The following is a 125471-nucleotide window of genomic DNA, read 5'->3' on the forward strand; positions in this document are numbered from 1 at the left end:
GTATTTGCTCAGTTCTTCTATTTTCTCCTATATAATTCCCTTTACTTTTTTTATCTGTTGTTTTCATAATTTGTCCATCATTATGAACAAGTATATACATCACGGTCCTGAAGCTAACAAGTTGGTATATGACCCACCTACCAAGAGGTGCAGGAAAGCAGGGTTCAGGCTTGTATTCCAAGTCAGCAGTGATATTAGGATGGTACTGTAAGTGCTTTCCTGTTTCTTTTCAGGTTTTTCGACAAGCATTCCAGTAATGATATGGATAAGAAAATGGCTTACAAACCAACTTTCTTTGAAATATTTAAGGCACAATGCAGTGAATCAGGTACAGTTTGACTAAAGTAAATAATTTTTATTAGAGTTGCTTTAAGGATGTTGATATTTTATAAGCATTTGCAGTGAGCTTTATGCCCCATAGAAAAGCATTACTCAACTTGTTTGCCTGTTCTACTTCCCCAAAATCTTTATTCAGTTATCTACTTTTTAATATATTTCATTTAATTTTTATTTGTAGCATTTTTTCATAATGTATTCTCAGTTGCTTCCATGTACTTGCTTTAGCTGTGTTTTTTTTATGTAGCTGCATACAGTCCAGGTTTAGTCTTTTCCCAAATGCAGTTATAGTCGTATGATTTACTAATGTTGGAAGGAACCTGTGTAAGTTGCCAGTCTGAGTAAAATAAGATATAAACTAAAAGCCAGAAGTCTACTTTTAATTTTATACAAACTGGATATTTAATTTCTCTTTGTTTAGTTTCATTAATGGTTGTAAAATTATGGCAGACCTTCTTTTATACCTTGTCGACATCAGAGTTCATAGTTATCCAGAAACATGGTAATAAATAGAATTATGGCGTTGTGTTCAGTATAGGCTCGTGTCCTGCATGGAACATTAGTTTTGCTATGATTACAACTAATTATGGTGTGGTCCTAAGTATATTATGCATAGAATGAATATTCCTATTTTATGTCCTGTTTTAATGACATATATATTCATACTTCTTACTGTTTGTAATTTGCATGCCATTTGGCAGGTACTTTTTTTTTTTTAATGTGGTGTTGTGTGTGTTTTTCTTCATAGATTTAGGGCCTGTAAGTCTCAACTGGTTTGAAGAACTCAGCTCAGAAGCTCCCCCTTATGAGCCTAAATTGTTAGGTGAACTTGATGGTCATATTGGCTGGCTTGATCAAGCTTCTTTTAAAACTCCAAGGGCAAAACCCTATACATACAGCCAGCTGGCTTCAACTCCACTAATTTTTAAAGAACAGAGTACAATATTGCCACCTTTTTCTTCTCCTGGAAAAGAACTGGATCAGAAAAAAATAGAAGCAAGTGAGTAACTTCTAAAATAAGTTTGTTTAAAGGCTTCTTGTGAGCTCCAGAAGAGAGAGGCTTTTTTACATTTTATTTTTGTAGCTGATGACTTATAATGTAATACAAATTCTACAGTAGCATTATTGATAAGCAGAAAGATTATTAGGCTTCCTAAGCTCACCTATACAAATGTGGAATCAATCTTAATAATGAATTTAGCCTTGCAATGACCTGATAATGTATCCATACAGGCAAAGACCACTGTAGAAAAGATATTGTCCTATTCCTAATGCTCTAAATAGTGTTAATATAAGGAGTATGTAAGTTTGTTAGTGTAACTTGGTAACTGAGAACCAAAATGAATTTTATGAAGAGTCTGATTTTTTTCTCTGTCCTAAATCTAACTTGTGAGCTAACTCTGAAATCTTTTCAAGAAAGAAAATATGATGCTTATCACACTGAAATACAAAGCAATCTGTAGGGCACTCCTCAAATTTTCTTGGAAAGATTTGGAAGAACTTAGCTCTTTGAGTTAGTAAAACTGTAATTGATGGAAAGAAGTCACATTTTTCCGCTTGAAGAGAAAGAGTTCTACCACTTCTACAGGGCAGTTCTCCTGTCGCTATTTCCAAACCCCAAGTACATTGTGAAAGTACGTGTCACTCTTCGCTCCTTTTTGATGTACCTGCAAGTTGTAGCACCTATCCTTCTTGGACAAATAAGTTGTAAGAATATTTTCTATGGAGGAATTTCTAACTCCATTCCTGCAATATCTGTTTTGTACATCTACTTTGTGTATGTCCTCCTTAGCAATGAGATAAGCTTTTCTAGATAGGTCACAGACGAACGTAAGACTCTCCTAATTATAGGACCTCTTTTTAGAACCTGAAGTGAACTCTTTAAAGGTGTTGAATCATGCTGCTGTTCACATACACTTTATAACATTGTTTCCGTAGACTGTTGTTACCCTGTTATTTCTCTTAAGTTTATTGCCAGACTTCTGCTCAACTTGCACTTAGCTGAAAATGTCTCTTCCATCTTTACCTATTTAGACTTTTACAGTGTTAAGTCCCTGGTGAATTCTCAATAGCATTTCATAGGATGTAAACAAAGGAACTTTAAACAAAGGAACTTCTTCTGTTTTGAAGAGGTTACTCTTGCTCTCTGTGTGTGCATATGCGTGTTTGTTTATACACCCTAATGATTATAGTCAAGAAAGACTATTAAGGAAGTTTCTGTACTTACCTGTTGGGCTGTCCTGCAGCATGGCCTGAGTCATGGCCAACTGACTTATGAGCCTAGGTTTCCCTTCTGTAAAAACAAGAGTAGATGGAAGCTGATGCACATCTGGATATCGCCTTGATATGGTACCGGGATGCAGCCATGCTGTTGTGCGTGTGGACTCAGGAAATCGGAAGCAGTCAGAGATGCAGAACATAGGTGTAATTTCTGAGATGGAAATTGTTTGGAAATTTTTAAGTAGGAATTGTTTGAGTTGATGCTTGTTCACGTGGGGAGTTCACTGTTCAAAGGGTTCTGCTTCTTTGGTGAGCATGCTTACTTTTTTACCTTGGGATGCATAGCATACAAATGGTTTCAGAAAAATTTTTTTAGCAATAGTTCCAGAAAAATTTTTTACTTTATGCTGTTCATTCGTATCAGGAAGTGTATGTCTTAAGTAAAGTTGAGGGAAAGCTGGTATAAGTGCATGTTTGTATGTTTTGAGTTTCTTCTAACTTCTGCAATAACAAGAAATGCACAACACAGTATATCAACATTAAAATGGAATATATTACTTGAATAATATCTAGGAAATATACTGAAACAGGTATTTAACAAAAGAATAAGGTGGCAAAAGGATTTGTTTATTTTGGCCGTGCATTTGAAATGTGTTTAGCATTGTTTTGATATAGAATTTGAACATGTTCAAAACACTAGAGGAGAAGGTAACATTACATAATTTTTGGTACAAAAAATCATATTTTGCATATTTTTTTTAAGCTTATCTTTAAACTTCAAAAACAAAACTGTTACGTGTAGTTCTGCAAGGTTTTGTTGATCATTATATTCTGTGTTCCAGGCAAGGAGAATTTGATTAGTCCAAGAATCATAAGAACAAAAGTAGATCAAGGAAATGAAATATTTGCTTCTCCTGTTGGTACCTGTCATGCTGCTAGGTATGTTAAATATGTTAACACAAATTTAAAATAAAATGGATTTTAAACCCAAAGCGATCTTAAAACCATCATATTTGACTGGTAGAATTTTTCAGAGCAGTGGATAATCTTGCATATCTTCCTGTATGTTTATTATACTTGCATATTGCCAAGCAAGTTGAAAATAAAATGCTAGCTAATTTTTGAAAATTTCCCTGTTCTCAGGTGTTCTTCCTTTTTATTTTTTACACTCTTTAACAGCTGGCATAAGAGAGTTGTTAACATTATTTCACTTTCCCAAATCCTCAACATCCAATGCAGGCAATAGTAGTAGTAACGTATCATGTGCTTCTAATGTAGTAATTTGTAAGGCTATTCGTAATATTTACAGGGATCTTCTTTAGTAATATTCTTAGTTTCTCCAATAAATATGTATTTTTCAGATAAATCTGCTCAAACTACTCATGTTGATTAAAAAGAATAATTAAATGAATTATCTAATTCAATCCAATTAATTGAGCCAATTTCCATAGTTTCATACAGCATGTTAAGAAATGTGTAGATAGATTGTGTTGAGATTTAGTATACAGTTTGTAAGACCAGTCATCATTGAAAATGAACATATTTTACAGCTTGAAATAAAATTACCATGAAGTTCAAAATACTAACTCGTGGTCCAGAAAGACACACAGGAGAAAAAATTTACATTTTATTTGTCAGGGCAAAAGTTAAGATTGAAAAAAGAAAATAAAGGGAGTGGTATAATTTATTGTACTTAATGTCTGGTATCAATATTTACTGTTCTTATTTTCAGTTGAGAAATAAAATATTTTTTATTTGTTTTTTTGTGGTCCAACTACTTTAAGGAATACTTGCAGGACTCCACAGAGAAGTGATATTCCAGGTGTGTATTTTCATTGTTTAATTTTACAAAATATTTGATATCTGTAGATATAAATTACATATTCTTATTACTTAATGCTTTTTAGGACCATATGGAAGCTTGTTTTGCACACCAAAACTTTTGGAGGTAAATATTTATTCCCGTGTTTTGTTTTCTTTTTCTGAGGGGTATGTTTAGAATTTTGTGTAGAAATAATTGTTAAATATATTTCTAGGTCAGAACTCCAAAACGTATTTCCGAAAGTCTGGGAGCAGAAGTGGATCCAGATATGTCCTGGTCAAGTTCTTTAGCCACACCTCCAACACTTGGCGCAACAGTGATAATAGGTAATTCTAATAATGAATAGTTGTTAAGGGTTAAAAACTGTTCTGTTTTTGACACTAGAAGAACAGGCATGTTTGAATTTTCTTGACAAAAAGACAAAACTCTTACAGCAATGCTCATTGGGCAACTTTAAACAATGTCACTCTAAAAGGAAAAAATGAAATTAAATGTGTAATTGCTTTCAAATTTTTCTTCCTTTGTATAAGCAGTTAGGGAATATAAAATTAGAGTTAACATAGCAAATCATAGAAAGAAGATTACATAGTGGTTGCTTATATTTGCACCATCACAAAGCAAGATACTGTGTCAAGGTTAAGTCATGTGAGTACATTCGTGATGTCCAAGGGTATAGTTTGTCAAGCAGCTTTCCAGCAACAGCACTGGCTTCAGCATTTCAAGCCCTCTCACCATCCTCACTGTTGTACTGAGGCAGTGAAGCAGACTGGGATACTGATCCAACTGAAAAACAATTTTTTCTAGATTATTCAGACAGAGCAATTCCTGGATCTCATTTACTGCACAGCTGCACAAAGAGCTGTGTCCGCATAATAGAGGATGAAGATGAGTGGGTGATGACTGTTAAATGGCATAGCCACTGAACATCAAGCTTCGACCTAAGGTTTTGCCCTAAGTGGGATTTGTTTACGTGCGATAAAAGGCAAAACAAAATTTGACTTTATGACTTGATGATGAGAACTCTTGAGAAAATGCAAAGATGTGGATGTTGGTTTATATCCTGAGGTTGTTTTTTAAAAAAATTTATTTATTATTAAATTGTCGCAGTATGAAGTGTATGACTAAGAATGCATTCTGGGAGTCCCCTCTCTGAGCAGGGATGGGCTACTGAATTGTGCCATTTTGCCTGTTCATGGCTTTGGAATGATGTGACTTGAAAAGGAAGTCTGGGGAAACTAACCCTAGCTTAGAGAGACTCTCGTGGGAGATGAGTTCTGGTTTGAACCCTCTTTCTCATTCTCTCGCTTTCTGGATGAGCATAGTATTTTATAGTCATGATGCCCACTTTCTGTCATCAGTCACCTGTAAAAGGAAAGAGTGAGAAAGTGTAAGTTGTTTGGCTGCTTCAACGGAGGGGTTCCGGTTACTAATCTTAATAGCACACAGGAATCTAGATGCCATGTCAACGAAAGGTGGTATTTCAAGATACTGCTCTTTAGTAATCTTAAAAATAGGGTTTACACTCTCCTTTTATAATATAAATGAAACAGATATCGCTGCTGTTGCAGGGGGGAGCCAAGGAAAAATCAAATTCTTGACAGTGACTTAAAGTATTTATCCAGATCACGTGACAGAAGAAAATCAGGGAGCAGTGCCATGAATAACTGCTGGAAAGGGTGATGGGCTTAGGGTGGTAGCTGCTGTACTTGCATAGCAGCAGCCACATGCTATGGTCAAGGGTGTTTTACGCTGTTACAGAACTGCACATGTATGCTATCTCTTAGCAGACAATCTCACCTGTAAGTGTTTTAAGCTAAACTTTCAGTTAGTCTTTAGGAGGCTATTATGTTAGCTTACAGATTTCAGTTGCATTTAAAATAATCAAAAGAAAAACCCTGTCAAAACCCCAGCTGTATTTGAACACACTCAGCCAATTACCTAAGAACAAATGAATTGACTTGTCTATCTTTCTTCTAAAGCTAGAGAGAATGATTCTATTTCTGAAGTAAAGCAACAAGATGAAAGAGCTGAGATAGTAAGTAGATTTAAGAGCTATGCTATTCTTTACGCTTAAGCTATTTAGTTACATACTCAAATTCCTTAAGCCAAAAATAAAAAATTCTGTCACTTTAATTCTAGGCTCTCTTATCTGGCTATTTTTAAAACTTACTGCTCACAAAACTAAGCTTGCAAAACCTGGCTGAAGGCTATGCTTTCACAGATACAACCCCTTTGAGGACTTTTTTTTTTTCTTAACTTGGATTCAGTGGCAGTATGAGTCATTCAAACAGAAATCGACTCTAGGAACTGCAATATGCTACTTTGCTGTAGGATTGGTAGTTCCTGTGTTTTCCTCCCCGTTTGTCAAAGTTGTGAGAGTTGTTGTGTGCCTTATATTGTCAAATAAGCTCTTGTGCTCAACCACTACACCAAGAGTTAAAATTGAGTATTAATTTCAATTCTTTTGTTAGGAAAGAGAGAGGTCCTGCACAATTGTAATTTTACTCTGTGTGAACACTTAATGATTATTGAGACTGAAAACTAGGGGCAATGCTGATGGGATTCAATTGTGGATTTACATTTCATTCTTACTACCTGAAACTGCACGGTTAACAAACCAACTGTTGCAAGTTAAAACAACCTTTCTCCTTCTTTTAGTTCCTCCCCCCTTTTTTTTGAGAGAGGGGGAGGGGCAGGCTTATTTATAATAAACTACTGAACTCATTCACTGCCCTTAAATTGGTTGCAGAATTATCAGCTTACTTATTTTCAGGATATTCAGTTTCCCTACAAAAATATGCTACATTTTATTTTAAGAAGTGCAGAATTACTCATATTATAGTAAATGTTTAGGGTTATATGCTTTAATGTTAAGGTGACCCTTACTGATATGCAATGTATGTAACAGCTTGACTCTTGGGTTTATAGGTTTCACATAATTTTTTCTCCAAACATGGTAAATGTCCTGGAAGGAGTGATACAGGTATACAATCTATACCAGAGGCAATAAAGCTAAATGGTGAAGATTTTGGTAAGTATTGATGCTTTACTACTCTTACTGGGCATTTTGTGAAGCAAGACTGAGGATGAAGTTGCATTATATGATTTGAGCTAATCTTACAGTTTATTTCTTCTGCCAGTTGTGTACTCCCACCTCCTGAATTGATTCTACTTGTAAAACTAATCTTGCCATAAAAAGCGGGATCAGTTTCCGATGGGTCAGTGAGTTAGATCAGGTTACCATGCTGTTGGATAACTAGATTGGTACTGATGTAACTAAAGGGGAGCGACTGTGTCTGAGAGGGAAAAAAGGTCCAGGCTGAAGGGGGAGCAAGATTACTATTTCTGGCTATCATATTGGTTTATCTTTATCATGCAATTTCACCCTAACACTCATTCTGTGGTGTGCTTGCTTTTTAATCTCGCTATTTCTTTCTTCATTTGTTTCATCTTTTGTAGTTCGAAATATGAAAAATCCTTTAGGAAAAAGGAATGTTATCCTTTTTAATAAATCAGAAAATACTTGGCCAACAAAAATTGTTTTCATAGTTTGTACTTAGAACATGTTAGTGAAGAAGAATAAACATACACTTTAGTTTGGCTTTCGCATTTTTGCTGAGAAATGATGGCAGAAGGGAAGGATATTAACAGAGAACTTTGTTCAGGCTATGTGAGTGTTGTAGAGATACACATGGGATAGATGGGAAGCTGAATCCTTGGGTCTGTGTGTCTCCTCCTTATCTAAATTAAATGGGCTGCCCTGAAATATTGTCAGTAAATGTAAAGATTGCCAAAGAATCAGTTGAGGAATTGACAAGGAGGGCTAAGAGTGCTGGGATCAGGAAACATCATTGCTTGCAGAGAGATGTGTGCTACTGTTTTTGTATTTCAGTTTCAAACATGAAGGGAGAGAGACAAACTGGTGCTAAACATAAGTAGTTTATGGTCAGTATAACACTTCTAGAAGTGAAGGACAAATTGATGCCCTGTGCTGTTTTCCAAAATACCTTATCACAGCCCATAATACAGTAGAAAAGCCTAGTTAAAATGTCCGTAGTAAAAAGAAGAGGAAGAAGAAACTGTGGCCTTTAAAGTTCACAATAATGTTTGTGAGTGGTTCTTTTTCTACATCTTCTTCTTTTGATAATATTTAAGTTGGCATTCAAAGATACAATGCTAAAAGAAAGATAGTTTTGTTGACAGATGATTACAGGGCGAGAGGATGTGGGCACAGAATTTACTCCAGAGGAATGCACTTTTAATCTGGGAAAAGGACTTGCAGCCTCAGTCTGTAATGTTATAGTTTCTTCTTTCAGAAATCTTGTTTAGTGATGCCTTCTGCCACTCCGGTTAAAAATAGAAGGGAAAGAGAATCAGTAACTGTTCAAGAGATGTGATGAGAGAGGTGATTTTATGCCTACAGGTTGGGCATGAGCAGTTACTAGACTGTATTATGGACTGTTGGATAAGTGTGAATAAGTATCAAGTAATCTTCTAGGGACTTCCAAATGGAAAATCTTTCAGACTCTAGATTATTTAATACTTCTAAATGAGAAAATAGTTCTAAATTAAAGAAAATTTACCTGAAAAAATGCTTATGGAAAAAAGTTATGGTATTGGTTATGTGCTCAGAAAAACAGAAGACAGGGATGTTTCAGGGTACTTGGTTACAATTTCTTTGATATGAAAAGTAAGTTTTCCTGTCTTAAAAAGTACCCCCAGAATAAAATCTAGCTATCTTTTTGAATGTTAAATATTTTAAAAAGTAGGACTGGTTTCATAGATTTGAGAAGGCAATATTTTTGTTTTGTATATATGGGTTTTCAAGGCTGTCTACCAAACAGAGTTTGGATTTTTTTTTTCCCCCACTGCCTATTTCTGTACACAAACAAAAAATCCTCATTATTATTTTTCTAATATTTCTGCCAATCATTTGGGACCTGTTAAAGCTGGCTAAGCAATTAAAAAAAAAAGAGGATATTTAAAAATCCTTCTAAATACTATAATATTGTATATCAAAGGAAAAGACATAGTTTAATAGAATCATCCTTAAATAACAGTTCCTTTAACTGCCAGCTACAGATATAATTAGACAGCCCACAATCTGGTATAAATTTCAGAGGAAAAAATCTAGATGTTTATCTTGTAAAGTTTCCTACTCAATTTCCTGTCTTGAATAAAAGCAAAATTCTTTTGAAAAAAAACTAGGTTTCATCTTAGAAACCTGCTTAACCACTACAGCCCTCAGGAGGCCAGGGGCATCTGCACATGTGTCTCTTGCCTGCTATCTCCTCTCTCTAACAGCAGCTGTTGGAGAATAACCTACTTTAAAGGTGCATACATTTATCTTCCCACACACACTCCTGAGTAAAGGTAAGTACAGCTTTGGATTGTAAGGTAAAAAACACAATGCTGTTTCTCAAGTTATTTCCTATAACTTAATCTTTATTCTGTTTCCTCTCCCTGTCTTCTCTAAACTATTTAGAGTCTGAGAAGATGTTAGATGGCTCATTTGGCGAGATGGATAGCTTTGAGGATGCATTCAGCATGCCTGTTAAGTTCAGTGGAACCCTTCCGCTGATGCCAGGTGCCTTGGATGCAGTGGAGATATGTGAAATAACCACAGATAAAGCAAAAGGAAGGGGGGATGTTCCTTCTGAACAGCCTGTGAGAAGACAGACTGGCGGTTCACAGGAAGTGAAAACAACTAGCTGGACTGAAGAAAAACACTCTGAAATGAAGGATTCTTTAGTTCAGAAAACTGATGAAGAGATGAAGTATGTTAAACATGCCTGTTTAATAGAGCATGAAAAGGAATTGGAGTCACTTAAGTTCACAACAGATGTGCAAGATAACGGAATACAGAAGTCATCTGAGAACAAGAAGCTTGTGAAAGAAGACCTCTCATCTTCATCCAGTCAGTGGTCTCAGCTGAACTTATCTGGTCTAGATGTAACTCACTTGGAAATGTCTATGTGTAGCTCTCCACCATCTGACTTAAGCAGAGAGAAAAATTTAGAAGAGAAATCAGTACTAATGACCAAAGAGGATACTGTAGAAACATCCTTCCCAAATACTTCAAGTTTGTTAAAAGCACAAAAGCTGTTGAGTGTCAATTTGTCAGAGAAGTGCTATGAAGTGAAAAATTCTGAGAACGATCCAACATTGGAAATACCTCCAGTAAAATCTGTGTCTATGAGTATTCAAGATCCAAAGTTAATAAAAGGATTTGCTGCTGAAAAGGTTTCTAAAGTGAGCTTTTTAGACTGTAATTCTTTTCTAATTGAAAGTACAAATGTCACAGAGTATGCCGTAGTCTACAACAGCAGCTTTTCCAAGCATTTAAAAGCAACTTCTAAATCTGTCATAACTGATGTTCTGTCTCATCCACTTGTATGTAGCACTACATTTCCAGATAATTGCAGTGACCTACATTTAACGGGTAGTGAAAATACTCTTACAAAATCTGGCTTAAAAAGGCTAAATATGTTATCCAGCTTGAAAAAGAGATCCAAGAGGTTTATTTATACAATAAATAACACTTTACTGTATCAAGAAGAAAAAATTCAGAAAGAACTAACCTCTGAATCACCTATTCATCCTACATTGCCATCTTCGGAATTTGATTCATGTGAATTTAAAAGTTGTCACGCGGCCAGAGATGATGATCAAGGTATATCATTAAGCTTTTTTCATTGGTGGAGGATTCTCTGTTCATTTATTAAATTATTTATTACTTATCAGTGATAAAGCAGCTCTGCAACTGACTAGTCTGGTAACCAAGATTTGGAATTGGTCTGATAATAGTGACAGAATAGCATTAATATTTTCAAATAGTCTGGTGCTAACTTACTTAGTCTCAAACTAGTTTCTGGCATAGAAACTTCCTCCTTGAACCATTATTCTAATTGACAAGCTCAGTTATCTTTGCCATTGCTGTTTAGACACCCAGACTGTCAAGTGTCTTCCTGCCTTTGCAGATGATTTCTAAGACAGCATAAAGAATGCTACAGTTCTTTGGCTGTTTTTCTAAAGTTAGAAGGATTCAGTTTGTAGATCTGTTTCTTCCAGGAGCACAAGATATTTTTAAAAACTTAAATTATATAATGAAAGTAAGCACATACTCTTATTTTTAAAAGCTGTTGTTCTTGCAGAATAGTTACCTAATATTGGGAATTGAAGTATTTCTCTTTAAAGTTTAAAGCATATCCTTTGCTGAGACACAAGGAATGGAAGTCCGTCTTTTCAAATTTAATTAGAACTACAAATCAGTTATTTTAAATGATGGCATTAACTGCAGGTTACTCGCATATTTCTGGCTATTAGAACATGATTAGATCAGACAAAGCTCCAATCTTGTCAAGACTTTCACATTTGGAAGAAAAAGCAGTATTTATGGTACCAGTGTTAACATATGTATCTTGTGAATGAGTCAAAATTCTATGAAAGTTTTAATTTGCATTTTTTTTGAATAACTGATAACCACTTTATTAACGTGTCTGTTCTGTAATGTCTTTTTTTGTAGACTGTTTGCTTTCTGCTGAGAGAAAGCATTTGCAATCGAGTATCAAGGAAAATAATTTCAGCACTTGTACCGTAAAAATGGATATAATGGATAACTCATCTGATAATGCCTTCAACAATAGGCTGAAACAACACGAGCTGAAAGACATGGGGGAAAATGCAGGAGAGCTTCAATCTGTTACATCATTAAAATGCTTAGAAGTATCTAATACTTTGAAAGAAAACATGACAGATTCTTTAAATAGTGAAAGAATTTCAAACATAAAACGTAAAGTTCTAACTTCAGCACGCCTTATGGCAAGAAAGCATTCCAGACTCCTGCCTAAAGGCTATTGCTTAGAGAAAGACAAGGAGGATATGCATATGAGTACTAATGTGAGTGATGAAGCTATTGTACCTCAGAACCTTAAAGGACAACTTGCACAGTCTTCTGCTGGTGATGATGAAGGCTTGACTGATATGCAGCATGACACAACATCTGCGACAAACTGTAGTTTCAATAATACTTCGAGTCAAATCAACTTTGACATAAGTAAGGTCAGTAGTGATTGTTGTAATAAAATAGCAACTGAAAAAAAGCTTGCTACAGACCAGTTGTCAGTAGTTGAATGTAGAGAAATACTTGCACCTTTGGGAATAAAAGGCTCAGAAAATTGTAATACTGAATTAAAACAAGGGAAAAAAATAAATATAGCTTCCTTTTCAGAAATTGTAGCTGACAATCAAGAAACAAAGTCAACTGAAAATGATGAAAACCTTCAAGCAACTGCTTGCAATAATGTAGATGTAGAGAGCCCTAAAGAATTGTTGGATTGTATAGCTGATAATTCTTTAAATGAAGTAATTTCTGGAAAAGATAAGCAGGCAGCACCAGATCTTTTTGCACAAGATCATTTTGCAGCCATGACTCGAAAAGCAAGACTTTATCTGTCAAAGAAAGTGCCAGAACCTAACACCGAAGATAAACATTACTTAAAGAAGACAAATGTAATTCCATCTAAAATTCTTGCATCATACGAAGATATATATTCAGTAAAACCTGTATATTCCAACAAAAACCCAAATGAGAACCTAGAACATAAGGAGAGATGGTCAGGAAATCTAAACGCATGCAATTTAAATCTGAGCTTTGGTGGCTTTCAAACTGCTTCCAATAAGCAGATTAAATTCTCTGAAGACAACATAGCAAAAGGCAAAATGTTGTTCAAAGATATTGAAAATGAATGCTTTGAAGCCTCTTCCATGGCAAGAGTCAGAACTATTTCAGATCAAGTTAAAGAGGAAAATATGTTTTTCTCAGATGTGGAAAGCAAATTGGACTATAACTTACCCGATTCTTTAGGTTCACAGGCAAGTTTTCTTGAACCGAGGCATACACAGTTTATTTCACGTAAAGTTGATCTATGTACAGATTTTCCTAGAAGTCAACAGTCCTTGCAAGCACCAAATCAAACTTTGACAGCAAGCCAAGAAGCTGAAATTGCTGAACTTTCTAATATTCTGGAAGAAACAGGCAGCCAGTTTGAGTTTACACAATTTAGAAAGCAAAGTAACATGTTACAAAGTCATGTTTCTCAACAGTTTGGAACTGCACAAGCAAATGGAACAACAAATGTAGAAAATATTTCTGAAATAAGGAAAGATACTGGTTTTTGTAATGCTCTTAAATCTGAAAATCAAGTAAAAAATGACAAGTATTGTAGTAAGCAGGAAGACACTAATGAAGAGTCTAAAATGATGGAATATGAAAAAGAAAACAAAATGGTTTTCCATAAAAATAACAAAGAGGTTACTTTTACTCCCTTAGATGGAAATGGATGTAGAATATCTGGTGGTCAAAGCTTTCCAGTGCCTATACAGGACAGCTTTTCTAATTTTGTGGGCTTTGTTTCGGCTGGAGGTAAAAAAATAAATATTTCTAAAGCAGCTTTGACCAGGTCTGCAGAGCTGTTCAGGGACTTGGATGGTGATAACTACTTCTTTAAATCTTCTGAAACTAATACTAGATGCCAGAGTTCAAATGGACATAAATCTTCTGACTGGAATTTTTTCAGATGCCTCACAAAAGAAAACAGAGGAAAGACAGTTTGTGTTACAAACTTTAAAAGCATAGGTTCTGATTCCTGCACGGGTTCTGTTTCCCACCATTCAGAGAAAAAATATGAGGAAAATATTAGTACACCATTTAGGGGAAATACAGAAAATTGGACAAAAAGATCAAGAAATGATGAAAACATCAATTTCAGTTGTACAGATAATGCTAGGTATTCTGCCTGTGAAATGGGAAACAGTCTGTCATCCATTAAAAAACACAACCAGAATCTGAAAATTTCCAAACAATTTTTGAATCAAGGAGATTGCCAAGTTGAAGGCAGTTTGCAAGAAGACTCATTAGATGTGATGTGTCTAGGAGATGCTACTACAACTGGAGGAAAACATAGTTTAAGTATATCCGGTGAAATGGAAAAACTAGTTCCTAATCAGAAAGGACAAGAGAAAAATCAAGAAGATAAATACTTACCACAAAGTTTGCAAACTGCAGCTGATGGTGATATATCCATTTCTGATGCATCTTTGGATGATTCTGTATACTTGCTCAAGGTAAAATGTGACAAAAGAGATGTGAGCGTTTCAGAGAACTCTGATAAAAGAAAGACAAATAGTATAAATACGGAAGAAGCAGACACCACCCCTGGTAAGAACCTCTTTGTGAACCACAGTGAAATAAAAATAGGCTCTTACCATCATCATCAAATGCCTTTCCGGCAAGATATGGATGTTGAAGAAAATGCAGTTAAAGGGAGTTATCCAACTGGTTTCCATACCGCCAGTGGCAAGAAGATAACAATTGCTGATGGATTTTTGGCTAAAGCCAAACATTTTTTTGCAGAAGAAAATGTTTTAGGAAAGGAACAGAATGACAATTTTGAGGACCCCTTAAAGAAAAGGAGATGTAGTACGGACTGTGCCAAAGACTGTGATTCATGTATTGAAAGCACTGCTCAGTGTGATCCAGAAACACTTAATTTCAGTGAAAACCTTCTTCGTAAAGAAACTGGAGATCAGTTTAAACAGACAGTAGAGCTTAGTCCCTTTAAACAAACTGTTACTCTTGATACTGTTCAAGAAGACGCATTTGTTAATATAGATAAAGATTGTGAAAGAAATTTTGGAATTCGACATGCACAAAAAAAAGCTGATGTCAGGCTTGGAAAGTCACAATTAGAATACTTTCCTGGAAAGGACAGTGATGCTTTGAGTGGAACTTCATTGTCTGAGGACGAAAAACTGTTTGCAGAGAGAGATATGGATTGTTCAGCAAAAAAGAATTATCAGTCAGAAAACACGCGTGATTCTCCTGTGCAATCTGCTGTATCTCTGCACTTAATGAAAGTATCAAATGACCTTGCAGAGGATTCTATGCCTAGAGATGCAAAAAATAGTTTATTTGTTGAGGACAGTAAAAATAAATCTAATCAATCCCTCCTCTTAGCTTACAGCAGTGTTTCAAAAAGTAGCTCTTCTCATTTGAATTGTGACAGTAAGGAAGTTGACTTAGAACATCTAAATGAATCTTGTCCTGATACAAACTGCTTCACAAACACCACAGTTACTGCTCACCAAGAACAGTCCCTAGTTGGTGGTCTTGAAGATGAAACTAATTTGACCAGATTAGAAGAAACATCTCGTAGTTTTAATTTTGAAAAACAAATGGGTGATCTGAAACCAATTATGATTAGTACAGCCAAAGGTAAAACAGTTTCTGTTTCAAAAAATGTATTAGCAAGAGTCAGAGAAATATTTCAAGAAGACAATGGTGGATCTGTAAAACCTCGACCTGAAACTAAGTCAAAAACTAATGAGATGGAAGTTGCTGCAAATTCATCTTTCATTGTTCATGCTCAGCGTCCTGATTCTGCTAAACTCTTAAACACTGCCAAAAGTGAGGAGACTAATTCATTTGCATGCCATTTCATTAATGTAAATGAGAATGCAGGTGAAAATGGACACCATGATACAAATACACTTGCAGATGCAGAGTGTGTTCCAAATTCTCAGCTGCAGTGCTTTGAACAGAATATTAAGCTTTTAGGACACTTGCCTATGCCAGATAAGCAAATAAAGCAGTCAGATTCTTCTATAAGTAATCTTGGATTTTTTAGTACAGCAAGTGGTAAACCAGTACAATTATCAGAAGAATCACTAAGGAAAGCTAGGCAGCTCTTTTCTGAAATGGAAAATAATAGTTCCTCAGATCTGCAAGGAATACTTTCAGTCGAGGAAGATGTTAAAAAGTCTGAAGTGAGCACCAAAGCAGTTCCTAAGAAAATGGGGCTAGTATTACTAAAAGGGAGAGAGAATTCCGACACTGAATTGATTTTACATCCTGCTTTTGGGTTCAGCACTGCAAGTGGAAAGCAGGTAAAAGTCTCTGAAAATGCCTATCAGAAAGCAAAGGCAATTTTAAAAGATTCTGATGACTTTGTAAGGAATAGGCTTTGCATTACAAATCAACTTGGTTCAACTAAAGAGAGCAGTCAACCTGTAAAATCTCTAACTGATTGTGGTGATACAGCCAAAATAGTAGATAAAGTGATCTCAGAACCCAAAGTTGAAGAAAGCTTCAATGAAGAACTTGAATTAGAAGGCATCTACTCAGAGGAAATGAAGCCTCTTCCAAGCACTCACCATGTTAAAATGCCTGAGTACATACTGCGTAGTAAGAAAGACAAGCAGTTAACATTATTTAAAAATAGTTTTCAGCAAGAGGAGACTTCGTCTCTTGGAGAAGGGCAGCAGAATCTGGAGAAGGAAACAAAGTCTGAAGCAGTTTCATGCAGTACTATTGCTAAAGCAGAACCGAATATTAACCTTACGTGTTTCCAAACTCCAAAAAATTGCTTGCAAGTGGAGGCTGTAGAAAGTGCAAAAGCTTTTATGGAAGATCATCTTTCAGGTTCTGGAGTACGAATTAATGCCACACAATCCTTCAGTGGCAGAATGCTGGATAAAAACTTTCAAAATAAGATGTTTGGGAAGAGGCACTTGGAAGGAAATACCTCATTTGGTAGGTTTTTGTCTTATATATGTTCCACTTCATACTTCTGTATTGGTGGGCAGCTTTTTGCTTATAACAAATTGATAATTTTGTCATCAAGAAGTTGAACTTCTGTCTCTTAGTGTCAGCAACAAAGTTATTGCTGCAAGCAAGGGTTCATCCGTGCTTTCCAGCCTAAAATGCATAGTACAAGCCAAATTTATTAGTAATAATTCTAAAGCTGTGCAGGTTTTGCTGTTCTGTGAAAGCTCCAGTTGTCGTGTAAAGGTATGGAAAAAAGTTGCTACCTCTTTTCTCTCTGAGGAGATAGTGTTAATTGTCTTTCTTTTTGAATAAGATGTTGTGCTACTCTCTGCACAAGTCTATTTTTTTTTCATTTAAAAATGAGAAGTATTTCCATTTTCAGCATTTCATGCCTTGTGAATGAGGACAAGGTTTCACTTATATTCAGACTGCTAGTCTTCTGATTTGAAGAATAGGTTTTGGTCAAAAAGCACAGTTCCTTGCTGTCTAAAGCTCATCTGTCTCAGGGCTGCAGTGTTGATAATGGTTTTTGCACAGTCACCCAGAACCCATTCAGGGATCTGGGCCAGCTGAAAACAGCTTGCGGAAGGGTTAGGTTGCAACAGACTCACTGCCCAGCTCCACAAGTTCTGCTACAAAGGGCAGGGAGCTAGTGCAAGAAAGTTTGGGTGAGCATGGAAAGCCAGATGGAACTGCATTACTCCATCTTGAATCAGTCTGTGCCACAGTGGAACCATACCCTTTGTTATAACTTCTTTAAAAAGATGTGTTACATATTTTTTTTAGAATTGTGTAGGGACCCCTTGATTACTGAAAGTACAAAAGAAGACAGAAGTGAGCTGTGGTGTTGAAGTCCGCTATGGTTGACTTCCTGAGGCAGACTGTCTCTGGGATGTTTGGTAACTTAAGGCTCACAGATTTTGACTTGGAGGGAACAACCTACTGACCACAAGAGAGTCTGCAACAGACTTTATTGTATGGTGTCTCAAAACCATTTTTGTTAACGCTATATAGTCATCCTGTACAAAAGAAAGCTTTACAAAGTGTGGTAAAGTATCTCTGAATTGGAAAAGGATGCTTTTAATATAGAAGTGTGGTCTGAAGACCTGCTACTTCTGTTTGCTGTGACTTCTTGAATGTTTTATTTAGAAATTTAGTTAACTTATAGTGTACTGGGTAAGAAACTGAACTTAAAAGGAAGTTCATTTTTTAAATCTGTGTTTTTATCCTAGGAGAACCTCCAATTAAAAGACAGCTGCTACCTGAATTTGATAGAACAAAGAATCCTGCCAAATTTTTGAAAGCTTCAAAAAGCACCCCTGATGGTAATTTTAGCGTTCATGTGTCCTAAGAAGTAATTTGGTGTCAGGTGTTAGCTTTAGAATTCTTCAGTTTCCAATAAAGTAACATAAAATAAGATTGCTCAACTGCTTCTCTTATCAATATAGTCACGAAAAATCAAGGAAGCTGCTATGATAATGTGTCTGCTGGCTTGAAATCACATGATTAATTGCATGCCTTATCATATAGTATCAAAATATATTAAAAAGTACTACTCCTGCAAGAATTCTGTTTTATTTCTGACATGGTAGGAATTCATCCAATTTCTCACAATCTCAAATCCCAAACTCAGTTGGAGGAATGTATTTTATTGTTCTGTAATTTCATAATTAAAACCTATATCTACAGGAAAATGAGAAGGTATTGACAATCTTAACATGTAATTTGTGAGGAATGTAGTTACTGACAGGCATCTGCATTACAGATGTTTTTAATATTTTGAGCCAGTAACATGGAGGCTAATGAAAATGAAACCAAGGTTTTAAAATTTGAGATGACGTTTTGTGGAAAGCTGATTTTACTAGGGTGCTAGGATCATGTGATTTTGACCACTGCTTTTGATCATAGGATAAACTGTTTTTTTCTTTTAAGTAACTTGTTCTTTCTAAGTATTGTTGGATCTCACCTGGAATTGAGTAGCAGGATTCATTCACTAAGTCAGAAAAGCATGTACAACTAATAATTATTGTCAGATCTTTTGTCTTAGATGAGAGATGTTTCTTCACAGCTGCTGCTTTTGGAAGCCCTGAAAATAGTACAGAGTGTAAAAGAATCCAGTTTGATGGGTGGATTTTTCTGATGATGTAGAGGACTCCCCCTTTCATATACCCAGTGCTATAATAGTGCTAGCTAGATCTGGGAAACATTTTATCCATCTCATCGATACCACTTCCATTTTGGATTGTCTCAGCCAGCTATTCCCTAACCTAGACTGTGATCTGCATCACTGATTACAAGAATTTGGAAAGCCTCACCTTCCTATTTCTTTAGATAATGTGAATGACTTTTCTCTTGAAGCTATGATGCAGAAAGATTTGGTCATGAATGGTTTCTAATGTTATTGTTCAGACACACAGGTTCAGTTTTGGTCCACCTTTACTGTCCATTTAAGGAAGTACCTTTCATGCCAGGCTACTCCCAAGGGAATTATACTTGGATTTCTTCTGCAAATGGGAATTATAAAACTTGTAATATTCTATTTAAACAGTTTTTTAAAAATACTTTATTCAAAGTATTTCTCTCATTCTAAGAAGAAAGCTGAAAGGGGAATCATACTTAATCTCAGATTGTGAATGTTTTCATTTGCTGCATCAGATTCAGGAAAAAAAAATCCCCTGTGATCCCTTCAATATTTTATGGGAGATTCAAACCACTTTTCTTGAACATGATTCCAACACTCAGAAAATTTCTTTGATTCTTGATGAGCGCATACTGCTATCAACAAAGTTGACTTCCTTTTGGCCTTGCAGTAGCATCAAGAAAGTTTACAGTTATCACAGTAACTATAATGACTTACCTACATGAGTGTGCAGAAGTGATTCTGTAACTAGATATTGGACTCCTAGAAAGCTATTCTTTTGAACAAATTCATTGGTTCCTGAATGCAGCCTTAAATCTGTTCTAAGCATAAGATTCATGATTCAAAGAAAGTTTTAAATGGAACTTGTAAGTTGCTGCCAGAGAACAATTTTGTACCCTGCATCTGTAAATAATATCCTATCCTGAAACAGAATCTGGACAGTGTTACTCTGTATGGTGGAACAACTGAAAACAGTTGTTCTATCCAAATCTTTCCTCTGACTCCTAGATCACATGGCATCTTGTTTATATGACTTCTCATCTGAAACCTCCTTTTCACAGCCTAAAGGCACAGCACAAATCAATTTAAGTTCCAGTCAGACGTGATTTAGATATGTTGGTAAGTCCAAGATAAGCATGTCCTTAGAATAATGGAAGGAGGAGAACCTGGTTTGTGCAAACATGCTCTCTTCTTTTGCAGTTGCAGATAAAAAAAATAAATAAATTGCTAAATGAATTCTTAATTGAATGGGGAGCTTACCTGGAATAAAATATAAACATTCCCCTACCAGGAACCCAAAACATCTTACACACTCACAAATGAGAATTAAGAGTTTAGCCTTATAGTCACTTATCTTTTAGAGCTGTTTGTAACCAGTACGAACAAGAATTGGGGTGCAATAGGAGATGGCATCAGTTATTTGTTTTTCAACCTGTATTGTAACTGCCAAGAACCTTAGCTAAGACCAGTCAGAACTCCTGTGTGACCCCAGATGTGCTGGGTTTGATTCTGGTTCCCATAGTTTCTTAAGATGGCTACCAGTCTACTCATACACTTATTGCTTGCCAAGTGTTTTGACACCAGCCAAGGGGAAATACTGTATTCCTAAATCTTTCTTATTTGTCACATAAGATGACGTGTGTGGTTGAATGTCATCTTTATAAAGATCTTGCTCAGTCTCTCATTTTCCAGAGAGAAGAATCTTTAAGAAAGGTTTACATTTCTAAACTGAAAAAAAAAAAATCAGTCATGTGAGGTTAATCTTGAGTTTCGCATCAGCATTTAATTTATCAGGTGTATTGAACTATGTATTATCATTAAAGAGGAGAACTCTGTTGTTCCTTGAAAATGTATTTTGCATTTATGATGGCCTATCACCAGACTACTGACAGTTATGTTAGTTTCCTTGGTTTTAGCCACAGCAAGATTTTTTGAGAACCTGTAAAACAGTCATCCTTCTGGTGTCGAACTTTCTCTGTTAGGAGTTTTTAATTTGTGTTTGTTGGTCTGTAACTATCGGTGTATCCTTGGTTTAGTTGATAAGGATAACTGTAATGCTTAGATCAAACAGATGTTGGCAAAATATCTGGTGCTGGCCATGTGGAACATGTCAAATGCACAAGAGCATTGCATTCCAGAGGATGCCAGTTACTGAACTGGTAAATAGAAATATTTCTAGGGGCAGTCAGATTATGAAAGACAAGTTTGTGTTATAAAAATTTTTTAATATTCAGAAATGTAAAAGATAATTGGTTTTTCCTTCTGTAAGTGGTTTCTAGCAGTACTGTTGAAAAAAATAGTTCAGATATCAAGAGCTGTTCTCAAAGTAAGATTAGCCCTGGAAATGTTAAATGTTTTGTGCCTGATTTTTTTTTTTTTTTTTTTTTTTTTTGTTCATTGAAGATAAGCTAGGAAAACGGAAATGGCTTTCTCAACATCAAAGACGTTTTATACAAAGATTTTATTGTAAAAAACATGACGAAGAACTGTTTTAACCCACTTTGCAAACTTGTCTTTCTCTGTATTAACATTATAAATATATAGATATGTTCTGTAAATGTCCATCCATATAATGTACCATTTCAAACTTTTTTTTTCTAATTACAGGCATTTTCAAAGACAGAAGAAAATTTATATACCATGTTCCTTTAAAACCCATAACTTGTGGACCTTTGGGGTGAGTAATTTATAATATATTTTAAAGTTTCTTAAGACCTTGCAGTTTCTTGTGACATTTTTAACCTACGGTAGTAATTTACTACCCAACTTTCTAAAAGACTAATCATTTTACTTCAGAATAAACACATCAAATTACCTATGACATGTATTGCTGCAGTAGTCCACTGAGATGAAAACCAGAAATTTTACACTTTTCTTTTTTCTCAGTAGATGCAAATTAATTATTCATTTTTTAAAATGTCAAAGACTAGATAACATTCTATCTTTTTATTGACATGGTGTTGAAAGTTACTTTACTAAATTAAGAATGTCAAAATTTTTACAAAGATTTTTATGTCAGGAAGCTGAACCTATACGCTTAAATATTTTCGCCTCTGCAGTGCTACTAAAGAACGACAAGAAGTCAAGACTCCTACCTTTACTCTACCGGATCAAGACTTCAAAGGATTTAAATCTAAATCTGCTATTTTTCAGCACTGTGCACTAAGACAGTCTTCAAGTGGTACTTCAGGGTTTTCTACTCCACATAAGGCCTTGGCTGAAGAGACTGAAGAAACAAGAAGTTTATACAAACCTGGCAGAACTGTTAAAACTTTTATTCCACCCTTCAGAACAAAGCTGACTTTTTCTACAAATGAACAAGACAGCAGCAGCAGATGTGACTCATTGATCAGCAAAAATATGACTAAAGAGAGGGAAATAAATCAGATCACAGCTGAACAACATACTGCTGCAGCTCACCACCCCCAGTCAGAGGGCAGCAATTGCATTCAGCAAGCAGCAGACACTGACTTAGAAAATGGCAATTCAGGTATTTTCAGATTTTGATCACTTACCTACTACAAATACTAACAATCAGAATTTGATCTTTAAGGGCTTTGCACATTCTGTCAGACTTTTTATTTTCTTTATAAGCTTTTTGTAGGGAAATTAGGAAATCATACTTTATACTGTGCTCATTATATGGCATGCGCATCTTAAAAGTTAATTACGCATGTGAGCAATTTGGTTTCACATGCTGTTTCCGGAACAAATGTTTAAGTTGGTTATGTTTCATCTGATATTTGATTTTATATGTATATAAAAGATATATATATAGAGAGAGAGATATAAAAAATCTATAAAGATCCTAGAATACTTAAATTGTTTTTTATATATATATATAGGCCACTTTATAGAGTGGCCTTGCTATACTTCATTCACTTCTATAGACGCATATATACATTCTGTTTCCTGATTAAAATGTAGGCCTAACCATACAAATGGCTGACTGTGGCATTTTCAAAGCAGCAGAGTTTAAATGCTCTGTTCTTTCACTTTCATTGGTATGCGGACTTACTTATGCCTTCTAGTCTCTCTAGAATGTTTCAGTATGTATAACTTATGTAACTACTAAAATCACATAGTTTGGATTTCTTCAGAAGAACTCATGTATATCAGTTTAAACATATGCATAAGTGTTTGCAGATCTAGATCCCCTGTTTACAGGTCAGGATCTCAGGATTACAGGTGTTTTAGTCATCATCTACCTGTTTCTTTTCATTTGGCATTTTCTATGAAGATAGAGTTCAGTCTGGGGAGAAATATACGGTATTTAGTTCAGGGACTTCAGTTCATTTCATGTCAATATTTTTCAAATACCTTCAGTAAACACTGCTTTTTACATGCTTTAAACTTTGAATATTTAGACTGTTACAGATTCTAAAGACCTGTGTAGTGACTTGGAAAATATGCATCTTTGAATCTGCTTTTATTATATGACTATCTTTGATAATATTGTAAGCAGGTTTTCATGATTTTTTATTTTCGCAGTTATGAGCAAGATGATGACAAATCTCCACTGTGCAAGAGATCTGCAGGAAATGAGAATTAAAAAGAAATATAGACAAAATATTAGCTCACAACTAGGCAGTCTTTATGTCATAAAAACCTCTGCAAGAAATAGAATCTCTCTGAAAACTGCAGTAGAAGAGAAGTCTCCTAGTTCTTATTCTGCGGAGCAGGTATATTCATACCTTTATACTGTGCATCTTTTCAGGGTCTCTTCCTTAAACAGGCAAACAAAATCTTTTGAATAGATACATTTAAGTAAAATGTGTATTTTGTTTGGTTTCAAGATAAGTACAGTACAACTATTATACCAGTTGCTACAGCTTTTTAAGGAGTTTTGTGTATCCACAGTTTTTAAGAATATTCCAACTAAAAAGAATCTTATGTGTTTCTGTAACAATCATCAAATGAGAGAAGCAGAGCAAGGAAAAAATCCACCGGTGATAGCAGCCAATGACCTTTAGCCCATATAAAGAGTTTTTTTTAAATAAGCTTCTTAACACCCAGTTAAAATTTTAGTTGAGCTGAGTCAATACCAAAAACGTCTTGCTTTTGGCACAGTAAAGGTGCAAAGCCTGTTGAATTTTTGAAATCCTTTTTAAAAGCACGCATGTGCTGCTGTGCTTCTGCAAAAATAATTGTTGAGAGTTCCTCCGTTCTCCTTGGATTACATACAAAATGACAAGGTCAGATAAAAGCTGACTCAAGCTCATGAGATACTATATGTGAATTTGTAGCATTAGATGTAAAGAATCAGCTGAATTCTTACTGTATTGTCATTATTTTGTCTTTTTCATCTAATTTTTTGCAGCTTTACACATATGGTGTTTCAAAACATTGCATACAAGTTAACGCTGTGAATGCAGAATCTTTTCAGTTTCTCATGGAAGATTTTTTCAGTAAGGAGTATTTACTAGCTGGGCATGGGATGCAACTTGCTGATGGAGGATGCCTAATACCTACAGATGAGGGGAAAGCTGGAAAAAAAGAGTTTTACAGGTACTTTTACTTATGAACTTGAGGCAAGTGTGCTATATTAGCTTGCGATTCTCTTATTCCTTACAGTAAATTCAACAAAATGGTCTTTTATAACCTCTGGCTACTTTTTTACCATGCATTTTTAGTACACTTCTGTTACTGTAACTATGTAGACTACTGGTAATTAAAATCACTGTTCGTGATCTTAATTGAGCATTAAGTAAAACATAAAGTCAATTCAGAAAATTTCAAGAGTTTTTTCCATAGCGTATGTAGTCTAGAAAAATGTTACTATTTACTGATTAATTTAGCCCTTTACCATTTTGTTTAATTAATAGCATTAATAGGTTGTGATTTTTCAAGTGGAAAAGGATTTGTCTCTGGTAGGCTCAAGAGTTTGGCGGGGGGGTGAAGGAATGAAGGTTGGGTTTGTGCGGGGGGCAGAAGTTGTTTAAGGTTTCTTTGGCAGGACAAGGCTGGCAATGTTTTTTAATGATGAAGTTTTTAAAGCTGACTTACAGAAAGAAAGTGGATTTGTAGCATGATTTGAAGGAAGCCAAGATTCCACTGGTAGAACTTTCACTGATTCATTCTTTGAATGTATATATAAGAAGCAAAAAAGCATACAAACAGCTCCACTCTTCCTGGCCCACCTTCTATTCCTGGACATTTAAGGTCATTTAAGATAAACTGAGGAAAAAAAAAAAAAAAGAATGTGTTGAGTGCATATCTCCTAAACACTTTCATGAAAATTATGTTTTGTTTTGCCGTAAGCAAGTTTATACATTAAATGCAACTTTAGCAAAAGTATGTTAAACAGCAGAAGGAACTATTGGTGTACTGTTGTTTCAGCAAAACTTCAGAAAATATTGGCAAGTAAAATAATTTCTGGAGTTTTGCCGTTTTCCTCAGCCAGTTTGAGGTTGTTTCTTTTTCAAGTCAGCATCACTGTTGGTATGTGTTCACCCAAATATTCAAGCCAGAGACCTGTACTTGAGCAGTATTTGTAGTCAAGCATGCATTACCAACATACATAATATCAGAATGAAGACATTTGCAGCATCTGCTTTCCAGTACCAAAATACAACAGAGATTAGGTCTGTTCCAATTTCCAGGACTGCTTTGATTTGCAAGTCTGAGTTTGGGCTGGTGAAGTTGGTGCAAGTAATCCAGCATGGGGAAAATTGACTTGTACAAGGTGTTTACTTCCATGTTGTAATCTGAGCTTCCTCCTGGAAAAAATACTTTCTCGCCCTCCTCAGTGAGTCAGGATCATTGCTGACTTTTTCCACATGACTTTGGGAAACGTTTTTGGTGCCAACAGTATTTGTTCATCTTAGGAGAACTGTGTCCATAACAAATAACTACGCAGTAAGGAGTGCTCTCAAGATCAAGTGCTGGAATTTACAGAATCACAAAGTAGGTTAGGTTGGAAGGGACCTCCAGCGATCATCCAGTCCAAGCTCCTGTTCAAAACAGGTCTATTTAGATCTGGTCACACAGGTACTTATCTAGTTGAGTCTTGAATATCTCCAAGGATAGCGATTCCACAACCCCTCTGGGCAGCCCATGCTGGTATTTGACCACTCTCACGTTTAAAAAATATATTCAAAAAAATCCTTGTATCTAGTTGGAATTTTTCGTGTTTCAGCTTGTCCATTGCCTCTCGTCCTATTGCATGCACTTCTGAGAAGAGTCTGTCGCCATCTTCTCTGTGTCCTCCAATCAGGTAGTTGTAGACAGCAATAAGGTCTCCTCTTAGTCTTCTCTTCTTAAAGCTGAATAAAGACAGATCTCTTAGCCTCTCCTCATATGTAATGTACTCGGCCCCCTGGAACATGGGGAAACCATCTTGGTGGCTGTCTGCTGGGTTTGCTCCAATATACCAACATCTTTGCTTTGGAGAGCCCAAACCTGAACACTACTCCAGGTGTAGTCTCACAAATGCCGAAGGGGAAGGATCACTCCTCTGCTGATTTCACTCATAACAATACAGCCCAGGATGCAGTTGGCCTTTGCTGCAAGGACACACTACTGCCTCATGATCATCTTGTTATTCACCAGGACCCAAGATCCTTTTCTGCAAAGCAGCTTCCCAGACAAATAACCCCCGCCTGTTACTGTTACGTGAGGTTATTCCATCCCAGGTGCAAGACTGCATTTGCTTTTGTTGAATTCTGAGATTCCTGTTAGCACATTTCTCCAACCTGTCCAGGTCCCTTTGAATAGCAGCCTTGCCCTCCAGTGTATTGACCACTCCCCCCAATTTGGTGTCATCTGCAAACTTGCTGAAGTCAGGTTGTTGATGAAGACATTAAACAGTCAGTATTGGTCCCCATATTGATCCCTAAGAGATGCCACCAGCTGGACTTTATACTGTGGATCACAACTCTGAGCCTAGCAGGGCAGCCAATTTTCCACCCATCTTATCTACTTATCCAGCCCATATCTTACCAATTTGGTGATGAGGAAGCTTTGGGGGACTGTCAAAGTCCTTGCTGAAGTCAAGGCAACTTTGCACTCTGCTCTGGAAGTTCTTGAGTCTCTTGGTTTGACAATAAATATGAAAATATTCTAGCCAGTTAAACCATTAATTATTGTTATTCTAAATACTGTAAGGCAAAGTTAATCCTCCCACAGCTCCTTTCACACCCTGTGGCATCACATGACCCAACTGTTTCATTGACATCTCTGGGCCACGTAACTGGATGCGTTTAAGTAGTTACCCAGAGGCAGAATACACAGAGCTTAACCTAACTTGTGGCTTGCCTGTTTACTCCCCATTTGGCAAGTATTTCACTATTAACATTACCATCCCTGATTCTCCATTTCCCTCCAGTGGGGACACAATTGTTGAATATTTTTGAGACACACCTTGTCAGAGGGAGTGCTCCTACAAAGCATTTATGGTTGATGCTTAAAAGACTGGCTGGGATGTTCACCTGAGTGCAGTAACAGTGCAAGAGCTCTTGCCTACTTGTTAGTGTTTTAGAGTTTTATGCGTTTTAGTAGGTACTGGTCATTGCTTTTTCATAGGATAGGTTGCTATTTCTAGGCTGACCAGCAACACGACTACAGTGTTCCACACAAATGAATAGGACATGAGGTTTGGGTTGTTCTTTGTCAAGAAGCAGTAGACCTCTTGGAAAAATGTACCAACTCTGTATCAGTGTATTTGCAATTTACTGCTTTTACATGTTGGAGGTTCCAGTGGTTATCTTGATTCATTTCACACAATTTTCCTGTGAATGGGAAATGTATTAAAGTATTGGCACAAAACATTTTATGACTAGACAAGCCAAATATTGGCCTTTTTAGGCAGTCCAATTTCCTGTTCCAGTGGAAACTTGTCTTGGCAATCCTTTTCAGATGTGTTTCCGATTCTGGTCAGGCCACCTGGTATATGGCTTTCCTCACGTTCCTTTTTTTAGCAAAAGAAGAGAGAAACCACCAACATACTGAGAGCTGTCCCAGCACAGCCAAGGCATTTTCGGTATCAGAACTTGCTCCGGCTGTCAACATAGATCTGACCCTGAATACCAGATTTCCTGTCAAGCAATTTGTAGAGGTTGCTCCACAAGTGCCTTCAGTTCCTTTATCTTTTCTAGACTTGTGTATATTTTAAAGTATATGGTTGAGAACAAATACCTATTGACTGGTCAGCTGAATCAGTCTCTTTATCCTGGTAAGCGTATTAACTGAATCTCCATTAACTACAACATATATGCCTTCATTTAGTCATCTATATTTAGGGTCTTAATCATGAACTGAATGTTGTCTTTAACTTTTGAGTGTCCTTTACAAGAGATTACAGAGTATCTCCTAAAGCTTAAGATTACTTGGCTTTCTTCTAATGTAATGATAATTAATTTGATGGTCATGCCTGCTCTTTGTTCTCCTATGTATGAGTTTTCAGCCTTTAAATTGTTTCTTTTCCTCACCCAATGCAATACAATTCATTATATTCTTAAGTCTTCTTGAGGCTTTCTGACCAGTTGGGAACTGACTCTTTTTGTGGGGTTTAACTTGTGTTCTAACCAGTCTAATGGCTCAGCCATTTGAATCTCTAGTCTGATTCTTCCTCTTCCTTCTTTAATGAAATGGCTTTCCTAGTGATCAGGAGAGTTGGAAAAAATAAAGGTTTCCAAGACCTCTCACGCAGGTCAGAAGGGGACAGCTTGGAATCAAGACTGAATGAAAGGCAGCTTGAGCACTCATCCAACAGAGAGAAGAAAGTTCTTTCAAAGCTGAAAGTTTTGAAATGACTTGTCCACATGCATATTAAAAAAAAAAAAAAGGCAAACAAACAAAAAAACACCCAAATCACAACTTTAAAGACTGTGAGGTAGAAGGGGATTGTCATTAATTCATCAAGCAAGCAGGGGAAATTCCAGTGTTGAAAGGGAATGGAGCACACATCTGTCCCTTTATGCTATGTGCATAACTCTAGGAAGCTGACAGGGCATGTCCCTGCAGCTACTGCTAGGGTTAAAAAGTCTCCATTTCAAGAACGCATGTATGTATGCATATGCAAGCTGCCAAAGTGCATGTGGACAAGACTTTGGGAAAGACCTCCAGTTTATGGTAAGTGATCTTCTAGTTTTCACAGTAGTAATTATGCCTTTGTTATTGTTGCCTATGCAGGTGTACTGAATGCAATGCTAGGGAAAAACAGGTAAAAGTGAAAACTTGCAGTGGATTTCAGATTAATTTATTAATAATTCATTTGCAGAGCCCTGTGTGATACTCCTGGTGTGGATCCCAAGCTAATAACAGAGGCATGGGTTTACAATCACTATAGGTGGATTGTATGGAAATTGGCAGCCATGGAAGTGTCTTTTCCACATGAATTTGCTAACAGATGTTTGACACCAGAAACAGTGTTGTTGCAATTAAAATATAGGTATGCATAGCAACGTATTTGGAGTTGTAATTTGTGATACTGTGTCCTTTCTAGTTTGTAATATTTTAAATTAAGCACATCTACCTGATTTATTTATTGAAATGCTTGTATTGTTGAGCTTAATTATATCAATATTAAAAATGTATTGCATGTTATTCGCTAAAAATTTTATAAGTGTCACTTTGCTACAATGGTGCTAAAGCCTGTAGTTTGATTTAGCAATAGTTTGCTACTGTTATTTTAAAGGAAAACGATTGTGATGGATTTTGCATGTTTTAACAGAGTGTCATGGGTTCTTTTTTGTAGATATGATTTGGAAGTTGATAAAAGTAAACGATCAGCGATCAAAAAAATAATGGAGAAGGATGATACTGCAGGTAAAACACTCATACTGTGTATTTCTAAAATCATATCACTGAATACCATTGTGTCTCCTAGCAGTAACAATAAGAGTGTGGAAAGTAAAAAAGAAGCAGCAATAATTGAAGTTACTGATGGCTGGTACGGGATTAGAGCTCTTGTGGATCCGCCTCTCAAAGCGTTCTTGCATAGAAGGCGGCTCACTGTTGGTCAGAAGATCATAGTACATGGAGCAGAACTTGTTGGCTCTCAGAATGGATGTACACCACTGGAAGCCCCAGATTCTCTTATGTTAAAGGTAAAATGAAATATTAGTTCAGCTTGATTGGATGTGACTGAGAGATGTGATGGATGCTATTTACTTGGGCAATGCTGTAAACCAGATGGAGTTCTATATTCAGACAAAAGTTTTGTCAGTTTAATATCCAGATTACTAAGACATGACACAAGGCAGTTAACACTATTCAATAGGATTGGAAGAGGAAGTTTATAGTATAAAATTCTGTCAAGGTATCTGTTGCATGTTTTGTCCATTCCAAATCCTTAATTTGTTGAGACATCAAGTTACAAAAACTATTTATCCATCATAGATAATATAGAAGCTTGAGGAAGAAAGGGAGGGGGAAACAGTTTGTGAGAGGGTGAGCTTGAGGGGGGGGCTTGACTTGTCTGAGGATAATAATGTGCTGTGTAAAGTTTCAGATTTTTCTATGCTAGTATAAGGCAATGGCTTGTATTTCATGGATACTCATTTCTTAGAGAAGTTTAACTTAGCAAAATTTTAATACCTGCTTAAGATACGTTTTTCAATATGAAAAGAAACCCTGCAACCAAAATGTAGTACATTCAGGTGCAGAAATGAGAGGTTTTTAGTGAGGTTAGTGTAAAAATATTCTTCCCTCTCGTTTAGTAAGTTGGATTTCTTTTTGACCTATCAGTGTCAGTTTTTCATTCAACATTGAACTTATTCAGATTTCAGCAAACAGTACTCGATGTGCACGATGGCATGCAAAACTAGGATTTCATTGGGATCCCAGACCTTTTCCTTTGCCTTTGTCATCGCTTTACAGTGAGGGCGGTGCAGTGGGATGTATTGATGTAGTTATTCAAAGAACTTATCCTATTCAGGTATGGTATAAGTATTTTATAAATCTAATAGATTCTATTAGATCTAACTTATCTAAATAGTTAATTGTTGCATCATTTCTGAAATGAGACATAATATAGAGTGCTAAAAAGTTCATGTGTTTAATATTTCAGTAGTGACGTATCACGATGTAAGAAGAATTTCAGTTTACGCTCAGTATCCTCTGGCTGGCTTTGTTTTCAGCTTCAAAGAATGAGAAATAATTGAATTTCAGATCTAGCAAGCTAAATCTAACAAGCACAGAGCTTGTTTGAAAGGAGAGAAAAAGACACTGACAGCTTCAACTCCAAGTAGAAATGTCCAACCCAGTTTGCCCTATTAATAGCATACAATATCCATGCAAATAATTGAAATAATTTAGAACTATTTGTAAGAATATTTTTTTCTTACATATAGCTGGTTGTATTGTGTAAGATCTATTATTTATAACATTACTGAAAATACAATGCAATTTTTATGTAAAATAGAATGAAAATATTTTAAATATTCAGACAGATTTTAAATATGATCCAACTTCATTGTAATTACTTGCTTTTTAGAACAGACCCAACTATAAGGAGAAGCAGTATTTTCATTGGTAATTAGTCCTCTTAATGTTAACAGTGTAATCAGGATACAACATTCATATTTTGCTACCTTTTCTCAGAGTATGTTATACTTGGCATGTACATGTAGGGTTTTTAATTTCCTCGGCATTTGCTATCTAAAAAGTTATTTAAATGTTGGTCAATGTGGCATGAATTCCACAAAGATAGTATCAGTATTTGTTTGGGTCATTATTTTGATATTTAGTTCATTATTTTAGTGGAGGAAATTGCAACACTCCCTATGTGGACTCCCTGATAGAACTAACATTTACTTAGGTCCCAGAAAGGAGACTGTAATCTGTAGCTTCATCACAGTAGATGGCTTCAAGGCTCGGGAGGAAAGTGGTGCTTTGTATTTTGTCTCCTCAAGGGATCAGCTTGCTGATGTAGGCTCTTTTTTTTTCTTTCTTTCTTTTTTTTCCCCTGAAACACGGAAAATCTTGCTCAAACATAGCAAACATACCAAAATGATAGGAAGACCTGGACTATCTGTCTCCTTTTTACCTGAAGAGTCATGCGGTCTCAGACCCACAGTAACCCTAATTTGAGGTGTCATACTGTGTATAGTAGAGGAAATACATGCATTTAAGGAGGCAGGCAGGGCCTATTTCAACAGTTCACTGCCTCTGAAGGTCCATCCTTTATCCCTTTTTCATCCTGCTCCTGGCTGTACTGTCTTGCTGCTTCTTTATGCTAAATCTGGAACTCACCCAACCCCCTTGCTTAGCTAATTTAGTTCACTAAACCAGGAGAAAACTAAACCAACAAAGAAGCAAACTGCTTTCTGTTGGATTAGCAAACTAACATGTTCAAGTGAGGGTCAGATAAGCACTAGAGCCAGGGCAAGGGAGGAGGCAGGACTGCACAACAAAGAGCAAGGGAAGGGGCCAAAGACTACCGCTTTCAGCTGCAGTGGCCTTTTTGTTTGGCTTACCCATCTCTTCAAACCATGCACTTAAGGCCTCAAGCAAACCAGTTCTGACAGGGCTGTGGATGAGGCTGTAATCCTATGAAAACACTTCAAGCAGAAAAAGTTTAAGGACAATGGCAGAGCAGCATTATAGTTCTTTTACAGCATCTAATCCAGCATGTTAATATAGACTGTACGGTTGAAGTGCAGAGAGAAATTGGGTAGAATACAGTTCTGGTATTTTTTCATCTTTGAGTTTGTTTTTTATCTAAATGTATCTACAAGAGGGATCCAGGTATCTTCTAAAATACATCACTGATATCTGTTATGATAAACTATGATTTTTTTTAGCTGTTGCATCATATAGGTTTAACTACAGCTGCTCCATTCTGTCTGTAAAACTTTATCTAGATTTATCTACCAAGGCAGTGGGTTTTTGCCTTTTATGTATAATACTGAAAGAACTACTACCTGATCAGTTCTTAAAGCATTTTTGCTTAATATTCAGTATTAGAAGGAAGTCAAATGAGTTTAAAAAAATCTGATTTTTGTTTGAATATTTTTATTTCAGTGGATGGAGAAGATGTCAACTGGCTCATACGTGTTTCGTAACAGTCGAGCTGAAGAAAGGGAAGCTGCCAAGCATGCAGAGGATCAACAAAAGAAACTGGAAGCTCTGTTTGCAAAAATCCAAGTGGAATTTGAAAAGCATGAAGGTAAAGCTCTCATTGCTTCAAAACATGTAATGAGAACACAACTTTTTTTTTTTCTTTTTTGGCATTTACAGAAGAATTTAAAGAATCTAACAAAAGCCTCTCTGACAGTAGGGAAGAGGAAATTAGAGGGGGGATGGAAGTGAGTGTGTGCATGTTGTTTTGATATTTACTTCCTATGTATTAAGGCCTTCCAGTATGAAACAGCTGCATGCTTACGTGCTTGGCTTTGAGGCTATCTCTGAGACTCTGAGAACTTGCTGGTAGCCAGGCTACTAAAAATTACCATTGAGATGATGCTCAGGAAGGTGCTACAGGACTGAAATTCATAATTCCGTCCTCTTCAAGGATTTGACACTGTCAGACTTGTTCTAGGGGTGGGCACTGCTTAAGGTCTATCTCAATAGATGGTAGTGCCAAGATACTGAGCACTTGACATCTTTCCTCACAAACCATCATGGGATTGTGGAGACCTTAGGTCGATGGGATTACACTGCACAGCCTTGCCAGTGGTTTCTAGCAGTAGTTTCAGGTTTGTTGTTGCTACGAGTGCTGCAGTTGGCTGCTGTTTGCTGCAACCTCATTAAGCTCACTGCTGCACCAGAAATGTGTATTTTTAATTCCTGCTTGAAATCAAAGATTGGTTTATAACTCCAAACTTCCTTGATGTGACCTCCCACGTATCAGTTACCTCACTGCCTTGGTTCATGGTTGATTGGTAAATTTATCGTTACTGGAGCCTGCTATTTGAAGTCTGCTACGCTGAGGCAATTCACCAAAACGCTAGCAGCAAAGACAATTTACCTAATGAAAAGATAAGTGTTCTATCCCTCTAATGCAATAAAGTTAACTTGCGTTGTAGTTTGTGTCCTAAGGAAAGGAGGTTTTGTGTTCAGTCCTGTGGTCACCTTTTGTCACATGAGAGGAGGAGGAAGTGACAGACATACAGATCACATGGTCGAGTATCAGTGTAGTTTCATGGCACCCTGTCAAGTCCCTCACCCTCTCCTAAGTGAAGGCTCTGATATTGGCTTGCTAAGCTGGTAGAAAACTATTGCCTTGTTTGTAGCATTACTTTTCTGTTGGTTTAGCACACTGAACTGGCTCATCGAGGGGTCAGACAAGTCCCAGAACTAGTTTGCCTTTTTATAAAACCTTCCCCTAAGTTTGTGTGATATTCTAGTCTACATTGCATTTAAATGAATATGAATTCTTTTCACTAGCATTGTCCTAAAGAAAATGAATTTTTGTAGAGTAGCAGTTTGTATTTTTATTTGGACAAGGCCTAAATACTATCATGCTTCTTACATATTTTTTTCTTTATTTTTAAAATGTAATGGCTGTATCTGACATATTGGGTTTTTTTAACAGAGAGAACAAGCAGAAGAACACTGAGATCACGCATAGTCACAAGACAGCAAATCCATAATTTGCAAGATGGTGCAGAACTTTATGAAGCAATTCAGAATGCATCTGATCCTGGCTATATGGAGGTAATTGTAGATGTTACTGGGCTAATTTTGAAATGCTGGTAGAATTATTTCCAATTTAGCACCTGCTGCTAAAATCAACCATTAAATTACCATGTATTTTGCCTTCTTTTAAGATTTCCTACAGTATGCTTATTGCTAAGTAAGTTAGAATAAAAAATTTGAAAAATATTTGAATGAAAGCTTGTTAAAATAGCCAAGTAATATCTTGGATTGCAAAAAAGAATAAATTATTCTCTCTTGATATAACAAATCCAGAATATAGTGCAATTATGAGTTAATATTGTTTGTTATTTTATTACTTTGTTCTGTCTTATGTAGATGAAAACTAAATGTGTCTATTAAGTCTTTAGAGTTGTATACATTTTTCTTGCAAGCTGTTCACTGAAGTATTTGAATGATTATACTGACTTTCTCTCTTTATTCCCTGTTCCAATTCAATCCCAATTTTTAAGTGTTTATACCTTTATTAATTAGATGGAGGTGATTAGTCCCTACCAGTTGTTATAGATTAAATGCGTGCCTAATCTGTTGCAAGATCAGGGTCCTTGACTGCACTAAAACCCTATAGCTGTGACTTTCTCTGATAAAATGTTATGCATATCTGTTATGTTACATGTAAAGGCATCTGGATCTTGAAGGCTTGGTCAGAAAGATAATGCTCCTGATGCATTTTGATATAAATCACTGTGTCAACTCAGAGACAGCAGTCAGCTGAGAGGCATGCATCTCTTTTTTTTTTTTTTCTCTCAAAGAACTTTCTTCTAATATATAAACATGCCTGTTATACTAAATATTCATCTTAAGCAGACTCCTCACCAATTACCATGTAAGAACAGCATATAATATAATACTAGTATTCACATGGTGCTTAGCTTCGGTTAAGACTGGTGACCCCCCTGTGTTAACATAGAATCATTTCAAGTCCTAGTAGTATATCAGCTGAACAATAGATTATTTGTAACAGAAGAATACTTGGAAAAGAGGCTGTCTAAAAACCTTGAGAGGATTTTTTTTTTTTTTTAATTAATAAGAAAAGATACTGAATACTTTTTCCCTTGGTTACAGGGCTATCTCAGTGAAGACCAATTAAAAGCTTTGAATGCTCACAGGCAGATGATGAATGATAAAAAGCAAGCTCAGATACAGGCAGAATTCAAGAAGGCAGTAGAGTCTGCAGAACAGGAAGAACATGGTTGTTCCAAAAGGGATGTGTCTACTGTATGGAAATTATGTGTGGTAGACTACAGAAAGCAAGAAAAACATAATGGTTAGTACTTGGACATGTGTAAGTGACTGTAATTTACACATGATAACAGCTCAACATAATAGGTATATTTGAAAAGAGTTTCCTAACAGTGTTCCAGCTTGCATGTCAACTTTTATGGTTGTATTTGGTTTTGCTTTAAGCTCTTTGGGTAGAGGGCGTGCTGTGGATTTCTTTTGTTTTGTTTAAGAAGCCTTCACATTAGTATTGTACACCTAATATATCTTAATCTGATATTTTCAGGAGTGATACTGAGTATCTGGCGTCCACTGCTAGATGTCTGTTCCCTACTAAAGGAAGGAAGTCGGTACAGAATCTACCAGCTATCAGCATCCCAGTCCAAAGGAAGATCGGACCCAGCTAAAATACAGTTAACAGCAACAAAGAAAACTCAGTATCTACAATTACCGGTAAGTGCTTTAACTTCATGAAGATGTGTCATGATTAAAAAGTATAACAGTCTGCATGACAGTATGTTGTAAATATTTAAAATGTGTATTTTCAGGTCTCACAAGAGATGCTGTCACAGATTTTCTTTCCTAGAAAGGCTCTGACATTCACAAGTTTATTGGATCCTTCTTTTCAGCCGCCATGTGCTGAAGTTGATTTAGTGGGAGTTGTAGTTTCTGTTGGCAAAACAGGTATGTTGTAGACCATGTTCATGTCTTTCCATTGAATAAGTACTAAAACTTCTTATTTCAAAATTCTAGATGATCTTGGTATTGTTCAGCAGGTCTGTCAAAACCTGCTACAAAACCTAATACAGCCCGTCACCATGACATGCTGGCAGATATTTTTTGATTTCCCTAAAGAAAAAATGTCTTCCCTTATTTGTTCAGGAACTACTTTAGTGTGGGAAAATCCAAGCTCAAGAGAAGCTTTTACTTTAGGCATTGCAGAGGTTGTCTTGCATGCACGTGAGCTCCTCTTCTGTGTAAAAATATCATGAAACCAGGGAAGCACAGCCATTGATGCTCCTGGCCAGAGACAGACTGATAATCTTTTGGTTGAAAAAAGAAAGCACCATAGGAATATTGGTGTTTAAAACACAGACTTTGAATTGGTCTCTGCAATCAGTAGGGAGCTAGTGTAGGCTATGAATGAACCATCAAACATCTGTTACCATGCAGATAGGCTGCACTGTTACATTTATCAATTAGAACTCTTTCAAGATGTGTTATTTCTTTTTATAAATACAAATTGCAGTAATCAACCTTTATTTAAAGGTTTATCATTTAATTCAATTTTTTCCTTGTTTTTAGGTTTCATTACTTTGGTGTACTTGTCTGATGAAAACTATAATCTAGTGGCAGTAAAGATCTGGACAGATCTTAGACACCTTGCTGTTGAAGATATAGTTGTCCGCAGTTCGTTCATTTCTGCAAGCAACCTTCAGTGGCAATCTGAATTCAGATCAGAAATTCCTATGCTTTTGGCTGGTGATCTTTCTGTATTCTCTGCCAGTCCAAAGGAAAACCATCTTCAAGAGAAATTTAATGAACTGAGAAGTGTGATAAAGGTAAACCTTTTAGTTCAACAGTTAATTTTAGTTATTGCTGTGTTGTATTCTTCACCAAAGAATCTGTTAGTACTGATAACTCTTACAGTAAGTAACGCATGTAATGTTGACTTTTAGGGGGATTTTGTACTGTCCTTAAGATGTGCCACAGAATATTCTCTGGCTAACAAAAGTAGTGGAACTGTCAATGGGGAAATCTGCCACTGACACTTTCGCTCTAGCCTTTTTAAAGTTTCCTGTCTTGCTCAATTGAACACGTTCATTAACCAAATGGCTGTTAAAACAATTATTTTAATTTTGTAGCTGTGTTAAGTAGTGCATCTGGTCATGCCTTCTCACTTCTTACTGAAAAACAGGTTTAAGTACAGAAGGAAGTGTTTCTTGTTAACAGTATCAGGAAGGTATATTTTGCCCCCCACCCCATAGAAGGTGCAGCAGTCTTCTAAATTGTTGGTTACCCATAAAATAAACTTCTGGCAGAATCATGATGAGAAAGCTTAGTCCCAAAAATTTTGTTTGCAAGCATATAATACTTCTGTAATTTAAAAAACTGTTACTGCATTGTAATCTGTTCTTCTTTACAGAATGTGGATTCCTTTTGTTCTGATGCCGAAAGAAAATTGATGAATTTGCTCCAAAGAAACGGCCCATTTACACCCAGTTTACCTAAAAGATATGGCTTGGAATGCCTTTCCCCTTGCAACTCAGGCCTTTATGCAGGGTGTAACAGTTTGGTAAGCTTCTTGTAACTAATACTGATTTTATACAAACATTACTTAAAGTAATAATATAAGCACATTTTATACTAATGGCTTATACTGATTGGTTTTTCTCCTCAAAATTTCCACAAAAATTGTAGCTAGAGATTTGTTGCATTTTCGTCACCTCTTTGTCCACTAAAGTCAACATCCTTATGCATTTTTTTGGTAAATTATGTTTACAGAAGTGTTCCAGTGGTGCTTAACTTCCTTTCTAATTTTATATGAGTAAATTGAATCCTCTTTTCCCTTACGGGTGACTTACTGCTTTCTAGGTCCCATTATGAAGACTATCTGACATATGGATGTCACTGGGAGGAAAATTCTTCATCAATATTTTATTTTTCTTCCAGGACAGTCTGCAAGTCCTACCCTTGTTTAGATAATATATCTTCTGCTCTTTTTTTCTAGATATAGTTCACTTATAGTTTACTTAGTAAATGTTTACATTTGGAGCAATCTCAACATCAGTTGTTGAAGTTAAATAGTACTCTCTTTTCCCTGAAGGTTGCTGGTGGTAAGTTGTTCCAGAAGCATAGCCAGTCGGAGTGAGTGAGTCGGAACAAAATTTTTTTCTGCCGCTAGTTGCTAGGGAGGTGGAAGCACCCTGATATAAGACTAATTCCTGGGGACTAGATTAAAAAGTCTGCAAAGCATCATTTTCTATTTTCAGAGGCAGTTCTAATATTTAATTCTGAAGGTTTAGTGGTATATATAATTTTATTAAATATATTAATCAATTTAAAATAAATGAGACTTTAAAGGTATACCAAAGTTAAGCATGGGTTTGAATGGCTTGCAGTGTAGTGATCATCTTGTGCATATGGTTACCTTAATTTTTTCAGTCTATATGCTGCCCTCCTTTCTTTATTTTCCCCCTTTTTTTCCCAGTTTTCTTCTCTATTTTTCTTTAACAACCTTTTGAGTATATATTCAGTGCAGTAGAAATCAAAGTTAACTCTGTTCTGTAATGATTATTTTGAATTCTTACAATCTGGCACAGAAAAAATTCCATATGTTTAGTTTAGATTTCAGAAACTGAAACTTTTCTGTCTTAATGTGCCTTTAAAAATGATTTATCAAGCATCAATCCTTGAAAAAAAAAATGTTAATCACTATCAGAAGATAACAAACTTAACTTGGACATGAATGATGGCATAGCATTTTTGTATCAGTTTTTTTCCCTCTTGTGTGGAAATTTTTGAGGAAGCTAACAAAATAGTATGTTTTATTTAACATAAAACTTGCTTCTTTTTTAAACAGGTCTCCTCTCCTAATATCGAAGTAAAGTATCATAGCCCTTTGGCAAATAGCATACAGAATTTGAAACTTGTCCCACAAGGCTCAGCAAAAATGTCTTCATCTGCTACTACTAATGAAGACCATCCCAAAAACAGCAAAAAGAGAAAAGCTATGGACTTGCTCAGCCGCATACCTGCCCCTCCACCACTGACACCAATCTGTTCAACTGTTTCTCCATCTTTAAAAAAGGCATTTCAGCCTCCACGAAGTTTGGGTTTTCAGCACAGCAAGTCACCAAAAGAAACAAACCGGAATATCAGTCATGCCACCCCCTGTAGAAAATTGAGAGAGACTGTCCATCTTCCTGAGAATGATCTGGTTGCAGATGAAGAGCTTGCGATGATTAACACACAAGCATTCATAAATACTTTACCAGAAGAAAAGCAGATTGATTGTGTAAATGAAAATAGCAGTACAACAGCTACTAATTTATCTGATGATCTTTCACGAAAAAATAGTTTTAAATCTGCTGGGGAAGCAAATAACTCTTTAAAAAACTGTGCTGAAGGAGCTGAGACTTTTCAGAAGGACACAGAGGAAGCTGAGGGCTCATTAACAGACTGCAGAAAGCTACAGAGACAAAAAAAAGAATGCTACTAAATTCGTGTGTACAGTATTGTATATATTTCAAATTCAAATGATTTTTACACTTTGTACATTAAATCCTGATTGTATTTAATAAAGATACATTACAAAAACAAAGATTAACTGGCATTTCATCTGCAAAATATAATAAATTGGAGTTGAATAATTATACATTTCCCACACAGCTATGTATGATACAATAGGCATCAGCGTGGCTGAAGGTTTATTGACATTTTATAAGCCATTGCTTTGATTCTGATGTATTCCTGAATTACAGCACAATCTTTTGTTTCTGTCTGAAACCATCAGTTTTGTTGGCCTCTGTTAGAACAGTTGTTTGGCTGTTAGAAGTAAATATGGAGCACATCTATTGGATTAGCACTGTGCCAAATAGGTGAAAACAATTCCCTGATTCCATTATAACCAGAATTTAACACTTTAATTCTGGAATATTGCTTTTTAATTTCAGTACAATTCTCGTAATGTTTTTTTTCCCTCATACTTCTTATAGTGCTAAAAGTTTTAGAAAACAGCTGTAACTGTGAAGGTTTGATAGCAATGTATAAATGGATTAACAGATTAATCCTTGGGCAATGTTTCTAAACTACTCAGTTGTAGTTAAAGGTACCACTTCGAGCCACAATGTTATGGAAAGAATGATCTTACTTTAATTTCATCACTTATGAGTTCTTTCTGCCAGGAAAATATTCAAGCGCAGTAGTGAGTACTTTTACTCATTACTTTGTTCTCATTAAGCTCAACAAGCAAGACTTCTCAGAACTGGAATTTCTACTACTCTACTTTCTCCACTCTAGCAAGCTGAGCTGCAACCTCCATTGGGATTTTGCTGTCAGCCTGCCCTGTCCTGCTGCCTCCCGCCAGGCGCCTGCCAAAGGTGGATGCTCCTGCAGGAGGCCAGCAGCTCCCCCCACCAACCTGGGGGGGACCTGGGGACGGCTGAACGTTGTAGCAGGACCAGAGAATTGTAATGGGGTGTAAGTGGCTTCACTACACAACTGCTGATGTTTCTGTAAGCCTTGGTGCAATGCTGCAGAGCCAGGTTCCCTAGGCCCCCTTGTTCACAATTATTTATGACGAAGACCATTTAAGACACTACTACCTTAAATGCTGCTTGAGTAAAAAATTTATCCCGTATGTCTGCTACTGTCCTACAAACAGCTTTGCTTTAGCACAGTGACAGCATGATATTTCTTTATGCCTCTTAACTCATCTGTCTACTAAACTGCTAATTAGTTAAGCTGTACCTATGCTTCTCAGTGTCTAGTGCTAGCTCTCTTCATTTCCTACCGCAAAATTAAGCACTACTGTCCCTTTCTACAACTGCTGTCTAATATTTCACACCTACTTTAAAAAATTGCCATTGCAAATGCTGCATTTTAAAAATTGCTTCCTGAGGCTTCCTGATACGGAAATAATCAGTGTGATTTAAAGATACAGACAAAGGAAAAGTAGTGCAAGATAGCTTCTTTCTTTCATTCATCCATCAGTGTGTGGGTTCTCAGCACTTTGTCATGGAAGGAGCTGATTTCTCCACTTATGTACACTTTTTTTTTATTCTTTCTTAAGTAATTATTTTCTGCAATAGAATTTGTGCTTTAGGTTATTTCAGGTATGTTGTAGACTTATGTTTCAACTATTTAGAGCTGTTTCTGTAGCCCTGGTCCTGCTTGCCAGAGTTGAGTGCTAGACTAGCACTAACAGCTGCTTTGAAGAGCCTCTATACACGGCCTTGTGTCAGGCCCGGCTGAACTCAGCCTCTTCTGCCAGCCCAAGTCTTGGCCAGATAAAGAGCTCGGTTCAGTGTTAAAGCTTTTCTTGAGGCTGGAGAAACTGTTTGGCTGTGTAAGAGCTAAAGCGAGAAAAGCACGAATCAAAGCAGCAGAGATGTAGACGTAGAACAGGAACACTGTTAAATCTTGATATGGTCTTGTAGAGCTACTTTTTTGTTTTATGAGTCACTTTGCCTCTCTTAAAGCCAGCAGTAATGCCCTGGACAAGATAGAGGGGGAAGAGACAACAGGCCATGAGAGACATGCAGCCAGGTAAGAGGTAGCAAAATGTCAAGAAAGAACCACTGCACAGAGGAGGACTTGACCACTTAGCCTGTAATGAAAGAAAGCATTTGGGAATATCTAGTATTATCTATTAGTGACAGCTAGGTGGGGAAAAAAAAGAGAGTGATGAGCACAGCTAGCAAATTTCACTGTACACATGGCTGGATTTTAGTGGCGGAAGAAGGATTGGGCAGGGGTGTACAGTTTGTACTGGGTACAGTGGGCTTGGCTCAGTCATGTAAACCTGTGAAATTATTGTCCACTGACATTTAAAGACTTGTAAGATACAAAAGTCTACATTAGAAATATAGTAGAAAAATACAAGAATAATTTAGAAAAATGTAAAAATGAAGACAGACATTTATACCCTGACAATTAAAACACATTGTGAAATCTGCCCCTTAATTAATTGGTGCAAGGTTTGTACGTGGCACATGTGGTCTCCTGTCGGCAAGGGCTGCCTGGGGGCTGTGCTGGGTCCCTCGGCCGCCAGCTGCCTGGGGGCCCCCAGCGCTCCTCTCAGCTCCACTCGGCTTTTCAGCCCGAAGAACGCTGTGGAAGGTAACACCGTGCTCGTACTGCTCCTTCATCCGCTGTATCTTTTGTCGAGGGACAGCATGAATGTTTCTTCTATAGAACCAACATGAATAGAAAATACAGGTATTTAGTCGTCCATATATTATAGGTTATCTTAAGCTTGCTAAGGTTCCTGCTGTGCTCAGGACTTCAGGTCTCGTCCCCAGCGATATGATTCTAGCCCTTTTTTGCTATTGTTAATCATTGCCACCTACATTTCAAAATTATTTTTGATGACTTTGTTGCAAAACATAACCCAAAGATTTTGGTGAGCAGCCAGGCCGTGAGATGTTAGATGAATACTTTGAAACACGGGCCAGCTAGGAAAGCAGTGCGTAGACCTGTGTATCATGTCATATGAATACTGCTGTTACTTAGTGCAAACAGCTTGCCAGGCTCGGGGAGCTTTGACACACCTGCGGAAAGGCAGCCAGGGGCTGTAGTGCCGCTGCCTCACAACAGACACGTGCAGGGCCAGACCCTGCTGCTGTGGTACCTGAGTGGGAAAACTCAGCCCAGGTGCTCTCTGGGCTGAAACACCAATGCCTGCTGCTGGCTGCTGGCAAACACAGGGACTTGAGGGGAAGGCGGTGGGAAGACAAATGTGGTACAATTTGGTGTTTGCCACAGAGGCTGGCCACACTCATGCATTGGGAGCAAATGAAGAAGTGGCTGAGAGGGAGGGGAACAGGGTGCTCAAACATGCAGGGCTTGCTGGAGAGACCAGAAACAGCTGCAGATGCTCAACACTTTAGTGTGAATTGGTTTTCCAAAAAAAAAAAAAAAAATTTTTTTGCAAAAAGTTTTTGCAAACTCTTGATAGCCTTGTTTTTTGCCATTTAGCTCTTTAAAGTGCCATTAGTGATTCAGCATGCAGGATGGATTCATTCTGGCACAAGCTTCTCCTGCATCTGTATTTTTTGCAGTCTTGCAGTGTGCACGTCCTGGAGCACTCAAAAAAACCCTTTTTCCTGGCAGCAATGAGGTGCTGGTCATGCAACAGGACGAGCACCCTACTTGCAATGTGGCCACAAGGCTCTCCAGCAGTCAGTGCCCCGTGAGTGCCCAGGACCAGCACCCAGCACACACTTTATTGCCAGCAAAGATGCAATGTGGACATGCAGTCCTGGAACCAGAGGGGTAACAGCAAACCAACCCCTGCTCCTTCCCTCTTTGTACCAGAGCTGTGGAGATGGTAAAGGACTTGTGCTCTCAGAGTGGTATCCTAAATCACACCAGGGTGTGCAGGACCCATAAGCAGTGCTCTGGAGAGAGTTAGCTGTGATTGTATGGGAGACCAACGTTGTCCACATCAGTTTTGGGGGGGGGGTAAAAGGTTGTGGTATCTAGGGAACCTAGCACTGGTGGAAACTAGTGGAAACGAGGGATGTTTACCCGCTATCTAGAAATGTGCAGCACAGACTGAAGGCCCTCGTGCACTGGAAAGCACCTTCAGTTGTCCCTGAACCATTTGCCAAGGGGCTGTCTCAAACTGAATGTATTTGAATCAGCTTTACAGTGCTTGCAGGCTACCATAAACCATTGACTTGTTTCAACTGATTAATAAAACAAAATACAAGTTAGTTACCAAGCAGTTCGTCCTATAATTAATGATTACTGCTAAAATCCATCTCTGCAGTGATGCCCTACAAATCCCTCCTGGCTGGTGCTGGTGAAGCACATGCTGGCCCAACTGTGTGAGGCTACATCGTGGCCATTCTCACTGGCCTTTGGCCCCAAGCCATCAGCTGCCGTCTGCCGTGTCATGGCTCCCTTGGGGCTGTGAATGCTCTGCGGCACAGACCTCTGACATTTGTCTCCATCAAGCATAAAAAGAACACCACTGATTCTTGACTGGAGTTCCTAGCTGATACAAAAACATTAAAAAATTGCCAACACCTAAAATCAGTCGGAGTGAAGTAACCATGTCCTGTTTTCTTGAGATAAGTAAGTTAGCACAGGCTTGCTTCTGGGTCTCATAGGTAGGGGTGCACTCTGTGCTGCAATGTACTGCACAGCCAGCTGGCTACAGGCCAGGGAATTTGTCTGCATGGATTTTGCAATAACATAACCGTTCACCTGCATCCACTAGCCAAACAGCATATTTAGAGCCATATTTGGTTACCTCTGTTACAACAGTATCATGCAGAAGTGATATGCACATTGTACCCTTTTGTATGTGTGTGTTAAGAGCCTCTAGAACCTCATTTCTTGGAAGTGCTTAATGTAGCATCCCACCACACTACAGCAAGATGGTATTTATTATGGTTATATTTTTTTAAGAATAGAAGTCAGGATATTGTCTGTAGTGTCTCTACATGTCTTGCACCCAAATACAGAAAGTGCTGTTCAAAACACAGAACAAAAATCAGGGTCCCTGCCCCTAGACATTTGCAGTATGAATATATGCTTCAGGCAGGTACCTTTACTAGTCCACCTTTGACTGACTCCCTTCAGATCAGTCAGACTCTTTTGGGGCTGAGCTCACTGCACATCAGGTACTGAGTAACAGAACAATTTCACAGTTCTTCTGTTGTCATCTATTAGGGTTTTTTTTTTTTTTTTTTTAGCACATGCAAAGAGGAAGAGGGCTAACCTTTCTTCAGAGCACATCAATAAAATGAGAAACTCCCTGCTGAATCAAAGAGAGAAAGATGTACCTTGCCAGTTCTTGAACACTGAACTTCCAGGGTGTATCTGGCTCTCGGAATATAACTTCATAGTTATTTTCAAGGGCCTGAAGAAGTACACAGAAGTTTTAGCCGTAGACAGATGGCTGCCGAGCCCAGGGGTAGCTGGTTTTCCTGACTCTGTGAGCACCACCCTGAGATTTTAGCTGGCCGAGAAGAGACGAGTCACATCCCACCAAGAGCCACAAGGAAGGAGATAACAGTGATCCTCACCAAGACTGTGGGCTGAGTCCCAGCTAGTTCATGTCCTCTCACATCAGGGATTTGAGTTCCCAGCAAACCTCAGCATAGCTCCTGGCTATGTAATACAATTAATTACTTGATTGCTTTTGCTCTTGGATTTTTTGGGGGGGGTGGGAGGGTTGCCCCCTGAGGAAGTTATATAGAAGCAGAAAGGAGGCAGGGAACTCTGCTGACCTTTTTTACATTTTGTCCACCTCTGGTTGAGATCTCTCACTGGCTACATAGTCACCTACAAGCATTCACAATTTGTACTATTGTAGTAACACACCTAGGGTTTGCAGCACTACTATTAATACTTGCCTCTTTTGGGCTCCAAAAAAACAATACTTAGACTCAAATTTCTTAACTGGCAAGACCATAACCCAAGAACTTATAGCTGTGCACAAGCATGAATGTAAGGTTGGCACTGACATTATGAAATTGTATAAAAATATTGCCAATAAATGCTGTCCCTGCCAGAATCACTGAAAACAGATACAAATGCATCCTCAAAGACACTTTATTGTGTATTTTTCACAAGTCCTGAACTAAAACTATAAATCATATCTTGATATATTTGTCAACTAATAATTCTGAAACTGTTAAATTCATGCTACTTTTGGGGAAGGGGGTGACAGCCTGAGCGCCAGGAAGTTACAGGGGAAGATCAATGACTGTTAATCTTTTTGAGTGATTTTGCTTCTGCTCCATTATACAGCCAACTAGATAGAACAAGGACACTGGCATCTCTTTCCTTACTTCTTCACGGCATCAATTATCATTAACTATAATTAGAGAACTAAGGGAAAACGGAAGTAATTATTTTTAGCCATGGTAAGAACCCTTTCCATTAGATTGCCTCTTAAATGTCATAGCTGAGCATGTAAAAGCAATAAATCATAGCTTTCCCTACCATCATCACATACGGCTTCATTTCCCAAGCATGGATGTTGGTATTATCAATAATAACCGGGCTTTTCCCATTCTTCATTACTTTGTCTGCTGTAATGCAACACATTAAGTAAAGCTAAAACATATTAAATAACAGACTGATCCAGGTTTTATTAGCCCCCAGCATCCTTTCTTCGGCCCACTCCTAGCGTACTTGGCTCTCGACCCTGACGTGGGTTTTCACCTACCGCCCAAATGCAACCAGGGGACAGTAAATCAGCTGACGCCTTCCCAAAGGATGTTATGCAGCCAGTGGCTTTGCTCAGTGGTAAGATCTGAAATGCCTGTAGATCATGCTTACAGGTCCATAAGCACTAGACAGCCACAGCAGGTATTAATGACTATTTGCAGAAGACGTCTGCTCCGTGATCTCAACGTACGTTTGCCATTTCCACAAAGGAGTTCAGAGCGCAGCCTCAGAAGCGTGTTACGCTTTTCTCCCTGAAACAGACACCTGGATTGTTTCATTCTCAAACGTACAATTAAGTTTGCAAGTTTCCTCTGGGACATCACTAGTAACTCGGCGTAACACCCACTTCCCAGTGGGGACCGACACTGGAGGAGTTTTACACTGTGAACAACAACGTGCCAACAGTGGTACTGAGCCGCTGCTGTGCTGGTGTTGGCATGCCACCTGCTGTTACCAAGCTACCTAGTATTCACTGTTCTACTTCCTAAAATAACATCCATCACCAACCTGTGGTCATTTCTGAATTCTTCTCTTTTGTGCTATAAATTCAGACATTGTAAATAATTTTTTTAACCAGTAAACCATGAACATCAGTGGATGATGCACTCCAAAATTATCTTCCCAGAGTGTTACTATACTGTACACCACTACTTTGAGATACTTTATTTTGGGGGCTAAGTTTATGGATAGTTTATGAAGGTAAAACTATGCTAAGAAAACCTGGCTCCATGTCAGTCACCTCTCGCTTGGTTCCATTTGTGTGCCTCCTCCAGGAAGTCATGCTGAAACACGTACACACCGTTTCTATTAAAGAAGTCATCAGTACTAAGAACTACAGCATTGGGGTAGTCACGTTTCAGTTGTCTGAAAAAAAAGATCAAAGAAGGATTAGTGCACACTAATGTACTCCTTTAGAACAGAGCATTAAATCGAGAGCCTGGTGAATGCTCTGCAGCTTTGCAGAGCGCTTTGCTTTGAAAACCCCAACTTCAAGAGAACTGAAAATAACGTAATTGGTAGAGGGACACATAGGAGGACAGGAGTGGAGCTTAAAAAGATGTTCTTGATTCCTTCAATTCAGCAATCTATAACAGAATATCAATATATGAGTCTTTAATGATATTAATTAACAAATTCAATTTTCTTTCAGAGTTAGCTGAAAAGAGATGATTGTAAATAACCAAAAAGATACTGATAATCTCAAGGAAGCTGGTCTCCAAAGACAATCTGATCACGGGAGTTTCGCTAGAGAGATTTTTGAAGCAGCACAGGGCAATCCCTCAGCTCCTAACGGCCAATACATCCCGCGCAGACGCTCCTTGGGGCCCGGGAACCACAGGGAGAGCAGCGCTGCGGTGAGCTGGCTGCACTGCGGTGAGCCGGCTGGCCACCTTTCGGACACCCGGGGATGGGTGCAAGGGAGTGAAAACGCTCCTTCGGTGATGACTTAAATTTGACGCATTCTTCTACCAGTCCTTAGAGAGTACAAAAAAAATCTTAATGCAAGACGGGGTTCCCATTTGCACAGTTGGATCTTGACTTATTTGTGCCCATAGATAGAGCTGTCTCTCTCCTCAGCCCCAGGAGTGCTGGGAGGAGGACGAGGGTAAGGATGAGGAGGATAAGAAGGAGGACGAGAAGGACAAGGAGGATGAGGAAGAGAAGGTCAAGGACGAGGAAGACGAAGACAAGGAGGATGAGCAGGCAGGGAGGATGACGACAACAAGGATGACGACAAGGAAGAGGGAAGCAATCTCTCCAAGAAGTTGGGGCAAGCCCGCTGCATCACCTTGTTCCTCTCATCCCCCTCAGCCCAAAACAGCTCTGGAAAAGAAAACCAGGCCAATGCAGAAACCTGGTGCCTCTTGGACGTGGAGGCGCCTGCCCCGTTCTCTCACACCACCCCGAGGTCTTAGTCCCCGTGGCTCATTTTAACTTCCCTGATAAAACGTTTCTCTTCCACTCCTATAAGCTGCAAAAATCCCAAATATTTCTCAATGTCTGATCGAACTGAGCAAGGGCAAAGGGAAAGGTCCCTCAAGGTTATCTGCAAACAAACAGGCAGATGGACAGACAACGTTTAACTCTGTCATCCCGAGTTCTGCTCTCATCATTTACTTACCAATTTTATCCCAATCTGCCTGCTAGCAGCAATTCCTCACCAGTACTGCACACTGCTTTTAGCTGAGGAAAGGTCCACTTCTGCCTTGGTAACTTCCACTATAACTTCTCTCGGTTGATTAATGAATATTATTTTGCGGTAGTAACTGCCACCGAGAGCACAGACTCCACTGCCGACTGGCTGGCCAGCGCTGACCTTGCAGCCTTGGGCTGCTACTGCGAAATCCCCTATCACTTAGTGGCTACGTGCAGTTATCTTCTAGCACTGAAATGATGCTTATTCACGTAATTACTTCTGGGCAAACTGATCTAACAAAAGGCATGTTGCAAACTGCTGGAAAGCAGTCAAACTATTCTCACGTTAATTTTGGTCCCAGGCAAAGAATTCTTATCATGGAAAGCATGTGAACATCCAACACATTACCTGCTTACTCTCGTGTTGATAAATTGATATATTTAGCTCTCGATATAATTCAGCAGCTTACCTTTCTCTCTGTTTTACCCATCTGCATCACAACCTCTAAAAAATGAGTTGTGCTAAAATTTGTATAGTCCCTTTAACTGCTAATGTGCACATGTAATTGTGCATATTAATAAAAGATCCCAAGATGTTTGTTATCTTGCCCAATGTTCCTTTCCTTTAAAACTTTTTGCAGTCAGGGCAATTTCTTTAAATTATTTTCTTAGCATATATCTTGTTATTTAATTTCTAACACATATACGTACATTTACATGAGGACTTTGATATCAACCCTTTAAGCAATCTATGCATGGATGCTACGTATGTGATTATTGGTAAACTCAGTCTACTACCTTCACATCACTGGTAATTAAAGTAGATAAAAGTTGTGCTTCAAAGAAAGAAAAATATGGCACAAAATGTGTTAAAAACTATGAATCACTGTCACATTTGCCTTTTTTCCTACTAAACAAGTGAATGCCTACTAACAGCAACATAAGAGAACATTAAATGGGAAAAATAAGAAGCTTTACCTTCTGCTTATTTTGCTGTGTTTACATGTGGCTTTTTAAAGCAGCCAAACTAACACTAAAGTTTACAAGTGCTTTCAGTAATCCTCTACTGACTGTGAAGTCAGCAAAAATTCTGGGGTTTTTGCCCTGTATAATTTCAACAGGCACCCAAACCTCTTTAGCGTTTCCCTTGCAACTCAAGACAGCTATAAGCCACAAACAAGTTGGTTTGCTTAGAAAAAAGGTTTTATGGCATCACATTAGAATCCTAATCACTCTGCAAAATAAAAATGCCTATATTTTGGCAAAATTTACAGCAGCAGTTGAAAATGGGAGGACTTGTGACCAATGCTGCTTATTAACAAATTTTGAGCAGCACTATAAAACAAAAATTACCCATTGCAGTCAGATCAGTAAGCGTCAAACTATATTAAGGAGGAAAAGAAGAAATCTCACTGTGAGATCAAAGGGCGCTTATCAGATATGTTAACATTGCCAAAAAAAAAGAAAGACTTGCATTGTGATAAACAGTATCACCAAAGGGCCAGTGTTAATTTATCTATGATGTGGGACATTTAATTGCACAGCTCTCTGTCTTGCTGTAGTTATAAAACGTGGCATATTAGACATCTTGCTAAACGCAAGTTTGCTGCTGGATTTCAGAAAAAAAGAAGGATTGAAGGAAACGGGGATGTTTCCTCTCTTGCAATAAATCTCCCAGAACCCTCCCTGCCCTTTTCTTTTCCCCTTCCCCAAGGGGAAGCAGATTTGTTCGCCAGGCAACATATCACATTAGATTGCCTGATACGGCCAGGAAAAAAAAAAAAAGCCCTTAAATGCTTCTGCTTTTCTTTAGCTCTGTCACAAAAGCAGCACAACTCATGCTTCTGCTGCTGGAAGAGGATGAGCATTCAGAAACGTGGAGCTGTGGAGGGGCACAGGCTTTGCCGCCTGCCCCGCTGACGGCAGCGGCAGCCGCAGGGTGCGGGGATTCGGCAGGGCAACATGGCTGCTTGGTGCACATTTACCTGCTGTTTCGCCTTGGCCATGCTTATGATGGTTGCTATGATCAAAAAAGGAGAAACATAGTCTTTCTGTTGAAAACCTAATTGTGCTTCTATTTGACCATAGTAGCTTTGTAAGAATTGTATCTCTGAATAGATAGGTGTTTTTAAAGTCTTCTAAGTTATTAATCTGAGGACCTGTTCCCATGATTTACACAGTTTTTAAGTCTCATTTTTATTAATAGCATCTTCAGTGCTTTCAAATGATAGTTTTGAATTTTAAGAATACATATTTCTGCCCTCATAGATAACAAACTAATTATCTAAGATTTCAACTAGCTGGATGCAAGTGGAGTACATGGGAGAAGTCTCCAAGATCACTAATAATATTATTGGAGAAAAAAGAAGTCCATAACTATATTTCTCAGGCTGTCATGTTTTTCCATCAGAAAATCTGAAGGTAAATGAACTTCCGATATTGACTAAGTATATTGGAAGGAACATTCTCAGCACCATAAAAATTAATGGAACTGTATTTATTTCAGGCAGATCTCAGAATTGGTAAATTTTCTAATGTTTATGTAATGACACTGCATCGAGCTACTTATTCTGGTCACTCTCCCTAACACAAGGCATTCTCACAGCATCTGAAACGTATTTGGTTTCACTGGAAAATCAGACCTGTGAGATCTGGAACACCTGCATGGCACCATTAGCTGCCTGTACTGTTTGGACAACTGCTAGTGCCCTGAAGACTGACCCGGTGCAAACCCGCCAGTCAATTGCTGCGGTGTTGCAGAGCGCTCCCAGAGCGCGTCTCGCCTGCTCAGCTTAGAGCAGCAGCTGTATTTTGCAGAGCAACAGGCTGCACGTGAGGTTTGATAAACAGATTATTCAGGAGAATTCCCTGAAGCTTAGGGCATTTTGTATTAACATGGCTAAATGTTTGCAATGCATTACCACCTGGAAGCACGAGCTAATAGCAAAGCCCATAACACACATCCAAGCTGGAGCCGTGAAGGACATTAAGGATCCTCCTAACAGCAACGGGGCTGGACAGAGGGCTGGCAGCATAGGAAGGAGCTGGACAAACACAGTGGAGATAACTGGAGAAGCCACAGATTATGCCGAGCAGCAATTCACAGAATCACAGAATCGCTGAGGTTGGAAGGGACCTCTGGAGATCATCTAGTCCAACCCCCTGCTCAAGCAGGGTCACCTAGAGCACATTGCACAGGATTGCATCCAGGCGGGTTTTGAATATCTCCAGAGAAGGAGACTCCACAACCTCTCTGGGCAACCTGTTCCAGTGCTCTGTCACCCTCACAGTGAAAAAGTATTTCCTCATGTTCAGATGGAAACGTCTGTGTTTCAGTTTGTGCCCGTTGCCTTGTGTCCTGTGGCTGGGCACCACTGAAAAGAGTCTGGCCCCATCCTCTCGACACCCTCCCTTCAGATACTTGTACACGTTGATAAGATCTCCTCTCAGCCTTCTCTTCTCCAGGCTAAACAGGCCCAGCTCTCTCAGCCTTTCCTCATAAGAGAGATGCTCCAGTCCCCTAATCATCTTTGTGGCCCTTCGCTGGACTTGCTCCAGTAGTGCCACATCCCTCTTGTACTGGGGAGCCCAGAACTGGACGCAGTACTCCAGATGGGGCCTCACCAGGGCTGAGGAGAGGGGGAGGATCACCTCCCTCGACCTGCTGGCAACACTCTTCCTGATGCACCCCAGGATCCCATTGGCCTTCTTGGCCACAAGGGCACATTGCTGCCTCATGCTTAACTTGGTGTCCACCAGCACTCCCAGGTCCTTCTCCGCAGAGCTGCTTTCCAGCAGGTCAACCCCCAACCTGTACTGGTGCATGGGGTTATTCCTCCCCAGGTGCAGGACCCTGCACTTCCCTTTGTTGAACTTCATGAGGTTCCTCTCTGCCCACCTCTCCAGCCTGTCCAAGTCTCTTTGAATGGCAGCACAGCCCTCTGGCGTATCAGCCACTCCTCCCAGTTTTGTATCATCAGCAAACTTGCTGAGGGTGCACTCTGTCCCTTCATCCAGGTCGTTGATGAAGAAGTTGAACAAGACTGGACCCAGTACTGACCCCTGGGGGACACCGCTAGCTACAGGCCGCCAACTAGATTCTGTGCCACTGATCACAACCCTCTGAGCTCTGCCATTCAGCCAGTTCTCAATCCACCTCACTGTCCACTCATCTAGCCCACACTTCCTGAGCTTGTCTATGAGGATGCTATGGGAGACAGTGTCAAAAGCCTTGCTGAAGTCTAGGTAGACAACATCCACTGCTCTCCCCTCATCTACCCAGCCAGTCATTCCATCATAGAAGGCTATCAGATTGGTTAGGCATGATTTCCCCTTGGTGAAGCCATGCTGACTACTCCTGATCACCTTCTTTTCCTCCACATGCTTGGAGATGGCTTCCAGGATGAGCTGCTCCATCACCTTTCCAGGGATGGAAGTGAGGCTGACTGGCCTGTAGTTCCCTGGGTTCTCCTTCTTGCCCTTTTTGAAGACTGGGGTGATGCTGGCTTTCTTCTAGTCCTCAGGCACCTCTCCTGTTCTCCATGACCTTTCAAAGATGATGGAGAGTGGCTTAGCAATAATGTCCGCCAGCTCCCTCAGCACTCGTGGGTGCATCCCATCAGGGCCCATGGATTTGTGGGTGTCAAGTTTGCTTAAATGATCCCTAACCCCATCCTCCTCCACCAAGGGAAAGTCTTCCTCTCTCCAGACTTTCTCTCTTGCCTCCAGGATCTGGGGCTCCTGAGGGCTGGCCTGAGCAGTAAAGACTGAAGCAAAGAAGGCATTCAGTAACTCTGCCATCTCTGTATCCTTTGTCACCAGGGCATCCACCCCATTCAGCAAAGGGCCCACATTTTCCCTAGTCTTCCTCTTGCTGCTGATGTATTTGAAGAAGCCCTTCTTGCTGTCCTTGACATGCCTTGCCAGATTTAATTCCAAACGGGCCTTAGCCTTCCTCGTCGCATCCCTGCATACTCTGACAACATTCCTATATTCCTCCCAAGTGGCCTGTCCCCCTTTCCACTTTCTGAATACTTCCTTCTTCTGGTTGAGTTTTGCCAGGAGCTCCTTGCTCATCCATGCAGGTCTCCTGCCTCCTTTGCTTGACTTCCTACTCACAGGGATGCACCGCTCTTGAGCCTGGAGGAAGTGATGTTTGAATATTAACCAGCTCTCTTGGACCCCCCTTCCTTCTAGGGCCCTAACCCATGGGATTCCTCCAAGTAGGTCCCTGAAGAGGCCAAAGTTTGCTCTCCTGAAGTCCAGGGTTGTGATCCTACTTGGTGCCCTGCTGCCTCCTCGCAGGATCCTGAATTCCACCATCTCATGGTCACTGCAGCCAAGGCTGCCCCCGACCTTCACATCTCCAACCAGTCCTTCTTTGTTTGTTAGTACGAGGTCCAGCAGCACACCTCTCCTTGTTGGCTCCTCCACCACCTGGGTCAAGAAGTTGTCACCAATGCTCTGCAGGAACCTCCGGGACTGTTTGTGCCTAGCTGTGTTGTCTTTCCAGCAGATATCAGGGTGGTTGAAGTCCCCCATGAGAACCAGGGCCTGGGATCGTGAGGCTACTTCCAGCTGTCTGTAGAAGGCCTCATCAACTTCCTCTTCCTGATCAGGTGGCCTGTAGTAAACACCCACAACAGTGTCACCCATGCTAGCTTGCCCTTTGATCCTTACCCATAAGCTCTCGACTCGCTCTTCATCCACCCCTAGGCACAGCTCAATACATTCCAGTTGCTCTCTCACATAAAGAGCAACTCCACCACTTTGCTTTCCTGGCCTGTCTTTCCTAAAAAGCACGTAGCCATCCATGACAGCACTCCAGTCATGCGAGCTATCCCACCATGTCTCTGTAATGGCAATGAGATCATGGCCCTGCGACCGCACACACATCTCTAGTTCTTCCTGTTTGTTCCCCATGCTGCGTGCATTGGTGTACAGGCATTTCAGAGAGGTGATCGAGCATGCAGGTTTCCCAGGAGGGACACAAGAGGGTCCTCCATAGCCACATCCCATGCGCACTTCCCCGGCTGCGTTCACCTGCTGGAGGCGTCCTGACTTGAGCTGTCTTTTGCCAACTACCCTGGCACTATAACTCTCCCCTTCCCCCGTCTTTCCTAGTTTAAAGTCCTCCTTGCCAAGTTGGCCAACCTGTTGGCAAAGACCCGCGTGCCCCGCCTCGTGAGGTGGATCCCATCTCTCGCCATCAGTTGTCGATCTTCAAACAGAGTCCCATGGTCGTAGAAACCAAAACCCTGTTGCCAACACCAGCGGCGCAGCCAGTCGTTAACTTGGAAAGTCCGTCTCCTCCTCCTCTCATCCATCCCCCTCACTGGCAGGATTGAGGAGAAGATGACCTGGACTCCCAGACCCTTGACCACCATCCCCAGAGCTCTGAAATCCTGCTTGATGGTCTCCAGTTTGCCCTTGGTGTCATTGGCGCCCACATGGAAGAGCAGCAGCGGGTAATAGTCCGAAGAATGGACGAGCCTAGGCAGTCTTTGCACGACATCTCTCACACGAGCCCCCGGCAGGCCACAAACCTCTCTAGACAAGAGGTCTGGTCGGCAGATAGATGCCTCCGTCCCCTGCAGCAGGGAGTCCCCCACAACAATCACCCGCCGCTTTTTCCGGGCGTTCCGGCAGGGCACAGGGTCTGTTGTCCCAGGTACTTCCCTTGCAGCCATGCCCATCTCCTCCTCATCCTGGAGGGCACTAAACCTGTTCTTCAGCTGCAAGTCTTCAGGAGGAGTAGGAGCCTTTCTCCTCCCACGAGCAGTGACCAGTTTCCAGCCTTCTTCTACGATGTTATGATGTACCGTTTCACACGGCCCAGAGCCCTCCGTCAACTCCACTGCTGTGGGGGGTTGGGACTCCCAAAGCTGCACAGTCTCCGAGAATACCCTGTCTATCTCTTGCTCTGCTTCTCGGATGCTGCGCAGCCTACTGACCTCCTCCCGTAACTCCCTTACCTGACGACACAACTCGTCAACAGCAGCACACCTCCTGCAGGAGAGCTGACTGCCAGCCCAGGCCTCCCGGAGAGGCCCCAAGCACTCCCTGCAGCCTGAGACCTGGAGAGCTGCATCTACTGTCAGAGGGTCGGTCTGGGTCCCAGCCTCTGACACAGCAACTCCAACAGCCACTGGGGAACGCGCTCTGCGGCGTGTCACAACCATACGTGAGGAAGCGTACACCACAGGGAACAGAAACGAAGGTACCTTCACGCGTCCCTTCGCGCGCCCTTCTGCACGAACTGCTGCGCAAACTGCTGCCTCTGTTCGCTGCACTCTGGGCCTGGCTCTTATATAGGCCTCTCCCTAGCACTGACTCACAGGGTGCTTGACCGCCCTAATCAAGGGCCACCGGGATCAAAGGCCCCAACTCCCTCTGGTCAGGGGCAACCCAGAGAGCTCGTTAGCAGCAGCCACTCCTAGCTAGAGCTCAGTGCTAGAGCCTTCAATTCCTCAGTGCCAATGTAATTTTTCCCTTCTGTTTCCTAGTCATCTGTTCTGCAAGATTGCTCTCTCCATGCTTCATAAGGGGCAAAAGAATGACCCTATTTCAAGTGATAAATCAACAGCAGTGGATGAAAAGTTATATGATATTCTATTAATATATAAAGGGAAAATTGAACAGTCTGCTCCGGTTGTTTGATTATGCCTTGTATGTGGGCAAAACTGTTAGCTAGAGAGGGCCACGTGTTACATGAGTTGTGTCTCACAGCAACACATTGCCAAAGAGCTGGAAATACAGCTGCTGTACAACAAAGAAAGAGCCTGTTCAGGAACCAGGTATGAGCTTTATGCAGCTCATTTGATTTTCAGAGACGTTTTTGGAAGCTATGCCCACTCCATCATCTCAGATAACCATCAAGTCTTCTCGGCAGTTGCCTCAGTTTGATCAGGAAATTTGTACTGTGAAGCTGGGAGGACGTGCTGAGGTGGATGGTGCTGCACGCACTTCCGACGGAGGCGGTTAGAGATGTACCTGCAAACTGCCCTCTTCTGCTCCGCGCTTCTGCTGGTGGCAACACCGGGTGAACAGTCAGAGGGAGCCAGTTAGGATCACCTAATAAACAAGTAGTTCGGGGAACATTATCCTTAACTGTGAAGTGGAACTCGTATTGGCTCGAGCGAGGAGAAGTTATGAGCAGTGATGGCAGGGCAGGGAAAATAAGCCAGCATGAAACCTTAAAAGATGCACCATCTGCCTTCTGCTTTCGCAGGGCTTCTAATCGACAACGCTCCTTCTGTTTGTCCTTCCTCGCACTGCAACTGCTTGCACACAGCCAGGCTGCACAGAGCACTACCCGCCATCACAGCCCTCCACTTGCACGTGAGGAGCTGCAGGAGCTGCACCATGAGCTTCTCAGCGCAGGGCTTGTTTTCCTAGGATATGATGGAAATTGTATTTGTAACAGAAAGGGCAGAAAGAGAAGCCACTCCAGATGCTCGTTAGGACTCAGCTAAACTGGTTTGTGGGCCCACTGCTGAATGGGGTGGGTGCCCTGGTGATGAAGGATGCAGAGAAGGCAGAGTTACTGAATGCCTTCTTTGCTTCAGTCTTTACTGCTCAGGCCAGCCCTCAGGAACCCCAGACCCTGGAGGCAAGAGAGAAAGTCTGGAGAAAGGAAGACTTTCCCTTGGTGGAGGAGGATCGGGTTAGAGATCATTTAAGCAAACCTGACACCCACAAATCCATGGGCCCTGATGGGATGCACCCACGAGTGCTGAGGGAGCTGGCGGACATTATTGCTAAGCCACTCTCCATCATCTTTGAAAGGTCATGGAGAACAGGAGAGGTGCCTGAGGACTGGAAGAAAGCCAATGTCACCCTGGTCTTCAAAAAGGGCAAGAAGGAGAACCCAGGGAACTACAGGCCAGTCAGCCTCACTTCCATCCCTGGAAAGGTGATGGAGCAGCTCATCCTGGAAGCCATCTCCAAGCATGTGGAGGAAAAGAAGGTGATCAGGAGTAGTCAGCATGGCTTCACCAAGGGGAAATCATGCTTAACCAATCTGATAGCCTTCTATGATGGAATGACTGGCTGGGTAGATGAGGGGAGAGCAGTGGATGTTGTCTACCTCGACTTCAGCAAGGCTTTCGACACTGTCTCCCATAACATCCTCATAGACAAGCTCAGGAAGTGTGGGCTAGATGAGTGGACAGTGAGGTGGATTGAGAACTGGCTGAATGGCAGAGCTCAGAGAGTTGTGATCAGCGGTGCAGAGTCTAGTTGGAGGCCTGTAGCTAGCGGTGTCCCCCAGGGGTCAGTACTGGCTCCAGTCTTGTTCAACTTCTTCATCAATGACCTGGATGAAGGGACAGAGTGCACCCTCAGCAAGTTTGCTGATGATACAAAACTGGGAGGAGTGGTGATACCCCAGAGGGCTGTGCTGCCATTCAGAGAGACCTGGACAGGCTGGAGAGGTGGGCGGAGAGGAATCTCATGAAGTTCAACAAAGGCAAGTGCAGGGTCCTGCACCTAGGGAGGAATAACCCCATGCACCAGTACAGGTTGGGGGTTGACCTGCTGGAAAGCAGCTCTGTGGAGAAGGACCTGGGAGTGCTGGTGGACACCAAGTTAAGCATGAGGCAGCAATGTGCCCTTGTGGCCAAGAAGGCCAATGGGATCCTGGGGTGCATCAGGAAGAGTGTTGCCAGCAGGTCGAGGGAGGTGATCCTCCCCCTCTCCTCAGCCCTGGTGAGGCCCCATCTGGAGTACTGTGTCCAGTTCTGGGCTCCCCAGTACAAGAGGGATGTGGCACTACTGGAGCAAGTCCAGCAAAGGGCTACAAAGATGATTAGGGGACTGGAACATCTCTCTTATGAGGAAAGGCTGAGAGAGCTGGGCCTGTTTAGCCTGGAGAAGAGAAGGCTGAGAGGAGATCTTATCAACGTGTACAAGTATCTGAAGGGAGGGTGTCGAGAGGATGGGGCCAGACTCTTTTCAGTGGTGCCCAGCCACAGGACACAAGGCAACGGGCACAAACTGAAACACAGACGTTTCCATCTGAACATGAGGAAATACTTTTTCACTGTGAGGGTGACAGAGCACTGGAACAGGTTGCCCAGAGAGGTTGTGGAGTCTCCTTCTTTGGAGATATTCAAAACGCGCCTGGATGCAATCCTGTGCAATGTGCTCTAGGTGACCCTGCTTGAGCAGGGGGGTTGGACTAGATGATCTCCAGAGGTCCCTTCCAACCTCAACCATTCTGTGATTCTGTGGTTTACGCTGTGATACACATTACACCTTCTGCACAACAATGGGCATGTGCAGCAGCTGATGTGTTAAAAATACTTGTTTCAAAAATATTGTTTTGTTATGGATCAAGACATCTGCCTGTGTGCACAACTTTCCTGGTATATCTTGCTTACCATGCTGCAATTAACAGCACCAAAAAGGGCATAATGTGGGATGGGCACATCCCTGAATTTTCTTGGCACAGCCTCTTTTTATAATCTAGCCAGAATTAATGGAGAGGCACTACACACAGTTTTTGCAACTGCCCTTTGTGCCACGTACTGCCGAAGGTAATGATACAATTAACATGTCACCTCTGTCTTTTCCAGGAGCTGGATGCAGAATGAGATGCTTGAGTGTTCATCTCCCATGGGACTAAAACAAGGCTTACTATGCATTTTGTAAGTCTGTCATTAATAATTAATCTTGTGTTCTAACCGAAAAAACGGTGGTGAGCCAGTTACTTGTACCTGTGAAGGATACGTCCGCAGATCATGAAGTTCTTTCTGCACTACAAGAAGACCCAAGCTCCTCTGAAAGAGATGAGGCCTGTCCTTACACCACCTCTTTAGGGAGACACATATTTCGGATTTCACTAAAAACACAGTATCCGTAACTGCATTACATAGTCTTACAAAACATGAGAGGCAGAAGGTAGCGTTTTACAGAAAGTACAGTACTGAAAACAGGAAATACTACAGATGAGGCCATTGTAGGGTTTTATACTGCCACCTTTTGCAGCAGAGCCCTTCCCGCGAAAACAACAGCATCAGTGAAGTCCTTGAAGAAACTGTGTACGGTACTAGCACTTGGGCCTTCCTCACCAGAGTCTGGAAACTTGAGGGAAGGACGTGGGGGGGGGGGATTTTTCCTCTTTTTGTGGAAAGCGGGTGGTACTGGGGGTTTTGAGATACCAGATTTATAGGTTGTGGCTAAGCTGTGTTGCACTGACTGTGGCACCGTCTCCCAGCAATCTCCTCAGAGTTGTTTCTATCTGTAAGGTTTTTTTTCAAAATCAGTTTTTTAGACCTGTTTGAGAGAGGAACAGTCTCTTCTGCCCTTCCATTTCATACACCGCTATTGCTCTGACTAGAAGTGCTAGGCATCAGGAAAACGCAAATCACCATTCTTGTCAAGCTTCAGTGCCAGAGAGGGGAAGGGCTTTACCACGTCTGTGATACACTGAGAAACAGCCCAGGGTACAAATACCAGCATGGCGTTTTGCACTGAAGAGCATAAAAAAACAAATAAAAGATATTGTTCCTTGGATCGCACTGGGAACATATGTTTTGGTACTGACCACTCAGAACAAGGTACACAGTCCTGTGGATAGTATATACTTAAAGCAGTTACTCGTAGCCTAAGGAATTAAATTTAGGACAGTTTTGAATGACCGAGGAAACTAAGGTTTCTCGGTGACTGTGCTTACACGAGGTCTCAACAAGGCGCTTCCTTACCGAGACAGAAACCAACGCTGCAGCATGCTGTCGGCTGCCTCATCCCTGTCCCAAACCCATCTACAAGGAGCGTTTCTCATTCCTCCTTTTAAAGCCACAGCGAGGCAGGCCAAGGACTCCCCGAAACGCGACGCTGACTTACTGCCGGCGCCAGACCCGGCGAAACCTGCCGCGCCGCTTCCCGCCGCCGCTCCCGCAGCTACGCGCAGGCTTTCACGTGCCCTGCCCGGCCCCCCCGGCAGGGCGGAGGGGCAGGAGCCAGCCCGGGGGGGCCGGGGCCGGGGCCGGGGCGGCCCTTACCTGGCCAGCGTGCTCTTCCCGGAGCCGGGCAGGCCCCGCAGCAGGACGAGGGTTTTGCCGAAGCGGCGGCGGGGCCGCGGATGCAGGCTGAGCCCCCCGAGGGCGCGGAGCAGCCGCTCCTCCATGCGACCCCGCGCGGCTCGGCTCGGCTCGGCTCGGCTCGGCTCGGCGCGGCGCGGCTCGGCCCGTCGCGGCGCGGCTCGGCGCGGCGGGGGCGGCCCCGGCGGCCCGGCCCACCCCGGCCCGGCCCCGCCGCCCCTGGGACACGCGCGGCTTCGGCCCCCCCGGCCGCGCGGGCGGGTCCCTGCCGGGGGGCACAGCTGCACAGGGATGTGCACAGGACAGTTTCCACGGGGAACTGGTCAAAACCAAAACAAAACAAAAAAACAAACAAAACCCCCATAACTTTTCCCCACACAACCTCCCCCTTCCCCTTACAATTCATGGAAACTGATGAAGAAATGGAAGCTCGGGCCACTCGACAGAATAAGCCTAGTTTTAAGATCTTACATTTTCAGTTTGCTTCCCGTGCAAAAGTGAAGGCTCACTTTAAAAAGAGAAATTATGGGGAAAAAAATACATTGTCTAAAAATGCATATCCAGGGACTAGGAGGTTACAAGAAAGAGAAGATACGTGCATCCAAACACTGCACAAAACCGTTGAGTCACTACATTGGTTTTCTCATCAGCATATTAGCCCAGGTAATCATCTTTAATCATTTAAATTAATCTCCAAATTCTCACAGATATACAAAGGCGAGTGCTGAAAGTCTGCAGTTCCAAGAGTTGAGTAGAGGGGGCGCATGTGCTATGAACTGCAAGTTACCTAAGAAAGGGAATCACCAAATCACTTTAGAGTGGAGGTATCTACAGCACCTTCAAAACCTTCAGGTGCTTTTTTTTTTTGGGGGGGGGGGGAAGAGGAGGAACAGGGGGACGATAACCCATCTGTTGGAGTCCCCCCCGGCCCCAGCAGCAGACAAAGATTTCAAGCAGATATCGCTAAATAACTGTGCTGCATGATCTAGGTGACCCCATCCATCAAACTCACTGCACCACCATTGCTTTGTCCAAATGCCTGATCACATAAGAAACTATGGCAAGTTCAACAAGATTTATTTTCCATAAAGAAAATCTGACTTGCCTTAACATTACCATGACAGAAGCAAAAGAAAGAAATTAGAGAGTTTCCAGTTAAAAAAAAAACAAAAAACTTGGCAGTGTGGTATCACTCTCTCTCTCAAAGGCATACAAAATATCAGCCAAATACTAGTTAGAAATTAGTCTCTCATATATTACAAGGACATGTACACATTTAACTACAATACTGAAGTTGTGTTTTTAAGAGTTTGCAAATAGTACTAAATGTAGTGTTCACATACAATAAAAACGCTTAGTTGCCTGTGATGTGGCACACTACATTATTTGTGCTGTATTTTGAAAAAGCAAAACTGACTGGTGTACTTTCAACACACAAGCTGAATCAAGTGGGAAAATGGCAGGAAATAAGACATAAAATGCTTTGAAATTCAACAAATATATGAACAGGTTTTTAAATTAAACTTAAGCTGGCAACACCCTGCTAAAGATGAAGCAAAACCCCCTTGCTTTTTCCATATAAGAATACTTTGAGATTTTGACATTTGTTTTTATTTTAAGCATTCTGGAAGTTTGGTATTCAGTAACAGAAAACATGCGTTCAGAATTCTTTCTGAATAAATAAAGGTAGAAAGAAAATATTAGTGTTTAAATGACGTTTTCTTGAAATCAGACTAACTTTCCTATAGCCAGTGGTACTTCAGGTAAGTCTGAAACTGAGGGTATGACCAGCATGAATTATGCATCTCCCCCATAACATTTTCTATAATGTTCATGCTGGTAGAAGAGCAGTACATTTCAATCCAAGGAAAAGAATTAAAAAAAAAAAACATACACATGAAAAATGAAAGTGCAGCCACCAAGAAGTTGTAACATTAATTTAGAGATGCAAATATCTTCTAACTGCTTCTATGTATATGTAATATTTAAGTGGAGCGTGGGGACACACTGGCCTTTTGGACCATAGCGCAGCAAGGCTTTAGCAAGACTTCGGTCAGGTGCTGGTTCTTCAGCTGATGCATGATGAAAAGGGTGCAGGGAAAAGATAAGAAAGAGGAAACGAATGACTTGGAAAAACTTCACTGGATGAATGTTCTAGGTCTGAAAGCTGCAAAAGTGGGAAGTATTATTTTTGACAAGCACATGAAATTTAAGCTTCCTTGCTTCTCTTCTTCTCATTGATCTTTTCCCATCCTTCTCACCAGAGGTGAGATGATATTTGTCTTGTCATTCCTGCTCACTGTGAAGAAGTTTCCAGCCTTACCCATGACAGTTTCCCTTATAATAGACAAAGGTTGTTCTTTCTGATTAAATGAATTACTTTCTTTCCTCTATCCTTTACCTGTAACATTTTCCACTGTTTGATAATCTTTTGATCTGTCTTTTCACCTTCTACTCCACTCCATTCTCTATTTCCTGTCTCACCTGTATGACTTGCTATTTCAGCAAGTACTCCTGCTTTTTCTCTTAAAAAATAGCTATCCTTTGTGATCCCCCCTCTGCCCCCACTGGCCCCTATTCTTTCTGGTTCATCATGCCTTCTGGTTTCTTCACCTCTTTTATGGGTGTACTCATTTCTGTCTGCAGGTGAAAGTGTCAGCCACTTTGGCATAAATAACTAGGTCAACCCACAGCGCTCCATTTCGTCCTCTGCCTGGCAGAGGAGCCAGGCATCAGACCACCATGTTAAAGATATATACACAAAACATTTGGGAATTACGAGCCTGTGGGATAGTGGTCTGTGATTATCTGTGATCCTCCCTGCTGTGGGGTAAACAGTGGACACAAAGGGTGATTTGCGCCTGATGCCCATGCTGGTGAGGGGGGGAGGCAACGCCAGGGTGAGGCGGAGGTCTCACCACTCGACATGGCTCCATCCAAAACGATGCCTGGCGCGAGGCAGGAGTCTCGCAGCCTGGTGTTGTTAAGGGCAAAAGAAAAAAAAAGGCCAGCAGCCATTGACACTCTCTGCTGAGCTCGACAAGGACCAAACATCCCAGAGCGTTTGACTCAGCCCCACCTCGCCAAGAGTATAAATTCAGTGCATAAACAATCCTCCATTTGGAGGACAAGAACACCAACCTACGGACGGGTCGATGGGCCTGGACCTCTCTCCTCCCCAAAACAGGGACGCCTTTTTGGTAAGGTTTGCGCCTCCGACAACATCGGACGTTACCCCGGGAAAAATACCATTGTTGAAAGCGCTTAATTATCAATTTGAGTTCAGAAAAAGTAGAATTTGTTGCAGTAAGTGCATTTATCACCGGCAATCCAGAACCTGTTGATCTGTCGCTTTAATAAATTGTCTATTTTGTTCAACTTTGCGAACCTGACTCAGTGAAAGCCCTTTTGAGGAGGGCTCTGGCAGGCAAAGTAGATAACCCCTTTCCCTCCCTTCACACGACAGTAACAGAGCCACAGCAATACTTACATCAGAGCAATTTTGTGCTTCCCAATAAAAGCGATAACTGGCAGAGGTGCCTTGCCCTACTTACAACCTCCATGGAACAAAGAACATAGATGCCTTCAAACATGCCTCAGAAAGAAAATGTGGAATTCAATTCAAAAAAAATGGGATCAAATTCACCGCCTATGTAATTTAGTTCACTGTATATACATAAATATTCCCTTTTTTTTTTTTTTTTTTTGGGATACCTGTGTGGGCCTTACAGAGATACTTGCAAGAGCAAGATTTTAGATTTTACTCTTAGTGTTCATCAATCTCTGCTTCCTCTCTCCCTGATGAAATCAATATTCTACTAGCGCTATTGGGATAATTTCTTGAGTAACAGAGTTGTCACCAGTAAAACTGTTATTCTAGTTGAGGAATAAACACCACATTTAATCTTGAAGGGGAAAAAAATAAGGAAACAACTGCTTTTAGATTAGTTTAAATTTCTCCTCACATTATAAGGATTTTAAGTAAAAAATGGTAAAAGGAATATCACTAACAGAAACATCAAATCACTGATTATGAGCATTAGTTATAGATCTTAGTTATGACAAACCATAAGCACCTTTCCTCCAACATGTCTGGGTCAGCACTGCAGTGAAAATTTCTCCTTATTTCTATAGTTACAAAATGGTGTACTCTGAGGGAAACATTAAGCCTGGTTTCAGGAGAAAAAACAATGTAATTTGCGCACCTGCAGATGAAAGGAGAGATTGATGAAGACTTCTTCCACTTGATCTTGTGAAAAGATTGGGACATAATTATGAGTAATAGAAGCAGGATGAAAGATAAGTGCAAGCAGGAGTAGGATAAGCTACCTAATTAACAACGAAAGAACAGACACCTCTCCCTGCAGGAAGGCATCATTACCAGAAAGCCCTGACTCTTTAGTTCATGTGGCAGCATCTGAGATCCCAATACAAGTGAATTAAATACAAAAGCCTGAAGTTCACACCTCCTGCAGAGAGCCTCCTCCTTTGTGCTTATTGGTCTCTATTTTCAGTTTCTTTGTATCATACTTAAGGATGTATAGAAAAAGGCATAAATTCCAAATGGCTTCAGAAAGTGGCCTTTTGCCACATGCAAGTTATCTCAATTTCCATTTTTTATTTCACAGACAGAGAGTGATATCAGGGAGGGAACAAATGGTGGCCACAGATTCACACCAAAAATCTACACTGATTATTTTCTTCCAGGTTATTTCTTACATTTGAAATGCTTGATTGGAAACTGAGGTCCTTCCATGGTAGAATCAAAGTGAGAAATTTCTGTAATAAAAAAGAAGAGAGTCTGCTGAAATATGACAATAGTACAGATTACAGAAACACTTTAATGGTTGCAAATCCAACCCTCATACTAAAAAAAGGTCACCTGTCTTCAATATTTGAGGGGAAAAAAAAGTCTACTTCTTTCTCATACTCAACTGTTGGTACCTTCTTTAAAAAATTAAAAAGAATGAAGAGAAAGCAGACAGTATAACATGTAGGAAGAGTAAAAGAAGCAAGGAAAATGGAAAAGGAAGAGAAGAAAAAATTTTTTTTAAAGTCACATGCACTAGCTTCTCGTAGCTATTCAACCAACACTACTATAGCATAGCTACATCTCATAACTGTTTTATTATGTTTCATTTTGTTTTCTTCTGTTATATTCCCCTAGGACTTCACAGACCTCCACATTAAGGAATTTTGCATAAGGCAACAGAACAATCTGATTGCTATTTTCTGAAAACTCTATAAAGACTGTTCTGTGCAACTCTTATTCCCTCTGTTAATTATGCTTTAGGCCAGGATCTACTGGTAAGCACTGTAAAAGGCAGGTGAGTTTTTCTGTTCATAATTCTGGAGGGCTTTTTTATGCTTAATTTTGTTTAAAATTAGTGGTTAATGTCAATTGGTAGCAAAAACGTTTTTTATTATCGTTGTATCAAAACAGCAACTGAAAGAGGTTTGACCATGGGATCATACTTTTTGTGGCAATTTTGAAAGACTGATTTAGTTTTCTACATATCTTCTAGATTATATTTTGATGCTAGCCAAAGGACAGAGGAATGAATCACTGAAGCACCAGATTTGCAACTTTGTTTCTTCCATTTTTTCAGATCTTCTGCATTCCAGAAGCCTCAATTTACCATGAACACACTTAAGGAAATATCTAATGATTCAATACTTAATAACATGCTTAAAATCAGACATGCTTAACTGGCATTTTTTTTTTAGTAATTGCTTCATGTTACAAATGCAAACACAAGAAGCTAGGGTGGAAAAATGGATCTGTGAGTAGAAATTGCAAACAAGATTATCTTTTTCATCCATTCTTGAGAAATGTTTCATCTCAGGAACTGAGAAGTAAAACCAAGTTTTAGTATTAGTCAAATTTTTAAGATTCCTACTTCTGCATTATAGCAGGAGAGGTGTCACAAATCCATCCTCAATGTTTATGTTTTTTTCCCCCCCTTTTATCCATGTTGAGGAAACCTCATCAGACTTCTCTTTCCTGCTCAGTTTGCAAAAGCAAGGATGCCCTGCATCCATCACGGTTGGCTCTCCTTATCTTCTGCATCAAATATAAGCTAAAAGTTTTAAGTATCAAGGTTTTCAGAGGCTTGATTTCATGCTTCCTATCACTTCTCATTCACTATCAGTGATGGCTCCTGTCTCTGATTTGACATAGTTGCCAGTCATCTTGCACTCATTTTCAAATAAGCCATTTTCTGCTGCTGTATGTGCTTGCAAAATCCCCTCTCACAGACAACAGGAACATCTTAAGGTATGGTAAGGGCCTAAGCATAGCACTTGCTCAAGTGCAGAGGTCTTTGCACTGTATGCAAAAAAGTCTGATCTTGGTTTGTCTATGATTGCATACAGAGACAACTCCGAGCTTGATTTTCTGTCCACTAATACACAGCCCTTTTCACATTAGCAATTTCATGCTTGGAATTCTTTGGTCATTTCATCTTTCAAACCTGGCCCACAAAATGTTTAGTTTTTACTAAGATCAGTTCCCAAATGAAGCTCCCTGCATTGCTATACCAATACTTACAATAGTGCAAGAGAGGGCAATACAGCATTAGGAATTATCAGTGAAGACTGCTTCTTTTGGCAGCAGTGGTAGCTTATGCCGGTTTAAACCTCTGATGAAACTATTACACCTATCATATGCTTTTTCTTCTCCATGTCCCAGCTATATGTTCCTGCTCTTTTCTTGTGTCCTAGTGGATGCATGACTCTAGGACAATTTGTTTCAGCTTGATGGTCTGACTGAAAACTTTTTAGATGCCTTGATGGGTTGGTTCTGCATTGGATCAGAGAGCTGAACTGCTTTACTCCATGGCTGCAGCAGCACCGCATCCAACAAGGGGAAAAGACAGGAACAGCACAGCCCAGGAAAGGAGGAGTGATAACATATTGTCTCGTCAAAACAGTTTGCTCCTGGGTTTGTTGTGAAGGGAATGTCCTTGCACGGAGTTATTGCAAAATGGCTGCTACACCTCAAATACAGGCATGCTAGCTTTTATTTTGCAATAGTTCCTGCTGGCAGATAAACCCTTAAACTGCAAGCAATTTTTTTCTTCTTGTTCTATATTTGTATAGTATCGAGCACAGTGGAGTCCTGGTTGCAGGAGAACTTCTAGGCACTAAAATAATATTGTTTTCACTGATCTCAGCACTTTTTAAAATCGCGATCTCTTGCTTAATCTCCAGAATAAATACTGAAGTGCTGCCAGTGCTGCAATAAGGAGCTCTCACAACAACTTGAGATTAACCCTGTGTTTTCACAAAGAAACAAGAAAACTGTTCACTTTCTCATTTGCATAGAAACACCCTTACACAACCTCGATACAGAAGCATGATCATCTGGCTAACAGATTAAGTTGCATTTGGCCAGTAATGCTTATTTTTTTCTAAAACCTAAATTGACTGGAGTGATAGTATTAGCTTCATTTATTTCCTGTGGTTTAAAAAGCTTTCAGTAGGAATGCTTCAGTTTTCTCTTTTTTCTTTTTAATTTCTAACATTTTATGAAATCTAATCCATTTCAACATTTATACTTGTTCACCTGAGTAGTTTTACAGCCACTCTGGGACATCATTCTTGGTAAGTTTGATTTAATCAGCATGTAGAAAATAATGATTTTGTGGTGAGGAAAGATGACCCTATCCTTCAAAATCCGTGGCACCATTGAGAGAGCCTCTTGAAAACTCCAGGAGATATTTTTCACATACATTTGTGTTTTTAACATCCTAATAATTGTATAAGCATGAAGGCAGTCTCACATCTGAAGGTATGATTCCATGGTATGTGGTGACCTGATATAAAAGTTCACTGTCACCTAAGCAAGAAATCCTGTGCTTCCTCTCCTTGTTTTCAGCAGCACAGTCCCATCTGCTCCCTTCTCCTAGTTTTGGCACTAGTTGGACCTTACATGAGCTAATTTGATTTGCCAGCCCAGCAGAAAGCTATCCATTTGTTTTCTGTCAGGTTAGCAAGTTAAATTATACCCTTTTAATGTCAGCCAGCGAGTGCCAGAAATGGCAAAGTGGAGGGTGCTGTGAAGAAGAGAACTTCCCACTTCTGGCAGAAGTGAGCCGTTAAGATGAGCTCTGCTTGCATGTGAATCCAAGACAACAGACCACAGTTCCAGGGCAGCCGACACTGATCCAGCTTCTGGTGTCTCATCCCTTCCCTTGTACCAGCTCCAACAGACAGCAGGACTTTCCCTGACTCATTATGAATGTTAAATTGCAAAAAAATAACCCGACCTACTTCCCTCAATACAAAGCCCTAGCTGGTTTAGCATTCTGAAATCAAGAGGTTTGACAAGCACCAAAGCTGATGCACGGAGGGTGGGACCACGGGGCCAGGATCAGGGCTGTCAACCATTAGACAGAGGTTTTGGCTGCCAGCAGGGACCTGCAGCTTAACCACACAAGCTCAACACAGATCTTCATGACCAAATCCTTCTGTGCATAGTGTGCAACAGCTGACTATTTTTAAAATCAAACACTGACTAGGAGCCTTCCTTCACAGCAAAGCATACAGTTTTAGTTCAATATTCCTTTGAAATAACATAAGCAAACACAGTAGAGTATGAGACTACACTGTTTCATAAGGAACTGTGGTTTTAAAACCTTCCATAGAAAATTTTCAAGTCATTCTAGAAATGGCAGATGGCAGCTCAGTCACAATCATCCGATAATGTTTTGTTTCACGCCAGTTAGCGTTTTGCTCACAAATACACAAGACTGAAGACCACTGTCTCTGCATTCAAAACAAGAAGGAAAGAAAGGCTGAAACACTTGGGGATTAGGGTGCCAAAAAGAAAAGCAGGTAAACCTACTGGAAAAAACAGTTTGTTAGATGCAGCAATCAGATAATGGGTATAAGGCAGGATACTCTGCCAGCATATGCCCTTCCTTTCCTGAAGCAGACAACGAAAAAAAAAAATCAATTTCCAGGGTTTATCACAATTTTTTAATGGGGTGAAAGCAGCATTCTTCAAAAACTGATCACTTATTTTATTTGATGGATTTATTTAGCAGGTTATTACTAACAGCTACAAGTCCAAAAAAAGGGATCTGCAATGCAACATCCCTTAAAAATCCTAAGAATCAAAGGAAAGGAAAGGATGCAGCATGTGAGTGCAAGAGAATTACAGGTAGGAGAGAGAAAGAAACAGGAGAAGCTTACATGCAGGAGAACGCAGGCAGGGTGAAGAAGCAAGGGGAAACTGGCAGACTGAAAGAAGAAAAGTAGTTGGTTGTTTTGTCCACAGTGAATATTCAAGGCTTTCCTAAATTCAGGCTTTGGACGGAGATATGATGAAATGAGCAGCTCACACAGAAAAATGAATTAGAAGAGGTGCAACGCTAAAAACTTTGCACAATATGTGAAGCAAAGCAAGGTACAAAACCAATTTCAAGAATTAATATCCTCCACCTGCTCTGTGCTGCAACATAAAGCCTGCCAGTGAGTCCCAACCCTAAAAAGATTTATGGCTGATACTTTCTAAAACCAAATCCCTAGAATTTGCATACTGATATTCTGCAAGTTTCTTCCTTCAGCATAAAAACATTTTAATCAATAAACCTGGACATTTCTGGAGAGTCGTTTAGGTTACAAGGTTACAAATCTCTGCTGAGACCTTTAATCAGCATCATAAGAAAAAATCTGGTCTGTGGGGTGTCCACATTTGCAACATTATAAAATACAAATACAGAACTTAAAAAAAATAAATAAAATAAAGTGTGTCTGGCATAGAGCTAAGTATCTGCTGAAAATACTTTATGATTTAATTACCAAGTATTTTAGTATTTGATTACTGAAGAGGACAACAGTGCTTCTAGGTGTTCTAGATTTTATTAATGATCTATGCTGACAGAGCACCTTGCAACATTAGTGCTATATGTCCCATATGCTTTTGTCCCTTCCCTACAATGGTGGTTGGTACCGGCTAATCAGCAAGTGACATTAAATGTCATTTTTGTCATCAGTGATATAAAAATGCATATAATCAAAATTGGCACCCATGCAATAGATTGAAATTCCAACCCAAACTGTGCAGTTACTTTGTTTTAGTCACAAACTTCCCATGTGGAAATGGTAAATTAAGCAGCCTTCTAAAAAGTCTGCTTCCCCTTTCATAACTGTCCCAACACAGCACTTGCCTGCCTTTTTAACTCCTTCTCCAGAAGTCAACTGATGCTCACTGCCAGGCACAGGATACCAGATAACACAGACCAGAAAACCAGACCCCATATGGACACTCTAATGGTTCAGTTTATTATCAGCAGTATAAGGTCTAGATGTTAATAATTTAGACCTCAGGATCTGGAATTTTTGTTACGTGGCTCCACTTGCCCACCACACAAATTATTCTATTTCTCTGTACCTCAATGTCCTCACTCTAAAAATCACAGATTAAAGCATTTTCCACTTTGGAAAGAGCAACTAATGAAAAACTATACAGAAGTTAAGCCGGCTTTTTTCCACAACTGGATCCAAAAGTCCTTCCTTCTTAACACAATCTACCTAGAACGTCTACCATAAACGAACAGGAGAAACTTTGCCAAGTTACCAAAGGGTGCAAAAATTAGCAAGGAGAGAATGAGCATGTTAGTGTACTTTGTAATGCTCAGTAGTACACTTTGTCATACACAATGACAAGGTAGAGAACATTTATGAAAAATTAACGCTTACGTAAATGGAATCCTATTGCAACTTCCTGCTGCTGATTTTCTACTGAGAAGTAGAAAAAAACTCATGAATGAGGTTTTCATAACTTGGTGAAATACTGTTTTATTGTTTATACAATGATCGTCATAATTAGATCCCTTAATGCAGTCAGCCTTACTCCCCACAGTCAACAGATGAGGAAGACAGCACTGAGGTGACATGACTCACCACAGATCACCTCAGCAATGAAATTGGGAATAAAGTCTAGCTGTTAGCCATCCTAGACCACTGTTGTCACTTCCCTAGGAAGGTTTTTAGATATTGGGGGGAAAAAAAATCATATGGCTTTTATAACAAAACGCTGCCTCCTCTTTTCCCCAGTCTGGGGGGAGGGGAGGAAATGGGAGGGAAGAGCCTCAACCCTAACCTGAAGAAAAAAATTAAGTAAGTTGGGTGATATTAAATGCATCTTAGAAATGGTAACAACCAATGGTCTTCAGATGTTTGGTCAAATATAATACAAGAATGGAACACATTTAAAGGTGTGATTTATTACCTTCATGCAGAATTTTTTAAGATGGCCAGTCATGACTGATGAAATACAGTATCCAGGCAGCCAGTGCAAGAATGGGTCATGACGTTCTCTTCTATCACCCCTTGAAACAGCTCTGTTTCTGGAAGTGTTTCAGAAGAGTCTTGATTCTCTTGACAATTTTTATTTAGATCTTCAAGGCCAATAGTATCATCTAAAAAAACCCAAAAATACAAACTGCAGCCGAAGACATCTGAAATTGTTTTATACAGTCTCATTTCTATCATGTCAGAATAGAAGATTTCTAGAACAAGCCTTTATTTTATGAGAATGCTATTGATTTTACATCCTAAATGACCTATGAAATGAACTAATTTTTCAGCTGTCTCTGACAGTTTTATATATATATTCCCTAATTCTCTTCTTCCTCTCAGTTCTCAAGTAGCTCTCCTCAAATGAAGAGCCTCCTTTTCTCTTTATTAAGAACCTCATATCTCTTTTCCTATTTCAGGCATGAAATCGCATCAGTTTCCAGGGAGCAACTAGTGTGTATTTTTAATCGCTTATTATGCAGCTTGTGAAATTATATTAAACTAATATGGAAATCATGGAGCAAGACAAATGGTAACATTATCCCACAATCTACACACTGCAGGAATTTGTGTGTGTAGAACTCTGGAGCTTCTCAAAGACCTCAGCTATTTCTTGCTGCTTAAGAGCCTGATCTATTGTTAGGTTGACAACTTTCAGTGACTGTTAAGTTTAATTACGATGCTCAACTTTTCAGAGGAATAAAGTCTAAAGGAAGATGTTTTTCATGCTAAATGTCCTCCTGATCTGGAATCAGGTAAACTTGAGCTAAATATTTGAGTAAATTGATATGGGAAACTTTAAAAGGCAGAGAATTTCAACTCATGAATCAGGAAATATAAAATGGTGTTTCATAGCAACTATAATTCTGCCATACTATGTGTACAATCTATGGAGTCACATATTATTTAGCATAATCTACTGCATTTGCCCAAATAGGAGTGTTACCACTCATTTGCAATGAAAAACCTATGAGACAATTCAGCATTAACTATTTTCTCTTCTGAACAACAAATATTTTATACAATTTTTGTATCACAAAATACACTTACCAGCCAGGGCACTTCCATTCTGCAATCCATTTGTTTTCTGTTTCTCCTAAAATAGATAAGAATAGTCCAAAGAAAACAAGAGATTTTGTTATTTTGGGGACAGAACAAGATTTGTGTTCTATTACACAGTTACTATTTTACTGTAGTTACAGGACTTTTCTCATTTTCATTACTGGATAGTGCAGAGCTCCTCAAAAAAAAAAAAAAATAAAATAAATAAAAAAATAAAGCCTTCACAAAGCAACAGCCATAGTGGGAAATAGCAAAATAGTAATCTGTAAGCAACAGTTTCTAACTAGACAAGAAGAATTAAGTCCCAGTCAATCATCCAGAATGACTTCTCTACTAGAATTCATTCTGGAAGAGGCTGTGAGGGAGCTACTACTAGCAGAGGACGGCATTTTCTGAAATGATGGTAGAAAAATCATAAGGAATACATGGTAAATGATGGTAGGTTCTATTTAATGAACGTAGGCTGGGACAGGACACAAGTATCAGGAAAAAAGGGATTTTTATCTCCCTCAATTATATTATATGCATTTCTGAAGCTCATCTTTCAAAACCTCAGTCCTACCCAGCCTGGAGCTGGCTCTGGTAATATTCAGAAGAGTACATAAAATATCCACTTCCTCATTCCAGTTATTTAAAAAACAAGGTGAATTTACTAGCAAAGAACATCACCTTGTTTCATGAGTTGAACGACTCCTCTTTACACCTAGAATATTGGAAAGCTTTCCAAAATCTCCTAAAATTCGTACCTCCACAGAGGTCTTCCACAGTAAATAGATCATCTTTGAAATTTTCCAGTCAAGAGGTACTATATAATCATCCGGCAACAAGGATTCTGTAGAACAAAATATTTTTACAGTTGAGTATTCCAATCTCTTCATAGCCAAAGTATTTATTTTCGCAGACTTAAATATGGGGGGGGGGGGTTAATAAGCAGATATTTAAAATCAGCCAACAGCAGAATCAGAATTTAGGTTCTATATAGAATCTAAGGCCAATATGAGGGAGGGGGAGGAGAAAAAGATTTGGTTTTGGTTTCCTTTTTAGAAAAAGGCTTTCCTACTGTATTTTCATTTCCTCCACATCTCCCCTGAAACTATGCAAAACAAGAACAACAGAAAGCTTTCAGTCTGCAGATTAAACAAAATTTTAAAAAGACAGTGCAACGTAAGCAACGATCTTTACATTTTAAAATGTTTAATTACAGAAAGTTTTGCAACATCTTTAAACAAATTACTTTTTAAAATGCTTTAACTGTAATAACTCTTAACTGTAATAACTTTTCACTGTTTAAGAAGCTGAAAAGAGATTCTTCGTAGGAAAACAGTCTGAAATATATTCTGTGCTTATATGAGAATCATAAGCAAATAAATTAACTAAATATTTCATTGATAAGTATCCAAAGAATGCTTTACTAAAAAAATAAAAATAAAAAATTAACAAAAATTATTGTAATTGCCTGTGAGGCAGAATATCACAGTTCAATTGCACACAACTATAAAATATAGCCTTTCAATAAATAACAGGCCACAAAAAAGCCCAAATATTTTTGAAATTGGAGGAAAATTACAGTCAAATCAGAATGTGGCCAGGATTCTGCAGATAGCATTCACAATTTTGAGAAAAAAAGTTACAACCACAAACATGCAGGGCTTCAGAGAGATATCAAGGGGACTTTGCATCTCTTAAAGAGTATTTTCAAAGGAAGCTCATCTAAACACAAGAGCATTTCACCTGTTACCGATCACAGAGAGGTGTATGTACAGCAGACTCAGCTACATAGTAGTTGAGGACATTACTAACACCTAGCTGCTCTGTTATAGCTCTGTACAGAAAACCTTTTGGTGTGTGGTGCCAAATTTACATAAAGCAGCACTGCAGATTTTTTGCGCAACACACTGAATTTATAGGTACCATGCCTAGTAGTGCCGCCAGTGGTTTGCCATCACTGTTCTGGCAGGTAGTAATGCCATCAACTTTTATGATAAAAGCAAAGATTCTGGAAGTCAGCCTTGGCAGATAAACAGAACATAAGCTGCTTTTCAGCCATTGTCTTAAAATTTTGCTTGAAAGTATATGTTTAACTTTACATTCTACTGAAACCAATAGGGCTTATGTGCTGAAAAGCTGGTCTGTGTTTTCTAATCCTATTTGCAGGCCAAATCAAAGATAGTTTTTCCACAAAGGCTTCTGCACCTTAGTGAGCTGCAGTTATTAGGCCTATCTATAATATTTAGTTCTTGAAACAGTGTCTCAGTTCAAGTTATATATGTAAAAAACATTACCTGTTCAGACAATTTAGCTCCATTTCCCTCCCCCCTTTAAAAAAAAAAAAAACAAAAAAAACCCATGAATTGTTTACACAGGAATAGTCTCATCAAATTTGGGCCAAAAAGGTTTCAGAGTTTTGCACATAGGAAACATGGAACTTAGGGTTTAATATTTTCCGACCTTTCAGCAGGGGTATGTACAGCATGATATACTACAGTGATTTCCAAACAAATGTTTCTTGTTGTTGCTGGCTACAGTTATGTATAGTTACGTTAGCTTGCATTAATTTGGAAATCACAGTTGCCACACACAAATCCTTTGATGACTGATTGTCATACTTTTAACTACCAAATTAAAATGATTAAACTGAAAGTACAACAATATGACAATTGGAGCTCTGGAACGAAAGTATACAACACCTCTGATGCTTCTTAAGCACACATGATCAGAAGAATGTATTCGGTATTAGAAAATTACATTTGCAAGCTTGATATTCAATTTCAAATTAAATTAGATTCTGGGAAAAGTTTTCAAGAGTATCTAAGCCACATAACGGTCTATGAGAACTTTACTAAGTAAAGGAATGGTACTGTTTTAACAAAGTGAAATATAAAAGCAAGCGTATAAGTGTTACATAAGAGCAAACACTTTGTACCATGTTTTCATGTAATATTGCAATCAATTCATTAAAATCTTACTCAACATGATGTATTAATTCAATACACCTACAAGAGCCTCATGGTTTGGATTTAAAGTTAGTAAGCCATCATTACGAAAGAGACTGCAAAAATGAGGCCAAACTAGGCGCCATTAGTTGCAACACCAACGGCACCTTGGACAGAAACTGAAGAAGAGTTTAGGTGAAATTCACCAAGAAAGCAGTCATTCCTTACAATAAGGCTAAAATTTGATTGTTACCTGCAATGAAAATGAATAGTTAATCACAGGGGTTTTTACACTGAGGTAGTAAGAAGAGTATTACCCAGTGGAAGGCCTGGAGAACCAAAGAGCTGCACAAGCTGAAAAGCAAATCCTAATGATAAGGGAAGTCCCAGAAAATTAGGTTTCACGTTCACATCTTGCTTATCTTTGACCTGTGAAGCCTCTGATGGCTCAGGGTCATCTACTTTGTGCATATTTTCACCACAGGTTTCCAATATATTAGAACCTTCTGGATATTCAGAAACCACTTTAACAGAAGACAAAATATCTGGTTTGTTAGTTGTAACCTCTGAAGAGGCTTGTTCACTCGCACTCTCTCTTTCATGAACTGCTTGTTGCTTACGAGCTCTATCTTGCTCCTCCTTTGTCCTGGAAATAATACAAACACTTGGCATCAGAGAAGAATCAGATTGTCCCAAATGGCTACACGAAACATCACCTAATGGAGAATCTGCATCATGGGCAGGTAAGGAGTAGGTTGTCTCATTGCCATTGCAAAGTGCAGAATATTTCTGAGATGTAAAGTTCTTATGTTCCTCTCCACCGTCTTTGTTCAGAACTCTCTTTTGCTCTGTTTCGAAAACGCTTTTTGAGGGGACATCATCTCTTAACTGGACTTCCTTCCTTCCCTCTGCATTGACAGCAATCTGTCTTGGTAGATTGAACTTTGGTGCCAAATTGAAAATTCTTTTGTATCTTTTCCTCTTGGATGTAACTGGTGCAGGACCATTTCCTGGAGTGTTTGCTTGACTCAAACAGTGTGTGAAGGTGTCCCTGAATTCCACAAGTGAATCAACGTGTGTTTCACCTGCAGGAGAGGCACGCGGACCATTGCTTATTACGTTACCAGTCTCCTCAGTTGCCGTTACCTTTACCAGTGGATGGTTTTCCTTTACCAGTTCTTCATAAGATTGATGGCAATTTAGCTCTGTTGAGCTGTTAGTACGAGCCTGTTTGGGTTTCCTCACTTTTTTTTGTCTTTGTTCACCTACAAATTTATCCTCAGACCAAGAAGAGAGAGAAACTTGTTTATCAAAGTCCAGCTGCAATTCCTCAGTAGGTAAATTAATTGAAAAAAATGCCCAGACATTAGAGCAATTCTCCTCTCCTTTTAATGCATGTTTCTCCTCTGTGTTATTATCAGACATGTTATTATATACCTCTGAATTGTAACACAGAGAGATTTCTTTCTTTTCACCATTCAAACTTAAAAGCTTAGCTTCCATGTCAGGTTCACATGTAATTAGATCTGAGCTAAGTTTGTTTTTTGTGCCTAACACCACAGTGTTATAATCAGCACAGCTGCATTCTGTTTCTTGGATGGAACTTTTATCATCATTTATTTTTAGGAAACTGCTCTTGCTTTCTAAAACACTTTCTTTCTGCCTTTGGTCTGTTTCCTGATCATCAAATGCATATTTGGTTAGGTTTCCATTAGAAACAGTTTTTAAATTTAATAGAAATGAACTGGCACTTTCCACAGACAATTCATTTTTCAATGCACTGTCCAATATAGCTGACATCTCAGATCCAGTAATAGGAGACCTTTCTCTTGGAAACACTGTGGCTTTTAGGCTCTCATTATCACCATTAGGCTCCTCTTCACAACCCATTATTGGATCCCCTGGATCTTCACTAAAAGTACACAAAGATTTTCTGTTTTCTTCCTCTGAGTCATCGTCTTCACTTTCTGATGTTTCCTGGCCATCTGGAATTAGATGATGAGCTGCTCCACCTAACTTTTTCTTTGTAATTTCTATTTGATTGCCTTTCATTTTTTTGTTTCTTTTTCGCTTTTTCCTCTGCTTCACTTTTGTCAATTGGCGCCCAGGGTTCTTCTTTAAAATTGTCTCCCTATGTGAAGAATAACAGAACTAAATGTGAAAGAAAATATATTTTAATAATTGTATCTATGTGGTATTCACTTTGAAGAGTAAGTATTTTACATTAGTATGATTATCAAATACAGATCACCTGCTTTTTTAAATTGATAAAATCCCAAATTTAGAAATTATATTGATTAAACATGAATGCACACTTTTCAAACAATTTTTGAACATTTTTTAAACCCATTTAAATAAATATAGCTGCAGTCTCATCAATTTTAGATCCAGTTGTTAAGTAGATCTACTTTTACAAGAAGTATCAAAAATCATTGTCAGACCAAACAACATGTTTCTGGATGTCTTTCTAAATTATGCTTGAATGATAAATACCAAGTATTAGTGTTAAAGAGGTATTGCTATTCTGAAATTTCATGAAATGTCATGCTGAGCAGAAAGGTACCAAATGGAGGATCTGGTAAGAAAATGTCATCTATTAAGATTAAATGGATTATATTCAGATTAGTTGCATCCAGAAGTTCAAAATACTTTAAAACAAACAAACAAACGAATAATGTGAAGATACAGTGACTACAACTCTCTGAGACTTATTGCTCAACATATTATGAGCGTACATATACTTATTTGAAAAAAATACTTCATTTTTTATTTGAACCAGAATAACACACTACAGATATATTAACTTAGTTGTAGGCAATTACATAAGATTAATTTTCCAGTTCTTTTCAGCACCTCTGATTTTTTTTTCTGTATTTCTCATCAAATTCAAGAGATAGCCCTAACAATGACTGTTCTGAAATCTTGACCTTGGTCCTTCAGTCAGCTAACCCTGAAATGAAAATGAGTACGGAAAGCCTAGTCCGGAAATCTAACTTCTCCTGAAGCTACTCTTCAAAGAGAGACTGGCGTTTCAGAGTTATGCTTGATTGATATATCGTCATGTCAAAGATCTGCTGCTCTTATGAAATTTTTTGTTCAGGATGGCACTTCACAGAATACACTAAAAGAAACAGGAACAGCAAAAAGAATCACAGCGTAAAGTTGTTGTTGTTGTTGTTTTTCCTGCACATTCATATCTAACACAGGCTGTTTTAAGTGTGGTATCATGGAACTTAAAGAGAAATAATAAAAAAGGCATGTGTCCCTGTGGAGGGGATGTCAATACCATCAATAGGCAGCCTGGGACCTAAAAGTCACCTACAGAGACCTATTCTTACCCTTTATTCATTCTTAAATTTATTCACTATTACTCTCATTTTACAGAAATTATTTTGAAGTCCATAAAGCAAATCCTCCCAATTCTCTGAGTTGGAAACAGTTCAGCAGCCTTTTAGGCCTCAGTATAGCCACGAAGTCACTTAACTGGAACTGGGTTCAAAAGTCTTGATTCCTTGATATTGCTGCAGCAAGCACCGTGGATCTCAGAAAATGTTCTGTTAAAAAGCACACAAATTTTATTCCCCTGAAATGGCATCCAGATGAGAAAACCTACTAAGAAATGGGACTTCCTTCAGGTGTTGGGCATTTAAATATACATGGTGCTTTCACGTGAATAATGAAAACTGACTTCTTTCCCAAATCAGCATATTTTCTATATGGGGGCAAACACCTACACTGCAGATGCTTAAAATTAGCTGAGATGAATTTCACCCCAAATTCCACTTGCAGTACATTCCTTACTCAGAAACATGCTCCCTCGTCTGCCTGAAAAGAGACATGGGATGCTAGAATAAGTTTTAGGATTGAATAGATGTTATTTGTCTGTTTAATCAAATGATATAAGAACTAAACATCTACTTTGGTTGTTGGAAAGATTATTATGCATACCTCTGCTTTGCACAGACCATAAACTAATCACGAAAGCTGTCTTAAATCCTGACATTAACTTTCCTCTTCAGTCATGAAAATTACATGGCTATTAAAAGTATTTTTTTTTGAAGCAATACAAAGTTCTCTGAAGTTTTCAAAACCATAAAACCCTGTACTGATGAAATACAAAACAATGTCCTGTTTTTAATTGTTTTTGAAAGGAATGAGGAATAAAACATCAGACCTGTGCACCAATTTCAAGAAGAATTTAGTATTATGTCTAATGGCCCTTGTGCTGTTGTAACACATCTGCACAAGTGACTACCACATTGCCAATATCAGCACTGGCATAAGAAAGGCTGAAATCCAGAAGCAAAGGAAAGACTTTTCTGCACTTGATATTATCCTAGGTCTGCTCCTACTTACTATTCACTTTTCCCAGACATGAATTTGTGCTGCTTCTCATGGAAAGGAACTTCTATAACATTGATTCAAGCATGTTTCTGGTACCTAACTTCCGATACATCTTAAAGCCCTTTCAAGACAAGCCTGAAAGAGACCTTCTTAGGTTAGGATGTTACACTAAAAGGTACTGAGGAACCCTGCAGAAATGAGGAAAAAAGTCTCAGAGTTCAGAACATTTACTTCCTCTCCTCACCGTTAATGCTGACTCAGGAGGAGAAAAAACACTGGACAGGACTCACTTTAGCATGCAAGAACTGAAACATATCCACCAAATATTGGGAAAAGAACATCCTGGAAGATCAAGAGAAACTAATAGCTATTATTTCATTGAAGTTACTGCATGTCAAAATGATAATGAATGCAAACATTGATCCAGGCTGATGATTTAGCATATATGAAAAAACAGCTAGTATAGTGACATTCAATAGTTCAGATCAAATACAACAACCTTGCCATTCAAAGGTCCTACCCTGGAAACAGAAAGGTGCCATAGCAGTTCAGCAAAAGTCTCATTCTTTTCCCTCAAGATTCAGATTTCCTAAAGAAAAAAAACTAAAAACAAAAGTAAAGTGATGGTACTGCTTACTGCAGAACAACAAAATTGACTTCACTCCTCCAGACAACTGCTCTTCTAACCAAACACTTCCTCAAAGAAACAAGTCTGTAACACTCTGTAATGCACTATAATGGCATTGCTAAAACTTTTCTAACTGGGGTATATCCATTACCATGTTGAGGTTTTGCATTTAATAAAACAAATATGCCTACTAATTTTATGCAAGTTCCTTCTCTTTCTGAGTCCACCTAAAACTCTTCAAAAGAGTTTGCCCTACTGTAAAACCATATGGCACCCAAATGCTGAGAAAATTCAAGAACAAGCATGGAGATAGGCTTGCCTTCTTTACAATGACATTTGTTAGTAGTTTGTTTTTAACACATGGTACACACTCAAAGGAAAAAATAAGTGTAATTTAATTTGTTAAATTTTGCTATTATGTTTTTAAAAAACTGTTCATTTATTACTGCACAGTAATCTGAACAGATGTAACAGATCTGAAAAGATGTAACAAAAGATGTTGCTGAAATAGGATTTTAATTTCTCTAACAATACTTTGAAACTTTTCAGCCTACCACTTAGACAATATTAAAATAGTTTTTTGCCATCACTGTCTTCAAGGTTGTGACCTAATGCTCAAAATAGCACTGTTCAGCGTGGCTGATAGTCAGTAGTCAGTAGAGACTCTTTACTGGAAAAAGAAATGCATTTTCACCATAGCCAAGGCAGAATATGCAAAGAAAATAATCTACAGAAGTTTGCCACATTTTCCCTGGAAAATGGCAAAACCAAAAAAGGTTTACTTAATCAATGATTTGCAGTTTTACAAACCTCAGCTCTAGCATACATCTCAGCTGACAGCATCTACTTGATATCAAAAAAAGTCTGCAGTGACTGCTGTAATGAAATACAGAGGAATTGGTAAATTAAAAAAATGCAACTATAAGAATGACATTTAGTGTTAAGGTACATGCTACTTAAAGAAATGTACTATTATCATTAATCCAAAAAGTCTCTGGAGTGGGTTTTCAACATCAAAATTACAGCAGAGCTGCTTATGCAAAAAGATTTCTACTGGAATACACTGCATCTTTCTTACCTGCTAAGTCCAAGTGCTTTTTTGAATGAACACTCTCTTCCTTTTGATCTAACTGCACTTCAGCAACAAACAGAAATCGAAGTCAAAATTTTTGATTCACAACAGAAGTCACTGTATCAGCTTTTTTGTTACATATCTTGCCTATAACTAATGATTCCTCAAAATCAAATGGAATATTAGTATTAGGTGATTAAACGACTGGAAAATAAACACATGTAAAAAATCTGAACCTTATACTTTAAAAATTGCCCTTCATCATTACTGGGTTCCCTGAATACTGAGGTTCCATTAGACAGCTGAGCATCCAGCTTAGTTCATTGTTGCTGAAGAAACAGCCTTATTCTCCCTTCTACTTTGTCCCAGATGTTGTCCATGCATTTCCACCACCTGTCTTTTGCTGGTTCTAGCACAGATCTACCTCCTTGTGGGTGGATTTAGCTGCCCGAGTCAGCATGAAGAAAGAAACATAGTACTTATTTTGTTGTTGAGCTGATTTAACTCCGGAAAAAGAAGTAAAATTAGTGCCTGGCTAAGACAAAGACAAAGGAAGTGGTGGGAGCAGGGTTGCCTTTCAGCCCATCTTGTGGGATTTCACCATAAATGATTCATAAGAAATGTTTACAAATTACAGCTTTGTAAATCAATGCCCCCTACCCAAAAATCAGTAGAGATCCTACTAATTGGATTCAACCCAAAGTAACTCACTATTCATTCTTGGTCTCCCAACAGCATTGTCAGCAATGGTGAGATTTAAATCCTCACTTTCATATGAGACAATAATCTATCGCAATGCTCAAAGAGCTAATCTAATTTTTATATAATTTCTATAGGAGACATGTTTATATAATTCTATGCAATGTACAGTCAGGCATCAGGCTGATGCCCTGTTATAGTCCAGACACATGAAAGGTTGACATAGAGAGTATACACAGAGAATACCGTACAATTGGTTTGACCAAAGCATGTCTTTAGAAGCTGTTCATATAGTCAAATACATGCCAAAGTACAATCACCTTACTTCAAAGAAAAAAAAAAATTGCCTGAAGTGACAGTCATATACATTCAGTTTTCAAATGATGGTCCATTCACTCCACAAGAAGTTCTGTATTGGGTAATGTGACTAATTGAGAAAAAGATCTTTGTCCTGCTTGGCTAATGAAAGCCAGAAATGTCTTCTGAGTAAAAGAGCAAACTTCCCATTTCAACTTCTTAGCTGTGGAATATACTGATCAACATTAAGGAAATCCATCTTGAAGATACTGATCCTAGCTTCTGCCCATTATCAAACCTCTACTTCCTGAATAAGTGAAACTACCCAAAAGCTGCTTTCAACCTCATTTAGGTGCCACAAATACATCTCACCTGATGCAATTCAAAATTCATACCAGGACATGAAACGGAATCAGCAATACATGTACTGATAGACGCTAATGGATTTTTGCTGTTTTATTGGACTTCTCCGCAACATGGCTCAATGTTAAAAAGCACGTTAAAAATAAAACAAAGGACCAAGCAAAATGCTACAAATTATATGAAACCAACTTAAAGGGATGCACTTACAATACAGAGATAGGAAACTACAACTCTACCATCCACCTTCTCATTCATGAAGGTTTTAAAGGATTAATTTTCACTTAAGTCCTTTCTGTCAATGTTTAGACAAAGAGAACACTATGGACTTCAATGCCAATGTGCGCACTGGACTGAAAGTACAGCATGAATATGTTTTCATGTGTGATAACATTAATTCTATTACTTGGATAACATCAGCTCAATGATGAAGACAATCAGGTTGAAATTAATCCAGGCCAGATGAGAAATATGCTGCATCAAAAAGACGTTTGAAGACATGAACTATGGTCAAATTTGCACTGGTTAAAGAACTTAAGCGTATCTGCTGTTTTCATTCCAAATGAAATAAAAGTTATGCTGCTTTTACAGATTTACCACATTGTATAATGTATATAAAATCTAAGTGGTTCAAATACAAGACTACTGAATATGAGTGGACCCTTGATTTTAGACAAGATTTTCATTCAAAAATTAAATTCTGTGAGCCACCTCACAACCCATTTTAAAGTCCCTTTCCCTTATGATCTGCTTGTCAGGGATGCTGCATTTCAGGCATGTGCTTATGCAGTTCAGCTCAAGAAGAGTTACTCAGACAAAGGCAGATTTACTGAGGGTCTCATGAGGCTCTCTGGGCAACCTCTGCCAGTGTTTCACCACCCTCACAAGGGACTTTTTTTTCTTCCGATTGTAGTTTCCTATGTTGCAACTTTTGTCCATTGCTTCTTATCTTGTCACCTCTGAGAGGAGTCTGGCTCCATCTTCCTTATATTCTCCCATTGGGTAGGTGAAGACAGCAAGAAGCTGTCTTAGACTTTGCATTCTCTTCTTACAGCTGAACAAATCCAGTGCTTCTAGCCTCTCCTTGTACATCATGTGCTTCAGGCCCCTGACCCCCTTGGCAGCCCTCTGCTTGACTCACTCTGTTGTGTCACATCTTACTCGTACTGAGGAGCCCAAAGCTAGACATTTTCAACAGGGGCACTACAGGCTAATCAAGCACACGTAAACTAAATTCTTCTCCTTACTGCTCACTCCTCTAAAGAGCAATAGAAAATAAAGCCATAGTTTTGTATCTTTACTCACAAAAAATCCATTCCTCAAGATCTAGGGCAAAACAGGGCAGCATTATGGATATAACCGAAGATTTTTAGATTAGAAACAGGAACTCAGTCTAGACTGCTGGAAGGAAACAAAACAAAAATACAGAACAAAACATAATGCCCTAACTGTGCCTTCTATATACGTATATAAGGAATTCTATTTATACACCTGTATATATAACTTGTCTTTTTCTTACCTCTTGTAACTAACTTGAATTCAATTTTTATGTACTTTAAATCCTTTCTGCTTTGCCTACTCAACCTCTAGAGTGACTAAACTACAAGCAGTTCCTTTGCCAAGATTAATCCAGATTCTCCTCCTGAAAAAATATTTTTTTGTTGTTGTTGAAATTCCAAGAACATTCAGTTCATAGCTTTTAGCACTTGAAGACCAACAAGGATAAATGAATTTTGCTGCAAAGCCGTAAGCAGTCTTCTAATGGCAGATTTCATAGTTTTGAAACTTTCTCAGGTATACTTACTGAATAATTTGAGCAAGTACCAAATAGCTTGATCTATAATCTGCAAATGGAGCTCAAATCTGTGCATGTCTCACTTCAGTTAAAAGATCAGATGTCTTCACTTTTACTTTCACTAGCCATGAAAAGCTTCTGTTCATCTTAGAAGCAAAGTGAAACTACCAGGAAAAATGCTAGCTGGGGAAAAAGCTGAGTAGCCTGTCCACTCTAACTTAGGTACATGATCCTTCATGGTAAGGGCAAGATGTGGGTTAACTGTTCAGTAACCTATTATGGAGGTAACAGAGAGAGTTCAGGTTGCTATCAGGTTCCAAAACAAGCCCTATTTAAATTCCATTACAATCTTGCCATGCTAAAACTGACAGCTTTACTGAAATGGCTGTTTCTACAAAACATAATAAAATTGGTGAGAAGGGCTGGCTGCATATTCTTTTCCAGTTACAAGTAAATATGGTTATTCTAAAACAAGGCTATTTTTATTCTTTTTTAACCCCAAATGCATAAGGGTAATTTCAAAAGAAAATTCATAGAATTATTCTTAGAAATAAGAATATGTACTCAATGCTGGTTATACTGAAAGACAGACGATACAAAATACAGAAAAGGAAACATACATCAGGCAAAACCTACAGCTGACAGAGAAAAACACATAAAAACAATTAGAAGTATCAAGAACAAAAGGACAGCCTAACACTATTATAGGCCTACAATTAAATGAAGACTACTTTTTAATGATATGATAAACCCCCTAGGAAAAGAAAAGATTGTTTATTCACGTTAGAGTCAGCTAAAGTAGTGCTTTTTAGTCTGTTAGTAATTTAGGAAGCGGTTAAACAACATCCACTGATGAATTCACATTTTTTAAGTCAGTAGGATAAGGTAACATGCAACCACATGCTCCAAAAAAAGGGTTCAGAAGATACTTTTCTCCTATGTTTCAATAAACCTTGGAATACTTAGAAAGTTAATGTTGGGCCAATTTGAAAAGGACAAACAGCATGACCCACATAATTAAAGAGAAGTTAGTCTGATATCTGTTTGAGGGACAGTAAGAGAAAAGTTGATGCTGAATTCAATTAGTAGCTCAAAACCAGAAAAATATCTAATGCCATTAAAAAGACTGCCAATGCAACTGAAAAAAAAATACTTCATAGGTACAATACATGACTTGGCATAATATGACATTGTTACAACAGCATTATGTATCAGTAAGGCACACATTAAATGGTCAAGGACCGCCTACCTGAAAAATGGAGAACTAGCTCTCTGGGAAGACAGCACTATCAAATAAAAGGAAGCTGCAAAGATCCATTTCAGGCCCAATACTTCTCAATACTTTTATTATGACTGATCCATAATGACACTGTCACAGTCCTACCGAAGAAAAAATGCCACTTGTTGCTTCTGCCCTATTACAGAAATAGATTAGACAGATTTGAAGTGACCTGACCCCTACAACCCCTGTTAGCTACTGCCTCATCTCCTAAATACTTAAAAAGGCAGCTGGTTATTTCTTCACACATTTTTCTGAGAACCGAAAATAATGTGACTTACAGAAAATTTCCTCCATTTAGCTTTATAAAAAGAAAAACAGAACTGATGTACAAGTAGTTTCTCACCTAAAAATGATTACTAAGGAGCTTTAATCTATCAAAAAAATTTCAGGTTCATACTGCACTTTTATTTCAAAAGGATGAGAAGATAAAATATTGAAATGAAAAAGCATCAATATGGAAACACTGAAGCAAAATATTTCCATATATCTGATCTAACATTTATTTGAACACTCCTAGACTGAATATTAATTCTGATTTTAGAAACTGCCATTTCAACACTATATGCCTTCTTATTGCTTCTTACTGGGAGTTGTAATACAGCCCCTCTGTTCTTTCATATGGAAAGCCCTCAGTTCTCATCATATACCTAGTCATGTCCCCACCATGATGTGCCACACGCAAGGGAAGCATTTCTTCCAGAAAACTCAATTTCTAGGAAGAAACAGGTGTTCAAACTACACCTATCATACATGAATGTGAAAGTACAAAAGTACAATTTTTTTTTCTGATTTATTGAAAATGAAACATAGTGTTCATCTCAAAAAAGAAAATACTGACAGCCTAAATTACATCAAGAAAGAGGGAGACAGAAAACAAGCAAATATAAATGTTATGGGTCTCATCTCAGCTAGACAAAGCCTGATTTTCGGTTATCTATTAGCAGAGAAACATAAAATTCTACAATGTCTGTAGAAGATTTCAAGAGACAGAAGATAAAATCTTGGCTTCCTTCTTTCATCTTAAATAAAAGCTTAAAAAAAAAAAATCATGTAGCATGGTCAATTATATTAAAATGGACTAAAAAGGACATTACTATCAGAACAGAAGACAGAGTTCCTCATAGGAGACTATTTAACGTCATTCACTAAAAAGAAAAAAAATATATGGGTACATTTTATTTTATTTATTTTAATAAAAGAAACAGTAAGAACACTAAATCATTTGTCACAGACAAGGCTGATGAAAACTTGTAACACTTCTGGAAATAAACTCAGAAAACAACCATTTAGAGGAAGCAGTAAGACTGATGCTTTTTCTTCAGTAACACAATAATCCTACATAGCCGATGCTAATTGGTCAGCAATCTGAACCAAATTATGGATGTTTTGCAAATTAACTCTGATTCAAATTTCATGCTTAAAAAAATGGAATGTTAAGACTACAGCTAAGTATTATAACTACTTTGTTTGATGTTGCTTACCACCTCACCAGTTTTTGAAGTATGCAGCAGGTACTTACAATTTACATTCATAACATTAAGGTTCTATGCATTAGTTACATAACAAAATTCTGACACTTAATTCATGAAATCCTCTGAACTGGCAATTTACTAGAACAAACAAATAGAAAATCTTAACTCCAGGTACATGTTACTATTATGTGTGAGAAGTCAATAGGTGTACTGCATCAACACTCTGCCAGACAGTAGAAATATTTAGATCCCAAATTTAAAGTTGAACAAGGAGTTCCCACATTTCTTGTATGTAATTGTTGGCAAAATACTTCGCTTGTGAGGCAGCGGGATAAATTCAGTACCTGCAATGTGTATTTCACACCCTCTTTCTATTATTCTTACATATAAGTATTATAATGCAATATGCCCTCCACAGACAATGACAAGGTAATTTCTCTCTCAGGGATATAAATATCTATAGTTAGTAGCTTAAGCCATGACTGTCATACACTCATCAAATAGGAACATACCATAAAACAAAGACCAAGTATTACACAGTCAGACAGTAATTCCACTGTGTTTTCACTTACCATTTCACTGTACTTACCTTGGAATATAGCTTTATAAGAATAAGCAGTTTATAACAAGTGTTTGATACAGTGCCAGGTTGTAAAGCATTCTGTTCTTGTTATGTATCCTTTGTAAATAGCTAGCCTACACTGATCAACAGGCTTTGCATATCAAATATATTTACCACCCATGAATAACTTATTAAAAAGATAACACACAAAAATGCTGCATCTTTTTTTAAACTAGTAATAATTCACATCTATTTAAATTTTTAAAATTCAGTTAAAGACAACTTAAATATCAATTAAATACTGGTAAAAAAAAATCTCAGTCTTCTCTAAAACCTGAAGATGGAAGGTACCAAAAAAAATCCTAACATCAGATTCCAATAATCAGCTCTTTTTCTGTCATATCTTACCAGACTGTGTAAACATTACATAAAGCCTCAATAAATGTTATCGCTTTATTATGGCTTAAAGTAATATAGATATGAGTAAACAAAATCAATCTCTCTAAAAACCTTTTTATGTTCCTCACAGTTGAAATGCACTTTGTTTAAAAATAAAAACTTTGAGAAAATTAAAGTATTACTGAGGATTTACAATGACTTCCATGATTCTCTTGAGACATGGAAAGAGATGACCAAGAAAATGAAAAAAATAGTAACACAATTGGTATAAATAATATACAATGAGGGAAAATATTTAATATCATTGGAAAGTTTTGTTTTTTAAATACACAGTAGCTTAATATATTAATAATCCATGCACTACTGAAGCTTTAAAAATTATTTTTCAATTAAAACAATTACTAAAATGTGAAACTGCACACTTCAACTTTGATAGTTAATAAGATGTCTTACATAAACATTATTTTAGATATACATTAAGTTGTTCAAATTTAGAATTGCACAATAGGTATATAAAATTACAGAAAAATACTTCATTAGATAGCTGAATTTTCAACTTCTGGTATTCAGACTTTAAGATGAAGCAATTTTTTAGGGGCCATCCAAAAGCTATCTATAAAGAAAACAAAAATCATGCTGGCTTTAGAATTTTCAAAACACTAAAGCCTTCACACCAAAAAAAAGTAAATTGTTTCAGCTACATAAGCATGTTCTTGACAAAGTTTCCTATTCAAGACTTACTCATTCAGTGTATAAGAAAAATAAATGTAGGTAGGCCTAAAGATAGATTATTTTAGCTAACAGATTAGTAATAATATTCATGTACATAAAATCATAAAAACTTAAAAATAATATAAACTCTTACACTGAACTACTAAAACAACGAGGACATATTTTATTAATAAAGCAAGTGGTTAGAAAGCAGACAAAGTGAAATCTTACTGATTTATCAGTTTTTAAGAGAAAAAGGGCAATAAATCAATCTCCATGCTGGCTCATACTTTCATATGTGCTAAACAGATTATATTAGGTATGCCAAAATTAAGAATGCAACATGGTTTTACAGAATTGTGTCCACTATTTTTATTGAATTGATTCATCCCAAATGTGAACTGGGAGTTAACTGGCTAATGCTTTACGTGTGTCATTTTTATGCTAAACGTAAGTAACTTGGCTCAGAAAGACAGGTGTGAATTTATTTTTGTAATGGGAAAATACAGTGTTTTTAGCACAAAAACAGTCGTGGTATGCAGACACCATCACACTATATAGTACTACAGGGGAGAAAAAAACCCTCAAAAAATAATTCAGGTTACACAGTTTCAGTCTGGTGAGTATTGCATTGACAGAATGTTGCTTCAGCTACTAGATGAGCTGCTGAGACCAAAAAAAAAAAAAAAAAAAAGGCAGAGAAAAATAATTGCCTAAATTTTGGACACTAATTAAAATAAAAGCATACAACAATCCAGGAAACAACTGTATTAAAAAAATCTGGTAAAAGATAAGGAGACTTAAAAGCAGTGAGAATCATTAAAATTAGATATTACATAAATAACTTCTTCTTCTGGGCTTTAGCTCTGTTTAAAAGATATAACAATACGACCTCTTTAAAAAACTGCTCAACAGTTACTCAGTATACGACAACATCATTGTCCTAGGTTTACGAAGGAAGGCTCGGCTATTCTTCATACTATTCCAAATACATTACTAAAAATTGAAGTTATTACAGCTGTAATAAATATATATTTTTAAAACATGTAATGTACAATTTTATTTACATGTAAGTCCATTAGAGAAACAATCCCCAGAAGGGAATGGTCTTAAAATAGGCCTATTTAAAATGCAGAAAATTCACTATTTTACTGGTGGTGAAGACAGATTTAAGAACGGCAAGTAACAGATTTTTATTAACTGACTGCAACCTGTGTTATCAGTTATTGGAAATACTGAAAAAATTCCATGAGTCTGTATTGCCTCCCCACCTATGTCTTCGCTGCAGAGGTGGCTTTTGTATGTGTTTGTGAGGCGGTGCCACTGAATTCATGACAATAGGTATGGATATTTGATATTCATATCGTTCCAACATCTGAGCAATCTTCTCACGAGTGACCCCATGTTTATTCCTCCTACAAAAATAAAAATTTAAATAAATTTTCTGGTATGTTTATATGTTTACAGTCTTAAAAAAAAAAAAAGAGAAAAGAAAATTTTCAGAGAACTCTTAATTTCACAAATATTCTCTTGCTTTTCATATCTGAAAGAACCAGATGTATTTTCCTGCATTACCTAGCAGTAAGCTATAAATACTTGGAAGACATCACTAAGTCAAGTGATTGCATACATTCTGAAACTAAAATGCTGTAACATTTACAATTTCAGATTTCATTACACTGTATTCTCATTTTTCCAGGATTTAACATGTTTCAAGGTTTATTTTTAACAATCCTTCATTGTACACATTAAATCATAAAAAATAATAAAGCCATTCTTCTTTACACAGAAATGCAATGTTATTCACCAGGACTATGTACATAAAAAATCCTAGAAGGTCTTTGCTTTCTATTTATTCATCAGATATTATATGGTATAGTAGCTAGTGAGTACAGGGATGAATGATGAGACTACAACTTATGAAAGCAACCAAACTCAGAAACTAGCATAAAAAAAAAAAAAAGAAAGAAAAAAAGTTTTCAAAACCTTAACCATGGAATATTTTTCTCATCAATAAACCTCCATACAAAAATAAGGACCAATATTAGTATATTAGTTCTGGACCAGAACAGCATGCTCATGATACCTTTACCTAACAGTTCTTATTGATGCTTGCTGCAAATTTAGAAATTTACCAAAACACATTTAAGGGAGGAGAGGCCAAAAGAGTTGTCCTACTCTTGCAAGGTGTTTAGTGAACAGCTGCTACTTTCACTGAGAACTTGGTCAATTAAGAACCTGAGTAAAAGGCAATTAAAAACATGTTTTGTCATTAGAATATATCTATCTCCTTAGTATCTATGGAAAAAGATCTTAAAATTCATGTTAGTAGAAAATTTCAGACTCTGCCAAAAAGAAAACCACAAAGCTCACGCATGAACTGTATGTCAGAGAATTAATAATAGTCTAACAGAACTGAATCTCAAAGAACAGATATTAAAAACACATCACACATGGAACCTTTCAACAGTGTATATAAACATTTATCATAACCCAACATATTCTCATCACCAAGAAACCTTGCTCAAGCCGAATTATTTGTAAGTCATGCCACTAGGCAACATAGCCACCTCTTTGTGCTTTCTGCCAGGGAAAGAAGGGGCACGGGCCCCCTTACCAACTTTCTCAATTCCTATAAAGGAGAAATCAATAATCAGAGCAAACAGGCTACAGCAGAAAGGGGATACTCTATAGAGAAGCATTTTAAAGGGCTGATTCTTTTCTTTTCAGGAATCTGACATGTACTTCTGTGTTGGAATAATATGCACAAGCTGATGAGGTTTCAAAGCATACTGCAGACAGCACACTCTAGTTTCATATGTGGAATGGAAGAAGAATTGGTGATCTCAGAAGTATTTAAAATTAGGCTGACTCCTTGAGATGCATTTTATCAACTTTCTTCTTTGGGAAGGAAAGATTTAAGTGGAGTATTTCTCTCACAGATGCTGTTCCCTGAGACATCATCAGAACCAAAGGTGACCATCACAACAGGCTCAATGTTTAATTGCTGCAAATTTTTACATCATGCTTAAAATAAAATAAAATAAAATAAATCCAGGAGCAGCAGCATGTTGAACTGGTTATCTAGCTACTCTTAACAGTTTTAATTTTATTCACAAATATGAACAAGATTAACGGTATAGGAAAAAGTTATCCCCTAGAGATATGGGGATTCTAAAAAGCACTCGACTCAAATGATAAAAAGGAACTGAGAAAAGGAAGTATTCGTCCTTTCATGCCAGCAGGTGGTAGCACAAACTTATTCAAGATTCTCCATATCTCAGTACTGCTGGAAAAAGATTATAGCTCAAGAGCACAAAACAAAGTGCACATTCATCTACAATTGAATGGAGTTGTGTAGTCATTTCAAGAATGAACTAGTTTTTTCCCTTAAAGAACAAGGCACGATAATACAACCACTAATGGCAAAATCACATCAAGCGTAGAAATCAAAAAAAATGCAGGAAATCTGTAGTATTGTGTCATTTAATACCAGAATGTCCTCTTCAGACATGCCTTCACTCATCTTTTGGCAGCCTGGCTATGCTGAAAGAGTATAAAGTCATCTCATTCTTAAACACAGATGTATCAGCAAAAGCCCTTAATAGACAATTACTCTTTGGAAGCTTGTTTTGCTTGCAGGAACACAGAATCTATTGACAAAAGTAAAGTTTTGTCACTATTAACTGTCTCTACACTACAAGAATCTTGCCAAGTAGAGAACACCACTATGTCAGCAAAGTAATCCTACATGGACATTATTATTGAAGACAATTAGCACATGTTCAATGAAGTCAATACCAAATTGCAGATTCATGATCATATTGAAGAAAAAAGAATTATAAAAAGCATGTTTGCATTTCACCTTTCAGTATATAGAAACAGCAGGTAACTTTTTGTTTTTTTAAAGAAACAGCATCTGTCCTAAAATACAGATTACACTGGATACCTGTTACCCCTCAAAAGTCTGAAACAAATGTACAACTATTTTCTGCTTCCTAACTGAGCAGTTACTCTGAAAGGATACAAACATGACAGATGGCAACTTTTTCATCCAACACTGCTTAAACACTTAAGAACCTTTCCCTTCTACCTGTCATTTTGCCACCTGTTTGTTCTCTGACTGGCAGTTTTCAAGATTTGCTAAAAATGATTTCTGAAAGCATAAAATCGTTTATATAGAGGTCTAAATGATACGCAGGAAATCTTGAGCACTACAAGACATATGCATGTGCAGTCAAGATGTTTTCACAAGAGTTGCATGCACAAAACTAAACTAAAAGCAAAATCATGCCCAAGTCTAAAAATAATTTGTACCTCATAGACATTCTGGAAGAAAAAAAAACAAAACAAAAATGAAACTAACACCTATTCCACGCTAAAACATTTGTCAACTTTTTGACATCAAGAATTCACCTAGTATTGTCCTAGAAAGTCTTTTTTCTTTGAAGAAGCCTTTTCCCAGATGTCTCAAACACGCTGAACGGTGGTAGAAACACCCCTATAAGAAACAGCATCTTGAAATACATCTGACTTCTAGAACATTGGTGTATTATACCACCTGATAAAAGTTATTATCAATATAGATCAAACAGAACCACTTGGAGAAAAGAAAGAAAAAAAAAAAAAAAGGAAGAGGTATTCAAAATATAATAAAAATCCCATGCTAACTAATTAAAATAGAAACTGGTGTATTTTTTATTCCAACTCCCAGAAAGAACAAAATAGTCTTAATTGATTCTGTTTAGGAGGGAATTAGACCTTAGGACTTCAGGCTATTAAAAAAGTTGCCTGAATTTATTAACTTAGTATTTGCCCAAGTACTGCACAAAATGTTCAGCTCAAAATTCATAAGGGGAATCCCAGGATTACAATAACCTCTTTATTATTATCTATTTCCCAGACATGCTAATATTAAAAAAACCCCTAAGCAATAAGCTGCCTCCTCCAAGCAATAAAAAAACCAAACCAAACCAAACCCGCACATCAGCACTTTTCCTGAACTCTCAGTAAATTAAGTTTGATGACAAGGCACCTCCCTTCAAATATTTAGAGCAGTTGGAACAGCTAAAACATTTCCATCATTTCTAGGATACTCACAGGAATTGGTAGCAGCACTTCACAATTAAAGGGTTTTCTTTGGGTTTCAGTAAACACATATTTACTCCTACAATTAATGACTGGGCAATAAAATTCAATGGTAACAATTAATACTTCGTGTTTATTTTGTTACCTGTTAAGACCATGTGAAAACATGCATTTTCATGGGAGATACACATTTGTCTTATGCAATGGAAATCTCACACTAAACATCTTAGCAGTGTCCGATTACTGAAGACAGCTTCCTAACTGAACAGTGCTGCACCCAAAACTAGAAAAACTTGTATTAGATCTCATCATGCAGAGAGAGGACTCCATCCCTAAAAGTAAGTTAGTGGTAGCTTAGGAGCAAAAGATATGAGCTTAATAAAATTTATGATGTATAAACATAACAAAGACTAAGTCAATAATGTGAGTATTATACATGTGCTTGATGCTTTATAGGAGCAATTTTACAACGCTGAGAACAATTATGAACCAAGTCAGTTGGGAGAAAATAAAATGATGATCAATAAGAGAACTCCGAGTTCAACCATGAAAATTTTACACTGCCTTTCAAACAATGAAATCTTCCTAGGATGGATTGATATTTCACACATTTCTAAAGCAGATAAACCTGAGACAAAACATAAATTAACCAGAAATACTAAATAGCTTCACAGGCTTTCTCATAACCCACAGGACCAATAACCTATGCAACCAAAAGTCGCATCCTTTGAAGACTGGGGGTGGAGTTTCAGAAAATCCTGAAATGGAATAATCTGAACACAGGAACCTGCTTTTTAACCTTTACTGATTAGTAGTGGACTACTACTCTTTGACACTGAGGCATATATAAAAGTAGACAGAAGAAATCACCTATATTGATACATTCTTTGTAGAGCGCATAAGCATTTTGCCTTCTACTAATTTAATGGTTTCGATGATGTTTTATAGCAAAAAATTTCTCAGAATAACTTAAAGTATTCATTACGAGAGCAGTGTCTCTTACATGGGTCAATCATTTTTCTACTCACACCCAACCAAATTTTAATACTGACTTCAACGGCCAAGAAGCCAGGACCTCTATTTCTGTGTTCATGTTGATACCCATAACACTTCTGTTTAAAGGTTATTTAAATATGCATATTTTAATATAAGAATATTTTTGTATTTGTAGTTAAGCATTTATACCAATGAGAAGCTGAATAAAATATAAGCTGTTATATATTTTTATATATACAATATGTAAAAGTACCTTGATCACTATAATATAAACCTTACTTTTCTAATTCTTCGAGATCAAACTTCCACCAAGTATCTGGCTCACGGAACTCCACTCCGTATCCCTTTTCTAGAGCCTGCAGCAAGGAAAGAAAAATGTCTGATATATGTATCTATACTATATAAAATTTGTATAGCAGTGACTATAACAAGATGCTTACAGACCAGTATAATAAACATACGTAGTTAACTCTACAGTGGTAACATGCTGAATTTCACTTACCCTAAAACCTGTCATGGCTTTCATGCCAGGCTAGGCAAATTAGGTCTAATCAAATCCTTTTATCAGTCTGGATTATTGCCATACAAGTTACTGATTGTATCAAAAAGTAGTCTCTAGAGATTTCAGTAAGGAAAATGTTTCTGAACAAGGCAGACCAGTTTATCACATGCGAAGGCATACTTGCAAAGTTAAGCTGTAACAGATAATATATTTACATGACAAAACCTACCATTTCCACATATGGCTTCATTTCCCAGGCTTGAGTATTAGTGTTGTCTATTATAATTGGAGATTTTCCCTGCTCCATTGCTTGCTTTGCTGCAATGAAAAATACAGAGAGTTAATAAAAAATAATGCAATTCAAATAAAATGGTGAATGCAAGCACACTGTTCTAGAATTTTTTTGCATTTATCTGGTCTGACTCAAACATAAAGTGTTCTAAGAGAAGGATCAAAACCAGTGTAAGGTATACACAGGAGTGAAAAGAATTAGAAAAAAAAAAAAAAAGAAGAAGCAACGGACATAAAATGAGGTGGTGGTGAACTGATGTAAAGGGGTAAACGGGAAATGTTAAAATCAAAAACAACACAGCAGAGCTGCTCAAAGTCTGAGGCCTAGTAAACACCAATACTGAGATCTCTGCATGAAACCCTATCCTGGTTCCAGCTTTACCAGCCCTGCCAGCTAACACATGCTGCATTTACAACTGGGACCTGTGCTTAGGTATTGAGTTCTTTTTCAATAAACTACTAAGAAATACATGATCTTCACAGAAAGACATCACATTTCTGAAATCTTGGTGAGATCCATTAAAAAAAAAAAAAGTACAATCAAGCTGTCTCTCCTTGAATGACTTTTGAAGTCACTGCTCAATTTCAGCCAAATCCAAAAGAGGGCAGAAACCTTAGGAATAAGGAGCTGCTTCTAGGTTCTATGAAACCACAACTGGAAAGAAGGCACATCCAAATTGGCACCTCCAGTGATGGAAAAACATACCAAATGCAGCCATGACACGATCTGTTTAGCAGGATACTTATGCAGTGGCATGCTTTTAATATAGGACTAGCAAGATTACACTGCTTTTTACCCAGTAGGAGCATCCTAAGGATTACAGGACAGAATTGAGATTGGTGCGGTTGAAGGAGTTTAGGGGACAAAACATGAAAAGTTGTTGGGTATCTGAGATTCGTAAGTTCCACAGCATAGAAGACTACCCTGATGCCTAAAACGGTATCTCTTCATAAACCCAAGGCTGTTTTAGCCTTGATAAATCAATTAAGCATCCTTCTAATTTCAAAATGGGAGGATATTTTAAACAACTGTGCCTTAGTCTGCCAATGTAAACTTCAGACTGTGATACCACTAATGCTCATCGGAGTTTAGATTATAGACTGGAAAAAAGAACTGAAATATCTGAAACCTAAAATATTAAGATAACTGTCATGCAAAAAAATTTCTGGGAGAATTCATAATGCTCCATTAAACAAAGTTAAAATAGCACACATTAAAATGAAAAGTGAGACCCACACCGAGTGATGAGGATTAAAAAATACTTCTATGGAATACCTGCCCATTCTGTGCACTGAATGAAGCAGGGATGTCATGGGAAAAAATACCAAGTTATTGTAGAGAATGAGGGATTTATCTTACATATTTCAATTTACCTGGAATCTATTCATACGATGGGAAGAAATGAAATTAAAAGAGACTGAGAAGTAACTGCGTATATGGAAGAGAGAAAAAAACCAAAGATAAAATATGTTTCAACAAAGCATTAAGAATCCCTCAAGAAACAATGGAGAAAGCTACAAAAACTGAAGAATACATTGTCCTGGCTTTATTAACCTGGCACAAAAATTACTTTTTTTAAATCTGAATCCTGAAAAGAAGACTGATAGGCTATCAGAAGCTAGGAAAAAAAAACAGAAAGATGTACTTAAGAAAAGATTCATGAAGGAAACAAGAGAATGGCCAATTTGGCAATGAAGGTAATCAGGCTTTGCAGAAGCTTATGAAGAAAGATTATGTTATAGCTCCAGCACACAATATATTCTTTCATTTTGTTGTAACTCTGGATCTGAATGCTAAGTGTGCTGAGGTAACACCTTAGACTAAGTTTTATTTAAAAATAAAAAAGCTACTAATTAATTTTAATAGTCACTATCAAAAACAAAACAAGTTTAGAGTTTGAAAAGGAGACCAAATCCAACTGGACCTGTCAAATCAACATTGTTAAAAGCATGGGAAGGCAGCAACAAGTTCCAGTTAAAGAGTGGCAGGACCAACTAAAACAGGAGACACATAGCAAAGCTGGAAAAGTGAATTTAAAGGACCTAAAACCCTGGAAGAGTGAAACTGATTTCATATTTAAAGTTGCCCAGGCAAAATAATTCCATTTCCTAATATTTGTGCTCTTGACTTTACAACCTTCACATGTACTTTAGTATCAAGGGTATGTAATTCAGTCTTGTAAACATCTGAGAGCCGAGTTTGAAATTCTGTTCAGCTAAAAAATTTAATTTTTTCCCCAAATGGGTCTCATTTGTAACTAAGGTTTTTCTCACATTTATTCTAATATAGAATGGCATAAAAAAAAAAAAGGAATAATTTTGACAACTGATTTTTTCACTTGTAAAGAAAGGATATCTTTGTGTTCTTCTCCACAATCCTGACAAGAGAATTTACACAGCTCTAGGTAAATATTTAGCCATATGCCTTTAAGCAAATATATAAATAGCCTATGGAGCTGATGTGATTTAAATGAAACATGAACCTGGACTTCCTACTCACCAGAGAAGAATCCTGACCACCAGGATAACCACTCCCCTGAAGTTCTCATTTCATATATTTCAAGGATCCACACACAAATAAAACCAAGAGCTTCTGAAACACTTCAAATCATAGAGTTCTGTCTATCTAGTCAAAACAGTAGATCTGAAGTAATTACAACTTCAAACCAAAGCTATTCTGGCAAATGTTTTGCAGTGTGGGTGTTGGAACAACCACAAGGAACAATCGTTCTTATTTTGGCTATCAAAAACACTGAATAAATAAATGATATAGAACTAGAGAGATCTTCATTTTGAGGTCTAGTGAGAAACAGCCAGAAGCCATTATTACCATGTGAGAACCATCTGGTGGCCTTATATTTGTCAAGTGTTGAGCCCTCTTGTCCACAAACTGTTGCCTTATCAACCCCTCTATTCCTTAGGCTCTTACAGGCAACTGTGTGTGAAATGTTTATTATTGCTGCACTCCAACCTCAAAAATTCTTTTTATAATTAATATTCTAATGATTACTCAAAAAAACCCCATCCAAACAAACAAAAAAACCCTTTCATTGTTCTTTCAGAGATCAGGTATTCCATATCAATGTTTTCTTCCAATTTTGTCCAACGTATCAACATTTTGTATTAGGATGGGGAGGGGAGAAGAAGGGAGGATATTCATAATCGCTATGCTGCCATTTTTTTTCCTTGGTCTCCCTATCTTTCAATGTGGAGAAGGATTCCTCTGTATGGAAAGGAAACTTCTACTTGAGACACTGTAGCAGAGAGAGGGATCTGCATGTACAGGCAATGGATTTGCTCTGCTTGCCCAGTCCTTGGAGCAGACCAAACACCTAATGAGATTCTTAGAAAATTGCTAGAGAAAGAGAGTGAGAACCAGTCTTTTCTTTGTTTCCAGTCCTTCTTACTCCAGGTGTCTCTCTCAAGCTTGCACAAGCACAAGCAGCTGTAACAACAGGGAAAGCAAATCTCTTTCCCAATTAAATTCAACCTTTGGACACTTGGTATTAGATGAACAACTATTAAAGTCGTTAACCTACACAAGTGAACTAAAATTTTCCTCAGAAAAACACTTCCATGAATTTTGGATAAGCCTCAGATTAGGAAAGATACTGGAAAAAATTGGATACTCTGTTGTTGCAAGTGTTAAAAATGTTCAATTCTGCCATCAAGATGCAACTATCAAATGTAAAAAATGAGCAGCTCATAGCACAAAGAAGAGAGATTTTGTCCTTTTAAATCTGAACCTTCAACAAGTACAAAATCTAATGTTAAAAAAAATTTGCATACTAATTATACACTACTCCATTTCATATATATTGTTAACACACATACACGTTATGCCATATTTCTATTTTCTAACCATACGTGCAATTTATATAAGGTTCCTTTTATGCATTCACACCTCTCTTCTGATTCCAGTCATGGGCATCACCAAGCTGAGCAGCATTATATGTATATCCATCTTGCTGATGAAAATAATCATCAGTGCTGAATACAATGCCATCACAATTTTGGCCAAGCAGAAAACTGTTAAACAAAGGAGAATGCAAAAACATTACAACTTTTATATTTCAGAGAGGGAAAAGAAACACAGAGGAAAAGAGTACAGGTAAAATAAATAAATAAATAAATAAGCTGTGCCCTATTTCTGAGTTATAGAAAAGTTCAAACCAGTTTACAAAAGTATACATATGTATTTCCAATAATTCCAATCCAAATTAAAGCAGTATTTTTCCCACCTCAGGATCATTTAATGTATTTACTAACATTTTCCATATCAATTCTCATTTGTAATTACATCAAGAAGCCAATCTGATCACAGGGAATTTGGATGCAGCTGAGTACTGAACTGGATCTTTAAATCTTTGTTCAGTGCTTTAAACTCTAAATACGTCCTCTTCTGACCTTTGTCTGTGCTTTCACAATACAGGTCCAACAGACACAGCAAAATAAAACTAGCAATATTTTATGTCAGTTTCCCTATTATCAGGAAAAAGTCCGATATTACAACAACCTTTCAAGATAGTCCTACTGAGGAAAGTCAGGATTATAGAAAAGCATACATATTCCCTTAAGATCCTGTTCTCTTCTGTCCCAATTCCATGTCTTCTCCCCCAATCCTGGCCATACAGTTTCACTCACCTTCACCTTCTCATCAGCACTGGCACTCACTGGATCTATAAGCCACTGGAATTCATTACCCAGAAAGTTATCCTTTTCTCCTTTTTTTTTTTCTGGGTTACTTTTCTGAAACTTTAGCAAGTTGACTCTTCAAGGAAAGAGCCAACAAGATGATACAAGGGAAGTGTCTAATAATCAGTGGAGACCACCCTCAGTTCAGCAGCACTGAGCTGCTGCACTTGTTATCACATCTTGCGGAACTGTAGTTTTAGTCTAATAGACGACAAACAAAATTAAGATGGGACTTTTTCATAGCTTAGTTTCTCTTAAGGAATTACACTGACTAACCCTACCACTCTACTTTGAAATGGGTGATAAGAAAACTATGTATTTTATTATTGCTCCATGTATTACTTAAAATGAGGAGAAAAATAATCACTTCTCCATGATAGCACATTAAAAACTGATGAGTGTCATCTATCACTCTTCAGGTAAAAAGTGTAATGCTTTAATAATGTGACAATTAGGAAATGTAAACTTTCTTAATTAGTTGTTGCATATCTTAAAAATAAATTTAGAATATTCATTGATTAAAGTGATTTAGCCTGGTTTCCCAAAGAAATACCATTCCACGGCAACTTTTGGGCATATAGAACAATTTCAACCAAATCTCACAGAAGGATTTTCTCTCCAAAAAATTATGAGTTTCATGGGGGCAAAACAAATAAACAAACCATTGGAAAGTTCTTGGAAGTTGGGGTTTGAAGGAAAACCTTGTGAGACAATGGCACAGTACCATCTGATCTACAAAAAAAAGTGAAATTACAAACCTTGACTACTCTTAATTTGTTTTCTACAATATATTTAAATTTGTAAATAGAAAACAGCTAATCAGTGCCAAAGGGCATTCACAGCCTATTGCAACGCCCCTGTACCACTGCCCTACAGAAGATTAGGTAACTATTCCAACTCAGAAATAGCCAATGCACCCAAAGGCTACAAAAACTAAACTGTACTAGCAGCATGTGGGATGTACTAATGCTGAGGCAGCAGGAATGGAAGAGCTGGCCAAATCTCAAATAACCTAGGGGCACAAAAGTGTGTGTTTTAAGTTACCACACTTGCCTATAAATATCTGCAGGAAGAGCAACTTAGATTTAATTCCCACAGAAGGAATATGTTACATTTTGCCACCTGTCATCAATAATAGATCAGTTGTGGATCATAGTTTAAACATTGTGAATGGTCTAAGGTAACAAGTTACCAAGCTAGAGACCTTCATTTAAAACTTAGCTAGAAAAAGAACTCACCATCCAGTTTTACCTGGTTAATAAAAAAAATAAATAAAACACTATACTGCACATTAATTTACATTACTCTACATTTATTGTCCCACAGCTATGTTGGTGGTTATTTTTGCTTTTAAAGCACAGATCTGCAACAACAAAATTAAGATTCCTGAGGACCAAAATAAACTACTAAAGTTGCAACTTTCATGTAACATGATCAAAGCTTCATACAAATTGTTTTTCCTTCTTGCTCTTTCCCCTTTTTTCCAGAGTATTAAGGCTTCCTTAACATCAGTAGTGATGCTATTTCAGAAAGCAGAGCATGACACCCTAAAGTACTGCCACTTTGTCAGACATTGTTCGATAATTATTTTTGTTAGTCTTTTCCTTTAGCAAGGCATGTATTGCACGGGTTTAGGAGAACACAGAAGAATTCAGTCATTTTTTTTTTTTAAGCAAATAAATGGCACCAGTGTCACAAAATACACCATACATGATAGCATCTTTTCCTATTGATTCCTCTCTTGTATAAAATATTTAACAGAACATACGTTCATTAAGTTGCTTAGCCATGATTTCACACATGACCTAATCTTATTATTTACAGTATTCTATGTTTGCCAATTAATAATACTAGAAAAATTAGATCTGCCTTCCATAATCACTTCTTTGTGCTGAATGTATATGTGCACACACTAAAGAATAAGGACCAACCTCTGCCTTAATAAAAGAGATAGCAAATAATGACTGGGCCATGATTTTTCATCTCACTATACAGACACACCCCTACAGCTCCCTAGGAGCCAGACTGACCTCAGGTTTTCATAAGGATGTATATGAACCAATGAATCAACACACAGTAACTAAACACTGCATTAATCTTTATTCTTATTTCTAGAAACTGACTTTGCTCAGTGTTCTGTAGAGTAACTCACTTACTCAAATTCTTCTGCTGTATTTTCCAACCATAAATATTTTTAGCAAGAGAGAAACAACAATGATAAGGGTTTGGGAATCCTGCAAACCCATCAACAAGGTTTATTCTTGAAATATTTTGTCACTGTTCCTCAAAGTTCAGAATGAATCAGTATTTATATCAAAACCTATAACTGATGTAACAGACGTAATACACTGAAGTACATTTGCAAGAATAATCTTAAAACTGCAATTTGAAAAGACAGAGTGATTGCCAAATAGACCATAAGAACATAGTCTTTACAACATACACAAAGTAATGATAAGTAATGAGTTTATAAACTGAAGCTTCAATTATTACAGCAATGTTCATATCCTGCTTCATAACTGTGAAGTTAAACCATAAAACACATTTTAAAAGACTGATAATTATCTCGTAGTAATAATTCATAGTATTTAAATCTGTAAAATTAAAACACACAAACATACTTGTCAGCTTCATACGGAATGATTCACACAATTCTAATGTGTATTTGGAAATAAATTTTATCCCAGGCTCATGAACTATGACACAGACACAATGAAAAGCACATCTGTGCAAAGGAAGCATCGTTACTGTCTAAATCCCAAAGAGAGATTGTATCCCACTTTTGCAGGAAGGAAAGAAGAGAGAGGGGAGGGAGGAGAAGGAGGTATATTTGTAACAACAGAATCAAATTGCCAATTAATAAGTATCAATATGTGCACATGCCTGAAATGAGCAACAGTATTATCAAACTGCTGTAATACAGCTCTTTTGCACCCTGTGTATTCCCTGGAATTGAACACTCACCTTTGAGTACAGGCACTGACATTAAAGCGGATGTAAAGATCAAAGCAGCTCACCTGCTCTACCAAACATGCTACTTGGTCTGATATATCAGCTCTACCTACAAAACCTATCTTGAAACTAAAATGGTCATTTTAACTAGAGTAGCAAGCCAATACACATCTCTTCCAACAAAGATGCACACCCACACACTGTCCTTTGATTTTAGTTTTTCAAAACTAAAATGGTACCCGAAACTGCATTCTGATTAGTGTACTTTCAGAGATCATATTATAATAAAGAACATCTCTTAAGTAGGTAGGGAAACTTATTAGATTCTAAAATAGCTAATATATCACAGACAGGGAAAAAAATAGACTGTAACTAAATACTATTTTAAAATCTTACCATTACTGAGCTATGTAAAGGATATTTTAAAATATTGCATGTAACAGTCTTTAAAGAAATACATACTTAGAAACAACAGCATTCAAATATTCTTATATTCACCTATCAATACTAATTCTTTAACTCTTCCATTCAGAAGATCCAGAGACTCCACTTTCAGAAAGAATGGCCACAGATAAAGAATAAACTGTCTTTATATAATCCTGAAAACGGATTTAAGTGAAAAACTACTTCAATGATAACAGTGTTTGTTCTTTCAACTTCATATGTCAATTTTTATTCAAATTCATGTTCAGATATTTATGGAGGAAGGGAAAATTGGAATTGCTGCCAAATCCAGAAACAAAATATCCTAAAAATCTAGGTCTAACTTTTATGTAGCTTTTTCCAATGGCATTCACATTATAAGATCACATTATCAACTCCTCCTAATTTTAGCAGACTTGTATCTTGGGTTAAAGAGATTACAGGGTATCTGTGTGTGGCTAAATTGTTTTAGAAAATTTTTAAGAAAATTTTCAATCACTTCCAAAAATGAGGAAAAATACAGCATTTTTAATCACATTATATTCTTGTAAACTTTTCTCTGAGAAGCTTTGGATTGAGGATGTGAAATCTGGACAAGCATGTGCGTTTGCTTTCCCTGCAAAAAAAATTTCCAGATCTGGCCAAGCTGTAGGTCTTTAAAATGTCTTGTGTGCACAGAAAATAAAAGTGAAAAGTACTTGTTTCTGTACAAAGTACAGCAGAAGAAGCAAAGATTCTCACTGCTGTAAGCCCATTCCCAAACAGATCATCATTGCAGTGGCAGCATTATAAGGAAAACACGTCTCCCAACACAACCTCAAGAACCCCAAGGCAGGGCATGATTTGAATTCAGAATGAACAAAATTGGGCTACAACAGGAAGGACAAGGGAAGCAGAGTGGTACAAACACTAACAAGCAGCTTGGGACTGGCAGCAGTCATGAAATGTGGACATAGCAAAGAGTGAAATGCAAGGAAGATGTTGGCATAATTAAGCTGGGAATGAGAAACACTGCTGGCTGAGACAAGGACAAGAAGCTTAATCTGAGGAGGAAGCAGGGGGGAATGGAAGAAGGAGCAGAGGAATCAACTCAGCATTTAATGGTAGATGCAGAGCTAGTAGTTGCAGACCAAAAGTTATGGTTGCATAGCAGTAGGGAAGCAAAACTGGAAATAAATGGACAAAGAGACTGGAACTCAAATGAGAATGAGGAGGCTGGGACTGTCTAGCTCAGGTAAACACACGGAATAAATTGTGGAGATCAAGGGAGACGCCCAACAACTGGGAAAAGGCTAATTTTACGCCTATATTTAAGACAAGTAAGGAGGAGGACCCAGGGAACTATATGCTACTCAATCTCATCTCACCTCACAGTCCCTGGAAAGATCATAGAGTGCATCCTCTTGGAACTCATTTCCAAACACATGAAGAAGATGAAAGCAGTCAGGAACAGTGAGTGTGGACTTCCAACAGACAGATCATGCCTTACTGACCAGACTGCCCTCTCTGATGAGATGACTGGCTTCGTGGATGTAGAGTGATGGATGTAACATACTTTGACTGACATCATCTCCTGCAGTCAGTAACAAGCAGAGTACCCCAGCAATTGATAATGAGCCCAAATCGTCCAATAGCTTCATCAATAACCTGGACAATGAGGCAGGGAATTTGCAAATGACACTAAACCTGTGGCAAAGGCTGACATGCCAAACAATATGACTTCTATCCAGAAGGACTTTGAGAGACTTGAGGACTGGGTTAAGCAAAATGTCATTAAGGTCAACAAGGAAAAGTGAAAAGTTCTGCACTTGGAAGCTTTGAAGACCAGGCTAGACAAAGACACAGCTGACCTGATGCAGTGATGGTGGTAGTCCTCCTCCAAGCAGAAGAATGGACTAGATGACCTCCAGAAGTCCTTTACAAATAACATGCCTGTGATTCTAAGCAGGTGGGATCACACAGTCAAAATACGGACCCCATTCGAACATATAGGACAGACATGGGTCAAGTTTGGAAGCAGGAGGAGAAGCGTCTGTGCTTACAAACACACGCTTTGCACAAAAACACAGAGCTGAACTCGAGATTCCTGGGTGTCACCACTGCTCTGCTGTCATTACATACTTGAGAAATCTACTTGCAAGATATATCTCATTCCCTTCTACTGCTGATCCACATAAAAGACATCAAATTTCTGCTTTTTCTATGTAATCATTCTGCTAACACAAATGGTAGAGGTTTGTTTGGAGATTCTAAAGATGCCAGCCCTGCTAAAATACATATGGGTACTAACCCGACACCAAAAGATTTTATTTGTTGTCCTAGTCTGCACTGCAGAAGTCTATGAAGTTATATATACAAACATATTAAACATCATGTGTCTAATATAACATGTAATTCACAATGACACCCTCCTTAAAACCTGTGCTCATTTAGTGTGGAAGATGGACATGGCTTTTGAAGCTCAGACAATGAAAGAGGACAACAGTCCACTTGCCTCATTTACTAGGCTGTGCACAGGCATACAGGAAGGTCTTGCTCCCAAAAAATCCTGGATTGTCATTTTCTGCCTTTGTCACATACTGTATAACAACATGACACCACAAGGTGCTGCCCAGACCTACCAAAGCTAACTCTAAACCGAAAAGAATGTATTAAATAAGGCAGAGTATCTCACCAGTAAAAATGCAACCCAAGTTCATTTAGCACTAATTAAAGGTTTTTCAACATAGTAATTCATTGCACTGTTCAGAAATACTTACAGCTCCTGTATGATACTAAGTTAATACTGTAACAAAAAATGTCCCCCATAGGCAGCTACTAATTCTGTGTTTTGTTCCTAGATACCTGAGATCCTGGGACATGATTTGATGGCAATTAACAATTGCAACCAAGCTTTGAGCTTATAAATTATATATAGGTAAATACACCGAAAAACAAGTCCCATGCAATTCAAATTGTGCACCCAAATTTGATGACCACCTTGACCTTGCTCTCCCAAAATGCACGTTCCCATCTGTTAAATTAAATTAGTAACTGATCTCACAAGTGAGAGCTGAAAAAGCATGAATATATGCTCAAGAACATCTCAAGATATTTTAGGATCTTTCAGATAACATGAATAATAGTTTTTGGTGAAAATCCAAAGAGCATTCAGCACAAGAAACATGGAAACCAAAATATTAGATAACTTCATATGAAGTGTTATACTTTTCCTGCACTGAATTGGACAATATTTTTCCCCCACAAGCTTTCCCCCCCTCCCCTTTTCTATCTTACTTCCATGATATGAAATTAAGAAATTATTGCAACAATCACAGAGGCACATACAGCTTCAAAAACTTAAGTTTGAAAAACACAGCAATCAGTAATTAGAAAATGTTAAATTAATTTTTCTGATATTTAGAGTCTGATCTCCAGATCATAGGAAAAAATTCCACATAAGTGAAGTTATTCTGCAAAAAACAAGGAAGAACATGATTATTGTATCTGTTTAATAGACACTTAACATATAACAGAAGATACCCAAAGAAGACATCCCACTTGTGATATCCTGTTTCTGGATGAAGCTTAATCAGTAAATACTGATATAGTATCTCCTTTTTTGTATGTTAAAAGACTAACGCATCTTAATTTATTAGAGATAGTGTTTGTGTTCCATGTCCATCCATATGTTTTTTAAATCAGGCAATTAAAAAAAGTGAAAATCTAACTTGGAAGCGGTATCTGCTTTGAACCCTGTTAGAGACTTCAGTAAGTATATTCTTAAGGGACAATGATACTTTTCTTGTGTGTTGTTCACAAATAAACACAAAAACTGACAAACCATGCTAGGAAAAAAGTGAATAGGACTATGCTCAGCTTCATCAGCACACTGAAAACAAATAAAATGTTTTCAATGTAAACCTCTTCTAATGGTCCTTTAAGATTTTTGCATGGCCATAAAAATGCACTTCTGATTCAGATGAATTAAAGCTGCCACACTTGACAGAAGATTTTTTTAATAAAGGAATTTGAGAATAAAAAAGAAGAGGCAGACCATCACACGCTAGTGCACCTGAGAGTTTCAGAAGAATGAGAGATTATGAAACTTTATGGATAGCGAAATTTTAAAACTAGCATAAAACAGTTCCTGTTTATCAAAATTCTTATCGAGACAAAAAACCCCGAACCTAAAGTTTTCAATCCCTACTATCATACTACTCACTAAGTAAAAATTACTGCATTTTAATAGGATAATTTATAAATACCAATATTTGCCAAGTGCTTGCAGATAAACTTTTTAAAAATTTTTAAAAATCTGGATTTGAACACACTTTCCAAATTTCAAGTCTATACTCACCGAGAAAGTGTTGATTTCCCTGAACCAGGTAGACCTCTTAAAATTAGGAGCAATTTCTGTGAACTATGTAACTTTTCCTCAGGTAACTGCAGGAAAGAAAAGCTGGGCATTCCATCTGTATGATAATTTTTAGGATCTTTCCAATGCTCTTCTCTGGTTTCACAGAAACCATTATTTTGGGGTACATTCTGGTCATTATTTCCATTTCTGGATACCTGAGTACTATGGATATCAATATGATCAACATAGCTGGCACCTTGATCAGCTAATGGACCATGCCAGTTGATATCATTATTTCCATGGTAACCACGATAATTTTTGTAAGAAAGTTCATCATTATGAGAAGGGAAAGCATTTGTTTTTTGTGGTGGGGAATTAAGTATTTGAAAATGTGATTGATGGTTGAACCTAGGAGGCAGAGGAGGAAGAGGTCCCTGAGGTACTATGAAAGACTCTGTTGACTGCCAGGCAGGTCTGAATTCAGGCACTGAGTTGTTCCAAAACTTAGACTCTACTTGTCCATTAAAGGCATTTTCAGTTTTCCAGCCACTTGTTTCCCTGTCGAACTGCTGCTCAGTACTTGCTTGCTGACTCTTCTGTTCCCCAGAGAAACACTGTCCGTTCTCATAAAAGGGTTGTGGGCTGCCCAGCAATGTGCGTTGACAATCCTCATGTGATGACTGACTGCAGCTATATGGAGAATATTGTTCCTGAGAAGCTTTGATTTCTTCTTTCTGAAAATTACCATCTAAATTGTCATTTTCAAGCTGTTGAATTTCTTTATAAAACTGGTACAGTTCATCATCTATTTCTGTTACAGCAGCAGAAGCAGTCTGTGTTCTCTTTGCTTCTTTTCTTTCAGTTCTGTTTTCATGCGGTTCATTCCAATCTCCCCCACTATTTCTACCTTCAATGTAACTCCGAGGTTTGTCCTGTTTGTTACTTTCAGCAGGCTTGTAAATTGGTCCAATAAATTCTTTGCTTGTAATAAACTCTTCATTTGATTCATTTCCATTTACTGAGAATGGTTTACCGCCATTTTTATTATTACCTACATCAACATTATTAGTAATAAAAGGGCCTTGCTTATCTTCAACTTTAGCATCATCTACTAGTACAAATGGATGATTTATATTCTGTACAATCTCTGAATCAGCTGGCTGGCAAAGCACTAGATTTTTTTCAGGAAGCACTTCATTCAGTGTTTTCAAGACACCTGTAGGTGTTTTCTCTTGCTTCTGCATTTCATGTTCCCCTTGGTTATTTGAGACATACCATGGTACCAAATCACTAAATGTTCTTTCGGCATCCACTTTCTCTTGAACACTTTGGTAATTATCATTACAGAGCTTCTCATAAGCCTCTTCTGTTGATTTCATTTTTTTAGAACATGGTTCAATTGTGATTTCATCCTGACACTCCAACAGTCTTACGCTACATTCAGCATGAAGCATCTTAGAAGAAGAAAAATTTAAACATTATCAGCACACACATCTTTAAAGAAAGGTGTAAAAAAAAAAAAAAAACCACTAAAAAATTATTCAGGCCTATGATGCATATCCTCAGACTTTCCACTGTCACAAGTGGAACATACTCAGCCAAAATAGACGCTGATATCACCTATGGGAAATTTTCTTCAAGTAAACTTGCATATATTTTATATACAATACTGCACATCTTTACCACGGAAGTACATTAGTGCAGTACTTGCCTCGTAGTTGCATTTTATGATACATCCTAAATAATTTACAAATTATTCTTTTTAAATGTGAATTTAACATTTGAAAAAATAAATTAGATCAACGATCTTTGTTCTCTACCTATTGAAAGTTCAACGTCTGCACTGACCATTCATTTGCACTAACCTGTGCCAACCTGCCAAGTGTACTAAATCTCCTTTACAGGGATAAACCTGTGCCAAGTTTCAATAAACAAACTTATGCCTGACATCCCTACAAAGACTACCAACAAAAGCGCCCATACTTAAATCACTAGAATTATTTTCTGTAACAGGAACTGGACTCAGCTAATTCATTTAACATCAAACAGATGCTGGCTTGCATTTATAATTTCGTATTAGTAACATAAGACTTAAAATTAAACACACAATCTGTTATTATGTATCTTCTTTTTTGGGACAACTAAATACCATTGTTAGGGATCAAGACCTATACGTGTTGTATAAAAATATACACCAAAAGGCAATCCCTGCCCCAAATACCTTATGATCTAAGATTGAGCCAACAAGTACTCAAAATGTGCGGACAGCTAGGATGAGAAATAAAAAATAAAATAAAAAATAAATTAATTAATAAAAATAAATGGCAAGACGGTGGTGCTGCTTACCAGCACGACAAGCAGTTAAGCCATAATCCCATCATTATCCATCTCTCTAAGTAATAGTTAGAATTATTTGGATTTTCTTTGCATTACAGGGGTCTAAACAGAATGCACTAAAAAGTAATAGTCACTGTGTTATAAATTGTCAAGTAATTTATTCAGCAAAAAAACCCCAAAACAAATGCAGTGCAAAACCAGGAAGAGACTATTCTTCCTATTAGAGGGTTTATTCTGCTGTTTTCTGTGAACTGTGAAACATTATTATTATTCACTCCTAGAAAGTTGAAAAGTGTCACATGTCCCTCATTCTGGAGAAGGAATGAAGTCTTTTCTTCACTTGAAAATGATTTGTAGGTAATGTTTATCATCTCATGTTTCCTAAACTAACAACTAACAAGCTAACTAAAAACTAACAAGAAAAGGTTTTACTCTAGGCAGTTTCTCACCTATCACCCCCCAAAAAAGAAGAAAATTCTTCCACTCTTAGTCTTCACATCTCTAAGCAGAGGAGGAGATATTGCTGTTTGTCTTTACTACTTCAGAGATATTACTAATGTCAGAAGAGAGAGAAACATGGCCATGCAACTACCCCTCTTTTTTGGAATTAGGCACTATGGCCTCTCCTCCTCTCAAGATATACACATTGTTTTGTGCATACCTCCAGCTTCCCAGTTTCTCCTTTTCGCAAATGAGAAAGCGAGTATCACACTGTATGTATTGAGGACTCTATCTCCCAGCTATCCAGAAACATTACTCTACCTACACTCAAAAACAGGATTGGAAAAAAAAGTTTGTTTATCAATTTCTATCCTTCTCTCCCTCCTGGAAGCGAGTTTGAGGGAAGCACATGTTTTGATGTGGAATAATGAGAGGAAAAAAAAAAAAGAGAGAGTATGTGAACGTTTGTTGTATGATAATTTCTCTAATGATGGAGGATACTGCTCCGTGATTGTTTCACACACCAATATCATTTCTGGTCCATCTGAAAGAGGTTTTCCCTAACTGTTCTTTGGGACAGAGAAGTAGCACATGACAGCATCTCCATTCTCAGGGAGGATATAAAGGGCAGTCTCTCTCCAACCTGCCAAATAAAGCAAGCATGTACTGAGGAAGCAGAACCTGTAGATGACTGTCTCACCTCTGGGATGGCATAGATGTAGGGCTGTTATATTTCTGTAAAGAATTATCTGTAAGCATTGAACCCGACCTGCATTAAGTGATTTGCTTGCCTGGTGCCTCCAATAGCAAATTACCACTTTAACTAGACTTCCAAACATCTCAAACAAGTGACTCATGGTCTTAAGCCGGACAAAAAATTCCACCTGGAAAAGGAGGACGAGTCTGGCAGAACTTAAAGGCAAAGGGAAACGCACCTCCTCCGGGGCAGGGAAGAGGCAAAGCGTGCGGGCCGGCGCCCCCCAGACAGAGCCACGGCGCCTCCCGCAGCCGGGGCAAGGCGGCTGCAGCGGCGCGGGGCGGCCGCCGGCATCTGCCTGCCCGGCCGCTCGCTGGGGGTGGGGTAGGTGCACCAACGGCTCCCTCCGCCGCCCCACCATCCCAGCGGCAGGCCCCTGAGCCGAAACACCCGCCCCCTCCCGCGCTGCCCCCTCTCCCCGCCCCCCCGGGCGGAGGGGAAGAAGGGCCTTCCCGGGGCGGCCCCGCCGAGCGGCAGCTCCTGCCGCGCGCGGGGGAGGAGACCAACCTCAAGGCAAAGCCGCCGGCCCGTCTTCCGCCACCCAGGCCTCGGCGAGTAGCGCAGTCCCGTCCGGCGGCGGGGGGAGGGGACCGTGGGCAACCTTTCGCTCTCAAAATGGCGCCACCTCCCTCGGCCCCTTCGCCCCCGCCGCTCCCAGTTGTTATGGGGCTTGTAGTTCCGCCATGCCGGGACTCGGACTACAACTCCCAGAATCCCTCGGGGTGGGGTGGAGGCGCGGGAGTCGAAGCCGTCACTTAGCGTGCGGCCGTTGGGGGTGGGGAGGATGTGTTAAGGCCGTTGGGGGTGGGGGGGGGGAGGCTGTGTTACCGATAGGCCGCGAGCAGGAGGTTAAGCGCTTGCGGCGCTCGGTTACACCTTATTCAGTAAAATAAACTTTTTTTCTTTAAATAAGTATTAAAACATTTCCTATTTTGGTGAAAGAAAAATTCTCAGGTACTGAAAACATAGGGCACAAGCTTCATTCAGCAGCATTTTTTTCAAGTTTCTTTTTATCTTGTTTTTCCACTCTCCAGCTCAGCCCCTCTGCTGTACTCACATCATATTTCAACTGCCATTACGGTCTGCCTTCACAAAATTGTTTGATACTGGTTATTTTAAATAATAAACTATGCAGGCATATTCTGCCAAGAAAATAGGCCTGTCAATGTTAATTTGAATATATTATTTTCTTGTCTTTAACCAATTAAATCTTTTCCCCTAGTGGTTTGCATGTATGCCTGTGCTAGATTAATTTAGGCTATTGTGTTACTTAAACCATTTTCTTCTGTAGAGTTTTGAGGATCATTTGAGGAACACTTATTTTACTCTAAGTGGTATTCTGATTTTTGTGTTGATATTAATTTTTTTCTTACTTCAAAGTGCACTTCTTGAGGCTTTCATGAAAGAACTGATTTTTATGATCATAGTCTCCTGACAGACTTCCTGTGACATTTTTAGATTTTTCTTGAATAAACTGTCAAATGGTGGTGAAAAACACAACAATGCCATGATAATGCTGTGACTTACTGCTCCCCAGGTGCACAAATGTGCAAGAATTCTTTAAAGCTTTTTAGCCTTAATTTAAAAAAAGCCTCACTGTGGAAATTTACTGCTTTTCTGCATTATGCTGCATGCTATTAAGACACAATAACAAAGAAATATTTTAGCAGCATTTATAAAGTTATGAGAGGACTATCTCCAATGTAAGAGCTGTCCCTGCTTCCCAGACATATATCATACTTCTTTCATGAACTTGCAGGTTTTCCCTGCAGCATATACACTGTGTATTTTTCATGATGTGTTTGCCTTGTTTTTCAAATCTTACAGGACTATGCAATGCAAAACACATTTTCCTAAGACAGTCTCTTAACAGTAGTTTTCCAGTTTTATATTAGTGCACACAAGAGACATTTTAAGTGATGTGCCCATTCTAAATATCTGTAACATTACATTTTCAGATTATCTGAATAAAATATTAATTTTTGAAATGGTTGTATTTGTCAGGGATAAAGTCTCTGGAATTAGTTTATTTGCTATACATGGTAAAAACAAAATATTGGTAAATCCATGCCAGGCATTCCTTTCAGTTACCCCTGTGCCAGGTAATAGGCTTGTTTTGTTAGAAGGTGTGGATGCATCTTTGATAGCATTTTAATTTAGATCAGAAGTGAGCTTTTGAAGTGAATCTCCTGAATCTTCCCACTTAACCATGCTTGGTTTGCACTGCAGAGCAGTCTCACAGTCCTGGGTCCCTTGCAGGGGAATGAATTCAGAAGATGCACTGACAGGGTGCACTTCAGCTGCTAATGCTAATGGGTGTTCAATCATGGGACCAGATTAATGCTGGTCTGATTTAAAAACCCTTGAAATGTGTAACATGAGTGTCACAATCTTAGCATCAAAGGCTTCTCCGTATTGATTTGCTCCTATGGCACTGCACTAGTTACTGATGTAGACATTGCCTGCATCACAACCAGACCTGAGAAATGTGTGTGCAGCTTCTTCTAAGGAGCAAGGATGGCATGATCCTTTCACTCCCTTCCAGACAGGAGAAACAAGGTGTGACTTCCCCTGGGAAACAGGAACAATCCTGTGTTTAGACATGGCCCTTCCTGAGCCTTTAGGGCCTGTCATTTGTACCATATTTTGGAGTCCACAGTCAAAGAGACAATTTCTAAAACAAGTTTGAAGTAAAGAGAAATTCAGAATAATAAACTGGTCATTTCTACCATGAGGATTTCTTTCAGGAAGGAAAATAGGGATTGTCGTAAAGAATTTACCTTTGCCACCGAGAAAAATGTAAAGAAGTAAAGAAGCAAGATGTACAAAGGAAAATGTTATTGCAGGGTCATGGAATATTCTTAGCACAGGTATTTTCAGAAATACAAAGGGCTATATCACTTTATTCTTCTTCACTCACTTTTTCATGAGATTATCTAAAAATAATGGGGCTACACATTAATTTTAATGTGTGACAAGATTTTGCAACCAAGCATTCTTGATTTCTTAGAAAACTCTTTTCTAATATAAATACTGTTGATTATTTAACCCTAAGGAAAAAGTTATTTTCCATCCAAAATCATCATTATGTGCTTCTCTACCCAAGCTAAATCACAAAACATCCAGTTTGACCTTTTAGATAGAATAAGAGTGTGCTGCACTTGGACCTTTTGAAACTAGTATCTGGAGATGAAAGCTCTCAAGCACTTCATGTTGTGTATCTAGTAATTGTCTCAGGTGTATTTCATTTGGGGAGTTCTCACAGTACCCATGTATCTAATTAAATGAGCCACATGTTATAATTGACAATACCCTAATGTCAATTTTTTTTTAACCTCAGTGAGTGTAATAAAATATGCTTTCCCTGATGATATTACTACAGCTGGTACAGATCCCATATGGGAAGATGTTGTACCTTTTTCAGACAAAGGTACAAACAATTCCCTTGGAATCTTAAGGCTGCAATAGATAACAAAAGAAGTTCCGTTAGAAATATCGTCAGGAGAAGCTGACAGGTAGGTAAAAGGAGTGTTCAAGGAGCCAAGCATGGTAATGGTGAAAATATTTACAAAGAAGCATTAACAGTTTGTGGGTTTTCTTTGTGTGCAGAAGAGTCTGAAGGTTTTTTTATAATTTCATTTTTTTAAAAATATTTATAAATTTGTTTAGGACTCTATCATTCACTATTTATAATGTTTACTGTATGTTACCCAAATCAGGCTTCCAGTAGCATATGAAACTCGTCCATGGTTTTGGTGGAAACCTTTGTAGAAGTAAAAACATAAGGAGTGCAGTAGTATTTTTACCTTGGTAAAAAATTACAGAAATTTGTTGTGTTCCTTGGCATTTATGCTATCCCCTTAGTATTGATGGATGAAATGTTGGCTTTATACGATCTAAGAAAAGAGTGAAAGGAAATTTTTTCAGTTTATATAATCAGATTTTGATTCAGTTCTGGGACCTTGTAGGCTGCATTGATTGGAACATTATAGATAGCATCATAATTGGTATGCATAAAGGAAGTGAATAGAGATATGTGAAAAAATAGTTCTGACGTTATGTAACTGGAACGTTTGATTTTGCAAATGTAGCATTTTGTCAAAGTAGTTTTTGTATTTAATTGCCTCATGTAAAAAGGGAAGAATACAGCTCTCCATTTTGGAGGCTCATCCTGATTTCTATATGGTTTATCAGTACAGATGAAGCTTTAGATCCATGGCACAGACCTCTGGTACATGCACTAATGTAAGTAGTTGCACTAACAGACCGCTCTTCTCTGCGCAAGCCCAACTGCAGATTCTGTAGAAGCGCATGCCCCAAGGTGCAAGTTCATATTACAACTAAACCACACTAGCAGCTAAACTGTCAGAGGGGTGCTCCTGCTCCTCCCTTTTCACGCAAACGCATTGCTAGCTGCTGCCCTGCCTCCTCCCCTGTACAAATTTCTGTTCCTGTTTGCGCCCAGAGTGAGCCCAGGCTCCTGCAGTGGCTTGTCACTGGTGGGCCAAGGCCAGGTCAATGCGAGGGAAGTGGTAGGGACGTGTAGCTGGGGAGGGTGCAGGGGATGGTACCCCTCCTTTCAGCAGCATTCAACAGTTGGATCAGTTTAACTCTCTCACCTCCCCCTAATGGTTACCAACCAACATGATGCTACGCCACATGTTGCTATACCCACATCTCCTCGCAATTGTTACGCTCCGGTGTTTCCTCTGCTAGTGCAGGTCTGTTCTGGGCCTCTGCTGCTCCTTTTCAGTATGATTTTTGTTTTCTGCCTTGTTCCCATTATTCCTTTACACCCCATAGTCACATTATCACTTCCAAGTATTTCTAATGCCCTTCTTTTTTCCCCCTTCCTTCCCTTTCCATTTGATTCAGGGTATTTTATTCCTTCTGCTACTTATCACTTTCCCCTTTTTTGTAAAAGATTAATGTGCTGACTTTATCCTCTCTTGTAAGTCTGGAACACAGTGTCACAGTGGCATTCAGCTGCTGAGGAGAAACTGCAGAAAAAATCTCAGCTTCTCAAGTCTCAGATGGAATCTGTCTACACAGGTGGAGTGTAGGACCAAATTTTCTCAGTGCAAATAAATCTAGGGAGAAATACTGCAATGGACACCTTTAATTCTCTGCAGAGAACATGTATTATAATCAAGCTTGGGTAAACTGCAGTGGCAGCAAGAAGAGGAAAATTCTTCAGACTTGTCAAATTGCTATTTCATAACAGAGGGAGTACTGAGTATTTTGAGTAAAATTTACTTTCTTTTTTTTTTCGTAAAAGGAAAGATTTTCCTTGAATTTGTTTCTAGAAATGTTTTAGATAAAACTTCCCAAAATAATTCAGCGTGAAGGAGGTACCTGGCATGAAAAATATTAACCTAAAAAAAAAAATTGGCAAAGCAATAAATGCCTAGAACCTGCCTTACAATAGAAAAGATTAGGAAATAATAAGATAGGCAGAACCATCAGACTCCATCTATAATAATAAAGAAAAAAATCAAGATAAATACCCAGCAAGCACTACTTAAGATTACTTTTTACAATTAACGGTTATTGCAGAATGATAGTTCAGTCATTTAGATCTTGTGCCATGATCTTGTAGTCAGACTTGATGTCACAGAGGACTTCTTTTTCTCCTCGTGACTCTCTTGAGGCTCTTTAAGTTCTTTTTAATAAGACATATATCTGCGTTCAGTAGGACTACTCAGATATTTATTCAATCATGCCTGTTTCTAAAGGATGATCACCTTGGGTCTTAGTTTGTCTTGCCCCCCTGTACTTTGCTACATCTTGTTGGAAAAAGTGCTTCAGGAGGATTTAGGAAATACTGTGGTATGATTTTTTTTTTTTTTAATTTAAATCAGAACTTAATGTTCGCCAGAATTTTTCCTAAGATAATGGTTTAAGAGAAGAGCTGGCTTAGTCAGCCAACTGGGAGTATTGCTTGTCAAAAATGTTTGGAAACCTATATATATGTTTAAAAACTATACTGATATGTAAATGCCAGATCAACATTTCAATTATAAAAATCCAGTAACAGTTTTGGTGAAAGTCCAGGTACTGCTTAGTCTGCAAGCACATCTGTAAATAGCAGCTCAAATTTAAATAAAAACTGAAAAGAGTGAGTGTACTGGCTTCAGTAGACTTAAATTCAATGGGGCATTAAAAGAAGTAGCTCTAAATAGAGAGCAGACAACGGAATGATAAAAGGAAAAAGTGTGAATAGAAGAGAGAGAGCATCAGAGCAACTGAAAATACCCAGCATTTTATACAGCAGGATACATTTAAGTATTGGATTCTAATATACTAATCACTCTTTAAATGGGAGGAAAAGAAATGATGAAATAATAAAGAGACTTAGTGCAACATGGGTAATTATGACAATGTTGACATCCTCACTGTTTTGTAGAATACTTGCTTATTTTTGTTACCTGAAATTACTTTTATATGAGTATTTGAAGTTTAACAACTGAGATTCTCACCTTGCAGATGCAACTGATGATAAATCAGTTAAATATTTTGCCAATTTTGTCATACTAACAGCATTGCTGAAGAGTATTTAGGTTATGTACTCTCCTCTCCCACATTCCATCCTACATCTCAATTAAGGATGGAAAACATTTAAATCAATTAAAGGTAACTCAAAGGAGAAACTAATTTAATTCACTGAAAAACTGAGCTAATCACCAGGGAAAGAAAGGCTGCTTGCACAGACTCCCAAAATACTAATTCTCTCCTGTCACATCTGTCAGCAAGGCATTAAGGGAAGAATAATTTTTTCCTGACTATTATAGCTTTTTAGATACTGGCTGCCATGACTTATGTTAGTGTTAAGTTGTAGGCATGCATAGTGCAAATAGCTGGAGTGGTCAGTGGGCTACCCTGGTAATTACCTCAAGAGATGGTGGCAGGAAGATTCCATGACAAAAACAGTTGTGAAGCCAGACTCAAATGAAAAAAACAAATCCCCCAAACAACCCCCTGTGGTATTAGAAACCTTAAAGTAAAGGTTTGTGGATTAGTGTTCTCTAACTAACTATTTCTGTCAGACAGCAAGATAATTAGATTTGTATAGCTATATTGTAGAAGGTGCACTGGCTGGTACCAAACTGAAGCACAATCAATTTCCTACTGCACTGAAGAGACAGATCCTGTTTCAGAACATTAACAATCCTAATGATATTTTTTGAGTCCTCTGTTACTGTAACATGAAACAATTTTTTTTTTTTGTTCTCTTCCCATACCTGTCTCCAAAGGCTCTGATCCTCTGATGTGCTTTAGAATCCCATCTGAAGAAGGTCAGAGATAAGACAGATTTACAGCTTCTGATTTGAGGAGGCAGGTTTTGGGAAGGAGGACTAGTTTTTATTTTAATAGAAAAAGCTTCTTTTACTAGATCATTCAATCTTACAACAACTACTACCCTGCTGTAGATGTTAACTCCTGTTATATTAAGAGAGTAGGTAGAGTATAGTAGGTAGAGAGAAGCTTCCTCCTTGTCCTCACCCTGAAAAGTAACATAATATCATCTTTTCTAGTAATTCCTGTATTTTTTCATGAGCTCTCATATGCTACTTACTGACTCTTTTCCTTTTATTAAAAAACAACCACAAGACAGACACAGATAGATATTTTCAGTAGAGTCAGACCAGTTAGCACTAATATTTATGTGGTGCTTATTGAACTTCAGAATTAATACTGTACACATAATAAAGTTAGTAGCTTCTGAGCATCACAGTCTTATTCAGCTTTTTGACTCTTCTTTACAGGAAGACAGTGTTGGAAACAGGACTTGCAGACACAACAAGAGTCTAGCAATTCCATTCACTTTAGGTCCTGGTTTGCATGTGGCTTCCTTGCAAATTACTTTAAAGAAATAAAATATACTAAAACTATAAGTAAAATGCAGTACCTAAAACCATTTCAGTCATTTAGTTCAAGATCCAACACCAATGAATAAGTCACTTTTTTCTGTCTCTGAGACAAATCACTACACCTGCAAGTAGAAGATGTATGTAGGCACTATCTCCCTCTCCTAATTGACAAAAACCCTATTGGTGTGAAGGGCTTAGTAAATAAATGACATTTGAATTCTTTTTCTAGTAAAATAGTTTTGATTAAATGGTTCAAGTAAGCATCAAAATTAAAAGAGAAACAAACAAAAGGGAAAGGTGACTATATCTTTGCTGGAAACAAATGTATCATTTTCATAAGCCTGCTACATTCAGAAAGGGAAGTTGGATAAGCGAGGTGAAAAATGGATACAAAGATCATTGATTTCTTACATTTTTGATAAGTTTATTTTTAAATTTATGTTCTGCTTTTATTTTCTCTAACCTATTGATAAAGGAAAACAAAAGGTACTCTAGGATTCAGTTAAGTGACTTTGATTTCTTTTAGGTAACTCTTGTAATGTTAGAAAAGTAACTTGTAATTTGGCTTCAAATCATAGACACATCAATTGGTTTCTGTAGCATTTGATTTTTTTGTTATTTGTGCTGGTCCTTTCTCTGACTTGGTGATGACTGTATGGAGGGATTTGCTCAACGGTTGTTCTGAAGCCGCGTAATATTAGTCTATGGTCAGCCAGACTGACATAACAACTTAAAAGTTATTGCTATCAAAAGCAGGAGGTGTTGCGTGGTTCCTTTGTTCTTCCTTGTGTTAGTTCACCCTCCTGTGAGCTGACTGAGCTTGAGAATTTTATGATCTGGCTAAGCTAAAGTATCTGTTTCCCCTGAAAAGAAAGAGATTTTACTCTATCCAGTCACTTCATTCCCTAGCTCTTCCTGGGAAGGGTGTTGTTAGGCAATTTTAATATTTAGCTATGGTGAATCAGTAGGGACTGCTGAGGTCTACAACGTTGAAATATTCTAGGACCCAGCTTCCTTCCCAGCATTCTTTCATACCACAGTGGGATACTCCCATGGTTTGAAAGTCTATGTCATTTCTCACCTGTCAACTTTTTTCCCAAGCTTCCTATCTGTTCAGTCCTGTGAGGTATATCTTACAGCTCTTATTTAAATAATAGTATGACTGGTGAAGTAAGAATGATTGCATCTATTCTGAAATATCCTAAAGGTTAGGTACTTCTTCATGTACTACCCTGGTTCAAGTCCATAGCTAAAAATAGCACATATGAGACAGATTTCAAAGGCTGTGAGGAAAAAAAAAGTAAAATTATGAGAAGGTAGTGGAAAGAATTACTGTATTTAATATTTTTTTCCTTGTGTTCTATATTGTATCAAAGTGCTGGAGACAGCTAAGATTTATAGAAAAAGCAATAATATATAGTGGAATAAAGACAGCCTGTCCCTTGGATGCTGTTTTTTTCTGTAAAACACTCTTTCTGGAAGTGATTTCAATAAGGAGACTATGGGGTTTGCTGCACTGGAGTTGGGATCTTGTTCTGTGTCAGAGTAGCTTAAAGGACCCAAAGGTAGGTGTGAGAAAAAATGGAATGGCAAAGTTATCACTCTTGGTATTCAGAAGGGGATTTGAGGTGTTAAATTCAGAAGACAAATGAAAGCTCTTGTACACCTGGAGGGACTAAAACGCAAAAGATATATAGAAATTCACACATGCAAATGGCTCAGGGTTACCGTAATAAGGAAGGAGACTCAGTGAAAATGTTTACTCAGTCTTCTGGTGGTGATGTTATCTTGACAGCTGGAGAAAAGTGAGCAGTGCTGTTCCCCAGAGATGTTTGGGTTTTTTTGATTTTGTTTTAAGATGTTGTTTTATTCAGTATATTCATCAATGACCTGGAAAAAGGAGTGCATGTTGAGTGATACTTGAGTGATGTTAAACTCTTTTGGGTAATCAAATGCTGTACCGGTGGCAAGAACTCCAGAAAGCCTCACAAAACTGAATGGGTAAAAAGATGACAGGTAGGCTTTGAGGTAGATTAATGTAAGGTAAAGCACAGTATTATCTGCCAATCCCGGAAATATAAACTCAGAAAAAATCTTGGAGGTGTTGTTGACACTCTGAAATCTTTGGCTCAAAGTGCAGCAGCAGCCAAAAAAGAAAAAAAAATGTTAGGCGTCATCAGAAAGAGTACTGAGACCAAGACAGAGGGCAGCATGCTACTATGGGAAACCTTGATGTAGCTTGATCTTAAGTGAGTACAGTGTGCAGTTCTGGTCTGGAAGGGCACAACAGATTTAAAGAAAAGTATGGAGAAAGATAACTACAATGATCAAGGGGATAGATTGGCTGTCTTACAAGGAGAGCCCAAAGGGGTTAGGAGTCTGACTGTGAGAGGACAAGGCTGAGAGGCATATGATCAGATTTTACAAATCAGGAAGGCACTGGATAAGGTGAATGCAGAACTGTTGTATGAAGAATACTAGAACTAGGCGGCATTTGCTATTCTGGAATCTGCTGCCAAAGGAGGATATGAAAATATACAGTATCAGCAGGTTCAAAAATGGAGTAGACAAATTAATGGGCAACAGATCCATAAAAGGATTCAGAATGGAATAGGCAGGGGTATACCATCTTGTGCAAACCAGAGATGTAACATGCCTATTAACGCAACTGTGGATGCTGGGAGTGTACAATGGACAACAGGAAGTAAATAGTTACTTAACTAGTTACTTAAATAGTATCTCCTTTTGCTATTGCTCTTGTTTTATATAAACGAAAGCATAAATTCAGTCTCCTACTACCTCAAATTATGCAATCAGGTTTCCTGCATTTGGGGAAACTGCAGGGAGCAGCACACTGGAAGTGCAAGGTATGAATCTCACTGGGAAAACTACATTTGGGATCGTGGTGCTGCTGTTGGCTACTGAAAAACAGGCTAGATGGACTATTGGTCTGTCTCAGAAGGGCATTTTCCATGTCAAGGAGGTTCTGTGTGTTTCTCTGGCTAAGGTACAGAGCTGCCCTTCCATTGTACTCTGCTATTTTTACACAATGTTTTTACAGATAAAAAACTGAGATACAGGCACTTCTATGAGGAGAGTACTGTTTTCTAGGATGTTCTTTGGGATGTTCATTGTCCCTTGAACATAGAGATGTGAACAGTATCTTCAAGAAATTCTGTGTAAAATTTTGGGTCTTCATAATCTGGCTTTCTCTGTATGTCATACTGTAAGCAAAACATTAATCATTTTGTGTATATATTGTGAATTTTTCTTAAGATTATACACATTTTTGGTAAGTAACATCATACATTTATCCTTACTTTTGCCTGTATTTCTAGAAGAGGGCAAAACTAGTAAAATGAGTCTGCTTACAGTCATCCAGATGTGACATTTCTGGGTGAGGCGCTGAGTCCACCTTCAGGAACCTGCTCGTACAGATCGCACAGCATAGTTCTTCTTTTCAGGACTGAATCAGAGAGGCACTGGGTACTTGGTCTTCCCTCCCTAAGGTAGAATATAGGTCCCCACACAGCGGCATTAAAACTTCCCAAAGTATTTTCTGAAGAAACTCCTGTGAAACACATCTAAGTCAACAAATGACCGTTGAGACGGCGGTGTTTTGACTCTCCGGTCACAGATGGGGCTGGCGCTCGGGGCAGCGGCGGCTCCATGCTGCCTCCTGCAGCCCCGCGCCGGCGGCGTTGACCGTTGGGCGCCCCCTCAGCGCCCCAGCGGCCGCCCGGGGGCCGCAGCGCGGGCGCCGTGGGGGCGCGCGCCGCTCCTCAAACAGCGGGCAGCGCCGCGCGAGCCGAAGCGGGGTCTCCGCTCGGTGTGAAGCTCAGCAACGGATTTCTTCCCGCAAGGAGAAGCGCTGTCGTGAGGGCTCCCTCGTGAGGGCTAGGAGCGCTATTACCGCTGAGCCGTAGAGAGCCAAACGCCATTAATTCCTCTAGTAAGCATCTTGGGCTGTATGTGTGTGCGTATGTGTTTGCGTGTGTCTATTGTATTTTGACTATCTCAAAATTAAGAGGTGGTGAAGAAAAGGAGGAATACCTCTAAAAAGTTGTCCTCTGAAATCCTAAAGAGCCTAAGTTCTGGCATGAATGAAGGCCAGGCAGTAACTGGGGAGCTGGCCTCTGGTTGTGCTGTTACCAAGGCACTTCACCTTATTTCACTTTCAAATCATTCCTAGGCATCCTGATACGAGACGAAAGTGTTAAGTGCTACTGTAGTCTGTTCCATCAGTAAAAGGGAGCAAAAGATAAACACATTTGCAAATGGAGTATGGCAGCACAATAGTTACTTTCACAATTATACACATGGTTTTGCAACTTCAATAGCTATATGAATATTCAGCTTCTCTACTGTTTTGTACATATCACTATACACATGTGCAAGTGCTCCATAAAAAAAAAAAAAAAATGTTCCATAACTTAAAAGTTGATATCTAGGTAAGCCAGCACAATGGGAGGACTGTGTGGAAAATAGTTCAACTTCCATGAAAAAAATTAGATCCATGACTGCAAGTGCAGGATCCTTCCCAGTAATAATCAGTAATATAAAATTACTAGACAAAATATTTTTCTCTTTTATGCCTGTGCAGTAGTACTTTCATTTTGCAGAAGAGTAGGACAAACACTTCACTCTCAGAAATGTAAACAAGGGTAGTTTTGGGCCTGAAAACTTATTTCTATGTAATAGTTTTTGCATTTTATCCTGATAGGATGGATGTAGATTTGGTTAGAAGATGAGGGTTTTTAACTGAGTTTAAAACTTGAATGAAAGTAAAACAAGCTGTTTTCAATGTGTTAGTGAAAGC

General features: G+C 38.4%; 3 protein-coding genes across 3 annotated transcripts; 1 reads left to right on the forward strand and 2 right to left on the reverse strand.

Moving 5' to 3' along the window:
- Positions 1-261: 261 nt before the first annotated feature.
- On the forward strand, positions 262-40270 carry BRCA2 (BRCA2 DNA repair associated). Its single transcript, XM_067291099.1, has 27 exons — positions 262-328; positions 1085-1336; positions 3399-3504; positions 4326-4378; positions 4464-4504; positions 4593-4704; positions 6358-6413; positions 7307-7409; positions 9864-11051; positions 11904-12771; positions 12940-16970; positions 18218-18310; positions 21733-21802; positions 22185-22615; positions 23617-23807; positions 24446-24633; positions 29345-29515; positions 29822-30173; positions 30848-31003; positions 33091-33235; positions 34604-34725; positions 35791-35992; positions 36233-36399; positions 36495-36630; positions 37252-37508; positions 38093-38242; positions 39530-40270. The coding sequence occupies exons 1-27, from the start codon at positions 262-264 to the stop codon at positions 40166-40168; spliced, it is 10347 nt and encodes a 3448-aa protein (XP_067147200.1). The 3' UTR covers positions 40169-40270.
- A 100-nt stretch (positions 40271-40370) lies between these two features.
- On the reverse strand, positions 40371-61161 carry N4BP2L1 (NEDD4 binding protein 2 like 1). The gene is made up of 5 exons (XM_067291109.1): positions 60999-61161; positions 47597-47721; positions 46630-46718; positions 45465-45541; positions 40371-42858 (listed from the first exon to the last, which is right to left on the reverse strand). Exons 1-5 carry the CDS (start codon positions 61121-61123, stop codon positions 42630-42632), a joined length of 645 nt encoding a protein of 214 aa, XP_067147210.1. The 5' UTR covers positions 61124-61161; the 3' UTR covers positions 40371-42629.
- A 4419-nt stretch (positions 61162-65580) lies between these two features.
- Positions 65581-113362, reverse strand: LOC106500373 (NEDD4 binding protein 2 like 2). Its single transcript, XM_067291124.1, has 11 exons — positions 113289-113362; positions 109247-110700; positions 100742-100866; positions 96776-96864; positions 96324-96400; positions 91232-91375; positions 76657-78470; positions 74153-74238; positions 73395-73440; positions 72277-72466; positions 65581-65816 (listed from the first exon to the last, which is right to left on the reverse strand). The coding sequence occupies exons 2-10, from the start codon at positions 110698-110700 to the stop codon at positions 72306-72308; spliced, it is 3996 nt and encodes a 1331-aa protein (XP_067147225.1). The 5' UTR covers positions 113289-113362; the 3' UTR covers positions 65581-65816; positions 72277-72305.
- Between the last annotated feature and the right edge of the window lie 12109 nt (positions 113363-125471).

This window comes from Apteryx mantelli, chromosome 1 (genome assembly GCF_036417845.1).
Source record: "Apteryx mantelli isolate bAptMan1 chromosome 1, bAptMan1.hap1, whole genome shotgun sequence".
NCBI classification, from domain to species: Eukaryota; Metazoa; Chordata; class Aves; order Apterygiformes; family Apterygidae; genus Apteryx; species Apteryx mantelli.

Coding starts and splice junctions, on each gene's coding strand:
- BRCA2 (XM_067291099.1), top strand. CDS start 262: ATGGATAAGAAAATGGCTTACAAACCAACTTTCTTTGAAATATTTAAG. Junction 329..1,084: donor GGCACAATGCAGTGAATCAG/GTACAGTTTGAC, acceptor TTTTCTTCATAG/ATTTAGGGCCTGTAAGTCTC. Junction 37,509..38,092: donor AACTGAGAAGTGTGATAAAG/GTAAACCTTTTA, acceptor TCTTCTTTACAG/AATGTGGATTCCTTTTGTTC.
- N4BP2L1 (XM_067291109.1), bottom strand. CDS start 61,123: ATGGAGGAGCGGCTGCTCCGCGCCCTCGGGGGGCTCAGCCTGCATCCG. Junction 46,719..47,596: donor CAAATGGAACCAAGCGAGAG/GTGACTGACATG, acceptor GTTGCATTACAG/CAGACAAAGTAATGAAGAAT. Junction 45,542..46,629: donor TGAAGCCGTATGTGATGATG/GTAGGGAAAGCT, acceptor GTACTTCTTCAG/GCCCTTGAAAATAACTATGA.
- LOC106500373 (XM_067291124.1), bottom strand. CDS start 110,700: ATGCTTCATGCTGAATGTAGCGTAAGACTGTTGGAGTGTCAGGATGAA. Junction 96,401..96,775: donor TGAAGCCATATGTGGAAATG/GTAGGTTTTGTC, acceptor TCCTTGCTGCAG/GCTCTAGAAAAGGGATACGG. Junction 78,471..91,231: donor CCTCTGCAGCGAAGACATAG/GTGGGGAGGCAA, acceptor TTCTTCACATAG/GGAGACAATTTTAAAGAAGA.